General features: G+C 41.7%; 4 protein-coding genes across 16 annotated transcripts; 2 read left to right on the top strand and 2 right to left on the bottom strand.

Annotated features, from left to right (window-relative positions):
* Nucleotides 1-26,221: 26,221 nt before the first annotated feature.
* On the top strand, nt 26,222-36,881 carry TRO (trophinin). Of its 8 annotated transcripts, none has more exons than XM_082376528.1 (13): nt 26,222-27,895; nt 28,477-28,565; nt 28,854-30,008; nt 30,657-30,761; nt 30,877-30,940; nt 31,201-31,280; nt 31,707-31,798; nt 32,490-32,569; nt 32,663-32,705; nt 33,122-33,184; nt 33,733-33,847; nt 34,639-34,746; nt 36,652-36,881. In XM_082376528.1, exons 1-13 carry the CDS (start codon nt 27,793-27,795, stop codon nt 36,850-36,852), a joined length of 2,298 nt encoding a protein of 765 aa, XP_082232654.1. In that variant the 5' UTR covers nt 26,222-27,792; the 3' UTR covers nt 36,853-36,881. The 8 variants fall into 8 exon arrangements, with proteins under 8 accessions (XP_082232654.1, XP_082232652.1, XP_082232653.1 ...); XM_082376526.1 differs by having other exon boundaries at nt 26,222-27,177; nt 28,968-30,008; nt 34,639-36,476; nt 36,652-36,770; XM_082376527.1 differs by having other exon boundaries at nt 26,222-27,177; nt 28,900-30,008; nt 34,639-36,476; nt 36,652-36,770.
* Nucleotides 30,755-102,479, bottom strand: PFKFB1 (6-phosphofructo-2-kinase/fructose-2,6-biphosphatase 1). Of its 5 annotated transcripts, none has more exons than XR_014239518.1 (16): nt 102,190-102,471; nt 97,754-98,329; nt 65,575-65,700; nt 61,673-61,781; nt 60,763-60,829; nt 59,379-59,453; nt 58,880-58,936; nt 56,843-56,964; nt 53,715-53,922; nt 50,821-50,967; nt 47,236-47,340; nt 42,919-43,048; nt 40,087-40,149; nt 38,961-39,025; nt 31,952-32,187; nt 30,811-30,897 (listed from the first exon to the last, which is right to left on the bottom strand). XR_014239518.1 is itself a non-coding variant. In XM_082376638.1 (15 exons), the coding sequence occupies exons 2-15, from the start codon at nt 97,848-97,850 to the stop codon at nt 34,245-34,247; spliced, it is 1,377 nt and encodes a 458-aa protein (XP_082232764.1). In that variant the 5' UTR covers nt 97,851-98,329; nt 102,190-102,463; the 3' UTR covers nt 34,081-34,244. The 5 variants fall into 5 exon arrangements, 3 of the variants coding, with proteins under 3 accessions (XP_082232765.1, XP_082232764.1, XP_082232763.1); XR_014239519.1 differs by having other exon boundaries at nt 30,836-30,897; nt 32,018-32,187; XM_082376638.1 differs by lacking the exons at nt 30,811-30,897; nt 31,952-32,187 and adding an exon at nt 34,081-34,250 and having other exon boundaries at nt 102,190-102,463.
* Nucleotides 102,480-105,208: 2,729 nt separating this feature from the next.
* On the top strand, nt 105,209-112,701 carry APEX2 (apurinic/apyrimidinic endodeoxyribonuclease 2). Of its 2 annotated transcripts, none has more exons than XM_082376635.1 (6): nt 105,209-105,489; nt 106,481-106,564; nt 107,182-107,362; nt 107,906-108,052; nt 108,799-108,868; nt 111,426-112,701. In XM_082376635.1, exons 1-6 carry the CDS (start codon nt 105,333-105,335, stop codon nt 112,332-112,334), a joined length of 1,548 nt encoding a protein of 515 aa, XP_082232761.1. In that variant the 5' UTR covers nt 105,209-105,332; the 3' UTR covers nt 112,335-112,701. The 2 variants fall into 2 exon arrangements, with proteins under 2 accessions (XP_082232761.1, XP_082232762.1); XM_082376636.1 differs by having other exon boundaries at nt 105,353-105,482.
* A 980-nt stretch (nt 112,702-113,681) lies between these two features.
* ALAS2 (5'-aminolevulinate synthase 2) lies at nt 113,682-142,393 on the bottom strand. Its single transcript, XM_082376632.1, has 11 exons — nt 136,765-142,393; nt 131,606-131,801; nt 130,837-130,959; nt 129,877-129,987; nt 127,270-127,492; nt 126,530-126,714; nt 123,741-123,920; nt 121,103-121,267; nt 120,259-120,527; nt 117,893-118,055; nt 113,682-113,967 (listed from the first exon to the last, which is right to left on the bottom strand). Exons 2-11 carry the CDS (start codon nt 131,769-131,771, stop codon nt 113,804-113,806), a joined length of 1,749 nt encoding a protein of 582 aa, XP_082232758.1. The 5' UTR covers nt 131,772-131,801; nt 136,765-142,393; the 3' UTR covers nt 113,682-113,803.
* Nucleotides 142,394-144,179: the final 1,786 nt, after the last annotated feature.

Here is a 144,179-nt window from a genome sequence, read left to right as displayed (position 1 = left end):
CTGATCTTAGTGGAAATGTTTTCAGTTTTTCACCATTGTGGACGATGTTGGCTGTGCGTTTATCCTATATGGCCTTTATTATGTTGAGGAAAGTTCCCTGTATGCCTACTTTCTGCAGGGATTTTATCATAACTGGGTGTTGAATTTTGTCAAGAGCTTTTTCTGCATCTATTGATATGATAATATGGTTCTTCTCCTTCAATTTGTTAATATGGTGTATCACGTTGATTGTTTTGCATATATTGAAGAATCCTTGCATTCATGGGATAAACCCCACTTTATCATGGTGTATGATCCTTTTAATGTGCTGTTGGGTTCTGTTTGCTAGTATTTTGTTGAGGATTTTTGCATCTATTTTCATCCGTGATATTGGCCTGTAGTTTTCTTTCTTTGTGACATCTTTGTCTGGTTTTGGTATCAGGGTGATTGTAGCCTCATAGAATGAGTTTGGGAGTGTTCTTCCGTCTGCTATATTTTGGAAGAGTTTGAGAAGGATAGCTGTTAGCTCTTCTCTAAATGTTTCACAGAATTCGCCTGTGAAGCCATCTGGTCCTTGGCTTTTGTTTGCTGGAAGATTCTTAATCACAGTTTCAATTTCAGTGCTTGTGATTGGTCTGTTCATATTTTCTATTTCTTCCGGGTTCAGTCTTGAAAGGTTGTGCTTTTCTAAGAATTTGTCCATTTCTTCCAGGTTGTCCATTTTATTGGCATAGAGTTCTTTATAGTAATCTCTCATGATCCTTTGTGTTTCTGCAGTGTTAGTTGTTACTTCTCCTTTTTCATTTCTAATTCTATTAATTTGAGTCTTCTCCCTTTTTCTCTTGATGAGTCTGGCTAATGGTTTATCAATTTTGTTTATCTTCTCAAAGAACCAGCTTTTAGTTTTATTGATTTTTGCTATCGTTTCCTTCATTTCTTTTTCATTTATTTCTGATCTGATCTTTATGATTTCTTTCCTTCTGCTAACTTTGTGATTTTTTTTCTTCTTTCTCTAATTGCTTTAGTTGCAAGGTTAGGTTGTTTATTTGAGATGTTTCCTGTTTCTTGAGGTAGGCTTGTATTGCTATAAACTTTCCTCTTAGAACTGCTTTTGCTGCATCCCATAGGTTTTGGGTCATTGTGTCTCCATTGTCATTTGTTTCTAGGTATTTTTTGATTTCCCCTTTGATTTCTTCAGTGATCACTTGGTTATTAAGCAGTGTATTGTGTAGCCTCCATGTGTTTCTATTTTTTACAGATCTTTTCCTCTAATTGATATCTAGTCTCATAGCGTTGTGGTCGGAAAAGATACTTGATACGATTTCAATTTTCTTAAATTTACCAAGGCTTGATTTGTGACCCAAGATATGACCTATCCTGGAGAATGTTCCATGAGCACTTGAGAAAAATGTGTATTCTGTTGTTTTTGGGTGGAATGTCCGATAAATATCAATTAAGTTCATCTTGTTTAATGTATCACTTAAAGCTTGTGTTTCCTTAATGATTTTTATTTTGGATGATCTGTCCATTGGTGAAAGTGGGGTGTTAAAGTCCCCTACTATGATTGTGTTGCTGTCGATTTCCCCTTTTTTGGCTGTTACTATTTGCCTTATGTATTGAGGTGCTCCTATGTTGGGTGCATAAATATTTACAATTGTTATATATTCTTCTTGGATTGATCCCTTGGTCATTATGTAGTGTCCTTCTTTGTCTCTTGTAATAGTCTTTATTTTAAAGTCTATTTTGTCTGATATGAGAATTGGTACTCCAGCTTTCTTTTGATTTCCATTTGCATGGAATATCTTTTTCCATCCCCTCACTTCCAGTCTGTATGTGTCCCTAGGTCTGAAGTGGGTCTCTTGTAGACAGCATATATACGGGTCTAGTTTTTGTATCCATTCAGCCAGTCTGTGTCTTTTGGTGGGAGTATTTAATCCATTTACATTTAAGGTAATTATTGATATGTATTTTCCTATTCCCGTTTTCTTAAATGTTTTGGGTTTGTTATTGTAGGTCTTTTCCTTCTCTTGTGTTTCTTGCCTAGAGAAGTTCCTTTAGCATTTGTTGTAAAGCTGGTGTGGTGGTGCTGAACTCTCTCAGCTTTTGCTTGTTTGTAAAGGTTTTAATTTCTCCATCAAATTTGAATGAGATCCTTGCTGGGTAGAGTAATCTTGGTTGTATGTTTTTGTCCTTCATCACTTTAAATATGTACTGCCACTCCCTTCTGGCTTGCAGAGTTTCTGCTGAAAGATCAGCTGTTAACCTTATGGGGTTTCCTTGTGTTTTATTTTTTGTTTTTCCCTTGCTGCTTTTAATACGTTTTCTTTGTGTTTAATTTTTGATAGTCTGATTAATATGTGTCTTGTTGTGTTTCTCCTTGGATTTATCCTGTATGGGACTCTCTGTGCTTCCTGGACTTTATTAACTATTTCCTTTCCCATATTAGGGAAGTTTTCATCAATAATCTCTTCAAATATTTTCTCAGTCCCTTTCTTTTTCTCTTCTTCTTCTGAGACCCCTATAATTCGAATGTTGGTGCATTTAATGTTGTCCCAGAGGTCTCTGAAACTGTCCTCAGTTCTTTTCATTCTTTTTTCTCTATTCTGCTCTGCAGTGGTTATTTCCACTATTTTATCTTCCAGGTCACTTATCCGTTCTTCTGCCTCAGTTATTCTGCTATTGATCCCTTCTAGAGTATTTTAAATTTCATTTATTGTGTTGTTCATCATTGCTTGTTTCCTCTTTAGTTCTTCTAGGTCCTTGTTAAATGTTTCTTGCATTTTCTCTATTCTATTTCCAAGATTTTGGATCATCTTTACTCTCATTATTCTGAATTATTTTTCAGGTAAACTGCCTATTTCCTCTTCATTTGTTAGGTCTGCTGGGTTTTTCCCTTGCTCCTTCATCTGCTGTGTGTTTTTCTGTCTCCTCATTTTGCTTATCTTACTGTGTTTGGGGTCTCCTTTTCGCAGGCTGCAGGTTCGTAGTTCCCATTGTTTTTGGTGTCTGTCCCCAGTGGCTAAGGTTGGTTCAGTGGGTTGTGTAGGCTTCCTGGTGGAGGGGACTGGTGCCTGTGTTCTGGTGGATGCAGCTGGATCTTGTCTTTTTGGTGGGCAAGTCTACATCTTGTGGTGTGTTTTGGGGTGTCTGTGGCCTTATTAAGATTTTAGGCAGCCTCTCTGCTAATGGATGGGGCTGTGTTCCTGTCTTGCTAGTTGTTTGGCATAGTGTGTCCAGCACTGTAGCTTGCTGGTCGTTGAATGAAGCTGGGTCTTGGTGTTGAGATGGAGATCTCTGGGAGATTTTCGCCATTTGATATTACATGAAGCTAAGAGGTGTCTTGTGGACCAGTGTCCTGAAGTTGGCTCTCCCACCTCAGAGGCACAGCACTGACTCCTGGCTGGAGCACCAAGAGCCTTTCATCCACATGCCTCAGAATAAAATGGAGAAAAAATGAAAGAAAGAAAGAAAGGGAAAGAAAGAGAGAAAAAAAAGAAACAAAGAAAGAAGATAAAATAATATAAAGTAAGATAAAATAAAATAAAGTTATAATAAAAAGTAAAAATAATTATTAAGAAAAAATTTTTAAAAGTAAAAACCAAAAAAAAAAAAGAAAAAGAAAACAGATGCACAGAACCCTAGGACAAATGGTGAAAGCAAAGCTTTACGGACAAAATATGACACAGAAGCAGACACATAACACACTCACAAAAAGAGGAAAAGGGGAAAAATTAATATATCTTGCTCCCAAATTCCACCTCCTCAATTTGGGTTGATTCGTTGACTATTCAGGTATTCCACAGATGCAGGGTACATCAGATTGATTGTGGAGATTTAATCTGCTGCTCCTGAGGCTGCTGGGAGAGAATTACCTTTCTCTTCTTTGTTTGCACAGTTCCTGGGATTCAGCTTTGGATTGGACCCGCCTCTGCTTGTAGGTGGCCTGAGGGCGTCTGTTCTTTGCTCAGACAGGACCGGGTTAAAGGAGCAGCTGATTCGGGGGCTCTGGCTCTCTCAGGCCGGGGGGAGGGAGGGGTAGTGATGCGGGGCGAACCTGCGGCGCCAGAGGCCGGCGTGATGTTGCAGCAGCCTGATACGCGCCGTGCGTTCTCCCGGGGACATTGTCCCTGGATCACGGGACCCTGGCAGTGGCATGCTGCTCAGGCTCCCGGGAGGGGAGGTGTGGATAGTGACCTGTGCTTGCACACAGGATTCTTGGTGGCTGCAGCAGCAGCCTTAGCGTCCTATGCCCGTCTCTGTGGTCCGCGCTGGTAGCCGCGGCTCGCGCCTGTCTCTGTAGCTCCTTTAAGCAGCGCTCTGAATCCCCTCTCCTCGCGCACCAGGAAACAAATAGGCAAGAAAAAGTCTCTTGCCTCTTCGGCAGCTCGAGACTTTTTCTCGGACTCCCTCCCAGCTAGCCGTGGCGCACTAGCCCCCTTCAGGCTGTGTACACGCCGCCAACCCCAGTCCTCTCCCTGCGATCCGACCGAAGCCCGAGCCTCAGCTCCCAGCCCCCACCCCTCCCGGCGGGTGAGCAGACAAGCCTCTCGGGCTGGTGAGTGCTGGTCGGCACCGATCCTTTGTGCGGGAATCTCTCCGCTTTGCCCTCCGCACCCCTGTTGCTGCGCTGTCCTCCGTGGCTCCGAAGCTTCCCCCCTCCTCCACCCGCAGTCTCTGCCTGGGAAGGGGCTTCCATTGTGTGGAAACCTTTCCTCCTTCACAGCTCCCTCCCACTGGTGCAGGTCCTGTCCCTATTCTTTTGTCCCTGTTGTTTCTTTTTTCTTTTGCCCTACCCAGGTACCTGGGGAGTTTCTTGCCTTTTGGGATGTCTGAGGTCTTCTGCCAGCGTTCAGTGGGTGTTCTATAGGAGCAGTTCCACGTGTAGAGGTATTTCTGATGTATCTGTGGGGAGGAAGGTGATCTCCGCATCTTACTCTTCTGCCATCTTCCATCTCCTCCTCATCAGTGTCTTATAGTTTTCTGCATAGAGGTTTTTTGTCTCCTTAAGTTGGTTTATTCCTAGGAATTTTATTCTTTTTGTTGCAATGGTAAATGGGAGTGTTTCCTTAATTTCTCTTTCAGATTTTTCATCATTAGTGTATAGGAATGCAAGAGATTTCTGTGCATTAATTTTGTATCCTGCTACTTTACCAAATTCATTGATTAGCTCTAGTAGTTTTCTGGTAGCATTTTAGGATTCTCTATGTGTAGTATCATATCATCTGCAAACAGGGACAGTTTTACTTCTTCTTTTCAAATTTGTATTCCTTTTATTTCTATTTCTTCTCTGATTGCTGTGGCTAAAACTTCCAAAACTATGTTGAATAATACTGCTGCGAGTGGACAACCTTGTCTTGTTCCTGTCTTAGAGGAAATGTTTTCAGTTTTTCACCATTGAGAACAATGTTGGCTGTGGGTTTGTCATATATGGCCTTTATTATGTTGAGGCAAGTTCCCTCTATGCCTACTTTCTGGAGGGTTTTTATCATAAATGGGCGTTGAATTTTGTCAAAAGCTTTTTCTGCATCTATTGAGATTATCATATGATTTTTATCCTTCAATTTGTTAATATGGTGTATCACATTGATTGATTTGCGCATTTTGAAGAATCCTTGCATTCCTGGGATAAAACCCCCTTGATCATGGTGTTTGATCCTTTAAATGTGCTGTTGGATGCTGTTTACTAGTATTATGTTGAGGATTTTGACATCTATGTTCATCAATGATATTGGCCTGTAGTTTTCTTTTTTTGTGACATCTTTTTCTGCTTTTGGTATCAGGGTTATGGTGGACTTTTAGAATGAGTTTGGGGGTGTTCCTCACTCTGCTATATTTTGGAAGAGTTTGAGAAGGATAGATTTTAGCTCTTCTCTAAATGTTTGATACAATTCGCCTGAGCAGCCATCTGGTCCTGGGCTTTTGAGTGTTGAAAGATTTTTAATCACAGTCTCAATTTCAGCACTTGTGTTTGGTCTGTTTATATTTTCTGTTTCTTCCTGGTTCAGTCACAGAAGGTTGTGCTTTTCTAAGAATTTGTCCATTTCTTCCAGAATGTCCTTATTATTGGCATATAGTTGCTTATAGTAATCTCTCATGATCTTTTGTATTTCGGCAGTGTCAGTTTTTACTTCTTTTTCATTTCTAATTCTGTTGATTTGATTCTTTTCCCTTTTTTTCTTGATGAGTCTTGCTAATGGTTTATCAATTTTGTCTACCTTCTCCAAGAACCAGCTTTAATTTTATTGATCTTTGCTATTGTTTCCTTCATTTGTTTTTCATTTTTTCTCCTCTGATTTTTATGATTTCTTTCCTTCTGCTAATTTTGGGGTTTTTTTGTTCTTATTTCTCTAATTGCTTTAGGTTTAAGGTTAGGCTGTTTATTTGAGACTTTTCTTGTTTCTTGGGGTAGGATTGTATTGATATAAACTTCCCTCTTATAACAGCTTTTGCTGCATCCCATAGTTTTGGGGTAGTTGTGTTTTCATTGTCATTTATTTCTAGGTACTTTTTTATTTCTTCAGTGACCTCTTTGTTACTTAGTAGCATATTGTTCAGCCATGACGTGTTTGTATTTTTTACATTTTTTTCCCTGTAATTGATATCTACTCTCATATTGCTGTGGTCGGAAAAGATACTTGATACAATTTCAATTTTCTTTAATTTACCAAGGCTTGATTTGTGACCCAGGATATGAGATATCCTGAAGAATATTCCATGAGGATTTGAGAAGAAAGTGTATTCTGTTGTTTATGGATGGAATGTCCTATAAATATCAATTAAGTCCATCTTGTTTAATGTGTCCATTAATGCTTCTGTTTCCTTATTTATTTTCATTTTGGATGATCTGTCCATTTGTGAAACTGGGGTGTTAAAATCCGTTACTATTATTGTGATACTGTTGCTTTCCCCTTTTGTGGCTGTTAGCATTTGCCTTATGTATTGAGGCGCTCCAATGTTCAGTGCATAAATATTTACAATTGTTACATCTTCTTCTTGGATTGATCATTTGATCATTATGAAGTGTTCTTCTTTGTCTCTTGTAATATTCTTTATTTTAAAGTCTCTTTTGTCTTATATTAGAATTGCTACTCCAGCTTTATTTCGATTTCCATTTTCTTGCAATATCTTTTTCCATCCCCTCACTTTCAGTCTGTTTGTGTCCCTAGGTCTGAAGTGGGTCTCTTGTAGACAGCATATATATGGGTCTTGTTTTAGTATCCATTAAGCCAGTCTGTGTCTTTTGGTTGGAGCATCTAATCCTTTTACATTTAAGGTAATTATCGATATGTATGTTCCTGTTACCATTTTGTTAATTGTTTTGGGTTTGTTTTTGTAGGTTTTTTCCTTCTCTTGTGTTACCTGCCTAGAAAAGTTCCTTTAGCATTTGTTGTAAAGCTGGTTTGCTGGTGCTTCATTCTCTTAGCTTTTGCTTGTCTGTAAAATTTTTAAATTCTCCATCGAAGCTGAATGAGATCCTTGCTGAGTAGAGTAATCTTGGTTGTAGGTTTTTCCCTTTCATCACTTTAAATATATCCTGCCACTCCCTTCTGGCTTGCAGAATTTCTGCTGACAGATCAACTGTTAACGTTATGGGGATTCCCTTGTACGTCATTTGTTGCTCTTCCCTTGTTCCTTTTAATATTTTTTATTGTATTTAATTTTTGATAGTTTGATTATATATATCTTGGTGTGTTTCACCTTGGATTTATCCTCTATGGCTCTCTCTGTTCTTCCTGGACTTGACTGACTATTTCTTTTCCCATATTAGGAAAGTTTTCAACTATAATCTCTTCAAGTATTTTCTCAGTCCCTTTCTTTTTCTCTTCTTCTTCTGGGACCCCTATAATTCGAATGTTGGTGCACTTAATGTTGTCCCAGAATTCTCTGAGACTGTCCTCATTTCTTTTTATTCTTTTTTCTTTATTCTGATCTGCGGTAGTTATTTCCACTCTTCTATCTTCCAGGTCATTTGTCTGTTCCTCTGCCTCAGTTATTCTGCTATTGATTCCTTCTAGAGAATTTTTATTTTCATTTATAGCATTGTTCATCATTATTTGTTTGCTCTTTAGTTCGTCTAAATCCTTCTTAAACGTTTCTTGTATTTTCTCCATTCTATTTCCAGGATTTGGGATCATCTTTATTATTTACTCTGAATTCTTTTTAGGTATACTGTCTATTTTGTCTTCATTTGTTTAGTCTGGTGGGTTTTTAACCTTCTCCTTCATCTGTTGTGTATTTCTCTGTCTTCTCATTTTGCTTAACTTACTGTGTTTGGGGTTCCTTTTTCGCAGGCTGCAGGTTCGTAGTTCTCATTGTTTTTGGTGTCTGCCCCAAGTGGGTTAAGTTGGTGCAGTGGGTTGTATAGTCTTCCTTTTTGAGAGGACTGGTGCCTGTTTTCTGGTGGATGAGGCTGGTCTTTTCTTTCTGGAGGTCAGGACCACATCTGGTAGTGTGTTTTAGGGTGTCTGTGACCTAATTATGATTTTAGGCAGCCACTGCTAATGTGTAGTATTATGTTCCTGTCTAGCTAGTTGTTTGGCATGGGGTGTACAGCACTGGATTTTGCTGATCATTGAGTGGAGCTGGGCCTTAGCTGATGGAGATCTCTGGCCAATTGATATTTCATGGGGCCAGGAGGTCTCTGGTGGTCCAGTGTCCTGAACTCTGCTCTCCCACCTTAGAGGCTCAGGCCTGACACCCGGGAAGAGCACCAAGACCCTGACAGCCACACGGCCAGGTACATGGGGAGTTTCCTGCCCTTTGGGAAGTCTGAGGTCTTCTGCCAGTGTTCAGTAGCTGTTCTGTAGGAGTTGTTACACATGTAGATGTATTTTTGATGTATTTGTGGGGAGGAAGGTGATCTCCACTTCTTACACCTCTGCCATCTTGAAGGTCCTCCATCTTTGATTTCTTTCATCAGTATCTTATACTTTTCTTAGTACAGGTCTTTTGCCTCCTTAGGTAGGTTTGTTCCTACGTATTTTATTCTTTTTGATGCAATGGTAAATGGGATTGGTTCCTTGATTTCTCTTTCTGATCTTTCATTGTTAGTGTATAGGAATGCAAGAGATTTCTGTGCATTAATTTTGTATCCTGAAACTTTACCAAATTCATTGATGAGCTCTAAGAGTTTTATGGTAGCATATTTAGGATTTTCTATGTATAGTATCATGTCATGTGCAAACAGTGACAATTTTACTTCTTTTCCAATTTGGATTCTTTTCTTTCTTTTTCTTCTCTGATAGCCATGGCTAGGACTTCTAAATCTATGTTGAGTAAAAGTGGAGAGAATGGGCATCCTTGTCTTGTTTCTGATCTTAGAGGAAATGCTTTCAGTGTTTCACCTTTGAGAATGATATCTTCTGTGGGTTTGTCATATATGGCCTTTAGTATGTTGAGGTATGTTCCTTCTATGCCCACTTTCTGGAGAATTTTTATCTTAAATGGGGTTTAATTTTGTCAAAAGATATTTCTGCATATATTGAGATGATCATACAGTTTTTATTCTTCAGTTTGTTAGTGTGGTGTTGCACATTGATTGATTTGCATATATTGAGGAATCCTTGCATCCCTGGGATAAATCCCACGTGATCAGTGTGTATGATCCTTTTAATGTGTTGTTGGACTTGGTTTGCTAATATTTTGTTGAGGATATTTTCATCTATGTTCATCAGTGATATTGGCCTGTAATTTGCTTTTTTTATGATATCTTTGTCTCATTTTGGTATCATGGTGATGGTGGCCTTGTAGAATGAGCTTGGGAGTATTCCACTTTCTGCAATTTTTGGAAGACTTTCAGAAGTATGGGTGTTAACTCTTCTCTAAATGTTTGATAGAATTCACCTGTGAAGTCATATGTTGCTGGACTTTTGTTTGTTGGATATCTTTTAATCAGAGTTTCCGTTTCGGTATTTGTGATTAGTCTGTTCATATTTTCTATTTCTTCTTGGTTCAGTCTTGGAAAGTTGTACTTTTCTAAGAATTTGTTCATTTCTTATACATTGGCCATTTTATTGTCATATAGTTGATTGTAGTAGTCTCTTATGATCCTTTGTATTCCTGTGGTGTCAGTAACAATTCCGTCTTTAAGGCATGTTTCTCTTCTCACATTTTATTATAGCCAGAAGGAGCCAAGCCACTCTTTCAGCACTTTGCTTAGAAATTGTCTCAGCTAAATATCCAATTTTATTTCCTATGAGTTGTATCTTCCAAAAAACACTAGAACACAAACGCAGTTTAGCCAAGTGCTTTGCCACTTTATAACAATGATTACCTTTCCTCCATTGTCCAGTAACATGTTCCTCATTTACAACTGAGACTTCATCAGAATGGTCTTTACCATCCATATTTCTACTAACATTCTGTTTAAGACTACTTTGGTATTCTCTAAGAAGACTGAGGCTTTTTCTAGAGCTCTCCTGTTTTTTTCTGAACCCTCACCAGAATGCCTTGAAAGTTCCCTTCACGAAAATGTAGGCTTTTTTCTAGCATGCGCCTCAAAACTCTTTCATCCTCTACCCAGTACACAGCTGCAAAGAAGCTTCCACATTTGTAGGTATATGTTACGATAGCACCCCAATTCTCAATATTAGTTTCTGTCTTAATCTATTCTGGCTGCCATAACAAAAATACCATAGACTATGTGGCTTAAACGACAAACCATAATTTCTCACAGTCCTGGAGGCTGAAAAGTCCAGGATCAAGGTGCTGGCAGATTTACTGTGTGGTGAGGGTCTGCTTCCTGTTTTATAGATAGCCACCTTCTCTCTGTATCCTTTCATAGTAGAAGGGGTGAAAGATCTCTCTGGGGTCCCTTTAATAAGGGCACTAATTCCATTCATATGGTTTCTTCCTTCATGATTTAATCACTTCCTAAAGGTCCCCACCTCCAAATACTATCATGTTGGGGATTAGATTTCAACATACAAATTTGGCAGGGGATGGGGAAGACACAAACATTCAGTCTGTATCAACATCAACACTAGAAATATTCTCAGAGATAAAGAGACACATTATATAATGATGAAGAGATCAATTCTACAAGAAGACCTAACAATACTAAATGTATATGCCCTTAACAAAAGAACTTCCAAATACATGAAACAAAATTGATAGAACTATAAGAAGTAGACAAATCCACAATTATAGTTGGAGACCTCAACACTGCTCTCTCAATTTATAGAACAAATAAAGAGAAAATCAATAAGAATAGAGAAGTACTGAACAACACTATCAACTAACTGGATCTAATTGACATTTTTAGAACACTCTAACCTGCACCAGCAGAATATATGCTTTTCTTCAAGTGCACAGGGAATGTGCACCAGGATAAACCATATTCTGAGCCATAAAATAAACTTAACAAATCTAAACCAGTTGGCAGCATGTAAAGTGTGTCCTATAGTATAATGGAATTGAGCTGGAAAACAATGACTGAAAAGTATCTGAAAAACAGCCAAATATTTGATAATTAAACAACACCCATATTTGAAAGAGGAAATCACAAAGAAATATAAATACATTTTGAATTGAATTTAAAAAGCATATATATCAAAACTTATGGAATTCACCTAAACCAGTGCATCAAGGGAAATTTGTACCATAAATGCTTTTATATAAGAAGATTAAAAAGATCTCATATTAATTATCTATGATTTAATCTTATGAAGGAAGAAAAAAAAGGCAAACTAAATGAGAAGAAAACCAGATAGGAAGAGACCTTCAAGACAGTGGAGGAGTAAGACGTGAAGATCACCTTACTCCCCATAAATACATCAAAAATACATCTACATGTGGAACAACTCCTACAGAATACCTACTGAACCCTGGCAGAAGTCCTCAGACTTCCCAAAGGCAAGAAAATCCCCACATACCTGGGTAGGGCAAAAGAAAAAACAGGGTCAAAAGAATAGGGATGTGACCCACACCTCTGGGAGGGAGCTGTGAAGGAGAAGAAGTTTCCAAACACTAGGGAGCCGCTTCACTGGTGGGGGCAGTGGGTGGTTGCAGGAGAATGATCAGAGCCACAAAGGAGAGTGCAGCAACACGGGTGCAAAGGGCAAAGCAGAGAGATTCTGGCACAGAGGATCGGTGCCGACCAGCACTCACCAGCCCAAGAGGCTTGTCTGCAAACTCACTGGGGCAGACAGCTGCTGGGAGCTGAGGCTCGGGCTTCAGTTGGATCCCAGGGAGAGGACTGGGGTTTGCTGCGTGAACACAGCCTGAAGGGGGCTAGTGCATCACGGCTAGCTGGGAGGGAGTCCGGGAAAAAGTCTGGAGCTGCCGAAGAGGCAAGAGACTTTTTCTTGCCTCTTTGTTTCCTGGTGCACGAGGATAGGGGATTAAGAGCACCACTTAAAGGAGCTCCAGAGATGGGCGCAAAGTGCAGCTATCAGCGCGGACCCCACAGGTGGGCATGAGACGCTAAGGCTGCTGCTGCAGCCACCAAGAAGCCTGTGAGCAAGCACAGGTCACTATCCACACCTGCCCTCCCAGGACCCTGTGCAGCCCGCCACTGCCAGTGTCCCGTGATCCAGGGACAACTTCCCCAGGAGAATGCATGACGTGCCTCAGGCTGGTGCTACGTCATGGTGGCCTCTGCTGCCGCAGGCTCGCCCTGTATCCGTACCCTTCCCTCCCCCCGGCCTGAGTGAGCAGAGCCCCCAAATCAGCTGCTCCATTAACCCCGTCCTGTCTGAGCAAAGAACAGACGCCCTCAGGCGACCTACACACAGAGGTGGGTCCAAATCCAAAGCTGAACCCCGGGAGCTGTGTGAACAAAGAAGAGAAAGGGAAATTTCTCCCAGCAGCCTCAGGAGCAGTGGAGTAAATCTCCACAATCAACATGATGTACCCTGCATCTGTGGAATACCTGAATAGACAACGAATCATACCAAATTGAGTAGGTGGACTTTGGGAGCAAAGGTATATTTTTTTTTTCCCGCTTTTTTCTGAGTGTGTGTGTGTATGCTTCTGTGTGTGATATTGTCTGTATAGCTTTGATTTTACCATTTGTCCTAGGGTTCTGTCTGTCCGCTTTTTTAGTGGGTTTTTTTGGTATAGTTTTTAGCACTTGTTATCATTGGTGTAATGGTATTTTGGTTTGGTTGCTGTCTTCTTTCTTTCTTTTATTTTTAAATTTTTTAAAATAATTCTTTATTAATTTCATTTTAATAACTTTATTTTATTTTAATTAATTATTATTTTACTTTATTTTATTTTATTTTATCTTCTTCCTTCTTTCTTTCCTTTTTTTTTCTAACTTTTATTCTGAGCCGTGTGGATGACAGGCTCTTGGTGCTCCAGCCAGGAGTCAGCGCTGTGCCTCTGAGGTGAGAGAGCCAAGTTCAGGACATTGGTCCACAAGAGTCCTCCCAGCTGCACGTCATATCAAATGGCGAAAATCTCCCAGAGATCTCCATCTCAACGCCAAGACCCAGATCTACTCAATGACCAGCAAGCTCCAATGCTGGACACCCTATGCCAAACAACTAGCAAGACAGGAACAGAGGTACACCCATAGCAGAGAGGCCTAAGATCATAATAAGGCCACAGACACACCAAAACACACCACCAGACGTGGACCTGCCTACCAGAAAGACAAGATCCAGCCTCATCCACCAGAACACAGGCACTAGTCCCCTTCACCAGTAAGCCTACAAAACTCACTGAACCAACCTTAGCCACTGGGGGCAGACACCAAAAAAAAACGGGAAATGCCAACCTGCAGCCTGTGAAAAGGAGACCCCAAACACAGTAAGTTAAGCAAAAGGAGAAGACAGAGAAACACACAGCAAATGAAGGAACAAGGTAAAAACACACCAGACCAAACAAGTGAAGAGGAAATAGGCACTCTACCTGAAAAAGAATTCAGAATTATGATAGTAAAGATGATCCAAAATCTTGGAAATAGAATGGAGAATATTCAAGAAACGTTTAAAAAGGACCTAAAAGAACTAAAGAGCAAACAAACAGTGATGAACAACACAATAAATGAAATTAAAAATTCTCTAGAAGGGATCAAGAGCAGAAAAACTGAGGCAGAAGAACGGATAAGTGACCTGGAAGATAAAAGAGTGGAAATAACTACTGCAGAGCAGAATAAAGAAAAAAGAATGAAAAGAATAGAGGACAGACTCAGAGACCTCTGGAACAACATTAAATGCACCAACATTCGAATTATAGGGGTCCCAGAAGAAGAAGAGAGAGAGAAAGTGTCTGAGAAAATATTTGAAGATATAGTTGAAAACTTCCATAATACGGGAAAAGAAATAGTTAATCAAGTCCAGGAAGCACAGAAAGTTCCATAGAGGATGAATCCAAGGAGAAACACACCAAGACACATATTAATCAAACTATCAAAAATTAAATACAAAGAAAAAATAATAAAAGCAACAAGGGAAAAACAACAAATAACTCACAAGGGAATTTCCATAAGGTTAGCAGCTGATCTTTCAGCAGAAACTCTGCAAGCAAGAAGGGAGTGGCAGGACATATTTAAAGTGATGAAGTGGAAAAACCTACAACCAAGATTACTCTACCCAGCAAGGATCTCATTCAGATTTGACAGAGAAATTAAAACATTTACAGTTAAGCAAAATGTAAGAGAATTCAACACCACCAAACCAGCTTTACAACAAATGCTAAAGGAACTTCTCTAGGCAGGAAGCACAAGAGAAGGAAAAGACCTACTATAACAAACCCAATTAAGAAGATGGTAATAGGAATATACATATTGATAATTACCTTAAATGTAAATGGATTAAATGCTCCAACAAAAAGATGTAGACTGGCTGAGTGGATACCAAAACAAGACCCGTATATATGCTGTCTACAAGAGACCCACTTCAGACCTAGGGACACATACAGACTGAAAGTGAGGGGATGGAAAAAAATATTCCATGCAAATGGAAATCAAAAGAAAGCTGGAGTAGCAATTCTCATATCAGAAAAATAAACTTTAAAACAAAGACTATTACAAGAGACAAAGAATGACACTACATAATGATCAAGGGATCAATCCAAGAAGAAGATATAACAATTGTAAATATATATGCACCCAACATAGGAGCACCTCAATACATAAAGCAAATGCTAAGAGCCATCAAAGGTGAAATTGAGAGTAACACAATCATAGTAGGGGACTTTAACACCCCACATTCACCAATGGACACATCATCCAAACTGAAAATCATTAAGGAAACACAAGCTTTAAGTGATACATTAAACAAGATGGACTTAATTGATATTTATAAGAAATTCCATCCAAAAACAACAGAATACACTTTCTTCTCAAGTGCTCATGGAACATTCTCCAGGATAGATCATATCTTGTGTCACTAATCAAGCCTTGGTAATTTTAGGAAAATTGAAATCATATCAAGTATCTTTTCTGAGAACAGCACTGTGAGACTCAATATCAATTACTGGAAAAAATCTGTAAAAAATACAAACACATGGAGGCCAAAAAATACACTCCTTAATAACCAAGAGATCACTGAAGAAATCAAAGGGGTAATGAAAAAATACCTAGAAACAAATGACAATAAGAACATGATGACACAAAACCTATGGGATGCAGCAAAAGACGTTATAAGAGGGAAGATTTTAGGAATACAATCCTACCTTAAGAAACAAGGAACACCTCAAATAAACAACCTAACCTTACACCTAAAGCAAATAGAGGAAGAAGAACAAAAAAACCCTAAAGTTAGCAGAAGGAAAGAAATCATAAAGATCAGATCAGAAAGAAATGAAAAAGAAATGAAGGAAGCAATAGCAAAGATCAGTAAAAATAAAAGCTGGTTCTTTGAGAAGATAAACAAAATTGATAAACCATTAGCCAGACTCATCAAGAAAAAGAGGGAGAAGAGTCAAATCAATACAATTACAAATGAAAAAGGAGAAGTAACAAATGGCACTGCAGAAATACAAAGGATCATGAGAGATTACTACAATCAAATATATGCCAATAAAATGAACAACCTGGAAAAAATGGACAAATTCTTAGAAATGCACAACCTTCCGAGACTGAACCAGGAAGAAACAGAAAATATGAACAGACCAATCACAAGCACTGAAATTGAAACTGTGATTAAGAATCTTCCAATAAACAAAAGCCCAGGACCAGATGGCATCACAGGCGAATTCTATCAAACATTTAGAGAAGAGCTAACACCTATCCTTGACAAACTCTTCTGAAATATAGCAGAGGGAGGAACTCTCCCAAACTCATTCTACGAGGCAACCATGACCCTGATACCAAAACCAGACAAAGATGTCACAAAGAAAGAAAACTACAGGCCAATATCACTGATGAGCATAGATGCAAAAATCCTCAACAGAATACTAGCAAACAGAATCCAACAGCACATTAAAAGGATCATACACCATGATCAAGTGGGGTTTATCCCAAGAATGCAAGGATTCTTCAATATACGCAAACCAATCAATGTGATACACCATATTAACAAACTGAAGGAGAGAAACCATATGATCATCTCAATAGATGCAGAGAAAGCTTTCGACAAAATTCAACACCCATTTATGATAAAAGCCCTGCAGAAAGTAGGCATAGAGGGAACTTTCCTCAACATAATAAAGGCCATATATGACAAACCCACAGCCAACATCATCCTCAATGGTGAAAAACTGAAAGCATTTCCACTAAGATCAGAAACAAGACAAGGTTGCCCACTCTCACCACTATTATTCAACATAGTTTTGGAAGTTTTAGACACAGCAATCAGAGAAGAAAAAGAAATAATAAGAATCCAAATCGGAAAAGAAGAAGTAAAGCTGTCACTGTTTGCAGATGACATGATACTCTACATAGAGAATCCTAAAGATGCTACCAGAAAACTACTAGAGCTAATCAATGAATTTGGTAAAATAGCAGGATACAAAATTAATGCACAGAAATCTCTGGCATACCTATATACTAATGATGAAAAATCTGAAAGTGAAATTAAGAAAACACTCCCATTTACCATTTCAACAAAAAGAATAAAATATCTAGGAATAAACGTACCTAAGGAGACAAAAGTCCTGTAGGCAGAAAATTATAAGACACTGATGAAAGAAATTAAAGATGATACAAATAGATGGAGAGATATGCCATGTTCTTGGATTGGAAGAATCAACATTGTGAAAATGACTCTACTACCCAAAGCAATCTACACATTCAATGAAATCCCTGCTCAAATTGCCACTGGCATTTTTCACAGAACTAGAACAAAACATTTCACACTTTGTATGGAAGCACAAAAGACCCCGAATAGCCAAAGCAATCTTGAGAGCGAAAAATGGAGCTGGAAAAATCAGGCTTGCTGACTTCAGAGTAAACTACAAAGCTACAGTAATCAAGACAGTATGGTTCTGGCACAAAAACAAAAATATAGATCAATGGAACAGGATAGAAAGCCCAGAGATAAACCCATGCACATATGGTCACCTTATGTTTCATAAAGGAGGCAAGACTATACAGTGGAGAAAAGACAGCCTCTTCAATAAGTGGTGCTGGGAAAACTGGACAGGTACATGTAAAAGTATAAAATTAGAACACTCCTTAACACCATACACAAAAGTAAGCTCAAAATGGATTAAAGACCTATATATAAGGCCAGACACTATAAAACTCTTAGAGGAAAACATAGGCAGAACACTCTATGACATAAATCACAGCAAGGTCCTTTTTGACCCACCTACTAGAGGAATGGAAAGAAAAACAAAAATAAACAAATGGGACCTAATGAAACTTAAAAGCTTTTGCACAGCAAAGGAAACCATAAACAAGACCAAAAGACAACCCTCAGGATGGGAGAAAATTTTTGCAAATGAAGCAACTGACAAAGGATTAGTCTCCAAAATTTACAAGCAGCTCATGCAGCTCAATAACAAAAAAACAAAGAACCCAATCCAAAAATGGGCAGAAGACCTAAATAGACATTTCTCCAAAGAAGATATACAGATTGCCAACAGACACATGAAAGAATGCTCAACATCATTAATCATTAGAGAAATGCAAATCAAATCTACAATGAGATATAATCTCACACCGGTCAGAATGGTTATCTTCAAAAAATCTAGAAACAATAAATGCTGGAGAGGGTGTGGAGAAAAGGGCACACTCTTGCACTGTTGGTGGGAATGTAAATTGATGCAGCCACTGTGGAGAACAGTATGGAGGTTCCTCAAAAAACTACAAATAGAACTACCATATGACTCAGCAATCCCACTACTGGGCATATACCCTGAGAAAACCATAATTCAAAAAGAGTCATGTACCAAAATGTTCATTGCAGCTCTATTTACAATAGCCACGACATGGAAGCAACCAAGAGTCCATCAACAGATGAATGGATAAAGAAGATGTGGCACATATATACAATGGAATATTACTCAGCCATAAAAGAAACGAAATTGAGTTATTTGTAGTGAGGTGGATGGACCTAGAGTGTGTCATACAGAGTGAGGTAAATCAGAAAGAGAAAAACAAATACCGTATGCTAACACATATATATGGAATCTAAGGGGAAAAAAAGGGTCATGAAGAACATAGGGGAAAGACGGGAATAAAGACACAGACCTACTAGAGAATGGACTTGAGGATATGGGGAGGGCGAAGGGTAAGCTGTGACAAAGTGAGAAAGTGGCATGGACATATATACACTACTAAATGTAAAATAGATAGCTAACGGGAAGAAACCGCATAGCACATGGGATATCAGCTGATCAGGGAGATCAGCTCAGTGTTTTGTGACCACCTAGAGGGGTGGGATAGGGAGGGTCAGAGGGAGGCAGACACAAGAGGGAAGTGATATGGGGATATATGTATATGTATAACTGATTCACTTTGTTATAAAGCAGAAACTAACACACCAGTGTAAAGCAATTATACTCCAATAAAGATGTTAAAAAAAAAAAGATGATCTAGATCTTGGAAATAGAATGGGGGCATGGATTGAGAAGATGCAAGAAATGTTTAACAAGGACCTAGAAGAACTAAATAACAAACAATCAGTGATGAACAACATAATAACTGAAATGAAAAATACACTAGAAGGAATCAATAGCAGAATAACTGAGGCAGAAGAAAGGATAAGTGAGCTGGAAGATAGAATGGTGCCAATAACCGCCATGGAGCAGAAAAAAGAAAAAAGAATGAAAAGAAATGAGGACAGTATCAGAGACTCTGGGACAACATTAAATGCACCAACATTTGAATTATAGGAGTCCCAGAAGAAGAAGGGAAAGAGAAAGTGTCTGAGAAAATATTTCAATAGATTATAGTCAAAAACTTCCCTAACATGGGACAGGAAATAGTGACCCAAGTCCAGGAAGTACAGACAGTCACATACAGGATAAACCCAAGGAGAAACACACAAAGACACATGTTAATCAAACAAACAAAAATAAAATACAAAGAAAAAATATTAAAAGCAACAAGGGGAAAGCAACAAATAACATACAAAGAATCCCCAAAAGGTTATCAGCTGATTTTTTCAGCAGAAACTCTGCAGGCCCGAAGGGAGTGGCAGGACATATTTAAAGTGATGAAAGTGAAAAGCATAAAGACATGATTACTCTACCTAACAAGGATCTCATTCAGATTCAGAGGAGAAATCAAAAGATTTACCAACAAGCAAAACCTAAGAGAATTCAGCACCACCAAACCAGTTTTACAAAAAATGCGAAAGGAAATTCTCTAGGCAGGAAACACAAGAGAAGAAAGAGACCTACAAAAACAAACACAAAACAATTAAGATAATGGTAATAGGAACAAACCAATTGATAATTACCTTAAATGTAATGGATTAAATGCTCCAACCGGAAGACATAGACTCGTTGAATGGAAACAAAAAAAAATGCCTGTATATATGCTATCTACAAGAGACCTACTTCAGACCTATGGACACATACACAGTGAAAGTGAGGGGATGGAAAAAGATATTGCATGCAAATGGAAATCAAAAGAAAGCTGGAGTAGCAATACTCATATCAGATAAAATAGACTTTAACATAAACAATGTTACAAGAGACAAGGAAAGACACTACATAATGATCAAGGGATCAATCTAAGAAGATATAACAATTGTAAATATTTATACACCCAATATAGGAGCACCTCAATATATAAGGCAAATGCTAACAGCCATAAAAGGGAAAATTGACAGTAACACAGTAATAGTGGGGGATTTTAACACTCCACTTACAGCAATGGATAGATCATCCAGACAGAAAATTAATAAGGAAACACAAGCCTTAAATGACACATTAGTCCAGATAGACAATTGATATTTATAGGGCATTCCATCAGAAAGCAGCAGAATACACTTTCTTCTCAAGTGCACACAGAATATTCTCCAGAATAGATCACATCTTTGGTCACAAATCAAGCCTCAGTAAATTTAAGAAAGTTGAAATCGTATCAAGCATCTTTTCTGACCACAATGTTATGAGATTACAAATCAATTACAGGAAAAAAACCTATAAAAACACAAACACATGGAGGCTAAACAATATGCTACTAAATAACCAAGAGATCACTGAAGAAATGAAGGAGTAAATCAAAAAATACCTAGAAACAAATGCCAATCAAAACGCAAAGATACAAAACCTATGGGATTAAGCAAAAGCAGTTCTAAGAGAGAAGTTTATAGCAATACAATCCTACCTCAAGAAACAAGAAAAATCTCAGATAAACAGCTTAAAGCAACTAGAGAAAGCAACCTAAAGCAACTAGAGAAAGGAGAAAGAATGAAACCCAAAGTTAGTAGAAAGAAAGAAATCATAAAGATCAGAGCAGAAATAAATGAAATAGAAATGAAGAAACAATAGCAAAGACTAATAAAACTAAAAGCTGGTTCTTTGAGAAGTAAAATTCATAAACCTTTAGCCAGATTCATCAGGAAAAAAGGGAGAGGACTCAAATCACACACTCAAACCTTGTGTGTTATTTGTTGTTTTTCCCTTGCTGCTTTTAATATGTTTTCTTTATATTTAATTTTTGATAGTTTGATTAATATGTGTCTTGGCGTGTTTCTCCTTGGATTTATCCTGTATGGGACTCTCTGTGCTTCCAGGACTTGATTAACTATTTCCTTTCCCATTTTAGGGAAGTTTTCAACTATAATCTCTTCAAATATTTTCTCAGTCCCTTTCTTTTTCTCTTCTTCTTCTGGGACCCCTATAATTCGAATGTTGGTGTGTTTAATGTTGTCCCAGAGGTCTCTGAGACTGTCCTCAGTTCTTTTCATTCTTTTTTCTTTATTCTGCTCTGCAGTAGTTATTTCCACTATTTTATCTTCCAGGTCACTTATCCGTTCTTCTGCCTCAGTTATTCTGCTATTGATCCCTTCTAGAATATTTTTAATTTCATTTATTGTGTTTTTCATCGTTGCTTGGTTCCTCTTTAGTTGTTCTAGATCCTTGTTAAATGTTTCTTGCATTTTGTCTATTCTATTTCCAAGATTTTGGATAATCTTTACTATCATTATTCTGAATTCTTTTTCAGGTAGACTGCCTATTTCCTCTTCATTTGTTAGGTCTGATGTGTTTTACCTTGCTCCTTCATTTGCTGTGTGTTTTTCTATCTTCTCATTTTGCTTATCTTACTGTGTTTGGGGTATAAAATTAGAAATGAAAAAGAAGTTACAACTGACACCACAGAAATAGAGGATCATAAGAAAGTACTACAAGCAACTATATGCCCAAAAATGGACAACCTGGAAGAAATGGACAAGTTCTTAGAAAGGTACAACCTTCCAAGCCTGAATCAGGAAGAAATAGAAAATATGAACAGCCCAATCACAAGTAATGAAATTGAAACTGTGATTAAAAATCTTCCAACAAACAAAAATCCAGGACCAGATGGCTTCACAGTTGAAGTCTGTCAGACGTTTAGAGAAGAGTTAAAACCTATTCTTCTGAAACTCTTCCCAAAAAATTGCAGTGGAAGGAACACTCCCAAGCTCATTCTACAAGGCCACCATCACCCAGATACCAAAACCAGACAAAGATACCACACAAAAAAAATTACAGGCCAATATCACTGATGAACATAGATGTAAAAATCCTCAACAAAATACTAGCAGTGTGAATCCAACAATACATTAAAAGGATCAGACAACATGATCAAGTGGGATTTATCCCAGGATGCAAGGATTTTTCAATATCCACAAATCAATCTGTGTGATACACCACATCAACCAATTGAATAAAAACCATATGATCATCTCAGTAGATACAGAAAATACTTTTGACAAAATTCACTACCATTTGTGATAAAAAAAAAACTCTCCAGAAAGTGGACATAGAGGGAACAATCCTCACCAAAATAAGGGCAATATGTGACAAAGCTACCGGTAACATCACACTCAAGGTTGAAAAGCTGAAAGCATTCCCTCTAAGATCAGGAACAAGACAAAGATGCCCACTCTCACCACTTTTATTCAACATAGTTTTGGAAGTCCTAGCCATGACAATCAGAGAAGAAAAAGAAATAAGAGGAATCCAAATAGGAAAAGAAATTAAACTATCACTGTTTGCAGATGACATGATGCTACACAGAAAATCCTAAAGACCTTACCAGAAAACTACTAGAGCTCATCGATGAATTCAATAAAGTTGCAGGTTACAAAATTAATATACAGAAACCTTTGCATTTCTATAGACTAACAATGAAAGATCAGAAAGAGAAATTAAAGAAACAATCACATTTACCATTGCATCAAAAAGAATAAAATACCTAGGAATAAACTTAACTAAGGAGACAAAAGACCTGTACTCCTAAAACTATAAGATGTTCATGAAAGAAATCAAACTTGACACAAACAGATGGAAAGACATACCTTGCTCTTAGATTGGAAGAATCAATATTGTGAAAATGACTCTACTACACAAGGCAATCTACAGATTCAGTGCAATCGCTAGCAAATTACCAATGGCATCTTTCACAGAATTAGAACAAAAAAAATCTTAAAATTTGTATGGAGACACAAAAGACCCCGAATAGCCAAAGCAATCTTGACAAAGAAAAGTGGAGCTGGAGGAATCAGGCTCCCTGACTTCAGACATTACTACAGAGCTACTGTCATCAAAACAGTATGGGACTGGCACAAAATCATAAATATAGATAAATGGAACAGGATAGAAAGCCCAGAAATAAACCCATGCAGATACAGTCGATCTATGACAAAGGAGGCAAGACTGTACAATCGAGTAAAGGAAGTCTCTTCAGTAAATGGTGCTGGGAAAACTGGACAGCTACATATAAAAAACTGAAATTAGAACATTCTTTAACACCATACTGAAAAATAAACCCAAAATGGATGAAAGATCTAAATGTAAGACTGGATACTATAAAACTCTTGGAGGAAAACATAGGCAGAACACACTTTCACATGAGTTGTAGCAAGACCTTTTTTTCATCCACCTCCTAGATTAAAAACAAAAATAAACAAGTGGGACCTAATTAAACTTGAAAGCTTTTGCACAGCAAAGGATATCATACACAAGATGAAAAAACAACCCTCATAATGGGAGAAAATATTTGCAAACGAAGCAACTGACAAAGGATTAATCTACAAAATATACAAACAGCTCATGAAGCTCAATATCAAAAATCAAACAACCCAATCAAAAAAATGGGCAGAAGACCTAAATAGACATTTCTCCAAAGAAGACATACAGATGGGAAACAAACACATGAAAAGATGCTCAGTGTCAGTAATTATTAGAGAAATGCAAATCAAAACTACAATGGAGTATCACCTCACACCGGTCAGAATGACCATCATCAAAAATTCTACAAACAATAAATGCTGGAGAGGTTGTGGAGAAAAGGGAACCCTCTTGCACTGTTGGTGGTAATGGATTGGGATGGATGTTCCTTAAAAAACTAAAAATAGAGTTACCATATGATCCAGCAATCCCACTCCTGTGCATATATTTGGGGAAACCTCTAATTCAAAAAGATACATGCACCCCAATGTTCATAGCAGCACTATTTAAAGTAGCGAGGATATGGAATCAACCTAAATGTCCATCAACAGAGGAATGGGTAAAGAAGATGTGGTACATATATATATGATGGAATATTACTCAGCCATAAAAAGGAACGAAATTGGGTCATTTGTAGAGATGTGCATGGACCTAGAGACTGTCATACAGAGTGAAGTAAGTCAGAAAGAGAAAAATAAATATTGTATATTAATGCATATATGTGGAATCTAGAAAAATGGTACAGATGATCTTATTTGTAAAGCAGAAATAGAGACACGGACGTAGAGAACAAACATGGATACCAAGGGGAACAGGGGGTGGGATGAACTGGGAGATTGGGATTGATATATATACACTTTTGATACTATGTATAAAATAGATAACTAATGAGAACCTACTGTATAGCACAGGGAACTCTACTCAATTCTCAGTGGTGACCTAAATGGGAAGGAAATCCAGAAAAGAGGGGATATATGTATATGTATAGCTTATTCACTTTGCTATATAGTAGAAACTAACACAACATTGTAAAGCAACTATACTCCAAGAAGATTTTTTTTTAAAAAAGAAGAGGTAATGTAATATTTCATTCAGATGTCTATTCTGGGAATCAGGATATGAGTTCTGGGGTGTCAGAGATGAACCAGATCTGCATGATGGGGCCCCAAGGAGCTCACAATCTAGCATGTAGGAAAGAGAGTAAACAGTAAGCCAGTAAACAGAGAGCTCTCACCCAGTTTGTTAAGTGCTCTGACAGAGCCATGCGAAAGAGCAAGGAGGAAGGAAAGACTAACTAAGCTTGGGGTGATCTAAGATGGTTTCTTGGGAAAAGCAGCATTTGTACCAGTCTTTATAGGAAGGCAGGCCTTTTATTGGCAGGCATGGGGTGTGGAAGAGGGGAACAAAGACATTCCAGGTAGAGGAAGAGTTTGAACAAAGGTATGGCATTGGCAGGAGGCAGAACATGAGTCATCCACTGTGACTGAGGCCTGTGAGGCTGTCAGGGGCTGACTGTGGAGGGCCTTGAATGATAGGCTAAGGAGCTTGGATTTAAACCTGCAGGCCAAGGGAACCCTTGGTGGCTATAGATATGGTCAGCTTTGCATTTGAAACATGGCTCTGAGGGCCTCTGTGCAAGTGGAGCAGGTGGGAAGCAGGTGCATTAGAGCAGAGACCCATCTGCCACCGTCCCATGTGCCCCTATGCTCAGCAGAGGCTCCTCAGAGCCTGCAGTCCTACAAGAACTACTCCTTCTTCCCTTCTCTTCTGCCAATGTTCTACTCCTCCCACAGGACACACCCAGCTCAAATACACCCTATCTGGAAGCTTTCACTGCCTTCTAGAAGGTGATTTCCTCTGTGAGGCCCCTCAGTACCCTGCTCTGGGATTCTTCAGTGACATGTTGTATTCTTATGCATCCCAGCCAGATGGAGAAATCTTCAAGGACACGTTGTGAATCTCATCCAGTTTTGCATCTCCAGTGCATACATAGTAAGGGTTTTGGCACATGGAAAACCACTGGGGAACTCTTCACCAGTGAATTAGAGAAAGAGAAAGTACATGAAGAGAAAGAAGAAATGGGAGAAGGGGAGGAGAATACCTGGAGAGAGGGAAGGAAGGGGGCAGAGAGATAGGGTGTTGGTATGGTCAAGGGAAATAAGAGGAAGAGCGTGGAGGAGAGTACAGGGCCAATGTGGGTTCTTTCTTCTTCCCATCAGTAGCACCAAGTATCAGACCTGCCACAGTGAGTGTCAGGCTTTGGAATCTACCAGATGTGGGTTCTTATTCTGGTTCCATCACTTAGTGACCATGTGCCTTTAGACAAGACACATCACCTCTTGGGCATTAATTTCATCAACTGTGGAATGATGATAATACTAGTCCTTCCTACATGGGTGTTTTAGAACTTAAGAATAGAGTCTGTCATACAGAGTGAAGTAAGTCAGAAAGAGAAAAACAAATACCGTATGCTAACACATATATATGGAATCTAAAAAACAAACAAAAAAAGGTTCTGAAGAACCTAGGGGCAGGACAGGAATAAAGACGCAGACGTATAGAATGGACTTGAGGACACGGGGAGGGGGAAGGGTAAGCTGGGACGAAGTGAGAGAGTGGCATTGACATATATACACTACCAAATATAAAATAGATAGCTAGTGGGAAGCCGCCACATAGCACAGGGGGATCAGCTCTGTGCTTTGTGACCACCTAGAGGGGTGGGATAGGGAGGGTGAGAAGGAGATGCAAGAGGGAGGGGATATGGGGATATATGTATACTTATAGCTGATTCACTTTGTTTTACAGCAGAAACTAACACAACATTGTAAAGCAATTATACTCCAATAAAGTTAAAAAAAAATAGATGTGAGTTCTTTGAGGGCAGGGATCCAACATCCAACAAAGGCCTTGGCACAACTGTGTGCTCAACAAATAATTACTGACTGAGTGAGTAAGTGACTGCCCAAGAAGAACTGTTTTCCACACTGCGGAGCAGTGCTCCATTCCACAAGAGAGAGAGGCTAAGCACCTGTGTACCAGTGTACCAGTAAAGGAGGAACACAGTCCCAGTAAAAATTTTCAGCTAAGTTGATATACGTTAAAAGCATCAATATAGTCATTGGGGGATAAATAAGAACTTTTGGTAGACTTTCTTACATTTACTGATTTTATTCTGAATTACATATGATGCAGGAGGCACCCTAACTTTTAGAGTTTAGAGACTCTAAATGTCTTAATTTGGTCCTACTTAAGCAATAGAAATTAATATGATTTAGTCCCCTACCCCAGAGCAGCTCCTGGGGAGAGAGACCCAGACACACAACACACTACGTAACTAAGGTTGGCATAGAGGGGTCTGTAGGAAGCATTGGTGTGGGAGCCCAGAGAAACACAGTCCTCCTACGGGGAACAGAGGAATCAAATAGGAATGGGGATACAGGGTGGGGGATAGAGAAATCAAATGGAGAATAGAAAAGAATGATTGCTGAATAAGAGGTAGTAAGCAGAAAAGAGATCACATTGGGGAGAAAGGAAAGCTGGACGTAGGGAGTAAGGGAGGAGGCTGACAGGCAGGGAAGGAGACCCCTCTGGAGGCGGAAAGAGGCAGGATCACTTCCGGCTGGGGAGGGGGAGCAGATAGGCTCAGACCTAAGGAGAGGCTTGGAGAAAGCGGACGCCTTCTGGACAGGAGAGGTGAGCTAAAGTGCCCTGCTTTACTGAAGACCTTGTGGGGGACTCCAGGCTGGGGCTTTGACGTGCTTGACTCCACACACCCCTAGGGTTTGAAGGAAACCTGCTAGAGGTTCAGGAGCTAACCGCATAGAAGTGGTCGGATTTAGAGGTGCCTGGACTCGGTTTGCAAGGGAGAAAGGAGGGGGCAGAATCCCCTTTGGGCAACGGAAAGAGAGATCTGGACTCTGTTCGGGCTGCAGAAAGGAGGGATGCAGACCCGGTTGGGACTACAGAAAAGAGAGATGGAGAAATAGTTCAGGCCGTAGGAAGAATGGAACACCATCCAATTAGGCAGGGAGATAGGCGATAGGAGGCTTCGTTTAAACTGGAGAGAGGTCGCAGGACCTGGTTTGGGCCACAGAAAGTAGAGATTGGGAGCTAGAAAAAGTAAGGGGCAGAATCCTTATTATACATCTGAAATGACCTGGCTCAGAGGGGAGAAAAGAGGGGCTAGGACCCGGTTGATACCGGTTTGAAAAGAAAAGGACAGAACCTGGTAGCGTTTGGGAAGGATTACACAAAAGCCTAATACCATAGGATTTGTGGGTGGGGTAACCATGTTGCAGTAAGGGCGGGATGGTCACTTGCAGACATGGAAGTAGGGGTGCGGTGTTGCGGAAGGGGCGGTGCAGGCACTTACTGCAGAGTGGAGGGAGGGGGCATATAAAGGGAAGAGGAGGTGCGGAGAAGTACTGCAGAGCGGAGGGAGGGGGTGTTTCGGGAAGGGGCGGTGCGCTGCGTGGCTGTACTGCAGAGGAGAGGTGTATGGTGTTGGGGAAGGGGCGGAACGAAGAGGTGCTGCAGAGCGGACGGAGAGGGACCGGTGTTGGGGGAAGGGTTGGAATGAGACGAGATGCAGTTAGAAAGAGTGGGTCAGGGGTGGCGTCAAGATGTTCTGCTGCTCTGAGGGCATAGGGCTTATGTGAGATTGAGGTGGCCAGGCTGTCCAGTCCACCAAAGCACATGCGCGCTGAGCGCCTGCGGTTGCCCTCACGCCTCTGGTTGATGTGCATGCACACTACCGAGTTGCGAGTTGCGGTAAGGGTGTTTGTAGGGTAAAGGGGTGGGGTCGAGAGCTGACTTGCGGTTTCTTGGAGGCAAAAGGAGCTAGGATTTGGAAGCCAGATGGTCTGGGCTTCTAGGTATGAGAGCCCAGTAGTTGAAGGGTTTGGGGCCCAAGGATTGATCAGAACCCCCTCCTTCAGGATTGGCAGGAGACCTGATGAATGTCCACCTCCCTCTTATTCTTTCCTGACTCAGGCCCCTTCCCATCAGTCTCAGCTGTTTCTCGGCCTTCCAGAAAAATGGATAGGAGAAATGACTCCGATTATAAGATGACCACGTTCCAGGTGAGGCCCCTCTGCATTCTTGGCAGGCCATCTGCCCTATTCTGAGTTCATTTAAGGCTGTTGAGCCCTTACCACTCTGTAGTCACATAATTTCCTGCCTAACCTGTTTCAGTCCTCCCCTGCATGGTGGAGGAGGAGGTGAAGAAAATCTGCCTATTTCTTGCTCCCTTCCTCTTCCTTCACCGTCCCCTTCAATCAGTCACCATTCAGAGGAGGGGGAGGTTTTATAGAAAGGGTGGGTTGTAGGGAGGCCAGATGGCTCAGCATGTTATAATCTTAAGTGTGTAGGGCCCTCTGCCTCCCCCTGGGAGCCTGGGGCTTCACTTCCCTCCAGATGTACAGGCTGAGACAACAGAAGAAGACAGTGTCTTGCTGATGCATACCCTCTTGTCATCAACCAAGGACCCCCTGGCTATGGACCCACCAGTTGCCAACCGGCCTAAGAAAAGCAAGACCAAGAAGGCCCCTATTAAGGCTATCACTAAGACAGTACGCGCTGCCCCTCCAGTTCCATCTGCCAATGTGATTACCACCAACAAGCCTAAAATAACTTTTCCGGCTTTAAACCTTCCAATCATCCCCCAGATCAACCAGGCTTCAGCTACCACTGAGGCAGCCAATACTCAGGCTTCTTCATTCACCGCTCAGCCTAAGAAAGCCAACAAGACAAAGAGAGTTACTGCTAAGGCAGCCCAAGGCTCCCAATTTCCAACTGGCAGTGAGAGTGTTACTACACAGATCAAGTTACCCTTGCAGGCCCTAAACGTGCCAGTCATCCCACAGACTATCCAGGCTCCAGTTGCCACTGAGTCAGCCAATTCTCAAGCCTTGTTAGCCTCCATCAAGCCTAAGAAAGCTCCCAAGGCTAAGAAGGCTAACAATAAGGCCATAGCTAGTGCCACTGAGATCTCACTGGCTCCATCCACCACCTACACAGCTACCACCCAAGGCCAAATTACCTCCATCCGAACTAAGAAAGCCTCCAAAGCCAAGAAAGCAACTGTTAAGCGCACAAATACTGACACTGAACTCCTAGAGGCCCCAGATGCCACTGAGACAGCTACCAGGCAGATTGAGGCCTCAGCAGCAGCTATCTGGCCCAAAAAATCCAAGGGCAAGAAGGCTGCCTATAAGGGCCCAAATTCTGCCTGTGAGATATCTGAGGCCCCATCTGCCAGTCAAATGGTCACAAAACAAGCCCTAGCAGCCACTGTCCGGGTCAAGAGAGGGTACAGGGCTTGGAAGGTTGACACTAAAGCCCGGACAACTGAAAGCCAGACTCAAATTGACGAAGGGGCCCAGGCCAAGATGTCTACCCCTCAGATCAACATAAGTGTCCTTGAGACTCAGGTTGTTGCTGCTGTCCAGGCCCTGGCAGATGACTACCTGGCTCAGTTGAGTCTGGAGCCCACAACCAGGACCCGGGACAAGAGGAACCGAAAGGTGAGATCTCTGACATCACCATCCTTAACTCTGTACTTCTTTTCCATTCCTATCCTCCTGGTTTGTTCACTTGTTCTTTTAAGTTTACTGAGCCAGTCCCCGCATTCACATTGGCTGTGAGAGATGCTGAGAAGAATGTGATATAGTTCCTGCTGCTTGGCAGTTCACAGATTGGTGGGGAAATAAGACATCCATACACTTAGCTACAAACTGGATATAAATCAACTTGTATTTATCAATACATAGTAGTTAACATGCACCAGGCTTTGTGTTGGGTATAGTCACACAGGTTATGCTTTTATGTTTTAAGGTAACTCTTACCAGCTAGGTCCCAGTGTTACAGATAAGAAAACCAAGTCCCAGAGAGGTGAAGTGACTTGTTGAAGGGGTACAGCTAGTAGAGCCAGTGGTGGCCAAAAGAAGAAGAAGAACCAGACCCTGCCCTTGGGTTGCTCCTGTCTTGGCAGGGAAATGAAACTCCTGCCCGGAAGGCAGTGAAAGACAAATCTAGAACTCAGTGTGGCTAATGGTAAGGTAAGGACCCCTACAGGGAGGGTTTAGGGGACTTTCAGGAACAGTCAGCGTGAGGAGACAGAGCCATCTCTTTCACCTGGTGATTTTGGACCTTCCTTCTTTCTGATGATGCAGTCCAAGCATCTGAACGGGGATGAGAGAGGTGGTGGTAATTATAGGTGGATTCCATGGGGCCGGAGGCCTCCGCTATCCCGAGATGTGGCCATTTTGCAAGAAAGGGTAAGAATCCAATGCTGCCCAGTCTCTTCTCTTCTTCACCTGCCCTCTTCTCTGTCATTCTTCCAAGTTTTATGAAAACATATTGAGATGTCCCCATGTATTCCTCTTCTCCCAGGCAAATAAGTTGGTGAAATACCTGTTGGTTAAGGACCAGACAAAGATCCCCATCAAGCGCTCAGGTAGAGTCATACCAACCCTCCTCCCTGAGCTCTCCTTTCTACTCCCCTCTCCTCCCTGCCCTGGGGGTAACCATTTAGCTTTATGGCCTCTTCATTCTCTCATCTATCCTCCCCTGCCCTTTTCACACTCTGTCATGGCTGGCATCTCCCATTAACACAGTTCAGGACTCAGACCACACTAACCCCATAGGGCTGGCAAAAGGGCTGCAGCTCTGTGGCCCCTTCTCAGCCCAGCTGCTCCCACCTCTCCCTTCCTGCAGACATGCTGAAGGATGTCATCCAAGAATATGATGAATACTTCCCAGAGATCATTGAACGAGCAAGCTATGCTCTGGAGAAGGTGAAGGGACATCCTCTGTGGGATGGGGAAGTCTTGAATGGAACAAAGGTGTACACGTCCCTTTGGGGGGACCACAGAGACTCCCTAATCCAGCCCTATCACTGTGCATATGAGCAGATGATGGCCTAGGGAGGGACGTAGACTAGCCTCGGGTCACACTGCAAGTACAACTAGGACCCAAGCCACCCAGCTTAGTCCTGGCTTCTGTCTACTGCTGGATATGTCCTGTAGTATATTTCAGATGCTCACCTCTCCCTTCCATCCCCCATTCTCTGTCTCCCTAGAGTCTCACTAAGCATAAAGACTATTTTGATAACAATAGTACATTTGTTACCTGTTTGCTGTGTTAGTTAAGTGCTTTACATGCATTATTTCACTGCCTAGGCTGAATTTTGTGACCTCACAGGCTATTCTTTTACTTGGCAGATGTTTCGAGTCAATCTGAAGGAAATTGATAAACAAAGTAGCTTGTATATTCTCATCAGCATTCAGGAATCCTCTGCAGGCATCCTGGGAACGTAAGCTGGGAAAGGGCTGGGATGAGAGGGAGGCTTCTACTTTTGTCCATGGTACTACTCCATCCCTGTCCTCTCCCCACATCCCCTAGGAAGTCAGGAAAGACAGAGCCTAAAAACCCCTTTTCCATATCCCACACGTAGTTGGAGCCCTACACATAGTAGTGGTGCCTGATTATGATTGACTGGAGGTTGTAGAAGCCTGAGGCAGGTCATTCCTACTGTCAAGTTTTCTGTATCTCCAGAAGCTTCCCTGTTGTTGCTTGTCTCTTCCTATTGACCTTGGTAGAGTGGTTCTCAAGGGAGGGCTTCCTGGTATGGGTGAATCATGAGGGTTGAAGGGCAGGAACATCAGTGGGGCCATGCCTAGAATTCTTTTGGAGCTGAGGGGTCTGGAAGAGAAAGAAGGGACTCACATTGGCTGGGTGTCCGGGTTGTACTGGGTTGACAAATACAAGTACAATTCTATCCTCTCAGCAACCTGGGGAGAGGAGAATGTGATTTTCCCATTTTATGAATAGGAGAGTCTAAGTGCCTTGCCCAGGGTCACATAGAGCTTGAAGCATAGACTGGGCAGAATTCTCTCATATCTGAAGAATCTGGGAGAAGCTAGCCTAGTAGGCTGGCTGGTGTGTATTTTTTTTGCAGATGGCTGCTGGATGTAAACCTTCTCTCTGTCCCATTATTCCCCTAGGACCAAGGACACACCCAAACTAGGTCTTCTCATGGTTATTCTGAGTGTCATTTTTATGAATGGCAACAAGGCCAATGAGGGTGAGTTGCTGGGCTGGCAGCTGAATGGGGGGTCATGGTCGGAATTCCACATGTTCATTTTCTATCCCTGTTTCCTTTTGCCTCCCCTTGCAGCTGTCATCTGGGAGGTGCTGCGCAAGTTGGGGCTGCACCCTGGGTATGATTGGGCTCTGTCAGCACTTGCTGTCCGTGTTGTCCTTTGGGAAGAGAGGATGGTCCCAGGATTGCATCAGCCTGGTGGTCTGGTGGAGTGGGCGGGGTTGCTGGACTGGGTAGAGGGTCCAGTGTTCTGACCTGAGTGGATGGGGAAATGGTCCTGAACCCTCTGCTTCCCCTTTCTCCTATGTCCTTTTTCTGTTCTAAGCTGATATATAAGATAGACCTTCAGGGCACCCCTGATAAAGAACCATCTAGCCTCAACTGCCTGCTTCTAGTGACCATGTGTTCATTACTTTCCTGAGTTCATTGAGATGGCCTCATGTGCTAGAGAGGTCTCTTCCATGTTGGGAAATGCCTCTGCCCTCATGTGGGAAGTTCTGATCTTGGTTCATGGGTTATTTTTCCCATTGTCAGGGTAAGGCATTCGCTCTTTGGGGAAGTGAGGAAGCTCATCACAGACGAGTTTGTGAAGCAGAAGTAAGTGGTGTTTTGGGGCTTTGTCAGGCCATGAAGTGTTCTGAGCGTGCCGGTCTGGTCCAGAAAGTGCTCGATTGCCCTTTTCTTACACTACCTTTAGAGGTATGGGCATCCTGTTCCCTAGAACTGAGTCCATGGTGGACCATACCAGGGCTGGGCCAGACCAAACACAAGGCCCTTGCTATGGGGTGTGCTCAGAGCAGAATGCCCAAAGAATGGCTCCTCTGTTTACAACACACCCGATAGAAACTTGGGTTTACTCCTCACAGGTGGCAGGATACTTTGGCCTCCCTGTGACACCATGCCCTATACATGCGTCCCCTGCAACACCAAGTGACTACTTTGCACAGGGCCAATGGGAAATGGCTCAGTATTGGAGGTCAAGACCATGAACTGTGTTTTGGAGTGAGTCTAGGGAAGGAGGGCCTTGGAAATCCTTCTCCAGGAGCTGAGTTTAGTTTTTCTTTGGAGGAGGTTGCCACCTGGTCCCAAGTGGTTAGACAACAGGTTTGCTTGGTTAGAAGCAAGTTTCATTTCCTTTCTTCAAGGTACCTGGAATACAAGAGGGTCCCCAACAGCAGACCACCTGAATATGAGTTCTTCTGGGGCTTGCGCTCCTACCATGAGACTAGCAAGATGAAAGTTCTCAAGTTTGCATGCAAGGTAATAGGAGAGCTGCCCTGACTTGGCATATTAAGGGTACAGGATGTCCCTGGCTGGGGTAGGCAGTGTACAGGGATGGGCAGGTATAGGGCAGTCTGCAGTTCATATATAAGCATATGGAACTTCATTTATGTCCCCGAATGCTGCTTGGCATAAAGTTTACATTGTTTCATTCATTGTTCATACTTCGTATTAGTCTCCTCAATTACCATAACAAAATACTATAGACTGGGTGGCTTAAACAACAGAAATTTATTTTATCATAGTCCTGAAGGCTGGAAGTCCTGGATCAAGGTCCAGCAGGGTTAGTTTCTAGTGAAGCCTCTCCTCCTGGCTTGCAGATGAATACCTTCTTGCTGTGTTCATGGTGGAGAGAGGGTCTCTTCTTATAAGGACACTAATCCTATTGGATCAAGGACCCACCATTATGACCTCATTAAACTTCACTTCCATAAAGGCCTACCTCCAAATATGGTCACATTCGAGGTTGGTACTTCAAAATATGAATTTTGGGGGACACAAACATTCAATCCACAACATACTCTCTTATCGTTTCCCATATTACAGATGAAGACACTTAGGCTCAGTGAGATTAAGTAGCTTGTCCAAGGTCACACAGCACCTAAGTTATCGAACTGAAATTGGATCTCAGGACTGACCCATGATAGAGTCCCAACAGCTAAGACTTTTTTTTTAATGCTACTATTAGTTTTATACAAAGCCCATGGTAGATATTTAATACATAATTACAAATGTTATTTTTCGTATAATGATTGTAATTCTCATTTCAGGTGCAGAAGAAAGACCCCAAGGACTGGGCCGTGCAGTATCGGGAGGCAGTGGAGATGGAAGTCCAAGCTGCAGCTGTGGCTGTAGCTGAGGCTGAGGCCAGGGCTGAGGCAAGAGCCCAAATGGGGATTGGAGAGGAAGCTGTGGCTGGGCCCTGGAATTGGGATGACATGGATATCGACTGCCTAACAAGGGAAGAGCTAGGCGATGATGCTCAGGCCTGGGGCAGATTTTCACTTGAAACTGAGGCCAGAGCCCAAGAAAATGCAAATGCCAGCACCAACATTGACTTCAGCAGAGGAGCTAGCACCAGGGCTAGCTATAGCGATGGTGCTAGTATTAGCTTCAGTGGTGTACCCAGCCCCAGTAATGGCTTTGGTGGCACATGCAGCACCAGTGCCAGCTTCAGCAGCGTAGCCAGCATTTGCTTTGGTGGCACACCCAGCACTTGCTCCACTTTCAGTGGTGGAGCCAGCATTAGCTTTGGTGGTGCAGCCAGCACCAGCTCTAGTTTCAGCAGTGAAGCCAGCATTAGCTTTGGTGGCACACCTTGCACCAGTACCAACTTCAGTGGTGGGGTCAGCTCTAGTTTCAGTGGCCCACTCAACACCAGTACAAGTTTCAGTGGTGGAGCCAGCTCTGGTTTTGGAGGCATGCTCAGTACCCCTGCTGGCTTCAGTGATGCACTCAGTATGAGCACCAGCTTTGGCAGTACACTCGGCACCAGTGCAGTCTTTAGTGGTGCACTTAGCACCAGCCCTGGCTTTGGTGGCACACTCAGCACTAGTGTCTACTTTGGTGGCTCTCCCAGTTCCAGTGCCAGCTTTGGTGGCACACTCAGTACCAGTATCTGCTTTGGTGGCTTTCCTAGCACCAGCACTGGTTTTGATGGTGTACTCAGTACCAGTGTCTCCTTTGGTAGCTCTTTCAGCAATAGCACTGACTTTGGTGGTACACTAAGCACGAGCTTCTGCTTTGGTGATTCTCCCAGCACTAGTGCCAGCTTTGGTGGTACACTCAGCACCAGTCTTGGCTTAGGTGGTGCACTCAACACCAGTGCTGGTTTTAGCAGTGCTGTCAGCATTAGCACTGGCTTCAGCAGTGCACCCAGCACCAACTCTGGCTTTGGCAGTGTGTTCAGCACCAGTACTGACTTCAGTGGGGCACCTAAAACCACTACTGACCTTGGCAGTGCTCCCAGCACCAGCATTGGCTTTGGTGGAGCCCCCAGCACCAGCTTCTGCTTTGGCAGTGTGTCTAACACCAACCTATGCTTTGGTGGCCCTCCTAGTACCAGCACCTGCTTTAGTGGTCCTACCAGTGCCAGTTTTGGTGATGGACTCAGCACCAGTGCTGGTTTCAGCTTTTGTGATGGGTTAAGCACCAGCCCTGGATTTGGTGGTGGACTGAGCACCAACTCTGGCTTTGGTGGTGGACTGATCTCCAGTGATATCTTTGGTGGTGGGCTGGGCACCAATGCTGGTTTTGGCAGCACACTTGGCACCAGTGCTGACTTTAGTAGTGGCCTCAGCATCAGTGATGGCTTTGGCGGTGGGCCTAATACCAGCTTCGACGGAAGACTGAGCACCATCATTGGCTTTGGCAGTGGTTCCAACACCAGCACTGGCTTTACTGGTGAACCCCGCACCAGCACCGGCTTTATTGGTGGACCCACTTCTATTGTTGGCTTTGGCAGTGGACTGAGCACCGATGCTGACTTCAACGGTGGACCAAGCAGTAGTGTTGGCTATAGCGGTGGACCGAGCAATGCTGCTGGCTTTGGTGGTGGAGCCACCAGCCTTGGTGCCTGTAGCTTCTCCTATGGCTAGTAAGGTTTCAGGTAATTACAACACTTCCACAGCCAAGGCCGATGGGGATGGGTATAAGAGCTGGGAGATGTTATAAGAAACCCCCAGGTGGGAGGGCAGGGTGGGGAGATGAGTACAATGAAGGAAGTATGAGAAAATAGTATACTTGGTGCTAAAATGTGTTTCTGTTTGGTGTTTTGTTTTCAGATTTATTTCGCATGTTTACAGATACCGCTAATGAATTGCAGCAGTCCTTCCCATGGAGCCAAGGTACATCCTTGGAATCTTTGTCCACACAGCAATCTAAGCAGATATACCAATCAGCTGAGGGTGACACGCTATGAAAAAAATCTGTTTGCCAATCCTGCTTTGTTGTTTGCTTTCTGTGTCCTGTCATATTTGATATGAGTTACATTAAATTTGAAAAATGAATTGCAGTTTGTTCTGTCTTTTAATGTGCCTAAGTTGTTGTGAGTGACATTTTGGGTTCATAGAAGAGCTAGAGATCAGCATAGCTCTTTGGGGAAGGTGGGCTCCAGCTTTAGGCTAAAAGGCAAGTATGACTTCAGTGGGGTAGAGACGTGGGGAAAGCAGAGCAGGCAAGGGGATAATACCTTAAGTCAGGATCTAGAAGGGGAAAGCCTGGAACAGAAGGCAAAGGGAGAGGGTTCTGGAGAGTAAGTATAGATTCATTTTGAGATATTTGTGTAAGAATGCGAGGGATATAGAGGGACGTAACTAAAGGTGGACATGGGAACAAGGGAGGATTTTCTTGGGATAGGAGAGAGACCTGGACATGTTGCATAGACTGTGGGGGCAAAAGCCAATAGAGAAGGACAGGATATAGATATGGAATAGTCAGGAACTGACTGAATCAACCCATCCTTGGGGAGGTGGGATGGATAGAATACCAGAGAATAGAGGGTGACCTTGACTTTGAACAGGATTTAAGGGTGGCTCTAGAAGGAGATAAATGTAGATTTGCTTCAAGCAGTGATCCCAATAAAAAAGGCGATATGGATTATACAAGGTTTGGGTCTTGCTGGCGGTTGTGATGGAAGGACAAACAAAGGCAGGGGGTGTATGAGTCTGTCTCTTCACAACTGGGTTGCTGCTATCTGCCCACAGTAGCTGCATGGAGATTGGCTGAAGAGATAGAATGTAGGATCCAAGCTGGCCAGGTATGGAAGAACAGTGAAGAGGAAGAGGACTGGTGGATTGGGAGATAATGGAGGAATCAAAGAACTATACTCTTGATGCAGTACAAGAACAAATATTGTTCATTCAAGATATACTACATACATGCCTGCTGTGTGGGAGGCATGCTGCTAGGGATCCTGTGGATGACACAGAGAGTTGTGAGGACTGGGGGGCCAGCGGTCAGATAGTGGGATGCTTGTATTTAAGAAGTCAGACTGGAGAGAAGTCTAGATGATGCCAACCAAGGAGTGAGTGGCTGAAGGGAAGATGATCACTGAAGTTGAGGGGGCAGGGCACTAGGAGACCAGGGTATTGTCTGAATCATTTATATGGACAGTGAAATCACTCAGGATGGGAACAAGAGTTGGAGAAGGAAGGAGAACTGTGGTCTGAGTGCAGATTCTTCTTTGAATGTAGGGATGAAGGTGTCATGTTCCCAGCCATGTTGCCCACGAAGGAACAAGGCCATAAGCACTCACATGGACCTATCTCCACCCTCACATTTGGAGGTACTACTCCAAAGCGCTTCTCTCTAGGAAGTTCTCACCCAGTCCATACCCCGACAGCACCAGAGCCATTTCATAGGGTCAGGATCTTAAGAGGATCTTGTGCGAAAATCCTCACAATGACCTCCTTTCCCCTTTTGTAGGCAGTAAGAGAAGTCTTTATTGATCAGGGAATAGGAATTAAGAAGGAAAAAGTTTCATCCTGACCTAGATAGCTCCTTGGTTGTAGCTAGAAATCAAGACCTGTTTTGGAGCTGATGAGGGTTTCTTCACTGGAAGCGGGTCTCTTCCAGTGAGGCCAACTCCAGAGTGTTCTCAGTGTAAGAGAAGAGCAACAATAGTAGCTCCTAAACGTGAAAGATAGCGAGGACAGAGGCAGTTTTATGTCTTAGAAAGGGCTCAGTAGTGGGCAGGGACAGTGTCCAGGGCTTCCTCAGGTTCCCGGCTGACGTCCACATTCTGAGAGGAGAGAACCCAGTATTAGCAGGAAGCAGCCAGCAGTGTGGAGCCCCCGCCCCTCCCTGCCTCTTGTCCTCACTGTCAGGCTCCCCTCTTTCAGCTAGGCCTGGATTCTGACCCTCTTCTCAGGCAAGCCTGGGGGAACCTCAGCCAGAGGCCTTTTAGGCAGGGTTGCTCAAGCTGTGCGTGTCTATGGTGCCTCGGGTCTGGGCTGCGGTTCCTGCATTTCTGGGTGCTGGTTATTCTACCTGTTGGTGGAAACACCCAAGCTCTGTGGGACTGGGGCTGCCTTTCTGCAGGGGAGGGTGCTTTCACCACGTGCCAGCTTAGGCCACAGAGTCCCTCACCTACCTCAGGCTTCTCCCGATGTGTGTTTACAGCCTCCACGTTCAGGTAGATGGACTCCACTTTGCAGCCTCAGAAAAGAACAACCCGTTCATCCATAAGTCACCCGGGTAAGCACAGGTCTTCCCTGAGGTGTCATTCCCTCCTCCACCCGTCACCACCCACACCCCCAGCTCCACGCTGTGTGCAGACTGTGACTGCCCTTTAGGGAGGGGAATTTAGACCACGTGTGTGATGTCAGGGGAAGACACTAGGCCTAAGAGACAGGAACGGGGCATCCCCCCAGCTCTGCCCCTAATAGTCTCAGATTTCTCTGAGCCTCCCTTGCCCAGTTGTCAGTGGGAATGAGAGATGGCAAGAGATGATTTCTGCACCCCTCCTCAGCTCTTGTCTGTGAGACAGAAACCTAATAATAACAATGGAGCTCCGTGCATCCTCCCAGCTGTGTTAGGTGCTAAAGTGGTGGAAGAGTCCTGGGGCCTCTGCCTTGCGGTGACCAGTCCCAGGTAAAGTTTATTTCTAGAGCTATGCGGTTATGGCAACATCAGAGGTGTGGAAGGTCACAAGGGAGTTCTAGGGAGCCTGAAGAAAGAGGAGGGTGGTATCATTGGGGCCTGGAGCTGGCAGAGGAGGCCCAATGCCTATGGAAGCCCCCTTAGCTCCATCCCTGTGGATTGAACCCTAATCCAGGCTTCAGTACACCATCTGCCCTGTTCATACCCCAGAAGAGATTTAATTCTTTCCCTTCACTGCTCATGAACATTCCAGAGCTGATTAATGCCCCCAAAGAGAGTCTCAACTGCCCGGGCTGGTCTTTGAACCCTTTCTTCAGTTCTGGCCCCAACGTACGCTTATTCATCTGGTCCATTTTGGGGACCCCCTCTTCTACAGTTTTGTGCTGTATGATTGGCCCTCTGGTAGAGACAGAGAAAGCTGGGGCCAGGTCCCAGATTTAGAGGCCACCTCAGTCCTTCCCCATTCTCATCTTGCTACCACCAGTCCTGCCTCTACCAAGACATCCAACTACCCACCCAGGAAATCTCTCTCAGGACTCTGCTGGGCAAATGCTAGGCACTGCAGGCATGCTCATGGTGTCTATGTGCTTTTCCCCAGATGAAGGTGGGGCACTCACCGTAAGCCACAGGTGTAAGTTTGAGCACTGTGTGCAGAGGGCACCTGAGATACGGCAGCTCATCTAGAAAGGAGGAGAGAGCAGCCCTCAGAGACAGGGTGCTGGGGAAGGCACCACCTCCCCAGGCCTCCAGGCTTGCAGCACTCTCCCCTTCCACCCCCTTCCCCATGGTTTTCTTCACCTGGGCCCTACTCCCCCACACTCTGCAGAGACAGTGCTGAGAGCAGGGTGGGGAGGGAGGAAGAGAGCAGAGAGGTGGCCTCAGGAGCAGGGAGGAAAGAGGGCCCTGGGGATCACGGACAGACCCTGGGTCCCCCAGAAGCTGAGGATGGTCACCTCGGAGGTGGCCGACCTCCTCACCCACAGGGCAAACATAAGACCAAGGCAGGCCTCCCTCCCGGCCCCAACCTCAGCCCTTCCACGGGCTCCCCCACCACAAAGGCCCACAACAGGTCTCAGCAAGTGTTTTCTGAGGCCCTACTATGCGCCGGGGCCTTGGCTGAGGTGTGCGTGCACCTTGGCAACTCCCACAGCTTTCTCCCCAGCCCAGGCCTGTGCCCTTTGACTCCTGGGACACTTGTCGATGGACAAGCATTCACCAATTCACTTGTTTCCAGTTACTGAGGATTATGTATAAAGTCGTTCTGAATATTCTCATGCCACTACTCGTATGGCCTTGATGACATTCACCAGACAGCCCTGATGGGAGGTGATGATCAGGCCCATTCCATGGATGAGGACACTGAGGCTCTGAGAGGGAGGACACTTGCCCCACGTCCCACAGCCAGGAAGTGGCAGTGCTGGGACTCGAGCCCAGGATGTTTTGAGGCCAAATGTGTGCTCTGCCCACTGCAGTCTGCTGCCACTGCCTTCGAGGGGCTCACAGTGTTGTGGGGTGACACCCCCACCTCACTCCTCTCTGCAGACACCCACCCTCCTGACCACTCAGGCAACCTATACAGCTCCCCATCTCCCTTCATTGAGCCAGAACCCCACCCCTCACGGCCTCCCTGCCCCTGAGGTTCACCCTAGGCTTTTAAGGCCTGCCACTGCCCACTCAGCCTCCTGACACATAAGATTTGGCAATTTCCTGGGCAACCAGTCTGCTCCTCCTCCTTGCTTTTGTCACCATCATCTTCAGGTGCTGGGCCCAGTGCTTTTGGTGCACTATCTCATTCCACCCTCACTGATACTCTGCGGGAGTTACTGTTCCTCACTGCACACATGACAAAATAAACTCAGAGAAGGGAAGCGACTTGCCTGAGGTCTCTGACCCAGCTCTGCCACTGCCTGGACAAGTGACCTCAGCCTTGTCTTTTCTCTTTCTGGTCCCCGAAGTTCCTATCTTTCATAGCACAGGATTGGACCCAGCTCTGAGGTCTTATGGGTCTGAGTTCTCAGTCACACCATCTCTCTGGGTCTCAGTTTCCTCACCTGAGTGATAGGGGCAAGAGCATGTGCCCAGCCCTGCCTGGCCCAGCTCTTAGGACAGCTGTGAGAAGCTGGCATGACCTGTGCATGAAAGTGGGTAGTAAGTGGGTAAAGCAGTGTGCAAACGAGAGATGCATGTGTTTCCCATGCACCTCACATGTGTCTGAAGTGAGGGGCCTCTGGAATGCACCTGAGATTGGTACCTCTCCCTGCCCCCACTGAGCCCTGTGATCTTGGGCAATTCCTCCATCCCTCAGAGCTTCCATTTCCTCTTCTGCACAGTTGGGGTTACAGGGCTGGCCTCACAGTCTCAAAACTAGTACTGAGCAGTAGAGATGTGGACAGTATCAGAAATCTAGCAGCACCACCCCAACCCCTGTCATCTTTTTTCCATTGAAGAGATTGAGGACCAAGCAGAGGAAATTACTTGTCCAATGTCAAGTTTTCAAGTCCCAAGTGTTCCAATTCTAGATGACTCCATATTACAAGTGCCCTTTGTTTGGAAGCTAGCGTCATAGAGAAGATCCAAGTCTGCAGGATATTGTACACTTCAAATATGACTTTGCATTGTCCTCACACTCCCTCCCTCCAGTATCCTGGAGATGTCAATGCTTCAGCATCCATGTCAGAAATGGACTCTCCCACCTGAAGGTGACACAACAGTCCCTTGCCAGGCCAGCTGCCTTAGTTTGCATTTCAGTATTTGTAGTCAGTGTAGATACTCGGTAAATTAAAATACCTAGATGTTTTTCTCCCACCTGAAGGTGACACAACAGTCCCTTGCCAGGCCAGCTGCCTTAGTTTGCATTTCAGTATTTGTAGTCAGTGTAGATACTCGGTAAATTAAAATACCTAGATGTTTTTTATAAAAAGAAATTATCATTTAAAAATTGTAAATGAAAACATCAATATCTTGGGGAAATCATCCCTATAGCAAAGACAGAAACCTATAATCAAAATCAAGCGGCCACAAGAGGTCCCATTCCACCTGAGAACAGCATGCCGCAGACAAATACTGGCTCAGCTTTTTCAGGTTGAGGCAGACTGTTAAGGTTGTCTTTGAAAATGTTATCTCAGAATAACACTGATATTAATAATAGCAGCTAACACTTATATGGCCCATACTTTGTGTCATGAACTGTTCTAAGCTATTTATGTTACATATGTTCATTTATTTAAACTTCATCATTATTCTCCCCATTTTACAGATAAGGAAACTGAGAACAGAGAGGTTAAAGTAATTTGCCAAAGGTATTATGTGACAGAGCAAGAACTTGAACACATGCACCCTCGTTCTAGATCCTGTGCTCTTAACTATTAAGATATAAACCACCAATTTCTGGTGTTAAGGTCTCAACTCACATGCAGCTCCCGTGCCAGGAACAGAGAGAACAGTGGTACCTGAGCTCTTGTCCAGGAAGTAGGCCAGGAGGCACCGCATGACAGCCTGGTGGCAGATCACCAATACATTTTCCTGCCGTTCTAGCTCCATTATAACTGGCTCCAGACGCTGGACCAGATCCTCATAGGACTAAAAGGGAGAGAAACACTTGGGTAAGAAGAGGAGATGAGGCACATTTGCCCAGAGGAGAAGAACTCTACACTAGGAATCAGGAAAACTTGGCTGTGGTGCCAGTTCAGTTGTTGGTCCAGCAGTATGACCTTAGGCAACTCACTTCCTTCTCAGAGCCTTAGTTTCTCATCTATTAAATGGGGCAACCAATATAGTGGAGTAAATAACAATAACAATAATAAAATTTCCACTGAAATTCCCTAGAAAATCTGGATAAAATAAATGTCTGCACTGCTGATCTTTCAAGAAAATGAAGGAAACATTATGAATATATGGTTCCAAAATGAAGAAAAACTGGAAAAAGGAGTGATAAATGGATATAGAAGCCACAACTCCCATGAGGGCATTTGCCAATCACAGTATCCAAGAGCTCTGAGCTTTTAAAACCTTTTAAAACACGAGACAAGGCCTTAGGTGGGGATTTGGGACTGAGATTCTCACAAAAATCTGAGACCTTCAAAGGACTACATCCTCAGCAAAAGTATAAACTAAAAAATATATCCACAGGCAAAGGGAGACAGTAAGAAAATATATCTGTCTCTGCCTGACTCTTGGTGGAAAAAATTAGGAAAAGCCTCCTGTAAGAATGTATAACCACAAGCCTATCCTCAGGTAGATATGTGGTTCAGAATTATACTACCTATGTGTTTTAGAAAATGCTAAGCTGAGAGTTTAATAAAAAGTGATTTCAAGTCATTAGCTGCCAAGAGTGTCTGGAAGAAGCAAATGGAAATTCTCTCTGGATTCTCTCAACTCAGACTGCATGAGATTCCCACGGATAAATTTTCATCAAACTGAAGCTCACATAACATGCAAGGAAAATAAGCTATCATGAGTAAAAATAAGCAGAAACAACAAGAACCCTAACAACTTAAGATAAAGGATCCACAATATAAAATGAATATGCTTGAGATTTTGAAAGAAATAAAAGATTGAATCAAAAATGTAAGGAAGAAATAAGTTGCTATTGAATATATGATCTAGATTTGAAAAAGAACTAAGTAGAATTTCTATAAATGAAAGGTATAGTCATTAAAATGGAAAACTCAATGCATAGAGTAAACAGCAGATTAGATACAATTTAAGAAATACTGTTCTGGAAGATAGAGCTGAAGAAATTACTCAGAATGTAGCAAAGAGATTGAAAATAAGAAGAAGTTAGGAGACATAAAGGATAGAGACAGGACTAGCACACATCTAATTGCATTTCAAGGAGATAATAGAGAAAATATGAGCGAGGAATAGTTAAAGATATAATGTCTGGGAATTTTCTAGAATCAATGAAGAATCCTAGTCCTCAGATTCAGGAAGTCCAATTAACCCCAAGCAAGATAAATGAAAAGAAATTAATATTTAGACATATCAGAGTGGAACTTAAAAGCAATAGAGACCCAAAGACCCTAAAAGCAGCCAGAGAGAAAAGAAATGACAATTAGACTTGCAGGAGACTTCTTAACCATGTTAGAAGCCAGAAGACAGTGGGGATAATTTCTCCAAAGTGCCGAGAGAAAACTGTCATCCTAGAGTTTTATACCTTGCCAAAATACCATCTAGGATTAAGGACCATCCCTCCCAAAGACATTTTTAGACAAAAAGAAAGGTGAGTCTACTACCAACAGATCCTCCTAAAGAAACTTCTAAAGGAAGATAGACATTGAACCCAGAAGGAAAACTTGAGCTGTAAGGAGAAAGAATGATCAAGGGAATTGGTAAATATGTGGTTAAATCTAAATAAACACTGACTGCATACAATATTATTTTTTAGCTAATAAGAATTATATTTTAATTGGATAAGTGATTTTACCCCTTTTCCACTATATAAAATCCATCTAGAACAGTATGGAGGTTCCTTTAAAACTAAAAATAGAACAGTCATATGATCCAGCAATCCCACTCGTAGGCATATATCCAGAGAAAACCATAATTCTAAAAGATATATGCACCTAATGTTCACTGCAGCACTATTTATAATAGCCAAGACATGGAAGCAAGCTAAATGTCCATCAACAGATGAATGGATAAAGAAGATGTGGTATACATATATGATGAGCTATTACTCAGCCATAAAAAAGAATGAAATAATGTCATTTGCAGCAACATGGATGCTTCACTTCACTTACCATATTAAGTGAAGTAAGTCAGAGAAAGACAAATATCATATGATATCACACATATGTGGAATCTCATTTTTAAAAAATGATACAAATGAACTTATTTACAAAACAGAAACAGACCTACAGATATCAAAAACAAACTTATGGTTACCAAAGGGGAAAATTGGGGGGGGGGGAGAATAAATCAGGAGCTTGGGATTAACAGACACACACTACTATATATAAGATAGATAACCAACAAGGACCAACTGTATAACACAGGGAACTCTACTCAATATTATGTGATAACCTTTATGAGAAAAGAATCTGAAAAAGAATGAATATATGTATATGTATAACTGAATCACTTTGCTGTATACCTGAAAGTAATACAACATTGTAAATCAACTATAATCCAACAAAATTTTTAAAAAAGAAAAAAAAATCCATCTATGTGGGTACAAAGTTTATTACTCGTTTGGAAGTAGCTCTATTTTGTCTAGCATTTATAATAATTCTACTCTGGTAATATTGATTTAACTTTAAAAAATATAATATGTTGATATTATAGGAACAAATAGTGATATATTCTGATAGATTGTTGTAAATTGAAGTGCTTTAGTAAGCATGAATTCAGTCAACATCTACTTAGTAAGTTGTGCTTACAATAATAAATTTATTAATAACAATAATAATTCATTTGGGGGATAAGACACAAGTTTGAAGTAAAATACAAAACAACAATTAACATGTAAGTTAAGAGAGGGAGTGACCAGAGTTGTAACATTTTTATATCGTTTTAGGGGGTGGGTGGAGATATTGCTTTTTAGATTTTGTCAATCACACATATTAAAATGTTAAGAGTAACTGTAAAAGAATGGAAAGAGATTGTGTAAGTCAAATATAGATGTAAAAACTCTATCAATTCTAAAGAAGGGAGGAAAAGAGAAAAGATAAACTAAGCCTAGAGAGCTCAAAATAAGAGAATAGAAAGAAGTTCAAATAAATCAGTAATTACAATAAAAGTAAGTGTACCAAATTTACCATTCAAAAGACATACGTTTTCAGTTTTTATTAAAACCAATAAAAGCCAACTATACGCTGTCTATAAGAAACAAAACAAAAATACACAGAGAAGTTGAAAGTAAATGACTAAAGATGAACTAGGCAAATACTGACCAGAAGAAATCTTATATAGCTATATAAATATCATATAAAATACACTTTTAGGCAAAAAGCATTATTAGCGGGAAAGAGGCTTGCTCACTATGTAATAATAAAATATACAATTCACTAAGGAGATATAATTGCTTTAAATTTGTATGCCTCTAACAACATAGCTTCAAAATATATAAAGGAAAATGAGGGCAAAGTCAGACTGACTTCATAATGTCATTTTTGAGGATGAAAATACAAATGTGAAAGTGCTTTGTAACACAGGATATCTATTGTTTCTTCTTCTCTGATATCCTGCTTTCTGATAATTGTTCCCTGGGATCTGTATCAGAAATGGAGTATGACTAATAAATATTCTAACATGTGGAACTGGCTAAATGGAGACTGGGTTGAAAACAACGAGGATTTACCTCACATGGGAATAGGGAATTGATAGTCTGGTTCATGTGGTGGCAAAGAAGTTGGATAAACCGTTAGCCATTGTCCCTTGGGACTCCAACCCACAGTCCAGAGAGGCTGTAGCTTTAGGCAACTTGGCAATAAAATGTCAGGAAATTAGAGTATATTGAACTATTTCAAATACCTTTAGTGTAAGGATATCAAAGACAAAGTCTAGGACAAAGTGAGCCCTCCTGAAAGAAGACAGGAAAATAATCAGGCAAATGTGTAGCTTTTAAAAAAAGAGGAATCTGTTGCCTATAGCTAAGAATGAGACAGCCAAGGGCCAGATAATCATGTGCCTTGTGGGATGGAAGATGCTGCAAAATTTGCTTTACCCTGTTTTTAAAGCTGTCTGGGAAAATATGGAATCCTGGTAGTTGGAATAGAGATACTGGGGAGGAGTCCTAAGAGTCTGGCCACCCCTCCAAACCTTACCTCTCCCTTGGGATAGCGGTAGCGATATTTATCTTGGTCTCGTAGTGCAAATTCTTCAGGGTAGTGTTCTTGGATTTCTTCGTAGGTCATCTCCTCACAGACACCCTGAGAAAAATTATTTGGGAACAAAAGTATTCGCAAGTTGAAATCCCCACAGCCTTTACCATAGTTCTGAAGCCAATGATTGTGGAACGTTAGCACACAAGCACCTGGGTTTCTGTGAACACAGCTCTAGGTCTGCGTCTGTTGTCAATGTATGTGTGTATGTATGCACAAGGTGTGTAGCTGTGTGGATGTGAGAATGAGTGCATGTGTATAGGTGTGTTCAGGCTGAGTGTATGGTGGGTATCTGTGGTGTTTCTCTATGGTTGTCCCAATAGGTTTATAGGTGTACATTGTATATATGAGTGTGTATTTTTATAAATTTGTGGGGATTTGTGACTGTGTTTATCTGTGTGTGTGCAGCATGCTTATGGTGTGTAGTTGTGGTATGTTTAAGGTCCTATGCTGTTGGTTGTGTATTTGTCTCAGCATATGTATAGTGTATTGGTGTGAGTGTGTGTGTATACAGACTGTCTGATCATCTAAGAATGTGCCTGCATGGGTGTCTCTGTGGTCTGTCTCTCCATGTGGGTCTCAGTGTGTCTGTGGTATGTGTATCTGTGAGTGTGTATGTCCCTGATTATATGCGTGAGTATCTGTGTACCTATGTCTGAGGTCTGCGTGAATCTGTGGTAATATGATTGAGGTTATGTGTCTGTACTGTTTATATGTCCCCGGTATGCCTCTGTGTCTATGTGATGTAGATATATGCAAAGACTACATGTGTGTCTACGGAGAGTGTGATATGTATCTCTAGGTGTGTCTCTCTGTAAGTGTGTATGTGTGTGCATGAGTGGTGCAAATATGATTGGTAGATGCATCTGAGAGGGAACCTGTGTTTGACTACTGGGTCCATGTGTCTGTGAAGTGCAGGTCTGTGAGTGTAAACATACCTATGGTGGATGTCTGTGACTGTGTAGGCAGGCGCACGTATGTGCACACATCCACAGCAGTGCTTTCTTGTGTTATAGCATTTCCCATCCCTCCTGCCCACACCTCTGCTCCAGGACCTCTGGCAGATAAAGAAACAGGTATCCACAGACTTCTCAGAAGGCAAGAATTAGTAAATTCCTAACAGTTTCAGAGTGGTCCTTGGGGAGATACACTCTCCACACCCAAAGAAGGAATCAAGGGCTCAGAGAATGAGTTCCCACTGAGAAATCCACAGAAGTGAGGTGGTTGCTGGTAGAGGTGGGAAGTGATATTGGGTTTGTAAGATTTCCTTCTGGTTGTGTAGATTCCAAGTAGACCTTCCTGTAGGGGAGCAATGTGCTCTGGTTGTTGTCTTTTGAGCCGTCAACCAAGCTTCCCTTAGGGTTTAGGTTCACCCCTGCCCCAACCTACAAGAAGACAGGCGGTGTCAAACCTGCAACTGACACTGTCCATAGGAGAAAGTACACCCTGTATATACACAAGGTCCTTCCAGATTGGCTTTGACTTTCTATTCTGAGGCATGCTGGGAGCCTGTTGCCTGTGGAAGTGGCCACTGACTCTTTATTGACTTAAGGAAAATTGCTTAACTTCTCTGAATTTTATTTTCCTCATCTGCAAAATAAGGATAATTATAACTACCTCACAACAGTAGTTTGAATATTAGAGACAATATATGTAAAAGAGACTAGTACAGAATGTACAAGGCACATTTTGAAAACTCAATCAATGGAATATATTATTATATTAATTAATATTATTTTGACTATATAGCAATTTAAATAGATTAATTTAATCTAATATTATTAGATTAATATATCTAATTATTAATATATTACTGAATGGAAAAGCAACCAGAAAATTAGACATCATTCTAAATTCTTCCTTCTTCCTTACCCATCCCCTCATAGCTAATTTCTGAGATTCTACCTCTTAAATTTCTCTCAGATCTATTCCTTTTTCTTCCCTCTCCATCTCCACTGCTATGACCTTAGTAGTTCTATACACACACACACACACACACAGAATTCCCTCTTTGCTTATGTTGCTTTCTCTGCGTGACATACTATCCCTGATCCTCTCTATCTGGCTCACTGTTACTCACCCCTTAGGTTTTAGCTAGGCATCACTTCCCCTAGGCAGATCATGGCTGGGTCAGATGCCTTGCCCCAACATCTGTGTGCCCACATTCTAACTCATCAGAGACTGTATCACACACGCTATTTTGCATTCCTCTGTCTACCCTGTTTTTTTCTGAAAACCCAGTGAAGACAGGAACCAATCTCTGTCTCCAGCACTACTCCAGAGCCTGAAATGGGGTAGGTATCCAATAAATGTTTACACCACATGTGGGCCAGAAACAAACAATAACTGAACAATTATGATGAACTGTTGCTTGCATGTATTTTATAACAAATATATGTGATATGTATAACAATGTTGTATATCCCTTTTCTAAATATGTGTGTCTCTGTACATCTACAGTTAAGCATATATGTATTATGTATACACAAACATACTTCTCTGTATTTATCTAGCAGGCAATCAGGTTAACCTACCTACACACAAGTTATCTACATCTGTGGTGAAGCTTTTACTTTAGTGTCTAACCTGAGATCAGTGTACCTATAGTGCAGGTGAGACAATGGAGAGGAAACACCTTCTCAAAAAGCTCATGGAAAAACCTGACTCTAAAGAGAGACTGCCATGTCACGAGGGTCAGGTGAAATATTTACCAAATTTTTCTTCTTCATTTCATCTCCAATATACATATTGGCCATCACACCCTCACCTCTTGCCTAGACTAATGCAGCCATCTCCATACTGGTATGCATTCTCATTCTGGCCTTCTTCTCACCTAGTCTCCACACATGACCAGAGTGGTCTTTTTTTTTAAGAAAATGTGAATCACATTCAGGCCACTCTTCCTTGACTTAGACCACATCAATGGCTTCCCATTTTTAGGGCAGCATCCAAATCCCTCAACATGGACTATAAAGCCCTATAAGCTGTCTTCCTTTCCAACCTCATCTCCCTTCTCTCCAGACCTCACACTCATTGTCCCAGACTCTCTGCTATTTTTCCTCAGTTCCCTAAACATGTCATGCTCTCTTCTCACCTCTGGGTTTTCACATGAACTGTTCCCTAGTTCTCGAATTAAAATTATTCCCTCACCCCAGCCCATTTTGCCTGCTTCTTGTCTCATCTCCAGCTTCCTCTAGGAAGCTTTCCTTCTAAATCTTCCACCACTGTCTTGTCAAGAGTACCCTCACCTTCTGAGACTCTATAGTCCCTTGTACTTCCCCTCTCACAAACTTTTGTCACATGCAATGCAATGTCTTATTCACAGTCTGCCTTTGGGCTCCATGAGAGTAAATACCTTGTCTGTTCTGGCCTTCACTGGATCCCCAAGTCACAGAACAGTGTTTAGCGTAAGAAATGTTTGTTGAATTAATTAGGTTCCCCATATGAGCCAGAGTAGAGGCAATCCAGGGGATAAGCCTAGAGTCAAGCCTCACCACCCACCAGGAAATCCATCCCCCTCCATCTCACCGCATCAATCTCATTCAGGGCCTTCCACTGCTCATAAGGAACACCCAGGGCTTCAGCTGTCTGGATGGTCCTCTTCATGTGGCTGGTCCACACCTTCAGGGAGCTGATGCCCTGGGACTGAATGAAGTTGGCCAGGGCATAGGCATACTGGGGAGTAGGGGTGCAAAGGAGGAGAGCAGGGGAGAAAGAGAGATGAAAGAAGACAGGGTGACCATGAGAAGAATTTCAGATCTGCCACAAATAATGGAGTGATGATGAACAAGCAAAAGTAGAGTTTAAATATTCCCAATTTATAAAAAGTCATACTCTTGTCCATGTGACTAAGGACCAAGGGAATAGAGAAGACTATGTGTATTTATGTGTGTATATGTGCATATGTGTGTGTGTGTGTGCTCACGGAACCCCCTACTTGATTGTTCATTCATTCAAACAACCCACCTCTAACATTTGTGGAGCCTGGGACAAAAGTACAAATGGAAGCACTCCACTCATAGTCTACTTCCCTCCTTTTCCCATTTCTGCTCCATCCTGCACTCCTAGGTGCCTCGAGTACACGTTTATGGATAATCCAGTCACAGGAACATGTTCTGTCCATACCATATCTCCACCAATCTCCATGACACACAAACAGTAACCCCTTGGCCACCCCTTTGCCTAGGGATGAACACTTCTGTGACGTGGCCTTTTCTCAGGTGAACAGACTCTGGGATGTGCCCGTGTAAGTAATGGAAGCAGACTCTGGGCAGGAAATTCTAGTGTTCTGGGTACTCTGAGTGTGGTCTGGAAGTGTATGGGGGTGGGATGTGGGGTACATTTCTCTTTGACCCTGTGAATTCTCATTGTTTGAGCAGGGGACCTGGTACCCAGGTTCTAAGGGCATTCAAACATTTACTGAGTGTGTGTGGCCATGTGCTGGGTACTGGGGTGTCCTGTTATTAAGACATGGCCAGTCCAGTGAGGGAAACAGTGACAGCACCAAAAGGAACCACTTTTAGGTTTGTGGGAGCACAGATGAGCAAGTGGTTCGCTTTTCTTCTGCATATAGGCATGTTATTCATCACAGATGGTGTGTGAGGAACATCTGCACAAATGTACAGATACAGGCACACATTTTTATGTACAAATATAGGCATTGTGTACACACATTCTAATTATGGATTATGAGTCAGCAGTCAGTGTGCTCTGGTGGAAGGAGTGCTGACTGGGAGACAGGCAATGGGGGTTATGCCTGTGTGGCCTGGGACATGTCCCTGGCCGTCTCTGGCCTCATATCTCCTGCCTATAAAATGCAAACAGCATTAGCTCACTCAGCCTGGTCTCTGTGAGTGTCACGTTGGATAGTGGACGGGGAGAACCCAGAGCGCTCCCTGGCACATAGTAAGTGAGAGCTACTGTGATTGGTGGTGGGTGACAGTTGATGGGAAAGTGCTTTGTAAACAATGCATGGTGCACTGTGCCCTTTATCATGAAGGTTGGGGCCAGGCGTGTGCATGTACATGCGCACACTTGTGTTCAAGGAGGCATGTTGGGTGGAGATGGCCATGTGTCCAAACTGGGTGCTAAATTGTGCAGGCAAAGCCATGGACAGCCCTAACCAAGAGACCCCTGGCTGTAGGTGGTGCCACGGGCTAAGGTGGCTCCTCCAGTGGTCTCTGACTCTGCGAGAGAGGCGAGAGTCAGAGGTCAGAGTCTACCTCGAGGGGAGGCTACCAGTCTGAAGGTAAGAAAAAATGATCCAGGAGGACCAGGCCTTCCAGTGCAATGCCTTGCCTGTGACACTGCCAGCTCTGCAGTGGGGGAGGCTGAGGAGCAAGCATGAAGGCCTGGTTTTCAGTCCTGGCTCTGTCCTTTACTGGTTGTGTGACCAGGGGCCACTCTCTGTTCCTGTGTGGGCCTCAGCCTCCTCATCCATAAATCAGTGACGGTAATGGCCACCCCACAGAGCCGTTGTGAAGATTAAATGAGGCCACACATGTGGAAGCAGATGGTGCCATGAATGTGCAGAGGTGTCCAATAAAAGAGGACACACCTTCCCTCCTGCACCTTATTTTCCCACTTGTTCCACCCCAAGCCATCCTCCCAGCAAGAACAATAACTGTGTTAATAAGCCCAGGGACAGGGCCAAACATGGGAAAATGTGTCTCTTTAATTGGCCAGCACCCATAATGTGCAGCTCACTATTCTCAGCTACAAAGAAGAGACTCCCACCGTGAGGGTCAGAGATGGGCCAGAACTGGGGGGGGATGGAGCCCAGGTGACCTGCCTAGGAGGGCAGGAAAGGACAGGGGGAGGGCTTCCTGGACCAGCTCATGGAGCAGGAGATGGGTCCTGGAAGGGGTGGAGGAGGGAGGGCAGAAAAGAAGCGGTAACTGGTGGGGGACAAGTGCTGACCCTGTGATGACCTGTAGTGGGGGATTGGGGGAGTAGCATCAGCCCTGAGTAATGGAGGAGAAGACGGATTCAAAGGTGGGGCACTTTAAGGCAGCTATCTGTGCAAATGATGGTTACCAGCTGACAGAGGGGACAGAGGAGGACAGCCTCGGTGGGGAATCTGCACAAGCAAAAGCACAGAGTTGTGAGAAAGATGAGGGGACCAGTCAGGCAAGAGAGAGGGTGCTTATTGTAATGGGGCTGGAGGAGCAGCCAGATCTGGAAAGGCCTGGAGCACCAGGACCAAGCCATCGGACTTGCAGATGCTGTTGGCACTTGGGAGCTATTCAATGGGTCAAAACTGAGTGGCTGATGGGGTGGAAGAGCAAGAGTGACCAGAACCTGCCTTTATCCTGCCACTGAGTACCCCCATCCTCAGGACCCAGGCAGCAGCCACCCCACCAACCCACAGCCCACCTGGACCAGCTCAGCCAACACCTCTGAGTGCATGGGGCCATCCCTACCTGCTTGCCCCGAGCTGATAGGCCAGAGTCACCTCCGATGCGGCCTCTGAGGTTGAGTTCACTCTCACCGTGCCGGCATAGGTAGATGGAGCGGGGTGTGACGTGGATGTTCATGAGATAGTAGACTGTGCGGCTCTGGATGTGGTCCTGCACTCGGTTCACCATGTAGCGTGTGCCCACGTCGAAGATCTTGATGTAGGACAGGTGGCTGGGCCAGCCCAAGCAGGAGCAAGGGCAGCTCAGGGGCTGATGGTGGAGAGGCTGATCCCAAGAGAAAGCCCCAACCACACACCCTGCCTTCAAGCCTCCTCCATAACCCAGCTCTCACCTACATTTCCTCTAACAAGGTGCTATGCCTTGCCCTGTTCTGGGTACCTGTTCTAGAGACTTGGTTCCTGGCCACTCTGAGGAGCTCACTGCCTGCTACCATCTCCTTTTGTCTCCTTTCCTCAATCTCAGTTTGAGCCAGACTGTCTTTTTACTTTCACTCCTCACACTTCAGTCATCTAGGGTTCCCTCTTTTGTGGTTCACACTGCTGACATACTCAGAGAGAAACAGTAATCCTTTGTGTCCCTGACTGTCTCCAACATCTCACAGGCCACTTGCATTTGCTGACCATTTTGTGTGTGTGTGTGCATCTGGCAGGGGTGGGGGCTTCAAAGTGCATAAATCCTCATAACCATCCTAGGAAGCAGAGATTATTATCTCTGATAGGTGAGGAAACTGAAACACAGAGAGAGGAATTGATTTGCCTAACGTCAAACTCTCCAACCATCTCATCTATGACTCTCAGAACCTAAGTAGGAAGTATCTGATGTAGCCTTGTTGTCTTGTTCCTGGCACTAGGTCCTGAGTGGCTCTAGGAGAACTTCCAAATTCCGTAGCTTAGTCTGACATTCTAGGTGCCTTCACACACTAGTCCTGCTTTGCCTCACCTCAATGTTCCATGTCCATGCTCATAACTTCTCTGATTCATCCTAGCCTTAATATTTTTGCTTAAATATTCTCTGTACTCCTCTACTTTTATTCAGATTTAACTAGGCCATTACAAGGTACTGTTCTCTTTCCTTGAAAAGATGTTATTTGCCTGATTTCCAAAGTTGAGCTCTTATGCATCCATCCTTCAAGAACCAGTACATTCACTCTCTTTAGACAGTTTTCTTTGAGCCCAGGATTATGTGAAGTCATTTAAATGTACTTCACATCAAAAGTATTATAGTAGCTAATGCTTACCCCCATCATGTGTAATTTAAAATACAAATTATAAGCTATATTAAAACATGAAGAAGTTCTACTGAGTTCTGGTTATATTTTTTTCTGTTTTGACTACCTTGATGCTGTTTTTGAAATACAAACTATTAAAAGCTTTCAAGAATATTTTTTCTTATTTTTGGTGGACTCTACCTTGCTGGTGCCCTAAATGCATGTCTAGTCTACCTACTGGGTAAACATGCTCTTCCAGACCTTTTCCTCCAAGTTGGACTGGGTCCCCTCTTCTGTGTTCCCCCACCCCACTTGCTTTACCATCCCCACAATTCTGGTCAACTGCATACTCATTGTCTTCCTCAACCAAGTGGGCATTCTATCAGAACAGAGATAGATAGCCCTTCCCTCTTTGGGTTCCTAGGGCACAGCTTAGGGGTGGGCCTTGATGCATGGATTGTAAATGTCTGTTGATGGAAAAACGATTAGATAAAACCAACTTTCAGAATCAGTTGTCTTCAGACCCAAACTGATTCATCAAACACCGAGTACCTGCAGCAGTCTAGGCCAAAGGCTAGGGGCTTTCTCAATGTTGTTCTTTCATTTTAGCTCCCCTCCTTCAAACTTCTTCCACCATATGCTACTATTCATACAGTGTCTTTGTGGAAATTTGAAAAAGTTTCCCCCACTCCAGTACACGTGTCTTGGTGAGAAAAGTAAGTGTACCCATGACCTGGCACGGTGAACAATATTCACAATTGTACACAAGGTCCTGCCCCTTGCCCTGAGTGTCTAAGCCTCATGTGACACTTTTTATGATATAGGGATGTGGGAGGAGGATAACCATGATGGAAGTTTGAAGACAAGAATTTGAGTATATATTCTGCTACTCACTCATTGTGTGGCCTCAGGTAAGCCCTTGCCCTGCCCTGGGTCTGTTTCCCCATCTAAGAAGTGAGGCAGTAACAATGCTCACCTCTGGGGACTTTGGTTGGACAAAGTTGGAATGATGCTCTTTAAACGTCTTAGGGTGGTGATGACTGTTAGCAGCCTCCTTATACTTGTTACTTGGAGCCCAAAGGGTCTGAGTGACCAGGGTCTCTTCTCATCACAATCCATTTTGAAAGAAAGTGAGGTTCTGGGTATACCCTACGTCTAAAACTCACATCTTCCCTGTACTGCCAGCTAACACCTCTCCAATCTTTAGTTGGTATTATGAATGAAAGTTTCATATTTTTCATGTATCTTCCCATATGTCAAAGCACTATGGAAGCTACCTGAGGATAGAACCTACCTCTCTTTCCCTTATTTACACCCCCAATGTACACCATAGCCCAAAGAATCCAAATACTTATTGATTGAAGGTGCATGCATGTTGTGAAAACAGACATGATTAAGAGACAGAATATGTGGTTAGAATCCTAGCTCTACCCTCTGACTTGTGGTGGAAGCTTGAGCAAGCGGTTTCAGCTCTCTAAGATGCAATTTCCTCTTCTTGAAAATTTATGATCATAAAACCTATTTCAGCCTCCTTAACAGGGATGCTGAGGGGATTCAATGAAACAAAAAAGGTGAACATGTTTGGAAACTGAAATGTCATCCATGTGTGAAGAATACTTTTGAAAACATAATAGCAACAACCACAGGAGAGAGGCATTTCCCCCCCTGAGATCAGGGTCCTAATATGTCCATATTGTTCAGGAAAACACTACTTCAAGCCTCTTATGAACAGCTTACACATCAAGGAATCACCACCTCATGGATAATTAGAGCTGGGAGGGCCCTTGAAGACAAATCAAGTACAGTTTCCTGATGTTACAAATAAAGTTGAGGCCCAGAGAAGGAAGGAATTCCTCCAGGTCCTACAGGACATCAAAACCGGGCTAAGGATCCTGACCTTTACTTTGGGGTTCTGGGTTCTTACCTGTCTAGTTCATCATCCAAGGGTTGGTAGTTGACCTCATAGCACTCGATTCTCTTTAGAAAGTCTTCCAGAACCTTTTCATGGTCACAGTCTATGTAATCAGGGCTGCCAAGTTTCACTTGCTGGAAGAAGGGAGAAAGACAGAAGAACCACGGGAGACAGAGACTCTGACAGTGCCCTTGGGAAGAGCCCTTAGAGGTCACTGAGTACAACATTCCTCATCATAAAGATGAGGAAGTTGAGACTTGGAGAAAGGGTCTTGCCCAAGTTTACAAAATCAGTCATTTGAAGAGAATCTGAACTGTGTTAACTCCTCATTCCTTATCCGTGTGTGCTCAAACAAGGTCTGTTACATTATATTCAGTTCACACACTGTTTAAGAGAAACATTTATAAGTGGCCTGCAAATTGTGGTGTGAGAAATGGTTGAAGAAGAGGAACAGGGGATCTTGGCCGGGGGTCATAATGGCTTACATGTATTGAGTGTTTACTGGGATAACATGGCATATATTGGCTTTAGATTTCTGAGGGGCTGGCAACTCCTAATCCCTTAATATATCTACCTTCTCCACCCACATTCCCCATCTCAGTGAATGTCACTGTCATCTACTCAAGTCACCTGAGCCTAAAATGAATCTGGGAGTCATCCTAGATGTGTCTCTTTCTATCATCCCCTACCTCTTAGAAGGTACCAAATCTTCCCCACTGTATCTTCTAAATATCTCTCCAACTGGCCTCCATTCTCTCTTTCCTGGATGCTCACTCTAGCTTTGTGACTGGTTACTCTGTCTATAGTCTAGTTACTTTCCCATACTAGCAGCCAGAAGGATATTTCTAACATGCACATCTGAATACGGAATTCCTCTGCTTGAAACCCTTCACCATTTCCTCACATCTTTTAGGACAAAGTATGAAATATTTTAGCAGGTGACTCATGGCTTGTTATGATTGGGCCCCAAATGATTTCTTCATCCTCCTCTCCCATTGCTCCTCTAGACCTCCACACACTTTGCTTTAGACAACCTAAGCTATTTCTAGTTCCCCATAGATGCCATAATTAGTATATGCTATTCCCCTATTTTCCATTCTTTACTTGCCAAATTCCTATGCATTCTTCAAGATGCAGGTCAGCTATTACCTTCATTGAGAAGCCTTCCCATGCAAGGTTAGGTCCTCAACACTGTGCTGCCACAGCCTCCTTTGTTTCTTCATCTCAGCACTGATCTCACAGAATTATGTCTATAAAATTGTCAGTCTCCCTCACTAGATTGTGAGCTCAAGGGCCAGGCTCTTCTCTATCTATTTCTGTCTCTAGTACCCAGAATGTTTCAGCCCAGGTGTATGTATTCAATTTATGTTTAATCAACAAATGGATGGATAGGTGGATGGATGAAAAGGAAAGAGAGGACTTGGACATATTCTATGCCTCAAGAGGCAAAATTAGGACCAATGAGTGGAAATTACAGGGAGGCAGATTTCAGCTTGATTGGACTGCACTTAATGAAGGGAATGAGCTTCCACACTGGAGGTACAAAGAGAAAATCTGCACAAACAATTAGCTAAGATTTCAAGTTTCTGATGAAGTGTTGAAGGATGTGACCTTTAAGGTCTCCTCTGTCCCTAAGATACAGTAATTTAATGAAATAGGGAACAATAAAATGTAGTGAGTGATCTAAATCTAGACCATATGCCTAGAAACTGTAGAAAAGAGCAGTGATAGCTCTGATATGAATTGTGGGGCAGGAAAAAGAGCTTTCAAGGCAGACATCCAGGCTTGAGGTCCAGTCCCAGTTCCACCTCTTCCTGGCTGTATGAACCCTTGACAACTTACTTCTCCTCTTGGAACCTTAGTTTCCTCTCCAATACTTAAAGAAATTTCACAGAATCATTGTATGCCAGGGTGGTCAGGGAATACTTCCTATAGGAAGTGGGAGGAGAAGCTCAGGGAAGAATACCTCCTTTAACTGCACAGAGGTGTTTCTAGGTATGATCCAAATCTGAGACAAAATAAGAAGGAAAGGTGACTGGTGCTCCTTACCCTGATGTTCTCTGCAATGACGTCAGGGTCATTACAAATGGACTCGATGAAAAAGACCTATAAAAGAAACAGAGGAAAGATTTCCAGCAAGGAATTATGTTTGGTAGGAGTCAAACATAGCTTGACCCCTTCTCAATGGCTCTGAGTCATCTTTAGAGGTATCTCTGACAACATAATTTTATACAGTGGTGCTTTCAGGATTCTGAGTTTTATGAGGCAGATTGGCCCTGAATTGTAGTGGTTCTCTCTCCTCCTTCCTCATACCCACCCCCACAGTATCAGCTTGTCAGCAATTATCTTCCATTGCCTAATGTGGCACCTCTTCTTTCCTGTTCTGTTCTGTTTTGCTGCTTCTAACTGTGATCTGGAAAGCCCTACAACTAAATTAAAATGCTGACCCTATGATCGCTGATTTGACATCTCTGCATCCCCTGGTTTGCCTTTCTTTGGTGTTTGTTAAATGAGTAGGCTCTAGGTAAGAGTTGGAGAGTTACTCTACCTTGTAACCATGTTCTTTAGCAAACTGCAGAATCAGTGACCGTCGTTCTCTGGTAGTGTTGGTGGCGTCAAAAACCTAGAGGCATACGATGAGATTGGTTTGCTCTGAATCTGGCTCTGATGGAATGCCTACTCTTTGACCATCCCTGTGCTAAGTGGAGGGCTTCCAGAAGGGGATAAAACTTGAACAGGGTTTTGAAGGATTTGGAAATGGCTTATATCAATTTCTCAAGCACTCATTGAGCCCTCACTGCCTGCCCAGAAATGTAGCAGACTCTGTAGACATAATAAAGCAAGAGGAAAATGGTGGGGTTTTATTAGGGTTATTTTACAGGTAAAGTAGCTGAGGCTTAGAGGAAGGGTTTGCCTTAACCAACGTCACAGAGAGAAAAACTGTCACAAACTCTGACAAAGCAGAGCTGGAACTGATTCTCTCAACTCCTAGGTGAAGCTTCCTCCTTCCCTATCACTTTGGAGCTCTTTGAAGCCCTTTTAGAATTTGCAAATCCCAAAGGTCTATGAGATTAAATTGATTAAATGTTTAGCTAAATCTCTAGAACTTAAAAATGTTTGTATTGCAGTCAAATTCTAGTGTAGTCCTGCTGAATTCTTGGGGATGGAGTGGTAGTGTATACTGGTTAAGAGTGTAGATTCTGGGGACTTCCCTGGTGGTCCAGTGGTAAAGAATCAGCCTTCCAATGCAGGGGATGAAGATTCGATCCCTGGTCAGGGAATTAAGATCCCACATGCCGCGGGGCAACTAAGCCCATGTGTCACAACTACTGAGCTCGCGTGCCTCAACTAGAGAGACTGCGTGTCACAAACTACAGAGCCCACACTCTCTGGAACCCGCGTGCCACAACTACAGAGCCCATGCACCCTGGAGCCTGTGTGCCACAACTAGAGAAGAGAAAACCCCCATGCCACAATGAGAGAGAAGCCTGTGCACCGCAGTGAATAGCTCATGCACCGCAATGAAAGATCCCGCGTACTGCAACAAAAGATCCTGCATGCCTCAACGAAGATCTCATGTGCCGCAACTAAGACCTGACACAGCCAATAAACAAACAAACAAACAAACAAATAAATAATTTTTTTTAAAAAAAGAAAGAAAAAAGGAGTGTAGATTCTGGAGCTATACAACCTGTATTCCAGTTCTGGCCTGCCGCCTTGGTAAAATATTTAATTATTTAATCTCTCTGCACGACATTCTTCTGGGCTATAAAACGGAGTATAATAACAATACCTATCTCGTGGGGGAGGGTGGAATTAAATAAATATGTGCACAGTGCTTAGAACAATGTTTAGAACATAGTAAATGCTCAATATATATTAGCTCTTCTCCATCCCAGCAGAAACCTAAGAGAAAGTGCAAATTTCTTTACCGCAACATGACCTTCCTCACAGCTGAGATAGTTATGGACATCTTTCAGGGCTGCTAGGGCACATTGCCTGAAAAAGATGAAGAAAGGAACAGAAACAACCATTATACCCAAGATGGGTTCCTCTCTATTTTTCTGCATTATCTTTTGCACTATCTCTCAGATGTCCTACATTAAATTATTCATCTGTTGAATATCTACAAAGGGTGTCCTATATTGTAGGTACTATGACAAGCACAGAGAGGTCACACAGTTGAAAATGGCTCTGTGTAGACATCATAGCTGCAGGTATAAAGTAACATACCCAGGAAAAGTTGACTAATGACAGAGCCATAATATTAAGGGCTCCAAACCTTGAACTAATAGCTCTCAAGCTGAATTGGTTCTTGAACCCAAGAAGAGCCTGAATATATGGTCTGTGAAGGAGAAGGCATTCCTGGCATATGTAACAGGGCAAGCACAGGTAAGAATGTGGAAATGTATTTATGCTTTTGGCAAAAATCTGTTTAGTGATTACTCTTTGCTGAATTCTATTAAGAGGATATGGATCAAAAAATGAGACCCAGGCTCTGTTCTGGAAGTGCCCAGAGTCTTGTAGAGGAGAGACAACTTGAGGTTGAATGGATGAGACTGGAGTGGGCCAAGCTACTGAGACTCTTATTTTAAATTCTAGGCTAAGTTTCCACTCTCTCTTGTCAGAAGTAGGAAACTGTTAAAAGTTCTTAAGCAGGGGATGGATATGACCAGAAATAAGCTTCGGTTAAGATAGTAGAAGGGCTGTCCTAACCACCCTTTGAGAGTCTAGATGAACTCTTTGTTAACCCAAGTCGCTCTGTCTTACTCCCCCATCATTTGAACAAAGGCCTCCCTCAGCCAGGGGGCAGCACAGGTCTTTAAAATATTAGGTACTCACTTCCTGATAAGTAGGGCCTCCATGTTGTCTGGGAGAAAGAATTCGTAGTTCTTGTAGCTCACTGCCTCTCGTCGATACTGGCCTAAATTAAACACTGAAAGCAGGAGCCCTGGTGAAGAGGTTGGGAAGATCCCAATGGCAAAATAATGTCCTTTCTGGGAGGTAGCTCAGAGGTAAAAGAAGGTATAGTTTGTAGCTATATAATATGTTTACAAAGCTTCATATTATGGCTACCAGCTCATTTACTCCTTACAACAACCCTGAAAAGTAGGAATCATCATTCCCATTTATAAATGAGGAAATCAAGGGAGTAACTCTCATAGTTAATAAGTGGAGAGCTGGAATTCAAACCCAGGACTGTTTGCTTCCAAAGCTGGTGATATTTCCACTATTCAATTTTATCATAAACTCCAAAACTTTTAATGCCCACAGTATTACTATACATAATTACTGTGTTCTGTACATTACTGCATTGGAAAGATAAAAAAATTGGGACCCAGGGAGTAAAATCAGTCATCAAGGGGCAAACATTGAGTCAGCTGGGGACATAACTAGACTGGGCCTCCTGAAACCTAGTCCAATGTTATTAATTTTCTGTATCAAGACAGAGAATCTAGATTTATTGCCTTCTTTAGGCCACACTTTCTCATTTGTAATGGTGAAAAATCAGAGAGGAAGGAAGGAAAGGGGGAAAGAGGGGATAATAGGCAAAGAGGTAATGTAATATTTTCTTCACTCATCCAATAAATAGTTTCTCATGTCTATTCTGTGAATCAGGACATGAGTTCTGGGGTATCAGAGATGAACCAGATCTGCATGATGGGACCCCAAGGAGCTCACAATCTAGCATGTAGGAAAGAGAGTAAACAGTAAGCCAGTAAACAGAGAGCTCTCTCCCAGTTTGTTAAGTGCTCTGACAGAGCCATGCAAAAGAGCAAGGAGGAAGGAAAGACTAACTAAGCTTGGGGTGATCTAAGATGGTTTCTTGGGAAAAGCAGCATTTGTGCCAGTCTTTATAGGAAGGCAGGCCTTTTATTAGCAGGCATGGGGTGTGGGAGAGGGGAACAAAGACATTCCAGGTAGAGGAAGAGTTTGAACAAAGGTATGGCATTGGCAGGAGGCAGAACATGAGTCATCCACTGTGACTGAGGCCTGTGAGGCTGTCAGGGGCTGACTGTGGAGGGCCTTGAATGATAGGCTAAGGAGCTTGGATTTAAACCTGCAGGCCAAGGGAACCCTTGGTGGCTATAGATATGGTCAGCTTTGCATTTGAAACATGGCTCTGAGGGCCTCTGTGCAAGTGGAGCAGGTGGGAAGCAGGTGCATTAGAGCAGAGACCCATCTGCCACCGTCCCATGTGCCCCTATGCTCAGCAGAGGCTCCTCAGAGCCTGCAGTCCTACAAGAACTACTCCTTCTTCCCTTCTCTTCTGCCAATGTTCTACTCCTCCCACAGGACACACCCAGCTCAAATACACCCTATCTGGAAGCTTTCACTGCCTTCTAGAAGGTGATTTCCTCTGTGAGGCCCCTCAGTACCCTGCTCTGGGATTCTTCAGTGACATGTTGTATTCTTATGCATCCCAGCCAGATGGAGAAATCTTCAAGGACACGTTGTGAATCTCATCCAGTTTTGCATCTCCAGTGCATACATAGTAAGGGTTTTGGCACATGGAAAACCACTGGGGAACTCTTCACCAGTGAATTAGAGAAAGAGAAAGTACATGAAGAGAAAGAAGAAATGGGAGAAGGGGAGGAGAATACCTGGAGAGAGGGAAGGAAGGGGGCAGAGAGATAGGGTGTTGGTATGGTCAAGGGAAATAAGAGGAAGAGCGTGGAGGAGAGTACAGGGCCAATGTGGGTTCTTTCTTCTTCCCATCAGTAGCACCAAGTATCAGACCTGCCACAGTGAGTGTCAGGCTTTGGAATCTACCAGATGTGGGTTCTTATTCTGGTTCCATCACCTAGTGACCATGTGCCTTTAGACAAGACACGTCACCTCTTGGGCATTAATTTCATCAACTGTGGAATGATGATAATACTAGTCCTTCCTACATGGGTGTTTTAGAACTTAAGAATAGAGTCTGTCATACAGAGTGAAGTAAGTCAGAAAGAGAAAAACAAATACCGTATGCTAACACATATATATGGAATCTAAAAAACAAACAAAAAAAGGTTCTGAAGAACCTAGGGGCAGGACAGGAATAAAGACGCAGACGTATAGAATGGACTTGAGGACACGGGGAGGGGGAAGGGTAAGCTGGGACGAAGTGAGAGAGTGGCATTGACATATATACACTACCAAATATAAAATAGATAGCTAGTGGGAAGCCGCCGCATAGCACAGGGGGATCAGCTCTGTGCTTTGTGACCACCTAGAGGGGTGGGATAGGGAGGGTGGGAAGGAGATGCAAGAGGGAGGGGATATGGGGATATATGTATACTTATAGCTGATTCACTTTGTTTTACAGCAGAAACTAACACAACATTGTAAAGCAATTATACTCCAATAAAGTTAAAAAAAATAGATGTGAGCTCTTTGAGGGCAGGGATCCAACATCCAACAAGGGCCTTGGCACAACTGTGTGCTCAACAAATAATTACTGACTGAGTGAGTAAGTGACTGCCCAAGAAGAACTGTTTTCCACACTGCGGAGCAGTGCTCCATTCCACAAGAGAGAGAGGCTAAGCACCTGTGTACCAGTGTACCAGTAAAGGAGGAACACAGTCCCAGTAAAAATTTTCAGCTAAGTTGATATACGTTAAAAGCATCAATATAGTCATTGGGGGATAAATAAGAACTTTTGGTAGACTTTCTTACATTTACTGATTTTATTCTGAATTACATATGATGCAGGAGGCACCCTAACTTTTAGAGTTTAGAGACTCTAAATGTCTTAATTTGGTCCTACTTAAGCAATAGAAATTAATATGATTTAGTCCCCTACCCCAGAGCAGCTCCTGGGGAGAGAGACCCTGACACACAACACACTACAACAACACACTACGTAACTAAGGTTGGCATAGAGGGGTCTGTAGGAAGCATTGGTGTGGGAGCCCAGAGAAACACAGTCCTCCTACGGGGAACAGAGGAATCAAATAGGAATGGGGATACAGGGTGGGGGATAGAGAAATCAAATGGAGAATAGAAAAGAATGATTGCTGAATAAGAGGTAGTAAGCAGAAAAGAGATCACATTGGGGAGAAAGGAAAGCTGGACGTAAGGAGTGAGGGAGGAGGCTGACAGGCAGGGAAGGAGACCCCTCTGGAGGCGGAAAGAGGCAGGATCACTTCCGGCTGGGGAGGGGGAGCAGATAGGCTCAGACCTAAGGAGAGGCTTGGAGAGAGCGGACGCCTTCTGGACAGGAGAGGTGAGCTAAAGTGCCCTGCTTTACTGAAGACATTGTGGGGGACTCCAGCCTGGGGATTTGACGTGCTTGACTCCACACACCCCTCAAGTTTAAAGAAAACCTTAACGTTGTGAAGAAATGGTAATGCTAATAAGAATCGTATTATTGGTGTAGAAGTAATAATAAAGGTAATAAAAGTAGTATGTTACTCATAGGGTTTTTTTGAAGTCTTACAAAAATAGAGCTCCTTGAAAACAGATATTTAATCTTTTTAGTTTTCTTATGCTTAGCACCTATCACCGTATTGGGCGCAGATTACGTACTTAAGAAATTGTAAAAATGTATGAGGTTAGTGGTGGTGGTGATGGTGGTGCTAGTAGTAGTAGTAGTAAAGCAGCAGCAGCAGCAGTAATAGTATTAGTCCTAATACTGGTAATAATGGTTTGAGACATTCCTGTACTCGTGGTTTTGCCCTTTTGAGGTCAGCTACCTTACTGTATTTTCCATCATTGGCCTATAGAGGGCTGTAGAACAAAGGGTTTCAGGGACATACCTTTAGTTGGTGTTCCTATCCAGTTGAGATATCGTGTGAGCTTCGTGGAGATGTAGGTCTTTCCTCGAGCTGGTAAACCCACCATTATCACCATCGTGGGGGAATTTGTAAACTGGGGTATGGATGCTGGAAGACAAACAGAGCCTCAAATCTTATCCCCAGGTTCACATGATATTCTGGTATCAACTCAGAGATGTAGAATTGGAATGAGCATCTCGCCCACCATTATAACAAGGAAAAAAAAAACCTGGAAAATTGCAAATTGTCCTCTCTTGAATTCATAAGCAAACTGAGATTGCAGTGCAAAAAGCTAACCCAAAATCTGTAGACACAGGCATCTACAGGGAGCAACAGGGCCCAGGTACTTGCTTATCTTTTGCAGACACTACTGAATAATATGTAAAGTCATAAGAAGATACAGCTAAAATTTGTTAATGAATTGCTAAAAGTTGGTTGTGTGTTAGTGTGAGATTGTGAAACCCCTGTGGGCTGCAGACATAGGTGGTTTTGAATCCTCTTGCAGACTTTCCCCCTAGGAACTCCACCAGGTGCTGGCAGGGAAGAATGAGAAGAACCCACAGAAAGATATCCTATAGCTCTGGTTTGGGGAGGGAAACAGAACAGCATCCATTGCTGAAATTGTGCCCAAAGCATTCTGCCTTCATACACTGCGGAACAAAGGCCTTAACCTTCACAGGGAAAGGCAATAAAACTGTAGTCTGAGCGCACTGGTGGAAATTCACTGCAGCTAGCAGAGAGGAATACCCAATGCCACTAAAACTCTGCCCAGACCAATCTACTCTATCTCCCCTAGGGAAAACAAGCCTTGCTCTGCAGAAGGAATGGCAATAGGAACTGAGGGCACAGGTGGAAACTCACCACAGGTGAAGGAGAAAATTTGAACAAATGCTCTAACCCAGGAGGGATAGGAATATGTGCTAGGCCCACAGTTATATTTAGAGGAGGGGCAGGAACATTTGGGAAAGTCACACCTCTATGACTCAGGATAAGCCTGCCTAAGACTGAGCCTTAATCAAAATAACATAGTATGTCCCTAGTCCCCTATTCTCCACTACAAGGCTAAAATAAATCAAGTAAAATAATAGCAGACTTTATTTTTAAAGAATGCAAGAGGTAAGTTGCCTCCAGAGAGCAGCACAAAGGGAAGAATCAAGGAAAGAAAAAAACGTAGTCTGAAGAGACAAAAAAATCATAAGGACAAGACTCAGTTATGACACGTGTTGGAATTTCCGACAGGCAATTTAAAATAGCTGTGATTAATATGTTAAATACTCTTCTATATTGGAAAAGTTAGACAACATGCAAGATCAGATAAGATAGCAGCAGGGGATAAAATGTATAAGAAAGAATCATATGTAAATACAAGAGAAAACACACATTAACAGATCTGAAGAATGCCTTCAGTGTGCTTATTAGTGAACTAGACACAGCTGAGGAATAAGTGAAATTGAAGCTAGAACAATAGAAATTACATAAACTGAAATGCAGAGAAAAAATAAAGGGTAAAAAAAGAAAACAGAACAAAACATCCAAGAGCTTTGGAACACTATCAAGTTAGAATACTAGAAGGAGAAGAGAGAGAGAATGGAGAAAAAAATATTTGAAGAAATAATTGCTGAAAATTTTCAAAATTAGCAATTGATATAAACCCCAGATCCAAGTATCTTAGAGAACACAAAGCAGGGTAAATAAAAGTTTTAAAAGAGCCACACCACACCCAGACATATCAAATTCAAACTGCAGAAAATCAGGCAAAATAAAATATTGAAGGCAGTCAGGGAAAAAGGGTGGAGGGAACACCTTACTTACAGAGGAACAAGAAGAATTACATGAGACTTCGTATCAGAGTCAATAAGCCAAAAATAGTGGAATGAAACCTTTAAAATATTGAAAGTAAAAACCCTGCCAATCCAATTCTAAATTCAGCAAAAATGTCCTTCAAAAATAAAGACAAAATAGAGACTTTTTTTCAAACAAAAATGGGAAATTCATCATCAGCAGACGTGTCTTATAAGAAATATTAAAGGACATTATTTAGGCAGAAGGGATATGATATAGGTCAGAAATTGGATCTACATAATTAAAGTAAGAGCATTGGAAAAGGAATACTTGAAGGCAAAATATATCTTTTTATTTTCCATATTTTTAATTGTTCTAAAAATAACTGACTGATGTGGAGAAAAGGGAACCCTCGTGTGCTGTTGGTGGGATTGTAAACTGGTTCAGCCACTATGGAAACAGTGAGGGTTTCCTCAAAAACTTAAAACTAGAACTACCATATGATCCAGCAATTCCACTTTTTGGTATTTATCTGAAGAAAACAAAAAACACTAATCACAAAAGATATATGTACCACCCTGTTCATTGCAGCATTATTTAAAATAGCCAAGATATGGAAGCAGTCTAAGTGTCCATCAATAGATGAATGGATAAAGAAGGTCTGTCATATATATATATATATATATACATATATATATAATTTATATTATATGTATACACACACAATGGAATATTATTCAGCCATAAAAAATGAAATCTTGACCTTTGCGACCACATGGATGGATCTACAAGGTATTATGTGAAGTGAAATAAGTCAGACAGAGAAAGACAAATACCATATGATCTCACTTATATGCAAAATCCAAAAAATAAAAAAAGCAAACAAAACAAAATGAAAACAGACCCATAGATGCAGAGAACAAATGGATGGTTGTCAGAGGGGAGGTGGGGGGTGAATAGGTAAAGAGGATTGAGAGGTACAAACCTCCAGTTATAAAATAAATAAGCCACAGGGATGTAATATGCAGCATAAGGAATATGGTTGATAATATTGTAATAATAATAATTTTGTATGGGGACAGATGGTTACTAGACTTATCATGGTGATCATTTCATAATATATGCAAATGTTAAGTCATTATGTAGTAAACCTGAAACATAATATTGTATGTCAACTATATTTCCAATTAAAACAACCTGACTGTTTAAAGCAATAATAGTAACAGTGTATTGGGTATTTATAGCAAATGTAAAAATTAAATGATTACAATAGTGACACAAGGGAAGGGAGTAAGATTGGGAATATTCTATTGTAAGGTACTTGGACTACATGCAAAACAATATAGTGTTATTTGAAGATGAACCCAACTATTTTAAACTGTACATTGTAAACCCTAAGGAACCACTAAATTTTTTTTTAAAAAGATATATAAATGATAAGTAAATAGAGGAGATAAAGTGGGATCATAAAAATACTCAAATAAAATAAGAAAAGTCGAAAGAGAGAGAGAGAGAACAAACAAAGAACAAATGCAATGAATAGAAAAACAGCAAGATGGTAGATTTTAATCCAACTGTATTAATAATCACTTTGAATGTGAATTTTCTAAACACACCAGTTAAAAGACAGAGATTGTCAGAGTGGACAAAAAAGCAAGAATCAACTAAAAGCCATCTACAAAACACATGCAGCTGGGTGCAGTTCTGGGACCTTCTTTTATCTCTCACTAACTAACTCGAATATAAAACCTTGATAGAATTCATGGACACCTATTTGAAAACTGAAAAGTAAATATAGGCAGATGGATTGGGAAAAAAATAGAGTTTGAAATACCACCTAAACAGTTATGAGTTCAACATTATTTTTTTCCCTCCAGCATCCTAAGCCTGAATTGGACATGATATGAAACCCAGAGGTGAGCATTGTTTAACAGACAGAGTGCAATACAGGAGAAGCCTTGATGTTATGGCCTAAGGAGTGGAAAAGAGAACTCCTAAATGTGAGAATGTGAGAATGTGAGAATGTGAGAAATTCCTCAGGTTTTTATTTACTCTACTTCTGTTTTGGTCCCACAGTGGGAGTAGTGACAGCAAAAGTAGTCCAGAAGCAAGAGTGGTCCATAAAGGGAACTTCCAGGAATCAAAAATCTCAGGGATAAGGTCCTTTCTCTAGGTGGAGCCATGTCATCAAGGGGACAAAACTAAACTTCATACTAATCTTTCCTCTCTCTCTCCTGCAACTTGTTTCTGGAAGTGATACTAACAAGAAAGTGGGTGGTTTCTGAACAGAGGACAGAAAATGGGAGCCTAGAGAAATGGAAAGTACTGAAAAACTATGGGAGAGGGAGCAGTTTAGAAAAGAAATTGCAAAAAGTGGTTTTGAACCGCTGGGTTCACGTTTGATCTGTGAGTGCTTTGATGTGACCCTAATTAGCCTACCAAAGATTTGGAAAGTGAATCATCCCAAGTCCCACACTGACCACTAGGTGGTGCACACACCGTACTGGTCTAAATAGTACTATGAAAGTTTCAAAAACTTAACTGATGTTGGAACCCCAATACACAGAAGGGTAAAACAAAAATATCAACCTCCATAGGATAAAAACAATACTCTTGTTCTCAAATGATATTAACAATGTCCACAATACAAACTAAAATCAATCAAGATACAAATAACTATGAAATATCAACTCACATGAAAAAAGACCATCAAAAGACATGAACGATGAGATGACACAGACAATGGAATTGTCTAAAATTATCTATTATAAAAATTCTTGAATGAGAGAGCAGATCAAGATGGCAGAGCAGTAGAATATGAATCTCACCTCCTCCCACAAATACATCAAAAATACACCTTCATGTGGAATGATTCTCACAGAATATCTACCGAACGCTGGCAGACTCAGACCTCAGACTCCTGAAAGGGCAAGAAAATCTCCATGTAACAGGGTAGGACAAAAGAAAAAAGAAAAAAAGAAAGAGGGAAAGAAATTGGGGCAGGACCTGCACACCTGGGAGGGAGCTGTGAAAGAGGAAAAGGTCCCACACCCTGGAAAGTCCCCTCACCTGCAGGGAGATCAGCCAGGACAGGGGGAGAGCTTCAGAGCCTTGGAGGAGAGTGCAGCAGCTAGTTTGCAGCAGCCAGAACAGAGAGAAACCTGCACAGATGGTATCGGAGCTACCTTGTCACATTATTCCAGGGTGCAGAGACAACAGAGGGAACACTGCCCATTGGGAACCCAAACAGGTATGAGCCAGGCAGAATTGGATGGTTCAACTGCAGGTATTCATTGACCTGCATTCACTAGTGCCTTCAACTACCCTCTAGGATATTTTCCATGATACCTTTCCTTTTCATGAAATGGGCCAGAAAAGGTATGCTGTGGAGAACCAAAAGAAGTGGTGAAGAGCAAGGGGTGTCACTGAACCTGGTAATGAGAACTCAGTGAACTGCTGGTCTGTTCCTGTCCCTCCAGAAAGCTGTACCATAGAATTGCGTGAAACCACCTGTTCATACTTCAGGGTTCCTCCATAAAAGAAGATTGGTTATGGGGGTTGGAGACAAGATGGTGGAGTAGAAGGACTTGAGCTCACCACCTCTCACAGAAACACCAGAATCACCACTAACTGCTGAACAACCATTAAAAAAAAAGATAGGAACCTACCAAAAAATATATTCTACATCCAAAGACAAAGAAGAAGCCACAAAAAGATGGTAGGAGAGGCACATTCGCAATTCAGTCAAACCCCATATCCACCAGGTGGGTGACCCACAAACTGGAAAATAATTATATTGCAGAGGTTCTCCCACAGGAGTGAGAGTTCTGAGCCCTGCATAAAGCTTACAAGTCTGGGGGTCTGGCATTAGGAGGAGGAGCCCCCAGACCATTTGGCTGTGAAGGCCAGTGGGGCTTGATCACAAGAACTCCACAGGACTGGTGGAAACAGAAACTCTACTCTTAGAGGGTGCACACAAGTTCTCATGTGCCCCAGGACCCAGGAAAAAGCAGTGACTTCAGAGGGGAGCCTGGTTCAGACATACATGCTGGTCTTTGAAGGTCTCCTGGGGAGTCAGGGGGTGGCTGAGGCTCACTGTGGGAACAAGGACAGTGGAGGCAGAGACTCTGGGGAGTATTCATTGGCATGAGCTCTCCTGGAAGCTGCCATTTTCGCAGCAAGACCTGGCTCTACCCAACATCCTGTAGGCTACAGAGCTGGGAGGCCCCAGGCCAAACAACCAACAGGGCAGTAACACAGCTCCACCCATCAGCAGACAGGCCGCCTAAAGTCTTCCTGAGCCCACAGCCACCTCTAAACACACCACTTGCCACAGCCCTGCCCACCTGAGGGACAAGATCCAGCTCCAACCAACAGTGGTCAGGCACTAGTCCCTCCCACCAGGAAGCCTGCACAAGCCTCCAGACAAGCTTCACCCAGCAGGAGGCAGACACAAGAAGCAAAAGAAATGACAATCCTGCAGCCTGCAGAACAGAGATCACAAACACAGAAAGTTAGACAAAATGAGACAGCAGAGGAATATGTTCCTGACGAAAGAACAAGATAAAACCCCAGAAGAACAACTAAGTGAAGTGGAGATAGGCAAAATACCCAAACAAGAATTCAGAGTAATAATAGTAAAGATAATCCAAGATGTTGGAAAAAGAATGGAGGCACAGACTGAGAAGTAGAAGAAATGTTTAACAGAGAACTAGAAGATATAAAGAACAAACAGAGTGGAACCATACAATAACTGAAATAAAAAATACACTAAAAGGAATCAATAGCAGAATAAATGAGGCAGAAGAACACATAAGTGAGCTGGAAGACAGAATGGTGGAAATCATTGCTGTGGAACAGAATAAAGAAAAAAGCATGAAAAGAAATGAGGACAGTCACAGAAACCTCTGGGATAACATTAAATGCACAACATTCACATTATAAGAGTCCCAGAAGGAGAAGAGAGAGAAAGGCCTGGGAAAATATTGGAAGAGATAATAGCTGAAAACTTCCCTAACATGGGAAAGGAAACAGTCACCGAAGTCCAGGAAGCACAGAGTCCCATACAGGATAAACCCAAGGAAGAACACACCAAGACACATATTAATCAAACTGACAAAAATTAAAGACAATAAAAAAACATTAAAAGCAAAAAATAATATGCAAGGGAATCTCCATAAACTTATCAGCTGATTTTTCAGCAGAAATCATGCAGGCCAGAAAGGAGTGGCAGGATATATTTAAAGTGATAAAAGGGAAAAACCTACAACCAAGTATATTCTACCCAGCAAGGCTCTCATTCAGATTCATCAGAGAAATCAAAAGTGTAAAGCAAAAGCTAAGAGAATTCAACACAACCAAACCAAGCTTTAACACAAATGCTAAATGAAATTCTCTAGGTGGAAAAGAAAAGGCCACAACTAGAAACAAGAAAATTACAAATGGAAAAGCTCAACAGTAAAGGCAAACATACAGTAAAGGTAGGAAATCATCTGCACACAAATGATATCAAAACCAGAAATTGTGAGGAGACTACAAATGCAGGATATTGGAAATGCATTTGAAATTAATAAGAGACCAGCAACTTAAAACAATCTTGTATATAGTATATATAGAGACTGCTACATCAAAACCTCATGATAACCACAAAACAAAAGTCTACAATAGATACATACACAAAAAAGAAAAAGGAATACAAACACAACACTAAGGATAATTATCAAACCAGAGAGAAGAGAACAAAAGAGGAAGGGAAGAAAAACACTAATAAAACAAATCCAAAACAATTAACAAAGTGGCAATAAGAATGTACATATTGATAATTACCTTGAATTTAAACAGATTAAATGCTCCAACCAAAAGACATAGACTGGCTGAATGGATACCAAAAAAACAGACCCCTATATATGCTGTCTACAAGAGACCCACTTCAGATCTGGGGGGACACACAGACTGAAAGTGAGAGGATGGAAAAAGATATTCCATGCAAATGGAAATCAAAAGAAAGCTGGAGTAGCAATACTCATACCAGACAAAATAGACTTTAAAATAAAGACTGTTACAAGAGACAAAGAAGGAAACTACATAATGATCAAGGGATCAATCCAAGAAGACGATATAACAATTGTAAATATATATGCACCCAAAATAGGAGTACCTCAATTTATAAGGCAAACACTAACAGCCATAAAAGGAGAAATTGAAAGTAACACAATAATAGTGGGGGAATTTAACACCCCACTTTCATCAATGGACAGATCATCCAGACAGAAAATCAATAAGGAAACAGAGGTCTTAAATGACACATTAGACCAGATGGGCTTAATTGATATTTATAGAGCATTCCATCCACAAGCAGCAGAATACACATTCTTTTCAAGTGCACATGGAACATTCTCCAGGATTGATCACATGCTGGGCCACAAAGCAAACCTTGGTAAATTTAAGAAAATTGAAATCATATCAAGCAACTTTTCCGACACAACTCTATGAGATTAGAAATTAACTACAATTTTAAAAAAAGCTGTAAAAAACACAAACACATGGAGGTTAAACAATATGTTACTAAACAACCGATGGATCACTGAAGAAATTGAAGAGGAAATCAATAAATACCTAGAGACAAATCAAAATGAAATCAAGAAGATCCGAAACCTATGGGACACAGCAAAAGCAGTTCTAAAAGGGAAGTTTACGGCAATACAATCTTCCCTCAGGAAACATGAAAAATCTCAAATAAACAATGTAATCTTATACTTAAAGCAACTAGATAAAGAAGAACAAACAAAACCCATAGTCAGTAGGAGAAAAGAGATCATAAAGATCAGAGTAGAAATAAATGACATAGGGACAAAAAAAAACAATAGAAAAAGTCAATGAAACTAAAAGCTGCTTCTTTGAAAAGATAAACAAAGTGATAAACATTTAGCGAGACTCAAGAAAAGCAGAGAGAGGGCTCAAATCAATAAAATTAGAAATGAAAAAGGAGAAGGTACAACTGACACCACAGAAATACAAAGGATCATAAGAGACTACTACTAGCAACTATATGCCAGTAAAATGGACAACCCGGAAGAAATGGACAAATTCTTAGAAAGGTACAATCTCCCAAGACTGAACCAGGAAGAAATAGAAAATATGAACAGAGCAATCACAAATAATGAAATTGAAACTGTGATTTTAAAACTCCCAACAAACAAAAGCCCAGGACCAGATGGCTTCACAGGCGAATTCTATCAAACATTTAGAGAAGAATTAATACCTATCCTTCTGAAACTATTCCAAAAAATTGCAGAAGAAAGAACACTCCCAAACTCATTCTATGAGGCCACCATCACTCTGATAATAAAACCAGACAAAAATACCACAGGAAAGAAAATTACAGGCCAATGTCACTGATGAACACTGACACAAAAATTCTCAACAAAATACTAGCAAACCAAATCCAACAACACATTAAAAGGATCATACACCATGATCGAGTGAGATTTATCCAAGGGATGTAAGGATTTTTCAATATCTGCAAATCAATCAGTGGGATACATGACATCAGCAAACTGAAGAATAAAAACCATATGATCACCACAATAGATGCAAAAAAAGCTTTTGACAAAATTCAACAACAGTTTATGATAAAAATTCTCCAGAAATTGGGCATAGAGGGAACCTACCTCAACATAATATAGGCCATATATGACAAACTTTCAGCTAACATCATACTCAACAGTGAAAAGCTGAAAGCATTTCCTTTAAGATCAGGAACAAGACAAGGATGTCTACTCTCACCACTTTTATTCAACATAGTTTTGGAAGTCCTAGCCATGGCTATCAGAGAAGAAAAAGAAATAAAAGGAATCCAAATCGGACAAGAAGTAAAACTGTCACTGTTTGCAGACTTGATACTATACATAGAAAATCCTAAAGATGCTACCTGAAAACTACTAGAGCTCATTAATGAATTCAGTAAAGTTGCAGGATATGAAATAAATATACAAAAATCTGTTGCGCTTCTGTACACTAACAGCAAAAGATCAGAAAGAGAAATTGAGGAAACAATCCCATTTATCATTGCATCAAAAATAATAAAATACCTAGGAATAAACCTACCTAAAGAGGAAAAATACCTGTACTCTGAAAATATGGAGAGTAAAAGGAGCTAGATTGACTAAAATAATTGCAAGATAAGAACAATTTTGGAGGAAACTTCCTACTTGATTTTAAGATTTATTATAAAGGTACAGTGTAGTATGGGCAAAGGATAGACATATAGATCAAAAGAATGGAATAGAGAAACCAGAAATAGATCCACTCAAATACAGTTAAGTTTTTTTGCCATGCAGAAGCTTTTTAGTTTGAGGTAGTCCCACTTGTCTATTTTTGCTTTTGTTGCTAGTGCTTTTTGTGTCATATCCAAGAAATCACTGCCTAGACTAATGTCATGAAGCTTTCTCCTTAAGTTTTCTTCTAAGAGTTGTACAGTTTCAGGTCTTATATTTAAATATTTAATGACTTTTGACTTGATTTTTGTGTATGTTGTAAGATAAGGGTCCAATTTCATTCTTTTCCATGTGGATATCCAGTTTCTCCACTACCATTTGTTTAAGAGACTATCCTTGAAATCAGGATCATCAAGAAATTATCTGCACTACCATGTTCATTGAAGCATTATTCACAATAGCCAAGATATAGAAATAACCTAAATATCCATCAACTGGTGAATGCATTAAGGAAATATGGTATATACATATAATTGAATATTATTCATCCTTAAAAAATAAGGAAATCCTGTCATATGTGACAACATGGATGAACCTGGAGTACATTAGGTTAAGTGAAATAAGCCAGTTCCAGAAGTTCAAATACTGCATGATTACACTTATATGAGATATCTAAAATAGTCAAACTCAAAAGCAGAGAGTAGAATAGTTGTTGCCAGGAAATCAGGAGTTGCTATTCAATGGGTATAGAGTTTGAGTCATACAAGGTGAATAGTTCTAGAGATCTACTGTAATAGTGCCTATAATTAATAATACTTTATTATGCACTTAAAACATTGTTAAGAGGTTAGATCTCATGTTGTGTTCTTGCCACAATATAAAAAAGCAACTACCAATTGTCTAATTTTTATGTAATATCAAAGAAAAATACAATTATCTAAAAATAAAGGCTATTAGCATATTGCTGTTTTCCCAAGCTATGGTATAGGAGGACAAATTTTCTTCATATATTTCAACCAAGATAACACATTGCAACAGATTGAATGCAGAAGGTATGAAAATACATCTATCTTCTATTAAGCCAGACATAAAAGAGATTTGCAAATTCATAAAACAATTTTTCTTTACCTTCTTTGAGGGGAAATAAAGTTATTTTTATGAAAAATGTGCTATTTATGTTATCATGTAGTAGGTTTATTATTTTCATGTTTAAGTGGGTTAATAAATATATATTATAAAGAAAAAAGAATATACCATGAAATCATTAAATTTAAAAAAGCAAGAGTAGCTGTTACGGGCTTCCCTGGTGGCGCAGTGGTTGAGAATCTGCCTGCCAATGCAGGGGACACGGGTTCGAGCCCTGGTCTGGGAAGATCCCACATGCCGCGGAGCAACTAGGCCCGTGAGCCACAACTACTGAGCCTGCGCGTCTGGAGCCTGTGCTCCGCGACAAGAGAGGCCACGATAGTGAGAGGCCCGTGCACCGCGATGAAGAGTGGCCCCCGCTTGCCGCAACTAGAGAAAGCCCTAGCACAGAAACGAAGACCCAACATAACAATCAATCAATCAATAAATAAATAAATCTTAAAAAAAAAAAAAAAGAGTAGCTGTTACTATTCAGTTATTTAGACTTCAGTGCACAGAAAATTACTACATACAAAAGGGAATTACATAATGATAAAAGATCAATCCCTTAGGAATAGATAATAATCCAAAGTGTATGCATACCAGACAACAGAGCCTCAAAACAAATGAAGCAAAAACTAAAAGGAGAAATAGACAAATGCACAAGTATATCTGAGGACTCCAACATACACTCTCAGGAATTAATAGGATCATTAGACAGAAAATCAGCAACAGTATAGAAGAATTAAACAGCACAATAAATCAGCAGTATCTAATTGACATTTATAAAGCACTACACCCAGAAACAACAGAATAAATATTTTGTTCTAGTGCCCATGGTACATTTCCATGTCCTGGGCCATTAAACAATACAGTAATTCAAAAGTGATTGACATTAAACATAGTGTATTCTCTGATCCTAATTGAATCAAAGTAAAAATCAACAGAAGAAGGAAGACAGCAAAGTCTCTAAACACTTGGAAATTAAAGAACATACTTCTAAATAATCCATGACTGAAAAAAGAAGTCTCAAAAGAAATTTTGAAAATACACATAGAACTGATTTAAAGTTAAAAAACAACTTCTCAAAATATGAGGGGTGCAGCTAAAGCAGTACTGATAGGGGCATTTATAGCACTACAATCCTTACATTGGAAAAAGGAAAAGTCTCAAATCAGTAACTAAGTTACCACTTTAAAAAAAACTAGAAAAATAAGACCAAAATAAACAAAAGCAAGCAGAAGGAAAGAAATATTAGATAAGAGCAGAAATCAATGAAAACAGAAAAACAATAGAGAGAATGAATAAAATAAAAAGCTGATTCCTAAAAAAGATAAAGGAAATGGATCAACCTTTAGCAAGACTGACAAATATAAAAAGAGAGAAGACACAAATGGCCATTATCAGAAATAAAATAGGTTATATCACTACATATCCTGCAGTCATTTAAAAGCCAGTAAGGGAATACTACAAACAATTTTACTCTTATAAATTTGACTACTTAGAATATATAGACCAATTCCTTGAAAACCACAACCTCCCACAACTCAACCAAGATGAAATAGGCAATCTGAATAGTCCTATAATCATTAAAGTAATTGAATTAAAATTAAAATCTCCAGAAATAGAAATCTCTAGGCTCAGATGTATTCATGTGAGAAATCTACCACCCATTTAAAGAAGAATTAACACAAATTTTACACGATAACTTCAAGAAAACAAAAAGAGAAGGGAGGATTCCCAGCTAATTTTATGAGGTCAGAATTACCCTGATACCAAAACAATACGAATAGAGTATCCAAAAAACCCCTATAGGTCAATGTCTCTCATGAACTTAAATATAAAAATCATCAAGAAAATGTTGGCAAATAGAATCCAACATTGCATAAAAAGAATTATATGCAATGACTAAGTGGGATTCAGTGCAAGTATGTAAGGCTAGATGAACATTCAAAAAAATCAATTAATGCAACCCACAATATTGATAAGCTAAAGAAGAAAAATATGTCAATGCATGTAGAAAAAACACTTCATATATTAAACACTAATTAGTGATAAAAATTATTGGCAAGTTAGGAATAGAAATGAATTACTTAAACTTGATAAGCAATCTTTACAACAAAAATCTATTGTCATTATTACCCTTAAAAGTGAAAGACTTGGACTTCCCGGGTGGCACAGTGGTTAAGAATCCACCTGCCAATTCAGGGGACATGGGTTCGATCCCTGGTCTGGGAAGATCCCACATGCCACGGAGTAACTAAGCCCGTGTGTCACAACTACTGAGCCTGCACTCTAGAGCCCACAAGCCACAACTACTGAAGCCCGTGTGCAGAGCCTGTGCTCCACAAGAAGAAAAGCCACTGAAATGAGAAGCCCATGCACCACAACGAAGAGTATACCCTGCTCTCTGCAACTAGAGAAAGCCTGCATGCAGCAATGAAGACCCAATGCAGCCAAAAATAAATAAAATAAAATAAATAAATTTTTAAAAAGTAAAAGACAATACTTTCCCCCTAAGATCAGAACCAATGTAAAGATGTTCACTCTCTCTACTCTTTTGACATAGTACTGGAAGTGTTAACCACTACAATAAGGCAGTAAAAGGAAATAAAAGGCATACGGTTTAGAAAAGAATAAATAAAATATTTCCTATTTGTAGATGTCATGATTATCTATATAGAAATTCCCCAAAAGTATAAAAATTCTTAGAACTAACAAGTGAGTTCGGCAAGGATGAAGGAACAAGATCAACACAAAAAAATCAATTGTGAGACTTTTACTTCTATCATTAGGAGTTCTGAGAACCCACTCCTCGGTGAAAAAAGCAAAACTGTCAAATATTATTTTAAAAAATAACCTTTTAAAGTCTCTGAAAATTATCCTAATGGGATACAGCACATGAAGCATTTATTCAAAAAAATCAACCAAAATTCAGTAAGAACAGTAAGAATCTGTGGCATTTTTGCCATGATCCTCACTCCTGCTCCCCAAGTTTAGTTTAATGGAACCTCCACTCCAGGTGTGTGTGTGACCAAAAAGATGGGGCTCCCTTCCCCCTCAGAGAGTTCACCCAATCAAATGATATGGTACCTCAGTGGGAGGAGCAGATAGTCAGCACCTCACATCCCTTCCAGCTCCAAGTTGCAGTAGCAAATGTAGCTCAGAGGTTGGAGATGCCCTTCCCTCATCCAGTCCCTACCCAGAGGATGAAGGTTATACCCCAGGTGCAGTAGGCTGAGAATACTGAGTTCCTGATCACCCTTACTCCAACTTGCTCAGAGGCCAGAAGTACTACACCAAGATAGGCAAACAGAGAAGACCAGAGGCCACTGCCCCACCCAGCACCCACAGCAGTGGATCAGAAGGTTTGCCCATGGAGAGAAGCAATCCATAAGACAAGAGCTTAAGGGTGCTCTTGAAAACAATAGGTCCACTTAATTAAGAGCAACAAGCTAAACCATAGACCAGCTAGTTCACCAGAGAGAACCAGAGAAAGAGCCAATTAAGAAGAGCCCTCCTCGGGTCAGAGCTAACCTCAAAGACAACTTTTGCCAGAGTTTAATTAGATAACACTGCTGAGCAATGTACGCCTTGGGGCAATATAAAAAATAATAGCAATCAGCTAATAATTAGTGGATCCCAGAGTGTAATACCAGATGAGACTGACAGCTTAGTAATCAGGGAAAGAGATAGTTAAAGTGAGCCCAAAGTCTATGCCCTCCAAGAAGTAACACCAAAGGCTTCACACTGCAGAGAAATAGAATTCACTAAAATAGCCTAACCAAGTCACAAAGCAAAGAGTTATATTAGAGTAAGGAAATGACATAAGAAGTTAATTCAAACCCATAGAAAAAATGAACAGAATCAGACAGTAAATATAAAAAAAAACTTTATAAATATATATGTGCTCTCCTTAATTTTCTCAGCTTCTTTAAAACATAAAATTATATAAAATAACAATTATAAAAATATATTGTTGGGGGCTTCCCTGGTGGCGCAGTGGGTGAGAATCTGCCTGTCAAGGCAGGGGACATGGGTTCGAGCCCTGGTCTGGGAAGATCCCACATGCCACGGAGCAGCTGGACCCGTGAGCCACAACTACTGAGACTGCGCATCTGGAGCCTGTGCTCCGCAACAAGAGAGGCCGCGATAGTGAGAGGCCCGCGCACCGCGATGAAGAGTGGCCCCCGCTTGCCACAACTGGAGAAAGCCCTCGCACAGAAACGAAGACCCAACACAGCCAAAAATAAAAATAAATAAAATAAAGAATTACAAAAATATATTGTTGGGTTTTTAGCATGTAAAGATATGATATGTATGAAATAATAGCACAAAAAAGAAAATGGAATAGAGATACATAGTGGTAACATTTCTATATCTTATTGGAATTAAGTTAGTATAAATCTAAAGTAGATTCTAATAGTTAAGATGTATATGGAAAGCCCTAGAGCAACCACTAAGGAAATATCTCAAAAATATACAGTGAAAAAATTATTAAAGGAATTAAATATTAAACTAGATAACATTAACTTAATGCAAAAGAAAGGAGGAATAGAAGGAAAAAGACATAATCTATATAGAAAATTTAAAAGTGGCACATTTAAATCCAACTACATCAATAATAACATTAAATGTTAATGGATCAAGCAATCCAATCAAAAGGTGGAAAATGTCTAACTGGATTAAAAACAAGATCCAAATATATGATGCCTACAGAAAATACACTTTAGATTCAAAGACACAGATAGATGAAAAGTAAAAGAATGTAAAAAATATATCATGCAAAGACCAACCAGAAGAAAGTTGGAGTGGCTATACTAAGAACAGATGCTAAAAAACATTGCTAGAGATATGTAAGGACATTATATAATGACAAAAGGGTCAATCCGTAAGGAATATATTATAATTATGTCTAAGAAGAGGGCCCCACAATATGTGGAGCAAAAACTGACAATTGAAGCAAGCAATAGACAATTTGATGACAATATTTGGAGACATTAAGACGGAACTTTCAATAATGAATAGGACAACTACACAGAAGATAAACAGAGAAACAGAAGACTTGAACAACACTGTACACAAACCAGTCCTAACAGACATCTATAAAACACTCCACCTCAAAACAGCAGAATATACATTCTTCCCAAGTGCACATCAAACATTCTCTAGGATACATCATAGTCTAAGTCATAAAATAAGCTACAGTAAACGTAAAAGTACTGAAATCATATAAAGTTTGTTCTCCAGTCATAATGGAGTGAAATTAGAAATTAACATCAGAGAGAACTTTGGGAAATTCACAAGTATGTGAACCATAAGGAGGGATATTATAATTTGATCCAGAATAGAAAAGCATTAAAGAAAATCAACAAACCCCAAATTGGTTCTTTGAAAAGATTAACAAACTCAACAAACTTTTAGCTAGATTGACCAAGAAAAAAAGAGAGAAAAAACTCAAATGAATAAATTCAGGAATGGGGAGGAGCTGCAAGATGACAGAAGAGTAAGACGCGGCAATCACCTTCTTCCCACAAATATATCAGAAATACATTTACATGTGGAACAGCTCCTACAGAACACCTACTGAACGCTGGCAGAAAACCTCAGACCTCCTAAAAGGCAAGAAACCCCCCACGTACCTGGGTAGGACAAAAGAAAAAAGAAAAAACAGAGACAAAAGAATAGGGACGGGACCTGCACCAGTAGGAGGGAGCTGTGAAGGAGGAAAGGTTTCACACACTAGGAAGCCACTTCACGGGCAGAGATTGCGGGTGGCAGAGGGGGGAAGCTTCGGAGCCACGGAGGAGAGCACAGCAACAGGGGTGCAGAGGGCAAAGCAGAGAGATTCCTGCACAGAGGATCGGTGCCAAACAGCACTTACCAGCCCGAGAGGCTTGTCTACTCACCCGCCGGGGCAGGCAGGGGCTGGGAGCTGAGGCTCCAGCTTCGGTCAGATCCCAGGGAGAAGACTGGGGTTGGCTGCGTAAACACAGCCTGAAGGGGGTTAGTGCACCACGGCTAGACAAAAGGGAGTCTGGGAAAAGGTCTGGAACTGCCAAAGAGGCAAGAGACATTTTCTTGCCTCTTTGTTTCCTGGTGCACGAGGAGAGGGGATTAAGAGCGCCGCTTAAAGGAGCTCCAGAGACGGACGTGAGCCGCGGCTATCAGCACAGACCACAGAGATGGGCATGAGACGCTAAGGCTGCTGCTGCAGCCACCAAGAAGCCTGTGTGCAAGCACAGGTCACTAACCACACCTCCCCTCCCGGGAGCCTGTGCAGCCTGCCACTGCCAGGGTTGCATGATCCAGGAACAACTTCCCCAGGAGAACACACAGTGTGCCTCAGGCTGTTGCAACGTCACTCTGGCCTCTGCCGCCACAGGCTCGTCCTGCACTCCGTACCCCTCCAGCCCCCTGGCCTGAGTGAGCCAGAGCCCCCTAATCACCTGCTCCTTTAACCGCATCCTGTCTGAGCGAAGAACAGAAGCCCTCAGGTGACCTACACGCAGAGGCAGGGCCAAATCCAAAGCTGAATCCCAGGAGCTGTACGAACAAAGAAGACAAAGGGAAATCTCTCCCAGCAGCCTCAGGAGAAGTGGATTAAATCTCCACAGTCAACTTGATTTACCCTGCATCTGTGGAATACGTGAATAGACAACGAATCATCCCAAATTGAGGAAGTGGACTTTGGGAGCAACGATAAATATATATATATTTCTCTTTTTCTCTTTTTGTGAGTGCGTATGTGTATGCTTCTGTGTGTGATTTTGTCTGTACAGCTTTGCTTTTACCATTTGTCCTAGGGTTCTGTCTGTCCGTTTTTTTGTTTGTTTTTTTTGTTTGTTTGTTTCGTTTGTTTTTTTTTAGTATAGTTTTCAGCAGTTGATATCATTGGTGGATTTGTTTTCTGGTTTGCTTGTTCTCTTCTTTATTTCTTTCTCTTCTAATTACTTAAAATTTTTTTAATAATTATTTTTTATCTTTTATTTTATCTTATCTTATTTTTTTCTTTCTTTCTTTCTTTCTTTCTTTCTTTCTTTCTTTCTTTCTTTCTTTCTCCCTTTTATTTTGAGCCATGTGGATGACAAGCTCTTGGTGCTCCAGCCAAGGGTCAGGGCTGTGCGTCTCAGGGGGGAAAGCCAAGTTCAGGACATTGGTCCACCAGAGACATCCCAGCTCCATGTAATATCAAATGGTGAAAATCTCCCAGAGATCTCCATCTCAATGCCAAGACCCAGCTCCACTCAACGACCAGCAAGCTACAATGCTGGACACCCCATGCCAAAAAACTAGCAAGACAGGAACACAACCCCACCCATTAGCAGAGAGGCTTCCTGAAATCATAAGGTTACAAACGCCCCAAAACACACCACCAGACGTGGACCTGCCCAGCAGAAAGACAAGATCCAGCGTCATCCACCAGAACACAGGCACTAGTCCCCTCCACCAGGAAGCCTACACAACCCACTGAACCAACCTTAGCCACTGGGGGCAGACACCAAAAACAACAGGAACTACCAACCTGCAGCCTGGGAAAAGGAGACGCCAAACACAGTAACATAAGCAAAATGAGAAGACATGGAAATACACAGCAGATGAAGGAGCAAGGTAAATACCCACCAGACCTAACAAATGAAGAAGAAATAGGCAGTCTACCTGAAAAAGAATTCAGAATAATGATAGTAACGATGATCCAAAATCTTGGAAATAGAAAAGATAAAATAAAAGAAACGTTTAAAAAGGACCTAGAAGAACTAAAGAGCAAACAAACAATGATGAACAACACAATAAATGAAATTTAAAATTCTCTAGAAGGGATCAATAGCAGAATAACTGAGGCAGAAGAACGGGTAAGTGACCTGGAAGATAAAATAGTGGAAATAACTACTGCAGAGCAGAATTTAAAAAAAGAATGAAAAGAATTGAGGACAGTCTCAGAGACTTCTGGGACAATATTAAACGCACCAACATGCGAATAATAGGGGTCCCAGATGAAGAAGTGAAAAAGAAAGGGACTGAGAAAATATTTGAAGAGATTATAGTTGTAAACTTGCCTAATATGGGAAAGGAAATAGTTAATCAAGTCCAGGAAGCACAGAGAGTCACATACAGGATAAATCCTAGGAGAAACATGCCAAGACACATATTAATCAAACTATCAAAAATTAAATACAAAAAAAAAATATATTAAAAGCAACAAGGGAAAAACAACAAATAGCATACAAGGGAATCCCCAAAAGGTTAACAGCTGATCGTTCAGCAGAAATTCTACATGCCAGAAAGGACTGGCAGGATATATTTAAAGTGATGAAAGGGAAGAACCTACAACCAAGATTACTCTATCTAGCAAGGATCTCATTCAGATTTGATGGAGAAATTAAAACATTTACAGACAAGCAAAAGCTAAGAGAATTCAACACCACCAAAACAGCTATACAAAAAATGCTAAAGGAACTTCTATAGGCAGGAAGCAGAAGAGAAGGAAAAGACCTACAATAACAAACCCAAAACAATTAAGAAAATGGTAATAGGTACATACATATCGATAATTACCTTAAATGTAAATGGATTAAGTGCTCCAATCAAAAGACATACACTGGCTGAATGGATACAAAAACAAGACCCGTACATATGCTGTCTACAAGAGACCCACTTCAGACCTAGGGACACATACAGACTGAAAGAGAGGGGATGGAAAAAGATATTCCATGCAAATGGAAATCAAAAGAAAGCTGGAGTAGCAATTCTCATATCAGACAAAATAGACTTTAAAACAAAGACTATTACAACATAGAAAGAAGGACACTACATAATGATCAAGGGATCAATCCAAGAGAACATATAACAATTTTAAATATTTATGCACCCAAAATAAGAGTACCTCAATACATAAGGCAAATACTAACAGCCATAAAAGGGGAAATTGAGAGTAACACAATCATAGTAGGGGACTTTAACACCCCGCTTTCACCAATGGACAGATCATCCAAAATGAAAATAAATAAGGAAACACAAGCTTTAAATGACACATTAAACAAGATGGACTTAATTGATATTTATAGGACATTCCATCCAAAAACAACAGAATACACTTTCTTCTCAAGTGCACATGGAACATTCTCCAGGATAGATCATATCTTGGGTAACACATCAAGCCTTGGTAAATTTAAGAAAATTGAAAGTATCTTTTCTGACCACAATGCTATGAGACTAGATATCAATTACAGGAAAAAATCTGTAAAAAATGCAAACACATGGAGGCTAAACAATACACTGCTTAATAACCAAGAGGTCATTGAAGAAATCAAAGAGAAAATCAAAAAATACCTAGAAACAAATGACAATGAAAACACGACAACCCAAGAACTATGGGATGCAGCAAAAGCAGTTCTAAGAGGGAATTTTATAGCAATACAATCCTACCTTAAGAAACAAGAAACATCTCAAATAAACAACCTAACCTTACACTTAAAGCAATTAGAGAAAGAAGAACAAAAAGACCCCAAAGTTAGCAGAAGGAAACAAATCATAACGATCAGATAAAAAATAAATGAAAAAGAAATGAAGGAAACGATAGCAAAGATCAATAAACCAAAAGCTTGTTCTTTGAGAAGATAAACAAAGTTGATAAACCATTAGCCAGACTCATCAAGAAGAAAAGGGAGGAGACTCAAATCAAAAGAATTAGAAATGAAAAAGTGGAAGTAACAGCTGACACTGCAGAAATACAAAGGATCATGAGAGATTACTACAAGCAACTATATGCCAATAAAATGGACAACCTGGAAGAAATGGATAAATTCTTAGAAATGCACAACCTTCCGAGACTGAACCAGGAAGAATTAGAAAATATGAACAGACCAATCACAAGCACTGAAATTGAAACTGTGATTAAAAATCTTCCAACAAACAAAAGCCCAGGACCAGATGGCTTCACAGTCGAATTCTATCAAACGTTTGGAGAAGAGCTAACACCTATCCTTCTCAAACTCTTCCAAAGTATAACAGAGGAAGGAACACTCCCAAACTGATTCTACAAGGCCACCATCACCCTGATACCAAAACCAGACAAAGATCACACAAAAAAGAAAAGTACAGGACAATATCACTGATGAACATAGATGCAAAAATCCTCAACGAAGTACTAGCAAACGGAATCCAACAGCACATTAAAAGGATCAGACATCATGATCAAGTGGGGTTTATCCCAGGAATGCAAGGATTCTTCAATAGCCACAAATCAATCAATGTGATACACCATATTAACAAATTGAAGAATTAAAACCATATGATCATCTCAATAGATGCAGAGAAAGCTTTCAACAAAATTCAACACCCATTTATGATAAAAACCCTCCACAGAGTAGGCATAGGGGGGACTTACCTCAACATAATAAAGACCATATATGACAAACCCATGGCCAACATCGTCCTCAATAGTGAAAAACTGAAACCATTTCCACTAAGATCAGGAACAAAACAAGGTTGTCCACTCTCACCACTATTATTCAACATAGTTTTGGAAGTTTAAGCCACAGCAATCAGAGAAGACAAAGAAATAAAAGGAATCCAAATTGGAAAAGAAGAAGTAAAGCTGTCACTGTTTGCAGATGTCATGGTACTATACATAGAGAATCCTAAAGATATTACCAGAAAACTACTAGAGCTAATCAATGAATCTGGTAAAGTAGCAGGATACAAAATTAATGTACAGAAATCTCTTGCATTCCTATACACTAATGATGAAAAATCTGAAAGTGGAATTAAGAAAACACTCCCATTTACCATTGCAACAAAGAGAATAAAATATCTAGGAATAAACCTACCTAAGGACACAAAAGACCTGTATGCAGAAAACTATAAGACACTGGTGAAAGAAATTAAAGATGCTACATAGATGGTGAGATATACCATGTTCTTTGATTGGAAGAATCAACATTGTGAAAATGACTGTACTACCCAAAGCAATCTACAGATTCAATGCAATCCCTATCAAACTACCACTGGCATTTTTCACAGAACTAGAACAAAAAATTTCACAATTTGTATGGAAACACAAAAGACCCCGAATAGCCAAAGCAATCTTCAGAAAGAAAAACGGAGCTGAACAATTTAGGCTCCTGGACTTCAGACAATACTACAAAGCTACAGTAATCAAGACAGTATGGTACTGGCACAAAAACAGAAATATAGATCAATGGAACAGTTGAGAAAGTCATACAGAGTGAAGTACGTCAGAAAGAGAAAAACAAATACCGTATGCTAACACATATACATGGAATCTAAAAGAAATAAAAAATGGTCATGAAGAACCTAGGGGCAAGATGGGAATAAAGACGCAGACCTACTAGAAAATGGACTTGAGGACATGGGGATGGGGAAGGGTAAGTTGGGACGAAGTGAGAGAGTGGTAGTGTATATATGGACATATATACATTTCCAAATGTAAAATAGATAGCTAGTGGGAAGCAGTCGCATAGCACAGGGAGATCAGCTCGGCGCTTTGTGACCAGCTAGAAGGGTGGGATAGGGAGGGTGGAAGGGAGGGAGACGCAAGAGGGAAGAGATATGGGGATATATGTATATGTATAGCTGATTCGCTTCGTTATAAAGCAGAAAGTAACACACCATTGTGAAGCAATTATACTCCAATAAAAACGTTAAAGTAAATAAATAAATAAATTCAGGAATGAAAGATGGGTATTACTACTGACTTTATGGAAATAAAAATAATTATAATGGAGTGCTATGAGCAACGGTATGCCAACACAGTAGATGACTTATACGAAATGGACAAATTATTAAAGTAATAACAAACTCCCAAAACTGACTCAAGAAGAAATCTAATTGATCTGTAGCAAGTAAAGAGATTGATTAAGTAACCAAAATAACTTGCCACAAGGAAAAGTCCAGGATTTGATGGTTTTACTGGAAAATTTTACCAAACATTTAAAGAATTAACACCAATTCTTCAAAAGCTGTTTCATAAAATAGGAGGGAATATTTCCTAACTCATTCCTTGAGTATTTCTGTGATACCAAAGGCAGACAAAGATATCAGAGAGAAATAAAATTATAGCCCAATATTTTATGAATATAGATGCAAAAATGTTCAACAAGATATTAGCAAATTGAATCCAGAAAAATATAAAAGATTATACACTGTCACCAAGTTAGCTTTATTATAGGAATGCAGTGTTAATTAGACCTCTGAAAATCAAGTAGTGTAATACACCACATCGCTAGAATAAAGGACCAAAACCACATGATCATCTCAGTGCACATAGAAAAGGCAATTGAAATATTAAACACTCCTTCATAATAAAACCACACAACAAACTAAGAATACAAGAGAATTTCCTCAGTCAGATAAAGGACATCTATGAAAAACTCATGGCTAATATTGCACTTAATGGTGAAAGATTCTATGTTAATCCACTAAAATCAGAAACAAGAGAAGGATGTCTATTATCACTTCATCTTTTCAAAATTGTACTAGAAGTTCTAGTGAGGGTAATTAGGCAAGAAAAAGAAAAAAAAGACCCCCAGATTGCGGAGGGAGACACAAGAGGGAGGAGATATTGGGATATATGTATATGTAAAGATGCTAAATAAATAAATAAATTAAATTAAAAAGAAAAGAAATAAAACTATCTTTATTTGCAGATGACATGATTTTACATGTAGAAAATTCCAAGAAATCCACTAAAAATCTATTAGTACTAATAAATGAGTTCAGCGATGTTGCAGGATACATGATCAATATATAAAAAATTATATTTCCATAAAGAAGCAAGAACAAGCAAAATGAAATTAATAAAAACAATTCAATTTACAATAGCGTCAAAAATACTTAGGAATACTTAAAAGAAATGCAAAACTTATACTCTGAAAACTTACACTGTTGAAATTAAAGAGGACCTAAATAAATGGAACAACAACCCATGTTCATGGACCTAAGACTTAATGTTAAGATGTCAGTATTCTCTAACTGGTCTACAGATTCAACACAGCCCTATCAAAATCTCAGCTGACTTCTTTGCAGAAATTGACAAGTTGATCCTAAAGTTCATATGGAAATTCAAGGGGCCTAGAAGAGCCAAAATCATCCTGAAAAAGAAGAACAAAGTTGGAGGACTCACACTTCCCAATTTCCAAACTTAATTTTTAAAAACTATAGTAATAAAGACAGTGTTGTACTGGCATAAGGATATATATATATAAACCATTGAAACAGAACTGAAAACTCAGACATAAACTCTCTAATTTATGGTCAATTGATTTTCATCAAGGCTGCCAAAACAAGTCAGTGGTAGAAAGAAGTCTTTTCAACAAATGGTGCTGGAACAACTGAAAATCCACATGCAGAGAATGCAGTTGGACTCCTACCTCACACCATATGCAAAAATTAACTCAAAATGGGTTAAAGACCTAAATGTAAGAGCTAAAACTATAAAAGTCTTAGAAGAAGAAAACCTAGGCATAAATTTTTGTGACCTTGGATTAGACAATGGCTTCAGGGACATGACACCTAAGGCACAAACAACAAAAGAAAAAATAAGTAAATTAGACTTCATTAAAATTAAGAACTTTTGTGCTTCAAAAGACACTATCAAGAAAGTGAAAAGATAGCTCGCAGAATGGGAATAAATATTTGCAAACCATATATTTGACAAGAGTCTAGTTCCAAGAATATAAAAAGGAAAAATCAACCCAAATAAAAAGACTAATAACCCAGTTTAAAAACGAGCAAAGAATCTGAATAGACTTTTCTCCAAAGAAGATATACAAATGGCCAGTAAGTACATGAAAAGATGCTCAACATCATTAGGCATTAATAAAATGCAAATGGGACTCACAGTGATATATCATTTCATACACACTTAGGATGACTATAATTTTTAAAATGTTAGTGAGGATATAGAGAAATTAGAATGTTCATATGTTGCTTTTGGGAATGTAAAATGTGAAGCCACTTTGAAAACCAGTTTAGCAGTTCCTCAAAACATTATAGATAGAATTACCAGAGGACTCAACATTTCCACTCCTAGGTATATATTCAAGAGAAATGAAAACATATGTGCACACAAAAACTTGTGCAAGAATGTTCATGACAGCATTACTCATAATAGCCAAAAGCAGAAACAAACCAAATTTCCATCAATTCATGAATGGATAAACAAAATGTGGTGTATCTAGATAATGGAATACTATTCAGCTATAAAAAGGAATGAAGTACCTACACATGCTACAACATAGGTTAACTTTGAAAATGTTATGCCCAATGGAAGAAGTCAGTTACAAAATGCCACATATTGTATGATTCCATTAATGTGAAATGTCCAGAATAGGCAAAACTATGGAAAAAATAAGTAGATTTTAGTGGTTGCCAGTGGCTGAGAGGACAGGGGAATCTGGAACGACACTAAAGGGGATGGAGTTTCTTTTGGGGGTGATGAAATGTTCTGGAATTAGTAATGATGGTATACAACCATGCAAATATACTAAAAACCACTAAGTTGTACACTTTAAAATGGTGAGTTTTATGGTATGTGAATTATATCTCTATCAAAAACATTTTTCTTATACCAGTCAGAATGGCCATCATTAAAGAGTCTACAAATAATAAATGCTGGAGAGGATGTGGAGAAAAAGGAAACCTCCTATACTGTTGGTGGGAATGTAAATTGGTGCAACTACTGTGGAGAACAGTATGGAGGTTCTTTAAGTTAAAAATAGAGTTACCATATGATCCTGTAATCCCACTCTTGGGCATATATCCAGAGAAAAATCTAATTTGAAAATATACATGCATTCCAACGTTCATAGCAACACTATTTACAATAGCCAAGACATGGAAGCAACCTAAGTGTCCATCAGCAGATGAATGAATAAAGAAGATGTGGTACATATATACAATCGACTATTACTCTGCCATAAAAAAGAATGAAATAATGCCATTAGCAGCAACATGGATGAATTTAGAGATTATCATGTTAAGTGAAGTAAGTCAGACAGAGAAAGACAAATATCATATGATATCACTTATAAGTGGAATCTAAAAAAATGATACAAATGAACTTATTTACAAAACAGAAATAGACTCACAAACATAGAAAACAAACATGGTTACCAAAGGGGATAGCAGGGGTGAGGGGGAGAGATAAATTAGGAGTTTGGGATTAACATATACAAACATATATAAAATAGATAAACAACAAGGGCCTACTGTATAGCACAGGGAACTATATTCAATATCTTGTAATAACCTATAATGGAAAAGAATCTGAAAAAGAATACATATATACATATGCTGAATCACTTTGCTGTACAGTTGAAACTAAAACTAACACAACACTGTAAATTAACTTACTTCAATAAAAATGGTTAAAAACATTTTTAAAAAGTGTAAGAAAGATATACCAGGCAAATATAAAGCTAAATAAAGCAAATATATATACATATATATTAATATCAGGAAAAAATTGTAGGACAAAATGCCAATGATACTAGATTGCCAGAAATAATTTCCTTACACATTGATAAGTATTCAATATACCAGAAATATGTAGCAATTCTAAATTTGGAACTATTTACAAAGCTTCAAAATTGACATAGTTACAAGGAGACATTAACAAATTTTCCATATCAACAAGCAGAAAACATCCTGGAAGAATATAGAGCATTTGAGCCAGATTAACAAACATGACTTAATTGAAGTATATAGTACTCTGAACCCAGTTGTAAAATGTGCATTTTTTCAAGTTCTCATGGAATTTTTACCAAAAATTATCACACATTGGTCCATAAAGCAAATCTCAATAGATTTCAAACAATTGAAATCATACAAAGTTTGTTCTCTAAGGAGAATGGAATTAAACTGGAAATGGCAAGGGCACTGATCTGTCAAAACAGAAGCTGGCCCAAGGGCTTGGCACCAATTGGTAGAGGCCTCCTTCTGTGTCAGGCATTAACCCTTTAGTTGCTAGATGATAATCTGTAGGTCTTAGCAGTCCTAGGAAAGGGACTGAGGTGGCCAGGGCAACTGGGTAAGTGATGGAGAAACTAAGAAAGCCTGGAGCAGTGCCTATTTACCAAATGGTCAGGAAATATTTTTAAAATTCATATGTCCATACAATTGTGCATCTGTGGAATATCAGCCCTGTTTAGTAGGCCAATAATAGAATCAGATGCTTATATTCAAAAGGAAGAAAGTCTGAAAATTAATAAGCTGTGCATCCAACTCCAGAAATTAAAAAAAGAACAACAGAATAAATCCAAGTAAAGTGAAAAGAAAAGAATAATGATAAGGAAAATAGCTAAATAAAAAACAAAGGACATCACAGAAAGAATCAGAAAGCCAAAAGTTGACTATTTTAAAAAACTTATAAAAGTGACAAACTTTTGGCAAGATTGATCAAGAGGAAGAAAGAGAAGGTACAAATAAACAAGGATAAGAGGATATAATGGCAAATGCAACAGAGGTTTTTTAAAATACGGAGATAAGAAGTTTATGCAAATAAATTTGAAAAATGACATGAAATAGAAAAATTCCTAGAAAACCATAATTTAACAACACTGACAAGAAGAAATAACAAACTAGAATGATTCTATAGCTATTTAAAAGGCTGTATCCATTAAAATTTTTCTTACAAAGAAGACACCAAGCCCGGATGTTTTTACCTGGAAGTTGTGCTAAATATTTAAAGAAAAAATAGTTCCTTGGACAAACTCTGTGAGAAAATAGAATGAAAGGAAATAATTCCCACTTCATTTTATGACACAAAAGTCAAACAGGGAACTGGAACTATGAGAATGGAAAATGTACAGGTCACTCTCATTCATAAACAAAATGCCAAATTCCTGAACAAAATATTAATGAACTAAATCCAGCAGTTTTTCTTTATCCTAGGATTGCAAGATAAGTTTCAAACAAGAAAAATCTCTAATGTAATTCACATTAACAGATTAAAATAGAAAATCAACCTGTCATCTCAGTGGATACAGAAAACATGTTTATAAAATTCAACATCTACTCATCTTTAAAAAATCCTAATAGATAAGTAGGACTACATCAAATTAAAAACTTCTGTATAGCAGAGGAAACAACAAAATGAAAGCCAACCTGTGGAATGGTAGAAAATGTTTGCAAACCTTATATCTGATAAAGAGTTAATATCCAAAATATATAGGGAACTACTACAACCCAACAGCCAAAAACCAAATACCTACTTTAAAAATGGGCAAGAGCCTGAATAGATATTTCTTCTATCTATAAGGAAGACATACAGATGGACAACAGGTATATGAAAAGATGCTCAACATCATCAATTATCAAGGAAATGCAAATCAAAACCACAGTGAGATATCATCTTACACTAGTTAGGATGGCTATCCTAAAAAAATGAAATACAACTGTTGACATGGATGTGGAAATAAAGGAAAACCTCATACATTGTTGGTGGGAATGTTAATCGGTGTTGCTATGGAAAGCAGTATGGTGAATCCTCCAAATGTTAAAAAGAGAACTATTATGTGATCCAGCAATCTCCCTTCTGGGTATATATCCAAAGAAATTGAAATCAGGATCTCAAAGAGATACCTACACTCTCATATTCACCGCAGCATTATTCACAATGGTCAAGATATGGAAGTAACCTAAGTGCCCACTGGTGAATGAATGGATAAAGAAAATGTACATATACATGCATATATGTAATGGAATATTATTCGGGCCTTAAAAAGAAAGAAATCTTGCCATTTGCAACACCATGGATGAAACTGGAGAATATTATACTAAGTGATATAAACCAAGAACAGAATGACAAATACTGCTTGATACCACATATGTGAAGGATCTAAAAATGTCAAACTCATAAAAGCAAAAAATAGAATGGTGGTTGCTAGGGGCTGGGATGGGGCAGGGGAAATGAGAAGGTATTAGTCAAATGGTACAAAGTTTTGGTTATGCAAGAAAAATACATCTTAGAAATCTACTGTACAGCATAGTGCCTATAGTTAATAATATTGTACACATTAAAAATTGCTAAGAAGGTAAATCTTTTGTTAAATAATTATTATTGGATAATAATAATAGTAAATAAAGTAGATAGGAGAAAAAAAATCCTATTGGCAAACTAAGAACAAATTGGAACTTTCTTAACCTGTTAATGGTATCTACAAAAAAAATTATAGCAAACTTACTCAATGGTGAAACTTTAAAAGCATTACCTTTAAAATTAGGTTCAACATAAACATGCACAGTACTAACATTTCTATTCGACGTTGGTGTGCATGTATCGAAGGTAGGAGGTCCCAGCAGTGCAGTAATATAAGAAAAAGAGATTTTAAAAAATAAGGATTGGAAGGGAAAAAAGAAAACTGTCATTTACATATAAATTATCAAAAATAATAAGAAAGTTTATCAGGTTTGCTAGTTGCAAATGCAATATACAAAAACCCTACAATTATATTTGTACTCATTAGCAATAAATTGGTATAAAATGTAATTTTCTAAGAAGGTATACAATAGCAACAAAAATAAGCAAAAAAAGTCTTATAATGATGTATAAGCCCTTTTAACTTATAAAACTTCACTCAAATAACATCAAAAAAGTCTAAATAGAGAGGCACACCATGTTTACAGAAGACTCGATATCACGAAATGTTAATTCTCCTTAAATTGATATACAGATTGACTGTAATTCCAATCAAAATCCCAAAAGTTGTGTGTGTGTGTGTGTGCGTGTGTGTGTGTAACTTGAAAAACTGATTCCAAAATTTATGGAGACAAAAATCCTCATTACATAATTGTTCATAACCCAAAACGAAACTACCTAAAGGTACATCAATAGTAAGATGGATAAGTAAATCATGGGATATTCACAAAATGTAATATTACACAGCAAGGAGAATAAACAAACTACAACTGCATGCAACAATATTATACATGGCACAAAAAAACATAACACTGAATGCAAAAATCCAAGTCACAGATGAATATACACAGCTGTTCAAGCACTTTACACACGTTAATGCATTTAATCCTCAAAACCCTCATTAAGTGATTGTGTGCCTTCCCTCCCCCACTGCCCACTGTGGGGGTGGGCAGGTCTTCTAGAGAGGATGCTCCAAGCAGGAGGTAATTCAGATCTTTCTGGGGTAAATAGCCTGGCCTCCTCAGCAAGGGAGGTGAGGCAGACATTGCCCAGGGCACTATCTAAGTTTATTATATCTGCGGTCTGACATAATTCAGTCAATCACTAATGAGTTACTGTCTTGTATACACAGAGCCCCATGCTTGGCTATGGTGAGGGGTAGAGTGGAAGTAGCACAGAGCGACCATTTACTGAGTATCTGCTATGTGCCAGACTTCGGGCTTGATGCTGGGGATATGATGGGCAAAAAGACCACACACCCACCTTCTTGTTTAAATAATAATAATAATAATAATATTTATTGAGTATTTACTATGCACTGGACATTCTTCTAAGCATTTTATATGCTTTAGCTCTCTAATCTTCACAACAACACTATTACTAACTTCTTTTGACAGATGAGGAAATGGAAGGACAGGTAAGTTAAGAGAATTGTCCAAGGTCACAGAGGCAGGAGGTGGCAGAGCTGGGACTCAAAGCTAGGCAGTCTGAATCACCGAATCACCTCAACAATATGGGGAAGTAGGTATTAATTCTGTCTTACAGCTGAGGAAAGACGGGCTCAGAAATAAAGTGAGCACATATTTATTTTGCACCCTCTATATGACAAACACTATAATAGGTGATTTATATCTATTATTTCTCCAACCTGAAAGACAGAGTTCCCAGGAATATAAGGGTCCTAACAATGGAGGACCCAGGTATGCAGAGAGTGGCTTGCCTGCTTGCCAGCTAAACCCAACAGCCCCTTAGAAAAGATAAAGAGTGGCTTGGTGAGTGAGGGTGGGGTGTAATTCTCAGTCTCATCCAGGCTCCTAGATCACCAGATGAGAGATTGAAACTGCTGGGGGAGAGGAGGAGGAAGAAGAACAGAAGGTTGGTTTTTACCCCTCTCCCTCTATCCACACCCTCCATTCTACATAGTATATTTAACATCCTACATCTTCCTGGATCCTCCCCTCACTAGCCCTGAGCCTGGACCTCCTCTAGCATTAGCATAGTGGAAGCTTGGTCAGCTGGTCCTTGAGATGTCTGGGTCCCACACTCCACAGCTGTCTTATCTCTGCACACCTTATGGCTCCTCAGGCCAAAATTCTTGGGCTGGCAGCACCTTGATCCGCAACTGTACCCTGTTATCTATGGGAAATGGTATACTCTACTTAAAAAATATATTTTACAGGTTTTGTTTGCTTCCCCTTTGAACCTGCTCTTTCTTAAATTTTCAAAGTGAACATTACACCAGCAGGCTTTCCCTGAATGTTTTCTCCCTCAAATCCCCAGAGCAGCAGAAGTGTTCATATGTGCCAAGAAGGCAATGAAGGAGACAGGACACCCAGCCTTTCCCAACCCAGTCAGAGGCTTATTAGAAGAGGCCTGAGAAAGGGGAGGAGCAAAACCGACCAATGATACGGTACTGTTGTGTACCCAGCACCTGTCCTCTGAGAAACAATGCCAGGAACCATCACCTTATTTCACCCAAGCACTATCAGACAGTACTAATTTTCAGACACTTCACTGAGGTCACCAAAATAAAACATTTAGGCTAACACTGAACTAGAAACGTCAAATTTCAAACAAGAAGTATTCCAAACAAGCTCTGGATAAGAAAGAAAAAATTACTAGTCAAAAATCCCTCTGATTAAGATGGTCTTTATATAATCCTCATTCTTTCTCTGTCTTCATCTCTCTCTTTCTGTCTTTCTTTCTCTACCTTTTTGACATTAGCCTCTTGTTATCTATCCTACAGCTATTTCATCCAGCTGCTCATCTATTCCAACTTTCAGGTTGGGGAGGGGGTGGTTGGGGGGCATGTCCTTTGCTCTTCTACATCCACTCTACCACCACCACCTTGAAGCCCACGGAAGCAAACCCCACTTACAGCCCCTCCTGCGTTGCAGCCTGCTGTTGCCACCGTTGTGTGGAATCCAGATCTTCTGCAATCTGGTTTGGGTGAGTTCTCCCATCTCTCGAGACATCTTAGGCGTCGCAGCTAATGACACCACTGTCCACAAAGTACCGGGCCTCACTTTGTCTTATTAGCTGTCTCTTCTGTTGCTGTGGTCACAGCAGGTGGTGGACAGAGTTGTGACAGGGAGGTGTGCTGGGGTTCTGAGCCCTCTAGCAGACTGTCTCCAGCCCCTCTCCTGTCTCCTAGTCATTGCCTGCCTTGTCTGCCTCTGCTCCTGTATGTACCAGTGGGGGCTTGGGTGCAGAGGAGAGGTTGGACAGAGGTCAGCAGAGGCCTCTGAACTCCAAGGGCTGTGTACATAGGAGATAAGTTGGAGCCCAGCAAGGAAGGCAGCCAGCAAGACAGCCCAGGTCTGGCCAGTCACTTCCCTCCAATGAAGACAGGACTAGTAGAGTATGCAAATAAAAGACCGAAGATCATGTGCTTATATCCTGTGTGGGATGGGGAGGCAAAGGTGATGCAGGCAGATCTCAGCAGCTTTCATAGCTTCGAAATAAAAAACAGGCCCAAGTAGAATGTCAAGTTCCAACCCAGAAACAGAGATCCACATCAGAAATGCAAGATTCCCAAGTACAAACACACAAACACAAAGTCCCTACTGAAAAACGCAATGTTTTGAGCTAGCAATCCTAGGTCTGAACTGGAAGTGGAAGGTTTACTGCCTCAATGCCCTCCCCCGCAAATGGCATTGCAACCCTTGTCTTCCCTGAATTCTGCTACCTTTCCTACCGAAGGGCCTCTCTCTCCTAAAATGTGCTGCCCAGGACACTCTTGAAGAGATGGGCACTGTCTGATCATCTTTATGCTCTCTCCAGCCAAAGCTAAATAAATCAGAGTAAATCGGACACCTTGGGAAGAGAAGTGAATGCAGCCATTGCTAGGGGGAGAAATGATAAGCACTGTTCACATGACTGCCAACTGCCATCAGGTCCCCTAGGGAGAAAGGCATAGTGATCTGACCCAGAACCAGACTAAAGTTCTTCATGCCAAGTCATGGGGATGGAGGCTTAGGGGGGAGGCTGCAGCAGGCAGAGTGTGGTGAGTTGGGAGCAATGGCCTCAAAGTAGGACAAGTCCATAGGCCAGAGCCATCCTACCCAGATGTCTCTGCTTTACCCTCCCCCATCCCCCTGGTTGTTTTGAAGCTTTTATGTGTAGTGCTCGTCTAACAGCATAGCTTACCTGGAAGACGTCCAAGTGTGCTCTTACTTCATTCTTTTGCAACCTTCCCACCCCTTGATGAACCTCCAGTGATTGGCTACAAGGGAGCTCAATTTCTTCCACTGAGCTGGGCAACACTGGGGCAATCTCATGGGGGTAACAATCTCCAATCCCTGACCTCCAATGCTCTCAGCTCCACTTTGCCTTTTAAGAAGTTCCCTAAAATACATTCTCAGAATTCTAGTCTACATAAGAGTAAGATTCCCTCCAGTTGTTGTGTATAAATCATACCAAACTTTCAATACATTTCAAAGCCTGCCCCTCTAAATGAATCTACTGAGGCAGTGGATCACAGTGGTTAAAAGCAATGGGCTCTGGAGTCACACTACTGGAGTGGAATCCCACCTCTGCCCCTTGCTATGAGACCCTGGGTAGAAGACTTTATTTTTCAGTGCCGTGGTGTTTTCATCTCATAAGAGTACCTACTCCCTTAGGGTTGTTGAAGATTCAATGTGTTAACACATATAAAGTAACCTGGAAAATGTTCATTATATATTACCTAACACTCTGATTCCCTTTGTGAAGTAAAAGGTCAGTTAGCTCTTTGGCTAATCTGCAACTTCTGGTGTAACACTGAGCATTCAGGAAACTCTCAGTAAAGGAAACTTACAAAATTATGACAAAGGGTTAACATTTATAATAAATAAAGAGCTCATGCCAATCAATTAGAAAGATGAATTCACTTTTACTTTTTTGGTTTTGTGATACAGAAGTCCCCTAGAAATCATTGCATCCAACCCTCTCAGGTAAGAAGATGGAGGCCTAGAGAGGGAAGTATTTTCCTAAGGTCCTATAGTAAATTAAGTCACCAAGTCAGAAATAGAACACTGGGGATCTGATTTCTCCAGTCCAGGGTATTTCTTTGGTTAACTGATCAATCAAGCTTGATTTAAGAATGTGGTCTTCTAGATTAGCTCAGAACATTTAGAGTCTTAGAACTAGAGTTTGGAAGAGATGCAACTCTCTTAATCCTAATAAGTCTCCTAACTGGTATCACTCTGCTAAGGCTAATAATCTGAATAATAACCCTTTACATGTATGTTTTCCATGGCCCACAAAGAAACATATTCCTTATCATAGTTGCTCCTTCCAAACATTCTCACTAGACTCACAGGGAAACTGAGGTCTAGGGAGGGGAAGTGGCTTGTCCGAGGTAATCAATCCAGTCACGTGAACCCCTCTTCTATGTTTACAGTTTTGTCCTCATGACCCTGCCAAGAGGCAGAAAGATAAATTTAGCAGCAGGAAATCTGAGATAGGAGCTTAGCGGGTTTTTGACAAGGTCTGAAAGGGTAAACTTGGGGTCCAGGCTTGAAAATCCAACTTAAAACTACCTGAAACTAGCTGTGTGTGTGTGTGTGTGTGTGTGTGTGTGTGTATGTGTGTGTTTTAACCACTGTTATCAATTCTGATCCCCAGAAGTAGGAAAACTAAACAAGCTTTATGGAAAGGCCTCAGCCCTGGCTCTTCTCAATCAAACCTGTCTCTCCAGTCATGTCTCTCTTTAGACCCCTGTGGTTAAATTGTGCCAGCTGACTCACTAGGCCCCCAAACTTACTGTGTACTTTTTTGCCTCTGGGCCTTTGCTCAGCCTGGAATGCCTTCTCTTCCCTTCCATTCTCAGTGAAATCTGACTCACTCTTCAAGGCCAGGCTCAATGCTCACCTCTTCTGAGAAGCCTTGGCTTTGGTTCCCACATTGCCTATATGCTTCTGCTTATCTGAGCAAGTATCCATCTTTTACCGGTCTACTTTCCTACTAGACTGTGAGCTCCTTAAGGATGGGGACTGGATCTCAGTTATCTGTGATCTGTTTCCAGGTGTCCAGCTCAGGCCCTGGCACAGAGGAGACTTGCTCAATCTACATCTCTCTGCCCTAGATGAGATGAACATGTGTACAAATAATCCCCATTCAACAAGGTAAATTTTATAAAAGAGAGCTATGCAGGGAACTGGGTGGGGGAACTAACTTGGTCTGAAGGTAGAAGGTGGTAGTAGGATCTAGAAAGTTTCTCAATCCTGAACGGGGCAGAACAGAAAGAACAAAAGAATGAAGTCCCCACCCCCAATAAAAAGTTCCAATTAACTGGTTACAGAAAAAATTGTTCACTCAGTATCAGAGACTCACTCAAGACCAAGAGCTGAGTCACAAATTCTAATTTGGGGTTAGCTCTATGGAGGAAAAGCATAAAGTGTGACTACCTGAGGCCCACAGATCCTGACCATCCTCCCAAAGTATGGAGTGTATGGGAGAATCTCATTAAAAGCAGTATCAAGACAGTACTGATGGGTATCAAAATCACAAATGGGGTCTTCTTATTGGTAATTCTTGGAGTGTGTGGGTGTGAATGCATTTGTGTTAGGGTGAGGAGGGGAGATTGCATGCTTACAGGTCAGGTGCCTATATGTGAATATCAGGCCTTCTGCGGCAGCAGCCTAGGACCCACTTCCTTCTTGGCCACTGCCCTGGCCCACCATCCCCCCACTACTTTCAGCCCCATGCCTGGGGCCGAAGGTTTGCTCTATCCTAGTCCTAAGAGTAGCCCTCCACAGACCATAGTCACTCAGGGAGAAGAGCAGCTAGATGGTTATGGGTGGTATTGCCTGTGGAGGCTACAGAAAAAGTAGGATCACTAAGACAGAGCATGGAAGTCCTGAAATATTTCAGAAGAGCTTTAGTTCCTGTCATCCCACTCCTCTTCACCTTGTGACAGTCCTCTGAGGGAAATAGGAGGGACTTCAATTTCATTTTGGTGAGGAGGCTATTGAAGCCCAGAGGAGCTAAAAGCCTTGTTCAAAGTGCCACAGCAAACCAGCCCTACTTTATACACCAGTTGGGAGGTAAGAGATACAATCTCTATCATCCAGTTCATTCAAAACTGGACTAGACCATGTTAGAGAGACTTCTAAAGTGCTAGGGAACTGCCCTTTGGGCCAGTGTTCCACAAAGACAGGTCAGAATGGATGATAGATAATGAGATATAGAAATCATGTTATCCCCAACTTCCCATACACTTTAGTGAACAGTTTGAGTGACCACCTATTCCAAGAAAACTTTCCAGAGAGCCTAAAGAATGGATTTGGGCTTGTGTTAACTCCTATCTATTTTTCCTTCTGTTTCACCTACCTGTTCTCCTAGAGATTTTTTCTTCCATCGCTAGTTATCCAACACACGACACACGGCTCTCTTGCATTTAGACCCCCAAAGCAGGTCCAGAGAGTGGCATCAAGCAGGGAGCCTGGAGGCACTCGTTGCTTCTCTGGGAAGGCTGGGGAAGTACCCTTGGTAAGAGGGGGTGTGTGCCCGCTGTTGAAATATCAGCTGCCAAAGAAGTTCCTGAGTCACCCAGAGCCTTTTCTCTTCAGGCCAACCATGTGTTCGCCTTGCCCCAAAGGTCATAACTAATATTAACAAGCTACTGCAGAATGGGGAAATGAAAACCAGCAATGTAAACAGGCAAGATCTGGATTTCCTTAGGGCTGGTTCAGATTGGTCTTCAGTGTAAATCAGCATGATCCCCTACTGGAAAGTGATTTGGCAATATGAAGCAAGAGCAATAAAAATGTTCATTTCCTTTGTCCTAATTATTCCACTCTGGGGACTCAATCCTAAGCCAATAACCACCAAAACATGGAAAAGCTTAAAGCACCAACATCTTAATTTTAATTGCAGGGCTATTTTCTGATGGTAACAACTGGAATGTAACCTTTAAGTCCTCCAGGAGGAAAAGCGTCTCTTTGGGCCTTTTTTGCAGACACTGAGAATGATGGTTTTAAGGCTATGGAATTCTGGGGGAAAAGTAATTATGCCACAGTTCTGGGTGAGGAACCTAAGGATGCGAAGTTATGCTTTTCCCTGGACATTGGGCATGTCTATTATTTCTATTTTTATGTTATCAAAAACAAGTCACTAACCTGTTGGTGCTCTTGCTATTGCCCTTTATTTGTTCATTCATTCAACAAATATTTATTAACTCCTAATATGTGTTATGCGCTATATTAGGGGATGGGGCTAACAAGATGAATCAGATATGGTCATTGCTCTCAAGCTGTTAGCAGTCTAGTGACAGAAATAGAAATCAGTGGTAGCTGTGCATTGTAAGTGCTGTGACAGAATGGACCATAGGGTGGTGTGGGGGCCCAGAGGAAAAGATCTAACTGGGATGGTTAGAAAAAACTTACTCAGGAAAGTATTCCTTGGGCTGATTAAGACAGGGGTTGAATCCTGGCTCTACTGCTTCTGTGATACTGGGGTGAATTCACTGAACCTCTCTTACTTAGCCTCAATGCCCCTTACAGTGTTGCCCTGATAATGAAATGAGATAATGCATATGGAAGAGCCATGGGTTATATTGGAAGACAGTGCTGCTCTGGAACTTGGGTAGCCCACTTAAACTCTCTTGGCCTTGACTTTAATCATCTGAGAAATGGAGCAAAGAGAAAGCACCTGTCAGGCCACATCCTAAGGGATGCTATAAGGCCCAAGACAAATAATGACTACAGGGTGGGCTTGATACAGCTTCCCCATCCCCCTCCCCCAGCCCAATAAAGCCAGAGGCCCTCTTCTAAATCTTACTCCGTTAGAGTGCTTCATTTTTTCCCTCATTTTCCCCGTGGTTTATTGAAAAGGTTCAATACTCACTATTCTGCAGCCTGCCACCGCCCAATATGTTTTGGGATCTTTCCATATCAATACACATAGAACATTTCATTATTCCCCCCCTTTTTAAAAAAATATTTTATATTGGAGTATAGTTGATCTACAATGTTGTGTTAGTTTCAGGTGTACAGCAAAATACATCATATACTGTTTATTCTTTTTCAGATTTTTCCCATATAGGTTATTACAGAGTATTAAGTTCCCTGTGTTGTATAGTAGGTCCTTGTTGTTTCTCTATTTTATATATTGTAGTGTGTATATGCATTAAAAAATTGAGGTAAATTTGAACATAAAATTAACAATTTTAAAGTGTACGATTAAGTGGTATTTAGTACATTTTGCAAAGATTTCATTTATATGAAATATCAAAAATAGGTAAACCCACAGGAACAGAAAGCAAATTGATGCCATAAAGGTGCTGGCAGGGGAGGGCATAGGGACTAACTGCTTAATGCGTAATGGGTATGTGTTTCCCTTTGGGGTGATGTTTTGGAACTAGGTAGAGGTGATGGCTCCTCATTCCTTTTATTATTATTATTTTTAATTATGGTAAAATATACATAACATAAAAATTTACCATTTTAAACATTTTTAATTAAGATTCTTTTGGCACAAAAGCATATAGATCAATGGAACAGAATAGAAAGCCTGGATATAAACCCACACACCTACTTTCAATTAATCTTGGACAAAGGAGGCAAGAACTTACAACGGAGAAAAGACAGTCTCTACAGCAAGTGGTGCTGGGAAAGCTGGACAGCCTTATGTAAATCAATGAAGTTAGAAGACTCACACCATACATGAAAATAAATTCAAAATGGTTTAAAGACTTTCAGACATAACTCCTGGTAATACCGTCTTAGATCAGTCTCCCAAGGCAAAAGCAATAAAGCAAATAAACAAATGGGACCTAATCAAACTTAAAAGCTTTTGCACAACAAAGGAAACCATAAACAAAACGAAAAGATGACCTAAGGACTGGGAGAAAGTATTTGCAAACGATGACCGACGACCAGCAAGATCTTAATTTCCAAAATGGAGTGCGTTTCTTATTGCTCCCTCCTCCGGCCGCAAAGTTCCCTTCACGCATTCCCCCTCCCACATTTACAAGCGGGGTTACGCCAGCCACTCCCTAGTCGCTGGGTGCCGCAGCCCTCCTCGTACTCAGGGTTGCAGTCTGAACACTGGGGGCGGGGCTTCGGTCGCTGCGCGGTTCCGCTTAAGGTTCCGCCACTTAAAAAGTGGTAAAATCTCGTTTGTAAGTAATCGAAAGCACCAAGGGGACTTTTCAGCAGAGCAGAAACGCACTCAGACTCAGGCACGTAATCCATTGTTGGGTGGTAGGGACAGGAACCCAACCACTGGCCTTCCTCCCACTATTCATTGCCCCTAAGCGACCACACCGCCCACTGCAGCTTCCGCTTCTCCCGCCAATGAAAACTGAAGGGCTTGAATCCCCGCCCCATGTGTGTCCGACGCTTTTGCGGCACGCACAAGAACGCCTGCGCAAGTGCGCGCGCGGAAGGCCAGGCCTGGCGGACTTCGTTTTCGGTTTTTTGCTCCCGCCTACGTGGGGCGCGGGCTTAAAGGCATTGCAGTTAGCTGTAAGCATGTTGCGCGTGGTGAGCTGGAACATCAATGGGATTCGGAGCCCCGTGCAAGGGGTGGGATACGAGGAACCCAGCAATTGTACAGCCATGGCCATGGGGCGCATTTTGGACAAGCTGGATGCTGACATCGTCTGTCTTCAGGAGACCAAAGTAACCAGTGAGCGCTCAAGAATTCAGGATCCCTACCACACTTTCCCTTTTCCGCTAACTTTTGCTCTCTGCTCCATATCATTTCACTTTCCCATTTCTCTATCCTTAGAGTCCTCCCCTTAGAGCCCGTCTGGAATCCCGATCCCCCCTCTGTATTTCGCACTCCAGCTAGATCTCCTAATTCCGACATCATCTCCTGGCCTCAGCAGAACCATAATTCCCTCCCCCTTGCAATCTCCATCTTCTTTTAGATCCTCTATTTCCTGCTCATTCTCCTGACACATCTCAGTCCGCCAAATTTCCTCCCGCCACACACTTTCCATCTCCCACTCCCAAGTCAGACACCCCCAATTCCCCTTTTCTGACCCCAGTTCATATCCTTTAATTCTCACACCATCTTTGCCCCCAGTTTAGACTCCCTAATTTCCTCCTTTTTAAACTTCTGTCTCAGATCCCCAGTTCCCCTTATCTCTACCGCCATCTCTCCTCCCCAGCTGAGAGCTTCTCATCATTTCTACCTCATGTCCTACCCCAAACTTAGACCCTCTAATTCCCTCTCCCCCACAGCTCAATCCCCTGATTTCTTCCCTCTCCCACCCATCTCCCTCTAAGACCCATTACCTACTTTCCCTCCATCCTCAGTTCAAATCCTTGAATTCCCTCTCCTACCTCCTACTCCCAGCTCAGATTCCCAGTTCTCTCTCCCATATGTCCATTTCCCACCCCCAACTTCCTCCAGCCACCTAGTCACCTAGCCTCCTCCCACGTAATTCTTCACCTCCCATTCAGTAGTCTTCCCCTTTCTCGTAATTCTGATAACAATTCCCTCTCTAGTCCCCACTCTTTTAGCTTCTCTTCTTATCATAGATACTTGATATTCCCTTCTACCCTGGCTCTGATGTGTGCAAGAAATTAGCCTATAGCTGTAATTCCAAGCCTTTCTGTGTCCTGGGTCCTAGTTTTATCTCTGATGTAATCTTACATGTTTTTTTTTCCAGGGGATGTGCTGACAGAGCCCCTGGCTATCATTGAGGGCTGTAACTCCTATTTCAGCTTCAGCCGCAACCGTAGTGGCTATTCTGGTAAATGGGGCTTTCTGGGGACTTTAAAGTGATGGAGACAGGTGGGAAAGGGTTTTCAATATTTAATGAGAAGGTAATAAGAAATGTAGGCTTTTCATCCACAGAGCTAAAGCCATATCAGGTTATATGAAGGATAGTTTTTATGTATAATATTGGATCTCAGAAACACAGTAGTGTGATGGTTAGTTGTATGAGCTCTGGAGCCAGACTGCCTGAGTTTGGATCCTAACTCACTTCCTAGCTGCGTACCCTCTGGCAAGCTACTTAACCTCTTTATGCCTCAAATTCCTCAGTTGGAAAATGGGGATAATGTGTACTTCTTAGGGCTATTACAAGGACTAAACTAATTAATCCATGTGATAATAATAATAGCTAACATTTTCTGAGCACCTACCATGTAAAGCACTTAGAATATTAGCTGTTATTAATCTGCAGCTTTTCTAGATGAAGGAACTGAAACTCCAGGGTTTGAGTAGAGTTGCCTCAGGCATCCATGGCCCTTGAGTTGAGGGAGTCATCAAGAGAGCCACACTTGATGAAGATGAGTCGGGTGACCTGTGCAGGGGCAATAGGCTGTTGGCTGCCAGGCCTGCTCAGAGTACCCTCTCTGTCTCCAGGTGTAGCCACCTTCTGTAAGGACAGTGCTACCCCAGTGGCTGCTGAAGAAGGCCTGAGTGGCCTACTTGCCACTCAGAATGGGGACGTGGGTTGCTACGGAAACATGGATGACTTCACCCAAGAGGAGCTTCGAGCTCTGGATAGTGAGGGCCGGGCCCTCCTCACACAACACAAGATCTGGTAATAGCCCACATCCGCCTGTCACCGAGCATCGCTGGTTCAACTCTGTGAATGTGGTGATTCTAAGGCTTGCCTTATAAACATGCATTCACCATGGAAAACTTCCCAAACTTGCCTTTCCTAGACTTCAGTCCTGGCAAGGCAACCTGCTATGTGACCCTGAACAAATCATATTCTCTTCTGAGCCTTGAGTTCTCTATTTCTATGGCGGGGCGGGGGGAGAGGGAGCCTGGCCGGGAGGACTAGCTCTCTTTTTTACCACAGGTGCCTCAGAAGCAAGTTAGCCAACTTTACTGCCCCAGGTTGCTCTCTTTCTGTGTCCTATCTTTGTGAATGGCAGGACCATCACCTGGTTTACCTGAGTGTCATCCTAGATGTAGTCAGTCCTCAAGTCCTGTGTATGCCAGCTTGTTCATGTCTCTCTATCCCTTTCTTTCACTTCCATCCCACAGACAATCATTAAGTGGAAGCCACATGGTGTGGGGAGGGGAAGGGTGGCTTGAAAGTGACCCCTTTTTTGGGGGCCGGTTCTATTCTCCCCAGCACATGGGAAGGGAAGGAGAAGACCTTGACCCTAATCAACGTGTACTGCCCCCATGCGGACCCTGGGAAGCCTGAGCGACTCGCCTTTAAGATGCGCTTCTATCGCTTGCTGCAGATCCGAGCAGAAGCCCTCCTGGCAGCTGGCAGGTACTGCAAACCTGGGCAGCAAGGCTTCCTTGAGCTTGTCCCGGGTGCCCAGCCCCGTGTCAAGGTCCACTGAGAGGGATATGGGATCTTTGTCTTTTGAGTTCATTTACAGCCTAGTTGTAGACACCAGCATGCCCACCAGAATAGGCCCTGCTGTCTATAAGAGCTGTGGGGACCAGGTAAAGTAACACAAATATGGGTTTTGTACTCAGATACCTCTGAGCACCTATCCCAGCTCCTCCTTTTACTCACTGTGAGCCCGAAGGCTAGTGTTGCCTCTATTTTCTCTTTTGTAAAATAAGTGTATGAATCCCTACCTCAGAGTATAGTTTTAAGGATGAAATGAGATGAGGAAGGTAACGTACTTGGGAACAAATGAAAAGTCTTATCCCAGGGAGGGACAGGAAAGTGAGGGTAGGTTGGCGTAATCGAGGGATGCTTCCTAGAGGGAGTGGTATCTGAGCTCATCTTTGAAGGACCAGAAAGATGCCATTAGGTAGAGATAAGTGAGACAATCATGTCAAACAGGGAACAGGGTTACCTTTGGAGATCAGAATTGGGTTGGTCAGTTGTAAAAGGTGTCAAGGTTATACTGAAATTGGAGAGGCAGGCTATTATGACTTGCTGTTGGATCCCACCTTGACCTCTATATGGCAGGTGGCCTATCTGAGATCTTGGGCCCAGGAGAAAGTAGATGGGCCAGGAATACTGCTTCCCTTTCTGGACATTCATTTTATGTTTTTCAGCCATGTTATCATTCTGGGGGACCTGAATACAGCTCACCGCCCCATTGACCACTGGGATGCAGTCAACCTGGTAAGGCTCCCTCTAGGCCTTTGACCTCACTCCTGACTATGGTTCTGTTTAGCTAGCCAATCAATGCTGGTTTTTTGGCCCAGGGGTAAGCTTCCTTCATGGAAAAGCAGAGCTTAGTTTGAAATTCTATTCTCAAAGCACTGAGGATTGTGCTGTGGACTCAGCTAGTAGTCAGTTCTGGCTCAACCCCTCAGAGCTTTCAGCATGGTGGTGGGGTATGGACACATGACCAGTCAATTATAGAATGGTGTTTTCAGGGCTGAGGCAGAGACAGCAGCCCAGGAGGTTAGGAGAGCCCGGAAATAGGATTCGGGCCAGCCAGGACATCGGGGGAGATATCTTAAAATGGCTGAATCTTAAAAGATGAGTAGAACAGAGCTTTGGGGTGGGGAGCAAAGAATTCTAGCATGATGAGCAAAGGCTGCAAGGTGAGAATTCGGCTGGTGTGCATTGGGAACTACAAGTCCCATTCTTGTTAGGGGGTGACAGAGAAGGAAGGTGAGTAGCAGGAGATGGGGCTGGAGAGTTTCAGTCAGATTTCAAGGGCCTGGAACTCCACATTGCCTTGATCATTTCCCTAATATACTATGTTTCCTGCTCATGGACCTTCAACACCTCCCTATTACCTTTGTGATGCAGAGAAAACACACAGGCCTGGCATTCAAAACTCTTTCTTGTCTGTGCCCAGTCTCTGTTTCCATCCTCAGCACCGCTACACACTCCATCCACTCCAGCCAGGTCGTCTCCTCTGCCCATTGCAAAAGTTATTCTCATTTTGGCTTTTCTCACTGTCCCCTGAATTGGTAGGCATCCCCTCCCTCTGTTTTCTTTTCTTGTATGAACCTCTCATCTCTGAGTTCCTCTAGGCCAATGGTTCTCAACCCCTGAAAGTACATTAGTACAAGGAGCTTTTACAAAAATGTCAATACCTTGGTACAACCCTAGACCAATTAAATCAGAATCTATTGGGTGTGGGGCCAGGGTAGCAGTATGTTTTAAAAGCTCCCAGGCTGATTTATTGTATATTCAGGCTTGAGGACCACTGCCCTAGAATCTCCAAGTCAGTTCTCATCATAGCTTGCCTCATAAGGGGAGGGATAAGTAACTTATACTGGCACAGTCCAACTCAGCAGTAGGCTTGGCTCAAAGAAGAGGCTGTAGGAAGATTCCTTGATTAGTTTGCAGAAGAGCCACAGGAACATAGATGTGTCTCCCAGCTGGGAAAATGAGCAGAAATGGGATAATGAGAGACGTGGTGGTGGTGGTGGTGGTGGTGGTGGGGAAGGGAGTGTACACTACAGACTGCAAGCCTTCAATCCTCCCTACCTTATTCCTTATCCGTGTTTACTTAGTCTGTTTTTGCTGCTTCCTGTGATAGTGTTATGTACCTTTATGCCTTCTCTTCTTAGTTTAGAAATATCTTCGATATCTCGAGTGCACTTCCTACATTCTTTTTTTCCCAAGGAAAGAGAACTAATAATACCAGATCACATGAGAAACACAATCTTTCCAAAATAACAGAATATGTCTACTTCCCACAAGACCGGCTCTTCTAGTCTCATCTCCCTAAATAGTACCATCGTCCTCTTGGTTGCTCCAACCAGAAGCTAGGGAATTGTGTTAGTGTTCTCCTTCTCTACCCACCTCTCCCATTCAATTGGTCAGTGAGTACTGTTGATTCTAGCTCCAAATCATCTCTTAATTTCATTTTGTCTCCTCTGGCACCACCCTAGTCTAAGTGACCATCATCTCTTGATAGTCAGTCCGGTTGCCCCTCAAGTCTTTTGGGTATACTGTCCCCTCCCTCCACAGACCCATCACAGAAGTAGTTCTCTCAATTTGTAACACCCTCTGCCTGGGTTACTCTTGCTCAGCCTTCACTTCTCAGCTCCAGATCACTTCCTGAAAGGAAGCCTTGTTGGTCCCCAAGATAAGATCATGGTCCCACTTTGTCTCTAGTATCATGCCTGGCACATAATCAGTGTTCTTTGAACATTTGTTGCATTGAATGAGTGGGTGAGTGGATTGCATGGATGATGAATTAGGGATCAGAGCCAAAGGAAGTATTCAGACCTGAAACCCTGGAGTCCCTCAGCTCAGGAAGGGGGGGTGGTCAGTGAAGGCTTTGACACACACAACAAGATAAGCCAAATAGTACCAGAGGGTTTACATGAAAAGGCAACAGGCTTCTTAACTCCTAACCTCAGCCCTACTTCCTGGAGGTAACCACTTTTAACTTGCTGTTTTCCATTCTCTTGGTGAGCAGTTCTGAGAATTGCTTTGATTAATTAACAGCAAGCTTTCAGATCTGGAATTTATGGCCCAGTGCAAGGTAGAGGTAGCCTGATGCAGAGGGGAAAAAGAAGCATGGCCTTTTAAATCAGTAAGGGTGGAAAGTGAATCTCAGCTCAGCCAGTTCTGGACTGTATGACCTTGAGCATTCTTCTTTGAAACAACCACATTTTCTTGTCTGTAAAATGAAGCAGTTAATCTGAGTCCCTTCCAGTTCTAGGCATCTAGTTCTGCCTCTTTCTTTGTCTCCTTCCCCTTTCCCCAGGAATGCTTTGAAGAGGACCCAGGTCGCAAGTGGATGGACCACTTGCTCAGTAACCTGGGGTGCCAGGCTGGTTCCCATACGGGACCCTTCATTGATAGCTACCGATACTTCCACCCAAAGCAGAAGGGGGCCTTCACCTGCTGGTCCACAGTCAGTGGCGCCCGCCATCTGAACTATGGCTCTCGGCTTGACTACGTGCTGGGGGACAGGACCCTGGTCATGGACACCTTTCAGGCCTCCTTCTTGCTGCCTGAGGTGATGGGCTCTGACCACTGCCCCGTGGGTGCAGTCTTAAGCGTGTCCTCTGTGCCGGCAAAACAGTGCCCACCTCTGTGCACCCGCTTCCTCCCTGAGTTTGCAGGCACCCAGCTCAAGATCCTTAGATTCCTAGTTCGTCTCGAACAAGATCCTGTGTTCAGGCAGTCAGCGCTGCAGCTCAGCAATCAAACACCGGTACAGATGCGCCAAAACAAAGCCCGTGTGCGCTCGACCAGGTCTCGGCCAAGTCAAGCTGGTTCCAGTAGAGGCCAAAAAAACCTGATGAGCTACTTCCAGCCATCCTCCAGTCGTCCACAAGCTTCTCCTAACTTGGAGCTTCCTAGCCTGGGCACCCTCGTGACCCCAAAGACCTCAGAAGAGGACGTGATGGCCAGTGTGGTGGAGGGGCGGGCCAAGGCTTCAGAGGCCAAAAATGAAAAGGAGGTACGGACCTCGTTCTGGAAGTCTCTGCTGGGGGGGCCCTTGCCTATGCCCCTGTGTGGGGGCCACAGGGAGCCGTGTGTAATGCGAACTGTGAAGAAGCCAGGACCCAACCTGGGCCGCCACTTCTACATGTGTGCCAGGCCCCAGGGTCCTCCCACTGACCCCTCCTCCCGCTGCAGCTTCTTCCTCTGGAGCAGGCCCAACTGAACCAACCCAGGCCTAGGGATGTCTGGCATGGTTAACCTTGTACATGGTCTGAGGCCAGCTTCCTCCTAAGCTACCTCCTCCTTCCTCAAGACCTCCTCTTCCTCCTCCACCTCCTCAGGGACCCTTCCCTTTCCTCTTTTTCTTCTTCCTCCAAGGCCTCCCTTCCTCTCTTTTCTTCCTGCCTAGCTCCTCCTCACTGGTGAGCTTCTTTTGCCTTAATGCTGTGACCCAGTCCCCCACCCCACTTCCCACCTTCCTCTCAGAATTACAGAAGAACCAGTTGCCCCAGGAAGTTGTGATTTTAAACCCCTTCCTTCCTTGCTGGGAAATGTATCTGTGCCTAAATAAAGTCCGTGTCTTTGTTGTAGTGCACCATGTTATGTGGACATTTTGGATGTGCTCCATAAAGCTGAGTCAGAGACGTTATCTCAGTCCCGGGTTTGCCAGCTGCCTGTAACCTGATGATATAACTTCCAGGGAGAGGGGAGGAAGGAGGAGTGGTGCTCACCATTAAGGTGCTCTGTTGAGTTGTTGGGGTTCCCCGCACTGCTGAGGTTGGATCAGCAAGGGAGGTGGGTGTGGTGGGGCAGAAAGCTCAGGTGGGCTGTGTAGCTTTAAACCAATGTTTCTCAACTGATGTGTCTCACAGCTGCCACAAATGGGTTACAGGGTGGAAAGAAATGGGTCCCTCAACCCTAGAGTTGCCAGGCAGGACCAGGAATTGCACAAGTGTCAGGAAAGATTGCCTCCTAGACAAGTAATAACATTAATTCACCCAAGCATGCCATGCAAATGTTTTCAGTGTGTTATGACCTAGAAAGTTTGGGAGCATTGCCTTGAACAAGTTGCTTGCTATAGCCAAGCCTCTTTCTCACCTTGGGAAACAGAACTGATAAGTCTTGTTCTGTAAGGTGCTGTAAGAAGCAAAAAGGATAATGGATTGAGGAGGACATCCATTCTCTCTGTTGGAAAATACCTCCAGAGTTTTGGGGAACCAGTCCTTTCCTCCAGGCAGATTGGTTTGGGCTGATTCCACCTCCTGGCTTCAGAGGCTACCTGGGGCCTGAGTTTCTGGGCCTACGCATGAAGAGTCAATCCCTGGATTTTTGTTGAAACCATGGGGAAAGAGCCATTTGATATAAACCTGCCAAATGTCCTGGATCTTTGTGTAACTCACTGTGTAGTTTTTGGCCTCTTCCTCTTTCTGGATCTCAGTTTCGCTATCAGTAAAATGGGACGGTCAGACCAACAGGTGATCAGTGGTTTCCTCATGGCTCTGCCACTTGTCTGAAGGGGTCAGGTATAATGTAGTTGTCTGTTCTCTGTCAAACAAAGGGCTACAAATGCTACACTTTGCTCTTTATTTTCAGGCTCAAGTCAGCTAGAGGCACACAACAAAGCAGAGGACAGGAGGCGGCCCAGCCCCAAGAGAGGTGCAGGTGTGGTGGGGATCCAAGGCAGCTTGTTTCTCAGGCATAGGTGGTGACATACTGGGGCCCCATGTTCCCAAAGTAGGAACGTTCCCACTCACTCATGAGCTCGAAGTGCACAGGACGGCGACAGAAGTTGCAGGCAGCTATAGATACATCCTGGAGGGGCAGCCCCACCTCAGTCCAGGCTGCCAGCAGCTTCTCTGAAGGTAGTGAGGGGAAGGGAGGGAAATAATTGGTTAGAGTAGGTCTTAATCCCTGTGTCACATTACAGATGTGCCAAGATATTGATCCCCTCAACCCTTTGAGATGTCTTGGAACCAGAAGTATCCTCCTCAGTTTGCTCCACTGTGTGCTATGAATGTTAGCATTTGTGTATGGGTTCTGTGTTGTATAAAAGTTTGAGAAGCACTCATGTGACATAATTTGAAGCTATACTGGCCTGGCCTGAACCAAGCCCTAAGTACAGGACATGCTGTGGCTCAAGAAGTGAATCCATCTAGTTGGAAACTCCTAGCCTGGTGAGGAAGATGACACTGACACTACCCACAACACAAAAGTGTCATCAGTATTGTGACCTGGGAGCCTGGGGCAAGGGTTTTTCCTAGAGGGAGTGGGAGCCCAGAGGACAGAACCTGACCTTGCTGTCAGAAGTACCTCAGTTGTGTCTCCGTCCCTGGCTTTTTTTCATGCCTACTCCCTGTGTGATCTCATCTAGTTTTATGGCTTTAAATACCATCTGTATGCTGAATGATTCTGAAATTTTCATCTCTAGCCCAAAGCTATATCCTGAATTCTAGACTTGTATATCCAATTGCCTTTCTATATCTCCACCTGGATATCTAGTAGGCATCTGTAACTTAACATGAGCACAACTGAGCTACTGATCTCCATACTCTCCACCAAGTCTACCCTACTTTCAGCCTTACCCATCTCAGTTGATGGCAATTCCAGTTGCTCAGTACAAAAATGTTTGAGCCATCCTTTATTTTTCCCTTTCTCTCCTACCATACATCCAGTCTATCAACAAATACCATTGGCTCTACCTTCAAAATCTGACCACGTCTCATCACCTACAGTGCTATTTTCAGATCTGAGCCACCATCATTTCTTAACCCAGAATATTACAGTAGCCCCCTAATGGATCTCCCTGCTCCCAGTCTTTCTTTCAGTCTATTCTCGACATAGAAGTCAGAGAAATTCTTTTAAAACCTGAATCAGATATGTTACTCCTCTGCTTAAATCCTTCAGAAGGCTCTCCATTTCGGAGTTAAAGCCATAACCCTTCCAGTGGCCTATAAAACCCTACACAGTCTAGCCCACATTGCCCCTCCTCAGTTTTCTGTCTCTTTCCCTCTTGCTCACACCACTCCATCCACACTCATCTACTTATTGTTCTTCAAATACAGAAGGAATACTGCTGTGTTAGGGTCTTCCTTGTCTTAGGCTGTTCTCTCTGCCTGGCATGCCCTTCTCTTAGATTTCTGCCCAGCTAACTCCTTCACCTCCTTCATATCTTTGCTCAAGTGTCACTTTGGTGGTCTCTACCCATAACACTCCATTTAATGCTACAACCCTCCTCCAAGCTAGCCCATGTACCCCCCTCCCAACCAGCACGTTCTATCCCCTTTTTCCTGCTCTATTTTTTTCATAGTGCTTAGAACTACCATGCTATTTAATTTGCACTTACTTTTTAAAGTGTTTTTTGACTATCTCCTTCCACTAGAATGTAAGTTCCAGAAGGATAGGGAATTTGTGTCTGTTTTGTTTACTACTGGATCCCCAGCACGTAGAACAGTGTCTAGCACACAGTAGATACTCAATAAATATGTGTCGAAAGAATGAATGAAAGGATGCCTGATTAAGTCTAGAAGATGAAAAGAAGTAAACCAGAGTAAAGGGTGAGGGAGGGCATTCCAATCAGAAGGGAGCATCATTAGCAAAATCTCAGAGGTAAGAGGCTAGAGCAAAATGAGGGAACTATAAATCATTCAGTGTAGCTGGAGAAATAAAATGAATGTGGGCAAGAAGTGAGGGCATAGAGATCACCATGTTGAAGGCACTGAATACCATGCCAAGGAGCTTTGACTGTTCTCCAGGCCAGTTGTCTCCAATTTGGGGGCTTATACATCCTATTAGTATAAAAGTTGTAGTATGTACCTCCAATGTATGTATTTTTATATACTATATACATATATCATTGTCACTCTATATATTAGAGATCAATATCAGTCATGCTTAATTTCCTATTTTTTAAGATAAAAAATAAACATAAAATTCTAATAAATCCCCTTACCCTATGGATCATCTTGCATACCTCACCTTGGAGACCACTGCTCTAGTCTAGACAATAGGGAAAAATGAAGAGGTTTAGGCAAGAGAGCTATATGGTCAGATTTTTAGAAAAATCCCTCTAGTGGTCAATATGGATAAGGGATTAGAAGGAAGCAAGAGAGAAGCAGGAAAATTAGTTAGGAAGAAATCACACTGACATGGCTTAAAGAAGTGGCAGTGGAGAAAAGACATTTGAGAGCGATTGTAGAGAACATGTGCAAGATTTCATGATGGGTTGGCTATGACATTGAAGGACTGACTGGTGGAGTCATGGTGGATGCCTCTCATATTTCTTTTCTGCAAAAGCCCAGCATAAATGGCCACTTGGAGAACTGAGAGTACTGAGAGGTCTATCATTGAAGCCTGGAGCAAGTGAGAGGACTGAGCAAAAGGTCCAGAAGTCTAGATCATTAGCTCACAGAGGTAGTATATAGATCTAGTGGTATGAGCATGGATGTAGAAACAGACTCTCCAGTTCAAATCTAACAGCTGTGTGACTTTGGACCAGTTATTATATATTTTTATGCCTCAATTTCTACATGTATAAAATGGAAATACTAATAATACCATCTCTACCCCATGAGGATTAGATGAGTTAATACATGTAAAGTGTTTAGAACAGTTCTTGGCACATGGTAAGTACTTAATAAATGTTGGCTAGCATTATTTGATGTTTTTAAATGAATGAATGAATGGCGCCTACCTGTCTTGTCTTCCCGGGACTCATTCTGCCTATGCTCCAGACAAACAGAATGACTGTTGCCCATGCATGCCCTCTGTTTTCCTATCTCTAGGTCCATGCTCGTGGAATTCCCTTATTCTGGAATGTCCTTACACCATACCACATGTACTTCAAGGTGCAGCAGGACTTCCTTACCAAAAAAGCCTCTTTAATTTCACCCTTCCTATACCCTCTCTAGCCATAAAGGAGCACTCTCCTTCCAGTTCCCAGAGTACTGGAATCATCACACTGGACCAGTACGATCCATGTTTATGTCTGTCTCCTTTGCTATACCATCAACTGCCTATGTGTCTTTCACCCAACAGACCTAGAATGAGAACCTGCTCTATGCCAGGCCCTGCACCCAACAGGAATCCAGTAAACTTTAGGTGAATTGACTAAACTGACATCTTTCAGAGAGTACCGAATCCTAACCACTAGACCACCAGGGAGCATCTAAACTGGCATCTTTCAGGATAAAACCCAAGCTACTCAGCTCTACAAGCCTCTAAATCTTGTGTTGTCTTTGCAGGTTCATAGATAAACACTCCCCTCCACCACTCCATTCTTACTACCCTACATTCCAGTAACACCTGCTTATTGTTCTTGATAAGTCCCAGGCTACTTCTCACCCTCCTCCTTGCCTTTCTTCATGCTCTTCCTTCTGCTAGGAATACCCCTTCTACACCTTCTTTCTTCTCTTGGTCCAATACCACACAGCTTTGTAAGACTCAGCTCAGGTGTCACCTCCACTAGGAAGCCTGTCTTGAATCCCACAGGTTGGGTCAGGCCGCTCCTCTCTGCTCCCACAACTCCCCCATACATTGTCTTTGTTGAACTTTGATCAGCCCTTGAAGTCATCGTTTGGATCTGCTATGATCTCCTCAACCAAACTGAAGCCCTATGAGTATAAGGACTGTTTCTCATTCATTTATGACCCTAGTATAGGGTCTGGCACATAATAGATGTTCCAGGAATATATTTTTAAACTGAATGGCATCCATTCTCAACTTCTTCACATACTGGGGCTGAAGGGAAGGAGAGTACTGTAGGCACCCATGTTGAGGACTTACCCACAAAGTCTTCCATCATCTGAGGGCTGTGGTGGGGGGAGGGTGCCAAGCGCAGCAGCTCCTCACCCCGGGGGACAGTTGGGTAGTTGATGGCTTGCACATAGATGCCATGCTTGGAGAGCAGGAGATCACAGATCCTGCTGTTCAGCGCTGCATCACCCACCTGGGCTCAGGAGAAAAGGCTGTCAGTATCTGCCACCCTGGCATCACTATCACTAGCTCCATAAAGTAGGTGGAGGGAGCCAGATCAAGGAACACCACTGAATTTTGGGACATATTTTTTTCATAAGAGGCTTAGTCAGTGGCAGGTCTAGAATTTCCATCAAGGAGTTGCTCAGAGGCAGCAAATTTGAGATACATGTACCTCAATGTTCATAGCAGCACACACACACACACACACACACACACGCACAGTGGAATATTACTCAGCCATAAAAAAGAGTGAAATATTGCCATTTGTAGCAACATGTATGGACCTGGAGAATATTATACTAAATGAAGTAAGACAGAGAAAGACAAATATTGTATGATATCACTTATATGTGGAGTCTAAAAGATAATACAAATGAATCTATAAAGAAAACAGACTCACAGAAAACAAACTTATGGATGCCTAAGGGGAAAGGGAGGAGGGTAGGGATAAATTAGGAGTATGGGATTAACAGATACAAACTACTATACATAAAATACATAAGCAACAAGGATTTACTACATAACACAAGGAACTATAGTCACAGGGAACTATTAAATATATAACACAGGGAACTATTACTATCTTGTAATAACCTATAATGGAAAATAATCTGAAATATATATATATATAACTGAATCACTTTGCTGTACACCTGAATCTAACACAATATTGTAAGTCAACTATACTGCAATTAAAAAAAAAAAAGAAAGGACGTGGAGGTGGCACTAGGGACCTTGTCTTGAAGCTGTTGGCAGAGCAAGCATACTTAGCTAGTATGTTAATTTGGGGTGGTTCTGGGTAAGAAGATAAACCCCCCTCCCTAGCCACCTCTGGGGTGCTGTCACTGGGTTAATTAAAGAAACATATTTACAAAAGCAGTCTTTCAAGGGAACATTGGGTTAGCCCAAGAACAGTGACCATTCTCATCCATAAAGGTCACAAAAAATTGTCCTTACCATACCCCAGCTTACCGACACACACAAATAGATGTCATTTAAGAAAGAATTAGCGGTCCATTTTTTTGGTTAACATTTTTATTGGAGTATAATTGCTTTACACTGGTGTCTTAGTTTCTGCTGTATAACAAAGTGAATCCGCTATACATATACATACATCCCCATATCTCCTCCCTCTTGCATCTCCCTCCCACCCTCCCTATCCCACCCCTCTAGGTGGTCACAAAGCACCGAGCTGATCTCCCTGTGCTATGCGGCTGCTTCCCACTAGCTATCTATTTTACGTTTGGTAGTGTATATATGTCTATGCTACTCTTTCACTTCATCCCAGCTTACCCTTCCCCCTCCCCATGTCCTCAAGTGCATTCTCAACGTCTGCGTCTTTATTCCTGTCCTGCCCCTCTGTTCTTCAGAACCTTCTTTTTTTTTTTTTTTTTTTTAGATTCCATATATATGTGTTAGCATACGGCATTTGTTTTTCTCTTTCTGACTTACTTCACTCTGTATGACAGTCTCTAGGTCCATCAAAAGAGTCATGTACCACAATGTTCATTGCAGCTGTATTTACAATTGCCAGGACATGGAAGCAACCTAAGTGTCCATCGACAGATGAATGCATAAAGAAGATGTGGCACATACATACAATAGTGGTTCATTTTTAAAGGCAGTAAACACACACATAGTTGGGAATCCAAAGTAGCAGCTAGCCCCATGGCTTTTGATTCTCTATTTTCTGACTTCAGTTCTCCGTTAAGAAATACATTTCACACCATGACCGTACTATACACACATACACATAAACGTGCATATACGCAACTGAAACAAATTTCTTATAAAACGATACCCTTACTATGTGTGATGTGCTCCAACATTTCCTATTCTATTTCTTCTATTTTTTAATGCTAATCATAACCCACCAAACTGACTTTGTGACCCATTAATGGTCTTGATCCACAGTTTAAAAAACTGAGGGTCAGGACAGTCTAATAAGCATGAGATAATAGCTAATGCAAAATAAGCATGAGATAATGCAAACAAAAAAAGACTGGCTAATCCAGAATGACTGATAATTTTTCAAAAAGGGTAACAAAACTGGCAATAAGGAGGATGGTTAACAAGAAAGCAGAATTGACAGGGACAGGTGTCGGTTTGCTGGGTGTGAGAAGGCTCCCAGAAGAGATAGGTGAAGAAGGCAATGGGCAGTGTGGGGCTCTCACCCGAATGGGGATGATGTGACTGGGGCATGGGATGACAGGAAGGCCTCTGTCCATTAGTAGCTGACGCATGTGCTTGACATTGCGCTGGTGGGCCCGCCTCAGGGCTTGGCCCTCCTCTCCCTTGAGCAGCCGCACGGATTCCAGAGCCCCAGAGAGCACCATGGGAGGCAGTGAAGTGGTGAAGATGAAGCCAGCAGCATAGGAGCGCACCATGTCCACCAAGTCACGGGTGCTGGCGATGTAGCCGCCCACACAGCCAAAGGCCTTGCCTGGAGACAAGGAGGAGAATGAGGAGGATATGCACAGACCCCATTATCAATCCCCCAAGGAACAGAGTCATGCACCAGGTAACACAAGGAGGTATACCAAAAGCTGGAGCTCCAGACTCCCTTCACAGGCCTCTGTTCATCTCCCCTGTCCATGACAAGGCAGACAGAGCTGATAATTCTGCTGCTTTGAGATAGGACTTTCAAGGCCTGCCATATGCAATGACTAGATACGCAGGAGCTGGGTGGGGACCATCAACTGGTTAGGCCCAAAAGTGGAGCTAAAATGAAGCTTAGGGCTGGGGTGGGGGAGGAGTTTAGAACCACAACTCTCCACTCACTGAGTTGAACTTGGCTATTTGGCCTGGCTCAGGGGTCTTCTCAGAAAACCCTCCCAGACTTTCTCAGCAACTCTGCAGTGGGGTGGGAGTGGGAGGAGAGAATCCAGGAGTTCCATAGCCTGGGGCTGTAAATTCTACCTGAATAGCTCCTGCAGTTGTGGGGAGGAGGAAGAAAAGGGTCTTCTAGGGGCTTCCTTTCTGGATTGTATATAAGGCCAACCCAAGGGACTCACTCACCAAGAGTTCCAGAGATGATGTCAATCTTGTGCATAATTCCATCACGCTCCCCAATTCCAGCACCCCGGGACCCATACAGTCCTACAGCATGAACCTCATCCACGAAGGTCAGAGCCCCATACTGGTGGGCCACATCACACAACTCCTCAAGGGGACAGATGGCACCTGAGCAAAGCCAACAAATAGAGGTAGATCATAACCCTTCCCCAACTCCATCTCCAGCACGGAATTTGTGACCCATGACTACTTTAGGTTGGGAAAGGAGGTGGGTGTGCACTGTCAGTTGGGGCTATGCCAAACCTCTTTATATGTGTTGACTAATTTCACCCCACTCCCACCCAAGCTGTGTGTGTGTGTGTTTTCCCCAGCCTGTGATTAAGGCTTGCCTCTCTTTCTATTTTTACTTCATTCTGATATCTGTCATCTTGTTTATGCTATTTGCCAGCCTCTCTCTGCTTCTTTTTTTTTCCATACAAGTCTGTGTATTTCCATCTAGGATTGGCACTAGCCTATATGATGCCTTTGTTTAAATAAATTGAAAAACAGTAACCTTTTGCTACAAGTTAATGTAGTCCTGATTTTAGATCCTGCTCACCCCCTCAGCCAAGTACTGTTGGCAGCCCTGTCAATATTGTTATTCTTCACTGGTCCTCCCTATTTCTGTCTTTCTGGCTTTTTGTCACTATCTCTCTTTTTGTGGCTATTTCCATCTTTGTTTCTGTGTCTCTATTTTTCTATCTCTGCCTTTGTTTTTCTCTCTCATCTCCCCTTCCTCCCTCTGTCTCTTTGTCAGTGTCTCTCTCACTCCCTCCCTCACCTTCCTCTCTCACTTCTCTCTTTCTTACTGTTTGTGTCCCTTTTTTATCTACCTTTCTGACTTCAGACTTTTTTTCTCTATATCTTTGTCTCTTTCTGAGTTTCTTTGTGCCTCTGTTTCTGTCTTTTCTGTGTCTCTGTGGGAATATATTTCTTTCTCATCTCTGTCAATGTTGTTACCTGAGGGCCCCCACCCACAGACTCAGTCTCAGTATACTGAATGAAAGTGAATTAGAAGTAATCTGTATGTTCCTGTACATTTTCCATGCAGATTTACCATTTTTCCCTGTTATTCTAGACATCTTCTATGCTGATAGTCGTTTATAAGGTCTTCAAATGGCTGTGAATCTCATGTATAGACTTTTTGGCCAGTCTACATATACAAGAACCACACTTCTGCCATTCCCCATCCCTGGAAACTAATGGTACAGGGAGTTGGAATACAGAAGAAACTTCTTCTGGTGGGAACAGGGACTCCAGGCCTGGATTAAAGTATATGAGCTGGGACAACAGGAGGGGAGAAAACCACAGGAGTTGGAGCCCAAGACAAAGAGGACAGTGTGATGGCTCAAGCATCATTTCAGTGGGAGGAATTCAGCTCTATGGTTGACAGTTTAGGCAGGGTTTCCACCAAAAGAATAAGGAACCATTCATTTGCAAATGTAAGGAAGTAGAATGGTTCCAACATGGCTTTCACTACAGAAATAATGAATTAGAGGGAATTCCCTACTGGTCCAGTGGTTAGGACTCTGTGCTCTCACTGCTGAGGGCGCAGGTTTGATCCCTGGTCGGGGAGCTAAGATCCCACAAGCCGTGCAGTGTGGCCGAAAAAAAAAAAAAAATGAATGAATTAGAGTAGTCTCAGTGGTAGAAATGTAATCATTGTTAGTTGTAGAACTGTGAAAGAGGGCATGACAATAAGTTCATTATATAAATTAACTTACTTAAATTCTCGCAGCTACTCTATTATTATCATCTCCATTTTTAAAGGTAAGGCAACTGAGACACAGAGCAATTAAGAAACTTGCCCAAGCTAGTAAGTTGTCATGCTGGGACTTGAACATGGATAGTTTGGTTCAACAGCCTGTGCATCACCATTGCTTGATGTGATGGCACTTACATTAGCTAAATCAGAGAATACAGTGGACTCTCCTTTGTTTCACTTGGAAAAGTGACAAGTTGAAATGAAGTGAGGACCTCTTCCTTTTAATAAATCCAGAAGGTTATGCCTAAAACCCATGATTTCTGCTTAAAAGGGACAACAATAGAATGATTTGAGCATTGTTTCAGTTGGGGAAAGAAAAGAGGTAGGAAGATATTGGACCCTGAAAAATCTCCCAGGCAATGGTTTGTGAAATTTTCTGTTGCAGAAACCAGACACTGGGATGACTGATTTGCACTTCTAATGGAGGGAGTGTCATGTGAAGGAATTGGAATCGTACATCCTAGGGTTCAGGTACTCACTTTGGCACCAATTTACTGAGCCAACCAAGACAAATTGTGTACTGTCTCTGCACTTTAATTTCTTAACCTTTGAGATCAGTGTAATAGCTGCCTCCATACTTTGGCATTTACTGGCTGTGTGACCTAGGGCAAGTCACTTCACTTGTTTATGTCTCAGTTTCCTCTTATAAATAAACAGAAATAATGATAGCACCTACCTCATAGAATCATGGTGAAGATTAAGTGAATTAACACATGTAAAATACTAATAATTTTGCTTGGCACATAATAAGCACTCTATAAATGTTAGCTGTTATCATTATCATCATAGTTTTTGTGAGACCAACTTTAGTAAACATACACTCACACATATACATACCATCCATGGAGTGAACAGTCTCAAAGGCCACAATTTTGGGTGTTTCAGGGTTGGACTTCTTTAGAAGTTTCTTCAGGTGGTCAGGGTCATTGTGCCGGAAGACAAACTTCGCTGCTCCACTATTGCGGATACCTTGGATCATTGAAGCATGGTTGCCTGCATCTGAGTAAATCTCGCACCCTGAAGAACCAGATGCATAATGCTTAAGCTTCTGTCCCAGTGTTCACACTTCAACCTCAGGATTGACCTGGCAGGGACAGAGAGCCAACCCTTTCCTCCCTTTAAAGACTCTGCTCTGCTTCTCCATCCTCTGGAAGCCTTTGTAACACCTCTTCCTCTCTTGGAAGAACTCCTCTGCCCTGAAATTCTGACCCCTACACTCTTCCCTCCAGGCATTTCTAACTCTGGTCTGGCCTTTGACTATCTTGAGGTGGAGGAACTTTGAATTTCCCAAGAAGCTCCAGAGTTTCCTGAGGACAGGGCCTATGTTCCTTCTCCTAGACACCAAGATTAAGCCTTGGAAAGGAGTTTATCCCAGGGAATGTTTGCTGATTTGGACTGATGCTAGATTCTTCCTGATCTAGATGAAATCCCACCTCTTCCAGGTATCATCCCTCTGCTTATAGTTACAGGGTAGACACTCATCAGACTTTCACAATTTGAATCATAAGCTCATGACAAGTCAGAGCTGGAAGGGCCATTGGTGACCATGGAATCTATTCCCTTTACTGTACAAATGAGGAAGCTAAGGTCCAGGGAGGGGAAGACCTTTCTCTAGGACCTGAGGAATGCAGGGCTTTTTACTGGACAATGCTGGGAGAACAGGTAGAGATGGGACGTTGGTGGATGGAGTTGATTCCTGGGCCCCAAAAACTGCACTGACATCAAGGAACTGTGGCCTGTCATTAGAGTAAGGGATCACTTCTACCTGTGGAAATCAGGCATGACTTCCTGGAGGACCTGCTGTGAAAGATAAGTAGACTGGGAGTTTCTAGGGAGCAGGAGCCACATCTTTTTATCTTTCTGTCTCTGGTACCCAGATTAAGGCTAAGTGTACTTTAGATGCTAAGCAAACCTTTCCTGAATGAATGGATAAAAAACCAAATTCCTGATTTTTAAGTGAGTGAATGAATATATGAATTAATATACTACTGAATGAAAGAGTGAGAGGAGGGGTGTCAAAAGATGAGCCTGAAGAGATAGGTAGAGGCCAGATTTTGAGGGCTTTAAAAAGCATTATAAAGAGTTTGGATTTGGTCCTAAGGGCAGTGGGGATCTATTAAAGGGTTTGGGGCAGGAGAGTAACAAAGATAGGTTTGCATTTTAAAAATATGATCTGATTGTTGTGAAGAATATATTGTAGGAGGGCAAAGGTGAAATCAAGAAAATGATGTTGGTCTAGGTGAGGATGGTTGCAGAGGAAATGGAAAGAAGTTGAATTCTAATGGCTGAAGAGGGGGTTCACTGAAAGCATTCCCAAAGATGTTGGCTTTAGCTGGGCTTATGTGTGATCTCGGAAAAAGTTTCTGAGAAGCAGTGGAGGTGTTTACAGTGTGCTGAAAAATCGACAGGAAGTGAGGAAGTGGATAACAAGTGTGGAGACTTCTCTCAAGCAGTTTGCCTGTTATAAGGAGGAGAGAGAAGGGCAGTATCTAGAGAGTGATGAGGGAAAATTTTTTTTTTTGAGATGCAAAAGACTTCAACATTTTTAAAGAGAGGGAGAGGCTAAAGATACAGGAGGGAGAGAGAGAACCCATAGATCAAGATTCCTGAAGAGGTAGAGGACACAGAGCACCAATGTAAGAATTAGTCAACAAGAAAAAGGGCACCTCTTCTACTGTGACAGGAGAGAAGGAGAGAGGAGAGGACATGGGGGAATGCTCATGAGTCTATAAGTAGTTTGAGGCAAAAAGTTGAGGACATTACTGCATGGGGTCTTCTATTTTCCGTGTGGTAGGAGGTGAAGTCATTTGCTGTGGTTGAAGGTGAGGTGGAGGTGTAAGAAGGCTGAGGAGAGCGGGGTTTGGCAAAGTTACCTTGGAGACTTGGAGAGCTGACTATGAAAACAGGATTTCCAGGCAGCATAGAGGACCTGGTAGAGGTTGGGGATCATGAATTTTTAGTGGCTCCCATCTGAGCAATTATATAAGACCAGGATTGACATAAAGAAGGTAGAGAGTTATATTCATCCAGGGTTGGGCTATGATGGAAGGATGACAGGCATATTAGTTGAAGACATTATTGGCTAGAGAATGGGGGAGTGGGAAGATGGGATTCAGATGGAATCTAGTGTATAAGTGAAGGGATTGGCTTTAGGCAGAAGGAGAGATGCGCTTTCAATTTGTAGAAGGAAAGAATGAAAGAAGGGTACATGAACAGTCAGATGAATTTGTGGATTTGGTGGCTATAAGTTAAAGGAGCTCCTGTCTGGTGGCTTCTGTTTTCTTTGTGTTGTAAGATGTGAGGTTATTTGCTAAGAGTGAAGGAGGAGGTAGCTACAGGTTTTAGAAGGGGGAAGAAAGTTTGAAAAAGTTGATGTAGGGACATAAAAGGACTGTTTATAAGTGTTAAGAGTGCAGTTGAGTTGGGAAATGATAAATTTATGATGTTACCCTTCTGTGACGTTGGGATATAGTCATCCAGTGTTGAGGAGATGCAAGGTTGGTTAGAAGGAAGGGCAATGGGAGCAAGTGAACTCAGAAGACAAGGAAGGAGTGATGGAAGCAGTAAACCTGGATGCTGTAGTGCAGGATACCACCCACTGAACAAAGCTCAGGCCCCAGGCTTACCTGGCAAGATCTTGGCCAAGGTGAAGAGAGTAGAGTCATTGGCCACAAAGCATGAAGAGAAGAGCAGGGCTGAGTCCTTCTGGTGCAGCTCAGCCAGCTCTTGCTCCAGCTCAACATGAAACCTGCTGGTACCCGAGATGTTGCGGGTGCCACCAGCTCCAGCTCCATGACGCTGCAGGGTCTCTCTGACCAGGAGAAAGCACAGGGGGGACAAGGAGAAGAAACTCTTGTCAGATTCTGAGGAACTGGGGAGGTTTCTCTTCCTTGAAGGGGGTCAGTATTGACTTAGTGATTCTCTATGAGCTGTGTCCTATATGACCAAGTAGAGGGGAGGCTGGGGACAATGGGGAGAAATGGACCTTCCTTCTCAGGCTGAAAGCACTCAGGGATGGAGGGAGAAGCCAGGTTGAGCTTGATTAGCTTGGAAGACCTTCTAGAGGAGTTCGCACATCATCTCTGGTAATACTCATTCTGCAGCCAGAGTAAGAACTCATAGAGAGTGGGCCTTGCTCGGTTTCTCATCCTTTCCTTTGTAGCACTGGACACCAAAGAGTTTGGAAAACATGGCTTGTTGACTTAGTCCATGTCTGAGGATTAGATTTGCTGGAGGACCTTGGACAAAAGGGGTGTTGCGTGGAAACAAGGTTTCCACTGTCAGCTCTGCCTTTTCCTTCCATGCGTGGCTTTGGCTCTTCTCTGGATGTCTCCCCACAGCTCATGGCTCAGACCCTACTACTCACTGTGTGGCTTGCAAGACCCGAGGGTGCCGGCTCATGCCCAGGTAGTCATTACTGCACCAGACAGACACATCCTTTGAAGCCACAGATGCCTCAAAGAAGTGTTCAGCAAAGGGGTATGCATCAGCCCAGCGGTTCACAGTCTTGAAAACACGGTAGGTGTGGTCCTGTTTCTTCTCCATGATCTTGTTCCTAAAAAACTGGTCATAACCAAAGACATGGTTTCCTGCAGGAGTAGAAATGAGGATGAGAAGAATTCATTTTAAATGACTTCCTGGCTAGTCCATATTTTATTCATGCTGTTGATTTGGTGTTCTCCAATTCTCTTTCCATTTATTCATTTATTTGATCAGTCATTAACTTACTGGGTCACATTAACTCTCTACTATTTCATTCAACCATCCCTTTGCTTACTCACTGGCTCATTCACTTAGTAATTTATTTATACATTCACTCAGGCTTCCTACACTTGGCATGGCCTCATCTCTTTTCCCAAGGTTAGTATGGCACCCTCCTTACTAGAATCACTACTTCTAGTTTCAGTGGAAGAATATTGATAGGTCTAGTTTCTAGTCATAGCTCTGGCACTTCCTAGTTGTGTGATCTTGAGCAAGTCATGAATCCTCTTAGTTTTAATTTCCTCATCTGTAGAATGGGATTAATAATATCTTCCATGCAGAATTGTGACCATCTGATGACAAACAGAATGTAGTACACCCAAACTAGTGTCTGGCACATAGTAGTAGTATTGTGATTATTGTAATATAGTAGTAGTAGTAATAATAATAATAATAATTTTAAATAATATTATTATAGCCAACATTTAATAAGTGCTTATTACATCTAATACCCTCTCTTAGGAACGTATAAATATTATTTTATTTATTCCTCATAACAACCCTATATGGAAAGTTCTATTAGTATCTCCATTTTACAAGTGCGGAAACAGAGGCTTATGGAGGTTAGGTAACTTGACCAAGGTCATACAGCACATAAGTGGCCTACAAATAAGTGACCTAGAGTCTACTTCTTTAACCATTACCACTACAAAATGGAGCAACCCTACTTTTAGGATAAATTGAAATAATGTATGCCAGTGGGCTTGTTGAACTCCAGAACTCTATCCATGAGACAAAAATCATGATTGTTTCAAATGGCAACTTATATGGTAGGGGTGTAAATTGGAAACATCTTTGCTGCGGGGATGTTTGGAAATATGTACCAAAAGTTTTTAAAATGCACATGCTGACATACCTAGGGGAATATTTGCAGCATGTTTAACAGAAAAATTGATATCCAGAATTTATTTTTTAGAAACTCTGAACAATTACTATGGAAAGTTTTAACCCAATAGAAAAGTGGGCAAAGAATATAAACAGACAATTCAATAAATGTAGAAAAATATGCTTAATCGGGGAAAATCAAACTGCAAAAACAAATTTTCACTCATCAAATTGATAAAGATTTTAAAATGTGATAATACTAAGTGCTGGAGAGCGTGTGAGAATATGGATTCTCTTTGATAACTGGTACACCACTTTGGAGGACTAATAGGCAATATTTATTAATATTGAAAATGTACACACCCCTATGTCCTGAGAATTGTCACCTCTTAGTGTCTATTCTAGAGGAACACTTACCTATGTACATGAAAAGGTACATTCAAGGATGTTTGTTGCACCTCTGTTTGTAATAGGAAAAATTGGAAGCAACCCAATAGAGGAATAGCTAAATACTCTCTAGTACAGCCACACTAAGTCTAAGATAATACTATATATTATCTTTGGATACATTTATATGTATGTAAAACCAACATACAATATAGAGTGGAAGAATACACACAAAAAATTGGAAACAATTACCTGAAATATAGGTGCTTGGTTAACTAAATGATGTTGCATTCATGCTACAGAACACATTTCAACCATTAATAATTATTATGCAGCTCTATGTTTAGGGACATGGAATAATGCCCATGACATATTGTTAAGTGAACAAAGCGTAATAACAAACTCCAGGTGGAATAAGATCACATTTCTAATAAAAACATGTGTGTGGAGGGAAGTGTAGTTTTGTGTGTGTGTGTGTGTGTGTGTGTGTGTGTGTGTTTAGTCATAGGAAAATATCTGGAAAAAGTATGACAAAAAGCTAATGGTGGATGGTGGAACTCTGAGTGCTTTAAATTTCCCTTTTTATATTCTTTTTATATTGGGAAAATAAAACAAATTCTATTATGAAAAATGAATATAAACACATATAAGAGAGGGGGAAAAGGCTCTCTGCGAAGGATGAGAGTTTTTGAGGGAAACATGGAGAAGAAATAATAGGAATACACCTAATATTTAATGAAGCTTCATAACAAGTTAGAAGCACTTCCATAAGTGTAATTTTATTTCCTTCTCATAATAACTTGAGTTATTAAAATCTCACTGGAGGTAAGTGACTTACTTTCTAAAGCATGCAGATACAACAAGTGCCAGCATTAAAATTTAAACTCAGACTCCCTTTGGCTCTAAAGTGCTTCCTTGCCATTGCCTCTACTGTGTCAGAAGCCCTTTCAGCATTCCTTCCATATTCCTACCCCTTTTACTTCCTCCTCAGCAAACTCACCAGCCATGTTGTTCTGAATCAGGTGCGTGACCTTCTCTGAATTTTTCTCTGATTCCTGGGGACTGAAGAATGGCTTCCTCAGGCTGGTTGAGGCCAGGAAGATGGGCAGGTCTGAGAAGGAGTATGGGATTCATTGGCCATGAAAAAAGGGGGGAAAAGGAAAGCATGTGATATCTTCTTTAAACGCAATACAACATATAAAAATTCAAGGTTAGGAAGTAGGGAAGCCTTGTGCAGAGAGAAGAAATATTCTGCAAAGTGAGCCCTTTCTCATCTCCCCAAGTGGAGACTTATATGTCAGAAAACCATCCATAGGCTGAATTACACTTCTCTTCACTAGGACTTTCCCTTGGGTGAGATAACTGGAGCAGCAATGCTGAGTCTTGCACATGGAAGGTAGATGCAGGACAGTGTACCTTACTCTTCGTTTCTGAAAGTCATTAAAATTCAATTTTGAAATTTTTACTCTTAATTATATCCCAAAAGGGTCTATGAAAGATCTTGACTGTATGGCCAACTCTCAAGTGTGGCCAACTCTCAAGTGTGGCCTTCAGTGGTCTGCACCAATTGAGTTCACCTGGGCTCCATACCCTTCTAAAGAATGTACCTCTTCCAAAACTCACTCTTTTATGCAAATCCAGATTGTCATAGAGTGGTATTGCTTAAATGTGGGAGCCCAGCCTGTTGGAATCCATTTAGCCACTTGGGAGAGAGGAGGCAGAACTCTAGAAGGCTCATTTTAGACTAATAGCTAAAAGTTACAGAAGCATGTATGTGTGTTGGGGAGGGTGCATTTCAGTGCACAGTCTATGCTATTGAGTACCATGGTTCCCCTGGAAAAGACTGGACTTCCATCATGAAATGTATACTAGCTGCCCTGAGCTGCCTAGCTCAGGATCGTAATAAAGTGAAATCAAGCATTAGGTGTAGAGGTTACATGAGGTGGAACTTAACTCCAACCTGTCTTGAAAGTCTTCACATCCTCCTGGACTTCTGGGGCTGCCTTCTGCACAATTTTACTCTTCCCATCCTGGAGTTCCAACAGCATGAAGGGACAGTGGCTCTTGGCCCAAGATGGAGAGTCTATGCAAAGTTAAGAGAGTAAGTGGCAGTGAGCTTCTAGCTGTAAGTTTAACAGTGGTCACTAAGAAGTACTATATCTCAAAGCTCTATCTCAGGCTATGGTAGAGACACAGAGATGGATGTATCTGGCCCCTAGGGGAGTTCCTGAGTTGTTGGGAATGGCACATACTGAAGACACATTATGAACAGTGCTGGGATGGGAGGGAGGACATGGGCTAGAAGAGGAAAGGGACATGACCCAGAATTGGATTTGGACAGGCTGGAAGTCTAGCTAGACTTCATAGAGGAGATGATGCCCAAGTTAAATGTTGCATGAGAAGTATGAGATACTCTAGTAAAGATAATGGGAGAGAGTCATTTGACAGGTGCAAAGACACAGAAACTTAAGAAAACAGAGTTAATCCAGACAACTTTAAGTAGTTTCAGCATGACTGGAGTATATAGAATGTGAGGGGCATGAGAGTGAAACTCCTTTTAGAGATACTGCCAGAAGTCAGAGGCCAGTGTATTTTTAGGCAAGCTCATTCTTCCTTGATACTTTTCACATGAACCCTTCCAATTATTAGGTAATGATGACCAGTATGACTTGGAACCTTATCTCTAGGACCCAGACATTCTCCCCCATTTGCCAGCAGTGACTTCTTACCCCCTCCAGCCTTGGTTGCCTTAAGGTGGATTTGAGAACAGGTTGCTCCTTGGGTGGCCAGGATGGGACAGCGTCCAATACCAAACAGGAACTGGTGAGTCTTAATCATCTTGCCCAGGAGGGCTGTGGGGCTCCGGATAAGCACTGGGCAACGCTGTAGCAACATGGCTGCTGCCACCCTCTTGAGCCCGAAGTTCTGCATAAGATGTGGAAGAGATGAGATTCCACCATGAAGACCTGGCTGAAAGCCAAGGGTCATTCTTGTGTTTGATCCTTTGCCTTTAGCTTCTCACCCAGCTTGCCTCCCTCCCCAGAGATGCCTTTATTGTCATTTCAGGGTAAGAACTTTCCAAATATTAAAATGTACTAATAAGGCATCAGAGAGGAAGAAACAGGAAACTGATCATTAGACAAAAGAGGTGAAGAAAAGAGTTCCCACTGGAGGTCAGAAAGCCTGAATTCTGATTCAGACTCTGCCACTGACCCCCTCTGTGATAGTAAGGATCATTGAAGTGTGATTGTGTGTGGCAGGATGAGAGTTGACAACCCACCAACCCTTTGATCAACACTTAAGGCTAAGACTCTCTCTAAGAATATTGGCCTCAGCCAAATGAAGATTCAACTTGCTAATGCAGACAGATGCCATTGACCAGGGCTCATGAGGCTTCACTCAGAGTGTTTCCTGAGCAGGCCCAGTCAGAGAGACAAGGAGCTTGAGGCCATAGGTACCAGCTTAAGTAGATTCAGAGAATAGGACAAAAGGGCACCATGTGCCACCAGACAGGTATTTTACTGCCTTTGGATTTTCTCCTGGATTTTGGAAAAGCAGATAGAGATGTAGGTGAAAGCAAGACCCAAGGAATCTGGGAAACAAGTCTATGGGTGAATGAAAGAGGCAGAGGCTAAGACAGAGGAGAGAATCAGGGTGGGGAGAATATAATAAAAAAATACACATAGTAGGCATTCAATAAATATTTATTGAATTTGGGAGTAAATTAATGAATGAGCAGGGACTCAAATGGAGGAAAGAGAATAGAGGAAGAGTCATAAAGAAAGAAAAATTAGGAAAGATAAAAGGAGGAAAGTAATAGAGAACAAAGGTGCAATGGTAGTAGTGGAGTTACAACAGAAATTGCGGGAGAGAAAAGATCAAAGCCAGAGGAAAGGGGACAGGTAGAGATAAGAACAGGGAGAAGAGGACTGATCCAGAAAAGCAGAGGACAAGAGGATTATGGGAAATACAGAAGGTAAGGAAAGAGACTGAGATGAGAGAAAGAATGAAAGAGAGAAGATGAGAGAAGAGAGAGAGAGAAATAGAGCAGAGGTAGAGTTAGAGACAGATAGACAGAGGGACAAAAAAGGGATATGAGGCGAAATCAAGGAGCATGGAGGAATATACAAAGACTCAGAATACTGAGAGCAGGAGAGGAGAGAATCCAGCAGAGGCAGAGAGTCAGTCAGGCACAAAGGTAAAGGAGAAATTCTATCAGAGATTCTGTGGGTGGGGGAGAACAACAAAGAAGAGTTAGGGGAAGAGGATCTTGGCCCTCCCTACTGAAGGAGATGAGAGTGAGACTGAGTTAGAGCTAAGATCAAAGGATAGAGACAGAGAGATGGCTATTGTGGGTTGGGGGTTGGGATGAGGGAGGGCTGAGACATATAAAGACAAAGAGAGCTAGAGATAGCAAGAGGGAGAAATAGATTAAAAGAAAAAGGACAAACTAGAGATCCAGCATCAGAGGGTGAGACAAGATATGGGACAGGATAATGGGAGAGAGATGGAGGAATGTGGCAAGACTAAGGCCCTCCCACCACCAGGAGAGCTACTTAGTAGAACCTAACAGCACCTCTAGTATTTAAGGCTTTATGTTGTGGGGGGAAAAGTGAACAGGAGGAGCTCGTGGCCATGTCATCATATGACTACCTCCTTCACCTCTTACAGAGCAACACCCCTCCCTTCTAGATCTCATAGAGCAAACACCCTCCTCCTAACTCACAAAGCAACCTCTTCCCCTTGTTCCACCCCAGAGCAACCTCCCTCCAACTCTCACAGGCTGTCATAAGAGCATAGGTTGGTATGTGGGGTAGGGTGTGTGGGTCCTGAAATTGGAAAAGGCCAAGGGGTGTTGAAAGGACTAATGAAACTCATGTTAAGACTTTAGGAAAGTGCCTAAAAGAAAATCTTAGCTTTTCTTATTTCAATTCCAGCTCCCCAGCTCCTTGTTGGACGTTCTTGGAAAGTCACTTCCCCTCTTTGGGTCTCAGCTTTCATCAACTGTCAAATGTAAGGTATTTATGTCTACCTCATATGATAGGTAATGAATTGGATTTGATGCCTACCTTATATCTGGAGATATGAGTTTCCCTTCTCCTGCCTTCCTGCAAAAGCTAAAGTGCTTGGGACTGAGCCTGCAGACCACAGATAAGGCTCCCAGAGTTTATCACGTTTAGGGTCTGACCACTCCCCAAGCTGAGACCAGGGTGTGGAAGAGGAGAGGAGTTCCTTTCTAGAATCATGTCTGTGCATCTGGCTGGGGCTGACCCTAGCTATTGGTGGTGAGGGGGGCGGATGGCCCAGGGAGAGGAGGCAAAGCAGATGGCCAGGTTCCAGGCTCCTGCAAATTCCTTTCCCCAACATTAACAACAATAATGACAACATTGGGGTATGTAATGTGAAGAAAAACCCCCAAGATTGGAAGCGAAGTCCAGTCCTGCCTTGGGATGATGGTGAATCCCACCCCCAGGTATAAAAACAGAAGTTCAGTACACACATCATCTCTAAGGGGCTTTTAGCCATGATATTCTCAGGGACCTGGGAAAATATAGGCTACTTCTTGGAATTTGTTGAATTATCAAGTTCTTTCAAGCTTCAGTTCCAGTTTCTCTGTTCTGACACTCCTTTCCTGGAATTTGCCCTGCCTCACTGCCTGCCCATCTTGGGCTCTGTTTCCATTCTATCTTACTACCTATCATGAGACTGGAGTGAGTAAAATCGAATCAAAGGAGTATTTTAGGCAATTTAGGGTATTAAGAGCACAGCTTCTGGAGCCAGACTACTTGCATTTGAATCCTGGCTCTACCACTCACTAGCTCTGGGACATTAGAAAAGTCATGTCTCTGCTCTATGTCTTATATCTTTAAAATGTGGATAATAACAAGGACAATCTACTTCACAGGGATGTTGTGAAGATTCAGTAAGATAATCTATATAAAGTATATAGAAGAGTGCCTATCCTAGAGTAAATGCTGAAAAAGTGTTATCTGTTATTTTTTATATTCTACATTTTCTATGTAGGGAAAGTGAAGGTATAGCCAAGGGAAGTAACATCATGAATACACCAGACCAGGTCTGGAAAGCTGATTCTTGTCTCAATCTTGATTCTTGTCCTGATTCTGTTACAACTTACTATATGAACTTGGGCTCTGTATTTTCCCTCTCTGGGCTTCAGTTTCTCCAAAAACATTGGACTAGATAGCTCCATAGATTCCGTCTGGTTCTAACAGTCAAACACTCACAGAGTTCTCACTGTGCCATACCCCTTTGTAAATGCTTCACATACATTGACTTATTTAATCTTCATGACAACCCTGTGAGTTATATACTAATATCAACTTTATTTCAAAGATGAGGAAACTGAGGGCCCAAAAGATTAAGTAACCTGTTCAGGTCACAGAGCTACTAAGTAGGAGAACCAGGATTTGAACCTAGTCAATCTGGTTCCAGAGCCTACTAACTTAACCACTGTGGATCTATGATTCTAATATTACTACACATTATCCTGATTGAGAGCCTGACTCCAGGCCTAAATCTACTCTCCTACACTAACAGGTCCCTTTCTGGGACACTTGATTTTGAGTTGTAACCAATGCCTTTACCACAGGAACAGATTTCTAACTGAAGCGGAATTTCAGGCACTGGTGAACATTCATTCATTCGTACATTCATTCATTCCATTATTTAACAACTTATGCACCAATCTTTGCCAGGGTCTTCTTAAAACAATGCTTTTACCCAAGGAGAAAACTGTGAAATTTTGAGCCAAGTGATAGAACATTACTAGAAGATTTTCCCTACACCTTAAAATCCTCTCTCGTGTCAGCAGCCAATCTGCAGTCCCAGAGATCAGAGGGGCCAACCACAACTCTACCCCAGCAGAGAGCCAGAAACCACTCATTGCAGCATTCCTCGATCCCTCTCTCCCCTTTGTGGCCTGCTTTGAAAGAATCAGTTAAGTCTGGAGGGGATGTGGTCACTTCTCTTCAGGAGTTGGAAGCATCAGGATTTACTTCCCTTCCTAGCACCCTCTCCCCATCATGGAAGAATCATAAAGAATTTTAGATTCCTGGAATCAGAATCAGAAATTCTTAGAAACAAAAATTTAGAAGACCATGAAATCAAACTTAGAAGAGGTTGTGGAAATCATAGGCCAAGCCCTTTTTTTCAAAGGGTGAATGATTTGCCTCACAGTGAATTAGAATGAGAAAAACAAATCAATTGACTTTCAGCATAGGGCCCCATTCTTCTCCCACCGTCTCTCCTTATTTCTGCTAATTATTCATCTCTCAATTCCCTCAAATCTCTCCCTTCCCAATTCATCATTCCCACCACCCCACATTCACTTTGTTTTCTCTCCCTACCTCTGGCCCTCTGGGGTCTGACCCATTGAGCTCTGCTGTCAGCCAAGGAGAGAGAAGGAGTCAAAGTGAGGGAGGAATGGAGAATTGCCAAAAAAAAAAAAAATACCAAGACCTCTTCCTGGGAGACAGAGAAGGAATGGAAGAGATAGAAAACAGCGAGACTGAGAGATACAGAGTAGAAGAAAGAGATGGAAAGGGAGAGAGAGATTTAGAGGAAAAGATACATATAGACCTCAGACGAAGGAAAAATAAGAGAAAGCTAGAGTGTCAGAGAATGATGAAGTAAAGTGAGTGATCTTGAAAACTAACAGAGGAGAGGAAACAAGGAGGAAAAAAGACAAAGGAAAACTGAAAACTGGGAAAGACAGGAAGAGACATGGGGGGGAACAGAAAATGACGGAGTGACAGATTCTAAGGAACATACAAAGTCAGATCTAGTCAAGCCAGAGAGTCAGCGTATACAGCCTTGAGGTGGGCAAGCAGACCAAGAAAGAGGGCACCAGGCTGAAAGCAACACTTACCTGTTGCCCTGCACTGAGGACGAACGAACGACGGGTTGAGTGCTGTGGGTCAGGACCTGGTTTTTATCCCTTCTCCCTTGGCTTAGCTCCACCCACCCCGCCTTCTGCTGGCCTGGCCCTGCATTGGCCCCAATGGTATCTCAGGCCCTTGCTAGAGATAAAACCCAATGTAGTCCCCTCTTGTCTCCCCCCTCACCCAGCACCGGCTCTCCCCTCTCTATTTTCTTTCCCTTCTCCCGCTGGAGTAGTAAAATGAGTTTGCTGGGCTTTGGAATTAGACCATCCCTATATGGCTATGGCACCTTGAGCAAAACCATCTATCTCTCTGACCCTCATTTTCCTCAACTATAAAAGGAGGGCAGTAAAAGTCAGAAGCAACTGTAGCACAAGAGGGAAGGGCTCTGTAACAGTTAGCTTCCATAGATGACATCCAGGTCATTGTAACAATTCAATAACATCATGTACAGAAAACACAACACAGTGCCTGGTCCAAAGAAATAACAGCTAATGTTGATTGAGTGCTTACTATGCACCTTTGTTAAGTGCTTTACATGGATTAATTTAGCCCATCCTCATAAGGACCTTATGAGAAAGGTACTATTATTCCCATGTTACAGATGAAGAAACTAGGGCTCAGAGAAGTGAGACAACTAACTGATAATTACCCAGATAGTAAGTTCAGAGTCCAACTATGAACTCAGGCAGTCTGGTTCCAGAACCTATACTCTTTAAGCACTATTCTCCCTTTCAGGATATACAGTTAAAAATTTGAAGTTCTCTATTTCCTCTTTTTATTACCAACTCCTTATCCCTTTGTAATTTTCTTCTCCTCACTATCTTCTCTTTTCCTTCTCAATCCTAAGGCAGTAGGACTATGTCGTAACCAGGCAATTTCATCTGTGGAGCAGATTATCATCATTAATAGTATATTAACATAAATGGAATCATACTCTATAATGATCTGCAATTTCCTTTTTTTCCATTTGACCACATGGCAATATGCCATGTAGGTCTTTCCATATAAATTCTTTATTTTTCGTGGAGTCATACTATTCAAGAATCTGAATGTTAACATAATTTATTTAAACACTCACTTATTAATGGAAATTTAAGTTACTTCCAGGGATTTCCCCCCTCCATTATGAATAATGTTGCAATAAATATCTTTGGGCTTATGTGAGGATTTTTTTATATAGTAGCATCAAAAAAAAATTCCTGGGTCAAAGGATATATAGACATTAAAATTTTTGATACTGCTAATTTGCCCTATACATTTGCTATACATCCCCATTAATGGTGCATAAGAGTATGTGTGTCTGCACCGGTCAGAATGGCCATCATCAAAAAATCTAGAAACAATAAATGCTGGAGAGGGTGTGGAGAAAAGGGAACACTCTTGCACTGTTGGTGGGAATGTAAATTGATACAGCCACTATGGAGAACAGTATGGAGGTTCCTTAAAAAACTAAAAATAGAACTACCATACGACCCAGCAATCCCACTACTGGGCATATACCCTGAGAAAACCATCATTCAAAAGGAGTCATGTACCAAAATGTTCATTGCAGCTCTATTTACAATAGCCAGGACATGGAAGCAACCTAAGTGTCCATCATTGGATGAATGGATAAAGAAGATGTGACACATATATACAATGGAATATTACTCAGCCATAAAACGAAACGAAATGGAGGTATTTGTAGTGAGGTGGATGGAGTTAGAGTCTGTCATACAGAGTGAAGTACGTCAGAAAGAGAAAAACAAATACCGTATGCTAACACATATATATGGAATCTAAGGGAAAAAAAAAAAGGTCATGAAGAACCTAGTGGCAAGATGGGAATAAAGACACAGACCTACTAGAGAATGGACTTGAGGATATGGGGAGGGGGAGGGGTAAGATGTGACAGGGTGAGAGAGTGGCATGGACATATATACACTACCAAATGTAAAATAGATAGCTAGTGGGAAGCAGTCGCATAGCACAGGGAGATCAGCTCGGTGCTTTGTGACCACCTAGAGGGGTGGGATAGGGAGGGTGGGAGGGAGGGAGACGCAAGAGGGAAGAGATATGGGAACATATGTATATGTATAACTGATTCACTTTGTTATAAAGCAGAAACTAACAGACCATTGTAAAGCAATTATACTCCAATAAAGATGTTAAAAAAAAAAAAAAAAGAAGTCTACAGGGACTTCCCTGGTGGTCCAGTGCATCCAATGCAGGGAGTATGGGTTTAATCCCTGGTTGGGGAGCTAGGATTCCACATGCCTCTTGGCCAAAAAAACAAAACATAAAAAAAAACCAGAAGCAATATTGTAAAAAATTCAATAAAGACTTAAAAAAAATGGTCCACATCAAAAAAAACTCTTCAAAAAAAAAAGAAATCTACAAATTACAAATGCTGGAGAGGGGTGGAGAAAAGGGAACCCTCCTACACTACTGGTGGGAATGTAAGTTGGTACAGCCACTATGGAAAACAGTATGGAGGTTCTTCAGAAAACTAAAAATAGAACTACCATATGATCCAGCAATCCCACTCCTGGGCATACATCTGGACAAAAATATAATTCAAGAAGATACATACACTCCAGTGTTCATAGCAGCACTATTCACAATGGCCAAGACATGGAAACAACCTAAATGTCCATCGACAGATGAATGGATAAAGAAGATGTGGTACATATATACAATGACATACAACTCAGCCATAAAAAAAGAACAAAATAATGCCATTTGCAGCCATGTGGATGGAACTAGAGATTATCATACTAAGTGAAGTAAGTCAGACACAGAAAGACAAAACCATATGATATCACTTATATGTACAATCTAAAATATGACACAAATGAACTTTTATTGAAAGAGAAACATACAGACATAGAGAACAGACTTGTGGCTGCCAAGTGGGGGAGGGTGGGAGAGAGATGGAGTGGGAGTTTGGGGTTAGCAGATGCAGTAAACCACTAGGTCCTACTATTCAGCACAGGGAACTATAATCAATATTCTATGATAAACCATAATGGAAAAGAATATGAAAAAAAACTTATATATATAACTGAATCACTTTGCTGTACAGCAGAAATTAACACAACATTGTAAATCTACTGTATTTCAATAAAACTAAATAAAAATTGTAAAACTAAAAAAAAAGAGTATGTGTGTCTGTTCTCTCATAAACTTGCCAACACCATTTAAAAAATTTAATTAATTACTTAACTGAAGTATACTTAATTTACAATATTATAACTAATATTTATTATTTCCTTCCCTCTGCTAACTTTGGATTTAGTTTGCTATTTTAATTTCCTATTTCCTTAAGGTGTAAAGTTAGGTTATTGGTTTGATATATTGTTTCTTTTTAAAAATATGTTTTTATAACTATAAATCTCTGTTTGAGCACTGCCTTGTTGCATCCCATATGTTTTGATAGGTTGTATTTTCATTTTAATCCAGTTCTAAGTATTTTCTAATTTCCCTTGTGATGTATTCTTAGACCTACTGATCGTTTAATAGTGTGTTGCTCCATTTCCACATATTTGTGAATTTTCCAGTTTCACTTGTTATTGATTTTCAGTTTCATTCCTTTGTCACCACAGAAGATATTTTGTATGATTTTATTCTTTTTAAATTAACTGAGACTTGAGGCTCAATTTATGGTGTATCCTGGAGAATGCTCCATGTGCACTTGAGAAAAATATGTATTCTGCTATTGCCAGCAGAGCATTCTGTATATGTTATTTGTTCTAGTTGGTTTATACTGTTTTGCAAGTTCTCTATTATTGATCTTCTGTTTATGGGTTGTTGTTCTACCCATTACTGACAGTGGAGTATTGAAGTATAGAACTATTATTGTAGAACTATTTCTCCCTTCTGTTTTGCCTGTTTTTGCTTCATATATTTTGTGATGGTCTTGTTAGTTGTGTGTATGTTTATAATTACAGCTCCTTGGTGAATTGACCTTTTAATCAATATGTAATGTCCTTCTTTGTACCTTGAAACACATTTTGAATTAAAGTCTGTTTAGTATGATATTTGTATAACTACCCCGTTCTCTTTTGGTTACTATTTGCATGGAGTATTCTTTCCATAATTTCACTTTCAACCTACCAGTTTCTTTTGATTAAAATGAGTCTCTTGTAGGCAGCATATAGTTTGATCATAATTTTTTCATCCATTCTGTCAATCTATGCCTTTTGATTACAGAGTTTACTCTATTTACATTTAAACTTATTACTGATAAGGAAGAATTTGCTTCAGCCATTTTGCTATTTTTTTCTATATGTCTTATAGCTTTTCCTTCCTCATTACCTCCATTACTGCCTTCATTTGTGTTTAATTGATTTTTTGTTGTTGTGTTCCATTTTGGTTCCTTTCTCATTTTCCTTTTTGTATATTTTTGAGTTATTTTCTTCGTGGTTATCCTGGGGATTATAAGTAACATATTGAATTCATAACATTTTAGTTTGAATTAATACTAACAGCTTCAGTAGCATGCAAAACTCTGCTCTTATACTCCTAGAGACCTCTGTCCTTTCCCCTTTATGATGTTATTGTCATAACTTACATCTTTATACAATGTGTATCCACTAGCATTGACTTATAATTATTGTTTTATGAATTTGTCTTTCAAATCATGTAGTAAAAAAGAAAAGTTACAAACCAATAATAAAATAATACTGAATTTTATATTTACCTATTTAATTACCTTTACCAGTGTTCTTTATTTCTGTGTATGGCTATCTAGCATCCTTCCCTTTCAGCCTGAAGGACTCCCTTTTGCATTTCTTGTAGGGCAAGTCTACTGGTGACAAATTCTTCTGATTTTGTTTGTTTGGGGCTGTCTTGATTTCTCCTTCAGTTCTGATGAACAGTTTTGGCAGATACAGAATTCTTAGTTGACGACTTTTTTCTTTTCACACTTTAAGTATGCCTTCTGGCCTCCATGGTTTTTGATGAAAAATCAGCCATTAGTTTCTGGGGAAAACTGAAATGCAGGAGAACCCTGCTTCCCCAACACACCCCCCAAAAAGTTCAATGATTGAACAGCTATCCATGAATAAAAACAGCTCTGGAAAACCTCTAGAGTCCACCTAGGAATTTTAGCAACACAGTGGAACAGAAAACTGAGAGTTTTTGAGAACCACACAAGCAGAGATAGAAGACAACTTCATTCCACCTGCAACATCCCATCTCCCAAAGCAGCATTGTTCAGCACCAAGAAAGAACTTCCATCAAGAAAGAGTTCCTCTCTCTAGGAAATGAAGAGTAGGGGTGAGCAAACAGCTTATCCAGCCTCTTGAGGCATTGCAGAAAGTTCCCACTTTGGTTCACCCCACCTAGACCAGAAAAGCTGAAATGTATAGAGCCAGCTAAGAACAAGGAAGAAAAGCAGAGGCTATTATTAGCAGACATGCAGCAGGAGCAATCATAGTTCACAAAGACCTACTCTGCAGACGAATTCAGCAAATTTCACCACTGAGGAAACCAACAGCCAGCACAGTTGCTGTGGATTGCCTGCATATTTCACCAGCTTTCACTCCACAGGTATTTGCATTTGCTGATGCCAGCCATCTGAGTTCCTTCCCACTCCTTTCCTCCTCCCACCCCTGCCAGAGCCCAGGAACCATACCAACAGCCATCCAGGATCCTGAAGCTATGCAAGTATAAGTTGCCAGCTGCCTGAGTCCCTCCCTGCTACTGCCAGAGCCCAGGAGCCACACCCATAGCCGTGTTGAGCCTCTGCATCTGCATGAGTGCAAAATGCCAGCCTAAGCACCCTGGGTGACTTTCACCACTGTGCTTCTGCTTGGGGCCTCCAGCTGTGCATCTACATGGAACTAGCCTGATGCCTCCACTGTAGCTTTCATACCCTGAGGAAGAGCGTGCAGCCACAGTGGGCACACCAAAAACCAGGGCTTGTGGAGCAGCTTCTGAGCCCAGATCAGACCCTGTCTTCTGTCACTGTCCAGCACTACCACACCCACCCATAGCTAACCTCTTCAGCTGTGCGCCTGCATGCTTCCAGCCTGGATCCTGTCATCAGCCATCAGCTTCCACTGCAGTACACATGCCCAGGGTGAGAGGGGCAGGGAGAGTTGGAGCCACAGGTGATCACATGGAACGCCACAGCCCCTGCAGCTGTTTGTGGGCCTAGATTAATCACTGGCTGGCAACATCACACCTACCCATACCTAGCCCTTCTAGCTGTGTACCTGCATGTCCCTAGCCCAACTCCCACCATCAGCCTCCACTGAAGCACACGTGCTTAAGGAAAAAGTGTGCAGGCACAGGTGTCTGCAGCTAGCCTCTGCAGCTGAGTGTGTGCACACCACTGGCTCTGACCAGCACCACTGCCTGCCCTGGTCCCTAGCTGCTAGATCTGGAGGTGCCACTAAGGAGTCCAATAGTCCTTGCATCCACTGCGTACCCCCACACACACTGTTCTGTGCTCACCAAGGACCACATAGTTGTCAGTGCTGTGGACCAAATTGGCCTAAACTGAAGAGACATCATGCTTCCCAGATGCAGTGCCACCACAAACCCCCATACTTGGCGCCCTGGACCACTAGACCCAAGTCACAGCATGATACAGTGTGCCTCTATTCATAGGTGAAATGCTTCTGTTACTGAAGTCAGTCCATAAAGTCTAGAAGAGTTGACTACTCCTTCAAATGTGCAGATACATAGTCAAGGTTACAGGAATCATGAAAAGAATCAGGAAAATACATCTCTACCAAAAGAATACAGTAAACCACCAACAACTGCCTCCAGAGAAATAGAGCTCAAGGAAGTGTTCAACAAAGAATTCAGAATAATTATTCTACAGATGCTCAGAAAGCTACAAGAGAACACAGATAAACAATTTAATGATGTCAGGGAAACAGTGCAAGAACAAAAGGAGAAGTTCAATAAAGAGATAGAAAACATAAAAAAATAAACAAACAGAAATTTTGGAGCTAAATACAATCGCTGAATGGAAGAATCCAATAGAGAACTCCAACAGCACACTTTAACAAACAGAAGAGAGAATCAGTGAGCTAGAAGGCAGATCAATTGAAATTATCCAATCAGAGAAGAAAAAAAAATGAATGAAAAGGAATGAAGAAAGCCTATGGAAATTATGAAATACCATCAAAAGAAATGTTATACTTAACTGGAGTCCCAGAAGAAGAGATGGAGAGAGGGCTGAAAGCTTATTTAAAGAAATAATGGCTGAGAACTTCACAAACCTGGGAAGGGATATAGATATTCAGGTTCATGAAGCTAATAGGTCACCTCAAAATTTCAGTCCAAAACAATGTTCTCCAAGATACATAATAATAAAATTGTTTAAAACCAAAGACAAAGAGAGAATTTTACAAGCAACAGGAAAAAAAAATTTCTCCGATGAGGGAACACCCATAAGGCTATC

Source organism: Balaenoptera borealis (genome assembly GCF_965194805.1).
Source record: "Balaenoptera borealis genome assembly, chromosome: X".
Lineage (NCBI taxonomy): Eukaryota > Metazoa > Chordata > Mammalia > Artiodactyla > Balaenopteridae > Balaenoptera > Balaenoptera borealis.
The sequence above is the reverse complement of the archived record's forward strand: the minus strand, read 5'-3'. Positions and strand labels throughout refer to the sequence as shown.

Coding starts and splice junctions, on each gene's coding strand:
- APEX2 (XM_082376635.1), top strand. CDS start 105,333: ATGTTGCGCGTGGTGAGCTGGAACATCAATGGGATTCGGAGCCCCGTG. Junction 105,490..106,480: donor TCAGGAGACCAAAGTAACCA/GTGAGCGCTCAA, acceptor TTTTTTTTCCAG/GGGATGTGCTGACAGAGCCC. Junction 106,565..107,181: donor CAACCGTAGTGGCTATTCTG/GTAAATGGGGCT, acceptor CTCTGTCTCCAG/GTGTAGCCACCTTCTGTAAG.
- ALAS2 (XM_082376632.1), bottom strand. CDS start 131,771: ATGTTGCTACAGCGTTGCCCAGTGCTTATCCGGAGCCCCACAGCCCTC. Junction 127,493..129,876: donor GATTCAGAACAACATGGCTG/GTGAGTTTGCTG, acceptor CTACTCCTGCAG/GAAACCATGTCTTTGGTTAT. Junction 118,056..120,258: donor GTCACATCATCCCCATTCGG/GTGAGAGCCCCA, acceptor TCCTGAGCCCAG/GTGGGTGATGCAGCGCTGAA.
- TRO (XM_082376522.1), top strand. CDS start 27,793: ATGGTCACTTGCAGACATGGAAGTAGGGGTGCGGTGTTGCGGAAGGGG. Junction 30,009..30,656: donor GGGACAAGAGGAACCGAAAG/GTGAGATCTCTG, acceptor CTGATGATGCAG/TCCAAGCATCTGAACGGGGA. Junction 30,762..30,876: donor TGGCCATTTTGCAAGAAAGG/GTAAGAATCCAA, acceptor CTCTTCTCCCAG/GCAAATAAGTTGGTGAAATA.
- PFKFB1 (XM_082376637.1), bottom strand. CDS start 97,850: ATGTCTCGAGAGATGGGAGAACTCACCCAAACCAGATTGCAGAAGATC. Junction 50,968..53,714: donor TATCAGCTCGGGGCAAGCAG/GTAGGGATGGCC, acceptor CCTACTCCCCAG/TATGCCTATGCCCTGGCCAA. Junction 47,341..50,820: donor CCCTGAATGAGATTGATGCG/GTGAGATGGAGG, acceptor AATTTTTCTCAG/GGTGTCTGTGAGGAGATGAC.